Raw genomic sequence first — 130448 nt, forward strand, 5'->3', positions numbered from 1 at the left:
CACACACACAACGGGGGGGGGGATGAAGAAGATATAACAACTACAATTTTCTTCAAAGTTGTTACAACAAGCAAACAGAAAGGACATTCCTGGGTTGGAGGGGGGAGAGGGAAGAGGGAGGGAGGTTTCGGTGACGGGCCATAATAATCCACCACATTGTATATTGACAAAATAAAAATTTAAAGGAAAAAAAATAAAAAATAAAAGTTCAACCTTTTTTTTTTTTTAGCTCCCACACATAAGTGAGATCATGTGGTATTTATCTTTCTGTGCCTGACTTATTTTACTTAACATAATGTCTTCCAGGCTCATCCATGTTGCCACAATGGCAGGATTTCACTCTTTTCCATGGCTGAGTAGTAGTCTATTGTGCATATATATTACATTTTCCTCACCCAGTTGTCCATCAGTGGACATTTAGGTTGGTTCCAACTCTTGGCTATTGTAAATAGAGCTGTGATAAACATGACAATATATGTTTCCCTTCAACCTGATGATTTTCATTCCTTTGGGTATATACCCATCAGTATACCACATTTTCTTTAACCATTTGTATTAGTCTGTTTTTGTGTTGTTCATAATACCTGAAACTGGGTAATTTATAAAGAACAGAGGTTTATTTGGCTTACAATTCTGGACAGTTGAATCTGGCATGGGCCTCAAGCTGCTTCTACTCATGGCAGAAAATGGCAGGCCAACCCTCGGGTACAAGCAGATCACGTGGAGAGAAGAAGCAAGAGAGAGAGAGGGGAGGTGCCAGGGTCCTTTAAACAACCAACTCTCACAGGAACTAATAGGGTGAAAAACTCATTCAGTACACGCTTCTGAGGGCATTTATCTAATCATGAGGGATCCCCCTCCATAACCCGAACCACTCCCAGTATTGCCAAGTTGGGGATCAGATTTTGACATGAGCTTTGGGGGACAACACATCCAAACTCTATCTCTATTCATCTGTCAACCAACACCTATGTTAATTCCATATCTTGGCTATTGTGAATAGTGCTGTAATAAACAAGAGTGTTTGGGGGTTTTTTTAATAAAAAATGTAGATTAAAGAACAAAACTCTGGGGCCGGCCCGGTGGCGCACTGGATAGTGCTCCGCTTGGGAAGCGCGGCGGCGCTCCCGTCCGAGGGTTCGGATCCCACATATGGACCGGCTCCCGCTCACTGGCTGAGCGCGGCGCGGGAGCAACACCGAGGCTTGCAATCCCGTTGCCGGTCCCCGGTCCGGTACGGGGGCAACACTGAGGGTTGCGATCCGTTGCCGGACACGGAAAAAAGACAAAAAAAAAAAAAAAAACTCTGAAAGACCTTCATTTACTGCTATAGTCCAACATCAGTATGTTTAATTAAATAAATAAATAAATAAATAAAGCCTTTAGCATATTTCTAAATAGTTAGCCTATTTTTCCATTATTTAATCAAAGTGTTCCTTCTTTACTCTTGAATGTTCTAAATTGGTATTACTATTGGGTATCCCTGTGAGGAAACATTCCATTAGAGCAGAAAAGATGGAAATATGTTTTAAAAAATGAAGCTAAGTCATTTCAACCATTCTTAAGAGCATAAATTTAAATAATGGAGCTTGCAATGTTTTTAATCTTTATATTTAAGAGGCTCCAGTTTTAAGCTTTTTGTGGGTGTTAGATTTTTATGCATTTATATTTATGAATGAATGAATGCAGACCATGAATTATTGTCAGATCTCATATATAATGCCTGCGTAATTATTAATGTGGGCTAAGTCATAAAAGGTAACCACTGCCACTCATGGGAAATAACATGTCCCATAGCATGCAAAGAGCACTGGATGATTGATGGCTATAGCAGAAGAGACAGAGGCCAGCCATCTAAAGAAACAAACAGAGTTGTGTGCAGCTCCAAACCATGACTGCTTCCCAGTTGCATGGCATAAACACCGTAATTTGGTGTGAACAAGAAAATTAAAAGCAATCACTGTTAATCATGCAGCAAACAAAAACATTTGGCTAAACTAATGAACACTACTTAAAATAGTACAACAAAAAAATCTACATTTTTTTTAATTCTCAAGTCAAAAATCACTTACTTTAGAGAAGAAAAAATTTATTAACCAAGTTAATTTCTTAATGTAAAATAAAAGATTATTTCAGTGATTTTTAATGATGCAACACTTCAATGTAATACATAATGAAATAATGTGGAATATCAGAATTACTTTAATTTCACTAATACAAACACCAGTATGTAAGAGGTTGTGATAGAGCATGGTTCTTGAGGATCATTCTCTAGGTTCAAATCCCTGCTCCAGATATGACTTACCAGCGGGGTGACCAACATATTCTTTATTTGATTCTGGAGAAACTTTAAGGAAAAATTCTGTCCCACCAAAAAAAACCATTCCTTTACTGTTACCTGTATTCTACCCCATCACCTACAGCTATGGTTGCCAGATATAATGAATAAAACACAGGAAGCCCAGTTAAAGTTGAATTTTAGATAAACAATGAATAATTCTTGCACAGACAAACTTATACTAAAAAATTATGTATTGTTTTTCTGAAATGATATTTTAACTGTGTGCCCTGTATTTTATCTGGCAACACCAGCTATAGCACTCTTACTATTTTTCATTCTTCTATTTAGTAAGCACATCACAACAATAGTATCATAAATCATGCTTTGTGCTATATGGCATATAATTACCCAATCCGCTGGCAGCCATGTGAAGAACTGTAATGGATTCAGTAGGATTCCCAACTTTTAAAAGAAAGTGGTAAACATTTATGGAATTGTTTTAGGACAGTTAAAGACACTCTGTTTCCATCTGTTCTTGATATGTTTCCTAGGGGACACAACAGCTTTTAGTATTTGCTTTTACTCAAATGGCAGTGATTAGAATATGCGATTATGGATTTATGCATATAATTATTAAATTGATCAGAACAATCAATTCTATATCCATACAAATGCATTCACATCACCATGTGGATGCTTTTACAAAGCTTCCCTTGATGTTGCAAAGCCACAAGTTTTAAAAGATTTATATTTAACTTCCAAATTAGCATTAGTGAAAATTTTTTCAAAATCTGTGCTTGATTGTTAGATTATAATCATCCAAGCATAAGAATTTTTAACTCCTATGTTAAATAACAATTTGTACTTAATCAAACATATATGTCGAATTAGAAAAAAATTAAAACTTTGAATCCAATTAAAAAGCACAAAAGCATCAAATAAAGTGTTTTGTGCTTTTTACTGTCAGTGAAAAGAAACTTAAGTTTTGAAATCAAAAGTAGTTCTGATCATCAAACCATCTCAACAGTATAAGAAAGTCATCTATTTATACTATTCCAAAACAATTTGACAACAGTTATCAGATGAATTAACCGATCTCTTGCAAATAGTTTCACTAATTAAAGCACAGTTAATATGAACATCGGTGAAATACTAATATTTCCAGAAGATCTATGTACCCCAAACTAATAAAAATGAATCTTCCAACACAAATTATAACAAGAGAAAAACAGTAGCAACAAACTTATTTGTATTCATCTCTAAAGCATGACCTAAATGATTCAACCTCAACTTATGAATAATATTTGTCATGCTAGACACAAAAAGCAAAATTAAATTTTATTTCCTCCCTTATAAAAAACATATTTGCTAATATGTGAGTAATAGAAACACAGGCTTTTGACCAAGTAAAGATAAAAATCAGTAAGCTAAAACAGAAAACAGTTACATTCCCTGTGAGTCATCTTTTTCCATTGACTAAAAATCACAATTTAAGGAAATTCTGTAGCCAACTAAATACTTAACAACAGTGCCATGACTATTTGGGGGACTTTGGAAAACAATGTAAATCTCGAAGAGCAAATATCTGGCAACTTTTCTAAACTGATCATAATCTCAGGAAACAATAAACCTAAGATACAACAGAGTCCTTTTTTAGTGCTACACTGAATTTTTTTTTCAAAGCCAACCCAACAAAAATGTTTTTCAAAAGCTTAATGGATTTAATAATTTTTAACCTCTGTAATAATAGCTACTTAGCTGCCAGTACCTAGATTATATTATATCCTCTTGTCAACTCTGAGCTTCTCTCCCTTCCAACCTCCCTTTTTTTAATGCTCCTAAAAACATTTTTTCCAGCTCTTCCACTTTCCAAGAAAACACATCAAGAAAAATATAAACAGCTAACATATATTGAGCAGCTATGAGCAGAGCACTATGCCTTATGTATAGTGTCATCTCATAAATGGAATATGAGAGGTAGGATGAGGTAGGAGTTGCAGCTGGAAAGGTAAGCAGGGTCCACATTCTTTGCACCGGGCCTCTTGAACCATGTAAGGGGATTTGTGCTTTATTCCTAGCACAATGAGAAGTCATCAAAAAGCTTTAAGCAGGATAATGACACATTAGATTTTCCTTTTAGAAATAATACTCTAACTACTATTCTGGGGAATTGATTAGAAAAAAGAAGGTGGTTAGAGGCAGAACAACCAGTTAAGAAGACGCTGTGATGACAGAGGCCAAGCTTGGAGGTAGCCTGAACTACAATAGGAGACAGAACTATTCAGGAGATAGAACAAAGAGAACATGGTGATAAATTGGATGTGATAGAGAGAAGAAGGAACCAAAGATAACATACAGATTACTAGCAATGGCACCTGGGAGAATGGGATCTTCACTGTGAGATGGAGAACACAGAAGGGAAAATCTAGGGACTTGGAAATATCCAGCAAACAGATTTGGAGGCCTGGGTACATTCATTCATTCAAAAAACATATCTGAGCACCCTATACCTCTGTTACAGTACCTATTTTCTATCTGGGATTATAGTTTTAATATATCAGGTATAGGGTATGTCTGCCTCACCTTTGAATATATATACTGCAAAACCCAGTTTTGTCACAAATATTAAAAGCATCAATAAACAGATGAATGAATAAATCAGTCATTAAAATACTTTGCCAAATGCATTATAGCATGAAAAAAATTGACTAGCATTGCCAAAAAGGCTGTTAGTAGAGTCAAATTTCAATGGCCTTGGCTCCACAACAGAGATATTAAGCATATATTTAAAGACTGAATATGTAACATTGAATAATGGGAGACAAGACTCACATTCTTCCTTGTCCTGACATATATAAAATTATATATCAACTCAATTTTCAATATTTGAATGAAAGAGTCAAAAGCTATCATAACTAAGAAATTCCTTTATATACAATTACCTAAAGAGTTAATATTGTTTTCATTTTTATTGGATCTCACAGGAAGAAGTACAGCTAGATGACAGGGCACAGATGCCAGACATGGCCCATATTTACACACCATTACCTTAAGCTATTATGGGCAAGGCATCTTAAGATCACCGAAGGGTAATTTGACTGCATATATGTCATATGTGGTTTGAGACAGTGGCAGCCAGTAGGACTGCTTCCCATAACAATAGTACACTGTTATTAGGAGGCTGAATGAGAAGCCACCTGGGAGGAAATACTGGCCACAGCTGCTAGGAAAGTATATAGACCCTGTTGTAAAAAAATTTTATAGAATTATATACTTTCCATTACTAGTCAATGAGCCATATTAGAGGGACTGCTAAGTAAATGGATTGTCAAGTCCTCTTTTTTTAGGTACAGCTTAAAATATATATAAAATATAGAGAGATATGTTGCATTCTTCACCTCCAAGCTTTACAGAAAACTTATGGAACAGGAATTAAAATTTCCATTTTACCAATGAAAAAACTGAGGTTTAGAAAAATTTTTAAACTTGCTCATAATTACACAGTAAGTAGCAAAGATGAGATTCCAGGATCCCAGATCGAATTCTCTAGTCTATGTCCTCTTACCTGCCCAAGCTGTCCCCCAAAGATTTACATCCTTATTAAGTAAAACGAACCTAGCAGTGGTAGCTTACATTAACTCAGGCCAAGATTCCTTTAAGGAAGTTGGGGGAGAATGAGTTATCTAGTTCAATTTGGGGGGAAAAATAAATCGAGTATGTGCCTAGCACTTAATAGGAGCTATGGAAGAAGATGCAAGAAAAGTCTAAAATGTGGTCTCTTTCTTCACAGAGTTGGTTAGATGAGATTAACAAAGAATAAACAAAAGACATTGTAATTTCCCAGTGTTTATAGGATAGTTTCTAATTTACTTTGTTCTTGTCAAAATCAATGTTATAGCTGATACGCTAAGAGAATACTGCCCCTGTATTCTACTGAAAGAATTAATAGCCTTAAAACTTCCATGAACACTGACTCCTTGACTAAGTTTACTGTGGGTTGCTAGGATTGGACCTAGTGCATTCAGCAGCAATACATTATTCCTAGTTCTAATTACAACCTTTCAGATTGAATCCATGATTGGTTTACACAGGATTTCAGCCAAAATTCCAATTTTTTCAAGATGATGTTGTAAAGAAAGCTGTATTTAAATCCAATAGGTATAAAGAAAGAGACAGAAAATGTTACATCCTTTATATCCTCTTCCACCCACTGACTTACACCTCATCCACAAGAACCTGGCAGGTGCGACAAAAGACCAAGAGGCACCTCTGATTCAGAAAAAAATAGCATTGCCCTTTTAACCACATTATTACTCATAATAAACTGAATAATAGCTGCCAATTTTATGGCTCACTCCTTTCCTTAATTTTAAGAATTAATTTTAAGATCAGATATTTAAGGCCCCCGTCTTTACAGAACATCACACTCTGTCCTTGGAAGAACCACAAAGCCAGTTTGAAAGAGTTCTGGCTTTTAAGGACTTTACAATCTAACAAGGAAAACAGAATCTTAAACAAGCTGAAAACCTGAGTCTGAGTTAGACATTATTTTTTTAATACTTAGGTTTTCATTCATATTTGTATATAGCCACAAACTTTACCAAAATGAGCATAATTCCAGGGGGGAAAAAATGAGTCTGAAGTCATTAGCTGTAAGAGGACTTCTGTTCAATAAAAAAGCAAAATTTAAAAACATAGTTGAACTTTAAGGTGAAATCAGTTCAGCTAAATTAACCAGGAGACTATTCTAATAGATGCCTTTACTAAGTTTTAGGTGTCCCTTACGACTGAGTTAGTACCAGGCTGGGGACTACAGGGACTTTTCTAAAATTTCAATGAACTTGAAGCAAGAAAATAAATTATTATATACTGTTTATTAAAATGAAATTTTAGACAAGAGAATGATCAAATCAGAGCACCCAGCATAGTATCAAATGTCATAAGAATGTTAAAATCATTTGCTGAACTAAATGCACCTACACTAAATTCATATTCAGTGTAACTCATTCTTTTACTCTAGAATTTGAGGGAACTGGAAACCACCTTTGAACAAAATTGACCCTCTAGTAAAATCTGTACAATTGTTTGTTGAGAAGGAGCAAAGAGGGTAATAACAAATAACCACTGGTTGGTTTATAGTTAACTTTTTTGGGAGAAATGGGAAGACTTTTATTTTTTTTAATTATTACTGACTATATCAACTCAAATCAAAGGTCCTGGGCATTTTCTTTGTAACACTGCAAGAATCAGAGAAAAACTGATGATGATCAATTCCTACGACTACAAAAACCATAAGAAGAGATACTGGAGTTCCCCCATCAGACCTGAAAAGTGACCACCAGAATCACAACCAGGTTATACATGGCAGCCAAAAGACAGGTTTTGCTCCATTAATCAAAGATACCACTCTATTCACAGCCCTCCATGACCAAAATCTTAAGAACTATTTTTACTTCTTGATTCCTTCATATCTCTGAAAAGTGCTGACAAAATTCTTCCTTCAAAATTTGTCTCAGATTTTATCTTTTCTATATCCAAATAAAAACAACATTTATTGACTCTCTACCATGTCCAACTACTTAGCTGAGCACTCTACATGAATTTTCTCATTTAATCCTCCCAGCAACTCCATGAGGTGGGTTCTATGGTCAAAGAGATAAGTAAACCACCCAGTATCACACAGCTAATAGAGAATCAGGATTCCAATTTGGTTGTCAAATTCTAGGGCCTTTAATGGCAGTGTCATATAAATCCTCCTCTTGGATCTAGCACCTAATTCTAGAAACTTCCAGACATTCTCCTAATCCCTAATTTATCTCCATTATTTCACATAGTTATTAAGAAAACCTTCCTTAACTATTTTTTTTACCAATCACCTCCCTATTTAAGAAAAATACAATGACTTTAAATATCATATTAAATTGAATCCAGCTGCCATATCAAGACTGCCTTCGGTCAACACATCATATCATCTCAAATTCAGAAGCACAGTCTCTTGAATACAACTTGAACAGCTATCAGTGCAATGTGCATTTTTTTCCCAGAAGGAAGATTCTTCACATGGTTATATTCATAGAAATATAAGGTCTAGAAAGATGGAAGTACCATGCATCTAGCATAGCAACCAACGTTGTGGTCTAGGAGCAACATTTTACATGAAACACTGACAATCCAGAAACATGTGAATCTGGGCAAGTTACTTAAACCATCTGTGTCTCAATTTCCTCATCTATGAAATGGGGTAAAGCGTCCATACTTCATAAGACTAGTGAGAATTATATGAGTCCATATAATTCATAAGACTAGTGAGAATACATACAGTATCTGGAACATAGTAAACTCTCAATAAATGTCAGGGATTATTATTGTGGTAGGAGCGTGGGAGGAGAAACCCATTATAACTCCCTTCAAACATGTCAAGAACTGTCATGTGAGAACTTAAACTTACTCTTTATAGCTTCCTGAAGATAGAAATAGGACTGACTAGGAAAAGTGTCAGAGAAGAACTTGATTTGGGCTCAATATAGACAACAAAAGCAGGCTGAAAATAGAATTGACTTCCTTGTGAGACAGGGAGATCCCTGCTCACTGGAGGCCAATTCCTTGCATATAGGGGGGTTCCTGCCCTAGTGTGGTTAACTGGAAAATGACCTCCTAAGGCTCTCCTATGGTAGTTCACCACAGATTCTTTCACAAACTGTGTGGCACACAGTAGTTACTCAAGACATTCTGTACTGTTCTTGTTTGGGGTTTCTCTATGACTCACATATGGCATACATTTACAAGTAAAAAAGTGAAGTCCACGTCTGTAAGACATCATGTCTTTTGAAGTTAATTTTGAAGTTAACTGGCACATACATGTACTGAAATAGGACCTAGTAGAATATGCATTCTAGTCAATTACCCTATACAGATCCAACCATTTGTACCCAAGAACATAACAGAGTAATGCTTGACTCCCTCATATCAAAAAAACACTTTGACTCATTCTCCAAGCTAAGAATATATCCTATGAATAATTCTTTTAACCTTAACAAAAACTTACAGTCTCCTCTTCATCATTTTACTAATAAGAATCTCCTAATCTTTAGCTGAAAACATGGCCACCCAGGTACAGACTACATTTCTCAGCCTCTTTGCAGCTGGGTATGGCACTAAGACTATTGGGCCAGTGGGATATGAGCAGAAGTGGTATGTGCAACTTCCAGGTTGGATGCATAGTTAGCAAAAATTTTCTCCCACTCTGTAGGTTGTCATTTCACTATTTTGATCATTTCCTTTGCTGTGCAGAAACTTTTTAGTTTGATATAGCTGCATTTGTTTATTTTTTTCTTTTACTGCTTGTGCTTTCAGGCTCATATTCATGAAGTCTGTGCCCAGACCTAGTTGCTGAAGTGTTTCACCTATATTTTCCCTTAGTTATGTTACAGTTTCAGGTTTTTTTTTTTTCCCCTTTTTGTCTTTTTTCGTGTCTGGCAATGGATCGCAACCCTCAGTATCGCACCCGTACCGGACCGGGACCGGCAACGGGATCGCAACCCTCGGCGCTGCGCCCGCATCTCGCTCAGCCAGTGAGCAGGAACCGGTCTGTATGTGGGATCCGAACCCTCGGCGGGAGCGCCGGCGCACTGTAGCAGTGCGCTACTGGGCCGGCCCATTACAGTTTCAGGTTTTAATAGTTAAGTCTTTAATCCATTTTGAGTTGATTTTAGTGTGCTAAGAGGTGCATATCTAGTTTCATTCTTTGGCATGTGGATATCCAGTTTTCCCAGCACCACTTGTTGAAGAGGCAGTCTTTTCCCCAGTGTAGATTTTTGTTGCCTTTGTCCAATATCAGATGGCTGTAAGCCTGAGGGATGATTTCTGGGTTCTCAATTCTACTCCACTGGTCTGAATGTCTATTTTTATACAAGTACCATGCACTGGTTTTGGTTGCAATAGCTTGTAGTATAATTTGAAGTCATGCAGTGTTATGCCTCTAGCTTTATTTTTATTTATTTATTTATTTATTTTTTTGCTCAGGATTGCTTTAGCTATTTGGGGCCTTTTGTTGTTCCATATGAAGGGTAAGATTGTTTTTTTTTTTCATTTCTGTGAAGAATGTCATTGGTATTTTGATGGGGATTGCATTGAATCTGTAGATCATTGTAGGTAGTATAGACATTTTCACAATGTTAATTCTTCCAATCCAAGAGCATGGGATATCTTTTGATCTTTTTGTGTCTTCTTTAATTTCTTTCAGAAGTGGTTTGTAGCCAGCTGAAGATAGATCTACCGTACGACCCAGCTATCCCACTCCTGGGAATATATCCAAAGGAATGGAAATCATCAAGTCGAAGGTATACTTGTTTCCCAATGTTCATTGCAGCACTCTTCACAATAGCCAAGAGCTGGAATCAGCCCAAATGTCCATCATCGGATGAGTGGATACGGAAAATGTGGTATATCTACACAATAATTTAACCAAGGAGGTGAAAAACCTCTACAATGAGAGCTACAAACATTGTGTAGATATACCACATTTTCCGTATCCACTCATCCGATGATGGACATTTGGGCTGATTCCAGCTCTTGGCTATTGTGAAGAGTGCTGCAATGAACATTGGGAAACAAGTATACCTTCGACTTGATGATTTCCATTCCTTTGGATATATTCCCAGGAGTGGGATAGCTGGGTCGTACGGTAGATCTATCTTCAGCTGGCTACAAATCACTTCTGAAAGAAATTAAAGAAGACAATTTAACCAAGGAGGTGAAAAACCTCTACAATGAGAGCTACAAACATTGTGTAGATATACCACATTTTCCGTATCCACTCATCCGATGATGGACATTTGGGCTGATTCCAGCTCTTGGCTATTGTGAAGAGTGCTGCAATGAACATTGGGAAACAAGTATACCTTCGACTTGATGATTTCCATTCCTTTGGATATATTCCCAGGAGTGGGATAGCTGGGTCGTACGGTAGATCTATCTTCAGCTGGCTACAAATCACTTCTGAAAGAAATTAAAGAAGACCCAGGGACCGGCAACGGGATTGCAAACCTCGGTGTTGCTCCCACGCCTCGCTCAGCCAGTGAGCGGGAGCCGGTCTGTATGTGGGATCCGAACCCTCGGGCGGGAGCGCTGCCGCGCTTCCCAAGCGGCGCACTATCCAGTGCACCACTGGGCCGGCCCAGGTTTTTCTATATATAGTATCATGTCATCTGCAAATAAGGAAAATTTGACTTCATCTTTTCCAATCTAGATTCCCTTTATTTCTTTCTCTTGCCTGATTGCTCTGGCTAGTACCTCCAGTACTACGTTAAATAAAAGTGGTGAGAATGGGCATCCTTGTCTTGTTCCTGTTCTTAAGGGAAAGGCCTTCAGTTTTTCCCCATTCAAAATGATACTGGCAGTGGGCTTGTCATAAATGGCTTTTATTGTGTTGAGATATTTTCCTTCTATACCTAATTTGTTGAGAGTCTTTATCATGAAGGGACGCTGAATTTTCTCAAATGCTTTTTCAGCATCTACTGAGATAATCATATGGTCCTTGTCCTTGAGTTTGTTGATGTGATGCATCACATTTACTGACTTTCATATGTTGAACCATCCTTCCATACCTGGGATGAATCCCACTTGATCAAAGTGTATAATTTTTTTAATATGTTGCTGTATTCTGATTGATAATATTTTGTTGAGGATTTTTGCATCTAGGTTCATCAAGGATATTGGCCTGTAATTTTCTTTTTTTGTTGTGTCTTTATCTGGTTTTGGTATCAGAGTTATGTTGGCCTTCGAATGAGTTTGGGAGAGTAGCTTCTGTCTCAATTGTTTTGAATAGTTTGTGGAGAATTGGTATTAACTCCTCTTTAAAAGTTTGATAGAATTCAGCTGTAAAACCATTGGGACCCAGACTTTTCTTTGTTGGAAGATTGCCAATTACCGCTTCAATCTCCTTGATTGTTATTGGTCTGTTCAGGTTTTCTATCTCTTCTTGGTTTAAAAAAAAAAAAAAAAGATATTAGGCACAGGAGTTTAAAAAACTTAAATCAATGTTTGTCTTTCTCCAGATTTTTCTTGACGAAATTCAGAACAGCAAAAATATCCTGTGCAGAGTTTTCATTTTATAAAAACAAACATCTAATAGGAACATCCAGAGATTTGAAAATTATTATTCCAACTTTTTTATCTTATTTACTGCTACTAAGTCCATTACTTTTTTAGTTGATTCCAGTGTCAGTGTCAGTGGAGAGTACTGTATTTATCTTCTGGCTTTTAACAGGCTTTATACAATAGAAAACATTCCATAAGCTGGTCTTATTACCCAAAAACCAGATAGCAACTGATTCTCTATGATGTGAGCTTTATGTGGAAATTACACTTTGGTTTAGGCAGCACTGTGGAAATTTGGGGCTTTATTCTTATCTTAACATCTTACATTTCCATACAGGCTGGAAACCCCATTACACTGACAATGCATACAGGAGCACAATAATGACTCTGGGCCTGGAAGATAATAAATGGGTTGTTTTAAGCCACTAAGTTTGCAGCAATTTGTGACAGTAGCAATAGGAAACTAATATTTAGGGTTTCTGACATATAGGTTTTGTAGAGAGAGAAACCCAAATCCCCAATCTAGGAGTTGTGTCAAAACAATCACCTCAGATCAATTGTTGTTTCTTAGATCTGACTTCCAACTTAAATGAAATAACGTATATTAACCTAACTCCATAAGTGGTGGTTGCATTCATTGCATAACATTGCAAGGTTGCAAGACCTTAACTTTGTTTTTTCTGCCCAGCTCCATTCCAGCCAGATCAATAGATTATAAAATCATTGTTTGTTTTTGGAAATTTGGTGTATCAGGATTGTAGGTTTAAAGGATAAAACAGGGCCGGCCCGGTGGCGCACTGGATAGTGCGCCGCTTGGGAAGCACGGCGGCGCTCCCGCCCGAGGGTTCGGATCCCACATACAGACTGGTTCCCGCTCACTGGCTGAGTGAGGCGCGGGAGCAACGCCGAGGGTTGCGATCCCGTTGCCGGTCCCGGTCCGGTGCGGGGGCGACACTGAGGGTTGCGATCCGATGCCGGACACGGAAAAAGGAAAAAAAAAAAAAAAAGGATAAAACAAAATGGGGAGTAAAAATCTGCCTTCCCCCTACCCTACCTCTCACACACATACTTAATAGCTGTGAGACCTGGAGCAAATTTCCTTACCTCTAGGAGCCTCCGCTTCTCATCTGTAAGGTGGGAATGATAATGATAGCTATGTCTTGCCAGGTTGTTATAAGAATTGAAGATAGTGTAAGATCTTGACAATGTTAGTGCCCATTATTATTCTATAACATGAATGCTTGAAGGAAACCTCCATTACCTCTCCATGGTATCATAAACAATTCTAATCCAATTGTCTAATCATCACAAATGTTCTCCTTCTAATGGCTCCCTGGAAGAATGGGAGAGATGGTAGAAAGCCATGCTTAGTAAAATGAAGGGGCAGAATCAGAGAATGGTCTCTAAGCTCCTAACCAGATCTCCAATTCTATAATAGTGCAACTGGATAATTAAGCAGTCTCAAGTTGTTGCAGTATAAACAAGTAAGTGTTATTTTCCCCCTAACTGCCCATCTCTGATCCCCTTTTCCCCTGTATACTCTAGTTATTACTGACAGCTCACTCAGATTCCATAATGTTTCAGTCTCTCTGTTATTAAAATGGTTTTTTCAAGTCCTTAAAAACTCAGTCCTGTTCATTTTTAAACTTTGATCTCATGTTTGGTTCAAGGCCCTCTTTTCTACTTCACAGCCCCCAAGGCAAGCTAGAATGAAAGTTGTAGTGGCTGGGGCTGGGGGTAGGTAAACTCTCACCCACTTCCCCCCTCCTCTTCCCCCCTGCACTTCCCTTCTGGAGTTGGGCTGGAGGAGGAATAGAAGAGGCCAAGATCCCCTGACAGGATGGCCCCATAGGGATGTTACAGGCACCACTGGGTTGGTTTCTTCTGCTCAAGTTAACACTGAACTGACCATCAATTCTCTCCATGAGGCAAGCAAAATGCTGACTCTCTGTGAGGTTGTTCCCCAAAGTGCCCTTCTTCCCTGCACAATCATCACCCTGGTATTAGAGATCTGGTGTGGACACTGACCTCTTTCTCCCATCCCTCACCAGCCTCTGCCCTAGCCTTTTGTTACCAGAGTCCCTTCATCCAAGTGGCCTCTTTGAGTGGGGAACCTGCAAGAGGCCTGGCCATCTTCTGAAGTGTTCCCTTCCTCCACACCCAGGACAGCATCAGGGGCCGGAGAGTCTAGTAACCAAGAATCTCCCAAAGAAGAGAGGAGCATCAGTCCCAACTTATAGGAAACTTGGTGGAGACGGGGGACTGTTGGATGCCACCACCATACCCTTCCCAGTTTTACACTTCAGATTCATCCCTTGAGTCCTTTCTCTCTCAACCTCAGAAAGGGTCATGATCTCTTTCCCCACAATGAGGTAAGTGCAAGGAACAGGCTCTCTTCAGGAACCATAACCCGCCTCCAAGGCTACCTTCTCCCTCTCAGTCCTACCCTTTTGTAGCCTGGGGGAAGGGGTGTTGGCAAGAGCAGTAGTAAGGGGGAAGGCTGAACGCAACAGTTCATGGGCCCCTGAATATGTGAATACTTAGAGCCTTTTGTTTTAAGCTGTGGTGGGTGGCTAATTCCAGCACTCACAACTATGTCCATCCTCTTAAACCAACTTCTGTGATGACTTGCTTGTCAGAAGCCATTTCTCTGTACTGGTGAACCTGCCATGCTAAGGGTACAACCATGAAAATTTTCCTTGGACTTTCCTAGGTCTAGAGCTAGAAAAAATAGCAAAGTAGACAAAGCTTATCTTTAATGCCAAGCATCCCCACCAATGACCCAGATCGATTCTTCCTTGATCCTTCCCAGGAATCTCTAGAATCAAAGAGCTGTATGTCCAGCAATCACTGCTAAGTGTGTTAAGGTGTGAGGTGTCCCTTAGTTAAAAGGCTCTCCAGAAGAACCAAAAGCCATGAAAAAAAAAATTTATAAAATGTACAACTTCTGGTAGAATGATCCAGGTAAAGAGTTATTCATTAAACCATTTACTCAGTCCATTTATAAATAGGGTCCCATCTCACATGGAGTGAGATAAGACTATCATCCCACCCGTAGGCCAGAAAGCTGGAGATCAAAAGATTACCTGCTATTGAGGCTTCTGACTTTCAATGTGTCTAGCATAAGTATACACACACACACACACACACACACACACACACACACACACATCCCCCACTGCATTTATCACAAAACTAGCTTGATCCCACACTAATTGAACATGAGAAGGTAGTAGGAAAAAAATTAAGTTTCACATGTTTGGGAGAAGCTTTTTTATTTTGCCAAAAAAAATCCACTTGAAGAGAATATGACCAAATACTTTATTGTGCAAATGCTGCAACAGAAAAGAGAGAGAGAAAGAAAAAGCCAAAAACTTATATCCCCTCAATAATTTAATATAACTGCAGATAGATAATTAATGCTGACTACAAGTGTCTCAACAAGAGAGCTGACTGCACCATCAATCCCTGGCCAGTCTCCAAGTGGTGAGGACAAACCTCTCGTTACCATTTGGCCATGGTCCTATACCTCTGAACAGCAGAACAGAACCATTATCTTTAACGCAATAAAGCAGCCACACGGATATTAATTTCATGACATAATTATATATTTGAACTTTCCACATATTGACTTTGGAATTTCTACCCCCAAAAAAGGAATTAAGTGAGCAGACTTGCAGTTTAACAGAATTTAACAAATACTTACTGAGTTCCTCCTATGTGTGAGGCACCACACCTACCTTGAAAATAATCGGGAGGAAATCTCAGTCATACAGCGTCATATCTACTACCACATAACAAAAAAATTGCTACTTCCTTAGATTAGAAACTCAAATACTCCTTATTGATTTATTAATGCTGGGAGACAAAACTATCACACTGTAAAGTTACTATATAAATAACAGGCCATCCTTAACTTATATAAATTATACCAAAGTTGGATCATAAACTCTTGCTTCGTGGTAAAAAGGCTAACTTTGGTCATGGAGTAAAAATATACAAACAGGAATCCTGCTCCTCTCAATGGAAAATAGAATATAATATTAATAAGAAGTCATGGCTTTTTTATGTGAAAGGCTGTGAAACTGAGAAAAAAGGCATTCAAATAATCCTTGAGAAAGTTTCTCAAAACTGTTTTCAAAATCGTCTCTTTTTGATTTGTCAGCTGAACTTAGTGTTTAAGGTAAAAATAAAAAATCTGCTAAGGTTTAAAACAATACTATTCAAGAAGATATATAGCATAAAGATTAAAAGCAACCTCTGGAGCTAGATTATTTGGGCCCATTTCCTGGGTCTGCATTTACTGGCTATGTGGCCTCAGACAAGTCACTTAACATCTCCCCATCTGTAAAAATTGAGATAATTATAATACTTATCTCATATGGTTACTGTGAGGATTAAATGATTTAATACATGTGAAGTGCTCAGAACAATGCCAGACTCATAGTGCAAATTATATAAACATTTGCTGTTATTATAAAGAAAATTTCTCCATAGAAAAATCTCTTCAAGATGTTACTGTGTATTTTATCTATTAGAATAAACATAAAAAGAAAGCTATTTATTATTAATAACATTTCTAAATACACAAGAGTACTTCAAAAGGTTCATGAAAAGATTCGTATTATTTTTAAATTCTATTTTTCCACAAACTCTTTGACGTACCCTCATTTGATATTTAATTATTGTATGGAATCAATAATTCCAAAATATTTCAAAACTGGAATTCACCAAAAGCTGAAGATGACTTTGCACCTTGTATGTCAGCCTCTAGGAGAAGCACAAGGCTCCATTCCCTGACCCCTCCTCTTTCAAAAATTAGTCATGATCAGTGAATAAGAAACTGCAAGTTCAAGGACATTGACAAGGCTTTATTTTATGGAGGTGAAGCTTTCAAAGGAGAGAGAGGTCAGAGTACACATAACATGGTCTCCTCTCTCTCTCCTCCTTAACCCAACAATCAGGGCTGACCCGGAACGGGGAGCAGGGCAGGTCACTCTTCTGACATTACTGCCCTTTTCCTGAGTCAGACCCCAATCCAGCCTGAGTCAAGGGAGGCTCAAAGCAGAATCACATTCTTCCCTTTCCTTCCACCCCGCTGACCATGTCTCTGACTCCTTGTTCTCTGGTCCTAGAGGGCGTGCCCCTGAGGAGCCCACCTTCATTGACAACTGTCAGATCTAGGAGGAGGAGTGTGGGCTTTAAGAACACAGGCTACTCAGCCTGATTTGGTTTGAAGTCACTCGGGCCTTAGGGAAAAGTGCCTACAACATAGTCAGGTCCAGCCTTCCACAGGTCCACATTATAATTTTGGTACCAGCTAACACTAAATGTTCTTTTGTCTCTTTTTGCCTTCTTTGTGCATTCATCTCCCTCAATGTCTCACAGAAAAGGTGCTCTGAATTCAGGTCTCTCTGATTTCCTAAATATTCAGTAGTGTCACAATCTCACCATTTCTAACTATGATATTATCTGTATGATACCATACAAATAATACAAGTTTGCTTTTGTAAATACTGCCTGGGCTTAGTCTGTCTTTAACACAGATCTAGCATCTTTTAAAAGACGCTTGAAAGATTAACAAAGCAGATATTATCTCTCAGAGGTATTTTAAACTTTTGAATACAAAGTCGTATATTTAAGGAAAAACACAATATCCTTGCCTATAACAGCTACACACTTTCATACATTTACGAATACAAATTTTAAAATTTTGGAAACTAAACATACTTAATAAAATAGTTTAGTTTTTATGTTGCTTTGTTTTGGATGGATTGTACTGTTTTCAAAATTAATTTGCCTTTTTTCTTCCCTGAGTGATAATAATAATAATACAAATAATGGTTCTTTTTTACTTACCATGTACAGTCCTACTTTTCTTAAAGTAATGCTAGATTGATTATTAATGAGCTTAAACAGCACTGTTGAAAATAAACTAGATTGCATCACTCTTAAACACATCCAAATAAGATGTTACAAATAAAATTACAAATCAAATCAAATTTTAAATCCAAGGGATTATTTCAATACTTTGTCATACTATGATTTTGTTGCCATCAAATGTTAGCTGAAATATACAATATATTTGGCCAATACTTAAAATAAGACAATGTTGTTGATATAGAAGTTGCCTGTTTAGTCCTAATAGTTATTATCAGTTTAGCGTAATCATTAATTATAAGAAACTCTGTCTATGCTATCCTATTATAGGAATTGGGCTACTGAGATGAATCTAGGATACAGAGATGAACAAGATACAACAAAACTACAAATAAACCGTTTTTACATTATTAACACACCACTTGTCAAAATATGAGATTTTGTAGTACTGACAGGTTTCACCTTAATAAGTTTCATTGATTTATTACCTTAGATTTAGATTGAAAGTCCAATCAAGTTATTCTCCCTCACCTTCTTATAACCAATGGTTCACTTACTGATGCTGAGATCTCAACAGGGAACTCAAAAAGTAACTTTACTCCTACCTCTTACTTAGGTTTAGTTACTTTAAGTTGGATAATTTTTTTAAGTGTACAGTGTTAGGTATATTTCAGCTTGGACATTGCCCCTGAACATGAAATTATTTTTAATATCCACAGTTATTAAAGCTGAACAGAACTGACTGAGGAAGTAGGGAAGACTGCTGCAACTCTTTCATTGAGCTACTCCCCAGGCCACTGCCTGATCAGTTGCTCTGGTATTATCTAGAAGGTAATGGGTTGTTTGTCCAGTAGCACCAAGATGAAGTCAGCTGTTTCCTGATGTCTTTTCGTAACACCCTGCTGTGCCTGAGGTGTTATTTGTCAATAAAATGTTCAATTGTCATTTTACTATAGAAAATTCAATTTTTTGTTTTCTCCATTGTAAAAGGAAAAGGTTGTGAAAACAACTATCCAGTCTCAATCACACTGTAATTAACTTATATTTTTTAACCTTAATATATTTCCCAAAAAGGAAAACAAATAGTGTAAATTCTAATGGTAGGATCAAACACTAATCAACAAACACTTCTAAAACCTTTCACCGAAGTATAACAAGGCTCTTTATTGAAAGTTTATTCCCAATTCTCTTGAGAGGTGTTATAAGAAATCACATCAGAAAGGCACCACAATGAGAAGCAACCACTTCTAAGGTGAAATGTGATCACATTTTATGGCAATTTCAGAGAAAGTAAGTATTCTGACTGAAGTTGATGGGATAATAAGCCCAATTCTTCTAAGAGGTTCAATACTATTTATACAGCTGAATCATAACTCAGGAGGAGAACCCCACCTGATGCCACCAGGGCACCCTCACAGTCTCTTATAGTAAAGGCTGGCCAGCTCCACTATACAACCAGGCTGTTTTTCCAAATTCATCCATAAGTTGACTATTTGGAACTTTTAACACTTAATTGTACAGATAAAAAAGTCTATAAATGCTGATTAATTTCCAGGTAATTAACAAAAGCCTTTACAACTCATAGTGTGCCTGAAATTTGTAAGTAATTTTTCAATCACATTTAATTTCCCTTCATAACTGTCTCTCTAAAAAATGTTTTCAAAGCTCCAATTGAAGCTTCCCTATTTTCTCACTCCCTTAGAATAATATATATTCCCGTGCCACAGGTTTCTGCTCCCTCTGTGTATCACCCTAAAAGAGAACACAACCCTTCACAAACTCCACTGTGTACCAGGGCAAGAAGGAAGTGGGCCTGGTGCAAAAAAACAGGTGTGAGTTCCATATACTGACACCATGAGAACACCTGCCAAGCTGCTCTGCCATTTCAAATACAGCATGAGTCTAACAAAATGGCCAAATACAGGAGAGGTTGCAATCACTTTCTAGAGACATTGAGCTCCAGATGTTCTGACTTGGGAGAGGAAAGGCAGAGAATGGATAATTTACCCCACCAGCCTTGAGGCCTGAAATTCAGACTCTTCTGCCACTGTCTTATATGTTCAGGTTGCTTCTAACCTAGAAAGTGTTCATGGTCTGTGGACTTCCCACATCTGAAAGCCAGCATAAGAGCACAACCTCTGGAGTCAGGCATACATGGCTTTGAATCCTGACTCCATATTTTATCAGTAGCTCTCTGTGCCACCCTTCCCTACTTTAGAGGGTTTGCCGTGAGAATTAAATGAAGCAATGTATGAAATCTCCTAGTTAGTACCTTACTCATAGTAGGTGGCACTTAATGTGAATTCCATTCCTCTTACCCCTCTGAAGAGAGCTATAATTTTGATATGGATCACTGGTATTCAAGGTGCAATTTTGAGGCTACAGCTCAGAAACCCACCACGCCAGCCCCATAGTGAAAATGATAGTGTGAAACTGGCCATGATATGAAATTATGAAACATGAACAACATTGAAGCTAGTCATTACTTTAGCTGTTCTGGTGCAGGTCCCAGCACCTCATTCCCAATTTCTGTCTTCATCCCACACAATCCATGTCCCTGAAATCCAAGTGACAGTTTCTACTCTTCCTTGCCTGGAGAGTCATACTTAAGTAGAATCAAAAAGAAATGGAAAAAAGTAGAACCCATTGACATGTTACATATAATGGAATAAAAATCAACTGCTATTTTTAAAACAAGTATTTATCTCAGTTCCCACCATCTAGTATAGAGAATAAGCTACACTGCTTCCTATTTCCAGAACATTACAGAGTCATAAAGCTATAAACTATAATCTAAAATGTTAAATATTTTAAATATTATAAGTTTGATGTCAAGTACCAGATAGGATAGATAAATGGTCTAATTTCTTAATTATAAATATATTCAAATGCATAATAATAATGCATAACTGTTAGATGTTATCAATCCTGCATGTATCTACACAGTCATTTTAAATCACAAGTCATCAAGAAGAAATTAAGTTGCATTCTATGGCATTACTGTGATATATAAAAATGCACTTACCAAAAAACATGTAGCATTTATCAATGTCAATGCTGCTGAAAATAATCACACAGAAAAACAAAGGAAAAAGTAAACAGATTAAAGAGAACCCAGTTTAATTCTCTCATTAAATTTTTAGAAACCTAAGACTGGGCATATAGGGGAAGAAACATAATGACAATAGAAAGAAGACTTTCTGAAGATGTGTACAAATAAATGTCATTGTTTTCATCAGCTCAGAAGGAAATTGTTTTCTCAACTAAACATATGTTTTCACAAATTAGGGAGGGCAAATTTACTGAAAACATTCCTTTTATTAATATATAAGACAGTCTGTTTTCTGGCAGGATAGAGAAATGCACTATTCTGAAACAATATCCTAAATTGAGCTGAAAAGAATTCAATATTTGATGATTCACAATTTTTCAGTGGCTCAGAGTCATGATCATGAATATCATTTATTACTGTACTATGGCTGTTTGGAACAGCATTTAATAGTTTGATTAATATACAGACTAAAGCCTTTCTTTTTTGTGTGTACATTTCAATGCCAAATAAAAAGAACTCTTGGCAAAACTGTGAAGAATGCATTTTCTCTCAACATATTCACTACATATTTCTTATATGATCTAGACCTTTTTTAGAAACCCTTATTTTTACTACACTAAAGTGAACAAACTATAGGATAGCAGTTTCAAGATGTCAATAGAAAGGTTCTTGATTTCAGAGGGGGAGTGGAACAGAGCCCACCACCTGCCTCTTTCCTCTCCCGGGAAGGGAATGAAAGCCTCTGGGAGCAGACTCCAGTGACTGCTGCCCACCAATGATCTATCAGGTTATCCTTGAAAATTAATTTGCACATTACATTGATCTTAGACAACACTCTAGGCATCAAAAATGTTTGAAGCAAATTTGAAGCTATGAGGCCTGTAAAACTCTAGCCAAGTGTTATTGTATGAGTCAGGAGCTTCGATAATTCATCACATATACCTATACATGCATTTGCTTATATATGCATGGAATATTTTGGAAGAATACATAAGAAAGTGTTAAAAGTTATGAGGGTGAACTATGTTCAGCAGTTTTGGGGGATATTTTTGGTGGCTGGCCCGTACAGGGATCCAAACCTTTGACCTTGATACTAACCAGCACCACACTCTTCCAAGTGAACTAACATGCCAGCCTGAAGGATCAACTATGTAAGTGGAAGTGTGGAGTGGCTGAGAGTCTTTCTTTCACACTCCTTTGCAACATTTGATTTACTTAATCATATGTATATATTACTTTTTCAATAAACCTAATTTAAAATAATAATTCACTTCATTTTCTAGTATCTTTAATTTTAAAGGCCATTCACTAAATTTTTATTTAATTTACCATTAAATAAGGAAAAGATCAAGTTGATACTCTGATGTCTCCCTCCTTTTTGTCACAAAAAGAAACTTCAAAAGAGGCACCATTATTCAGCAATGACCCTTCTGAGAGTATAAACCAGCACAGTAGAATTTTAAAATGGCAAACTTAGTTGCAAGAATTTGTATATTCCTTATACGCCATTACTTTTATTTTTTACATTATAGAGCCTACTGCTTTTTATTATCTTATATTTTAATCTATCTTGTGGTGCCTATTTTCACACACACACAGGACCACACATTGTATCAAAATCTTAGAATCCAAAATGTATGTTTTTCCTAATCGTGATTTTTTTAGTTTCAAAACAATATGATTTCTAACCTGTGGGTTTAAAAAAAAGGTCACCCTTTTATTTAAATCCACACCCAGAATAGCAAAATAGAACACTTTTTTTCACTTCATCGAAAAGTTAGAAAACAGAAACTACTACAAGTCATTTACAATTACCACTCACTTTTACTACAGAAATCTCCCCGTTGATTTTAAAGTTACATGTGTCAGTGATGGGGAAAAGCCTAAACCATACTTGGAACTAGGTGGATAGATGCACAGTGGACGCAATCTACCTACACTGGCGCTGGAGCTTGGTAAAGAGACATACGTAGTCGTCACACAGTTTAACTCTGAACAAGGGTTTTGAATGTATTAAGGCACCCAGTAATTTGAATAGTAAGTAGATCCAAGTCCATCCTTCGCTGTCATCATTCATGTGTGTGTGTGTATATATGTATATATATATGCATGTATGTATGTATACGTATAGTGTGTGTGAGCATAGTTTTATACTGTCTGTACCACCAAAATTTATTTTAATCTCACATGCACATGATTACTCACATACATTTATGCTAAGAGGCCTTTTTTCAGAGCCTGTGCAAGGGTTCTTACCCCCAAACAACCTCACCCACAAAGTCCTGCATCCAAAAGATGAAATCTCAAGCACAGGAAACAAACACCACGGAAGACAGACAGGGGAGGATAGAGGTTTACAAAATCCCGACCAAATGGACGGAGAGAAATTCTTTGGGGGGTTAGGAAGTCGGGAAGTGTTTTCCCCTAATGTGGTGGTAACCACAAGGACTGAGGATGATGCTTGGGGGACTGATTGCTTTCCGGTTGTGCTTTCTGCAGCGCATTAACCCTGGGCTCTTCCATTGCTCTTTACTGTGCTGCAGGATCCACTAAAAACTCTGCCTACCTACACGGAAAGTTCCCGTGTCTTGGGATTTCGGGACCATTTGAGTCTACAGGGGATTTTTTTCACTTGAGAGTAAGCTGTGCATTTCATTTACTGTGCGAGAAAAGCTAACCCTTCGCTGCGGAGCAGTGCATAACCATTCCGTGGGTCTGCATTTATCCTGAGTCCTCCCTTCCTGCTTCCATCAACGGTTTAGTGAAGCTTGCAGAGAAAATGAGGGAAAGCATCCATCAAAATGCAAAGACACAGAGCGGAACTTTTCCTCCGATGACTGTCCCGGGGTGGGGGGGTGGGGGGGGAGTCACTTCTGCTTCTCATGGCCGAAAGCTGAGTCTGGGAACCTCCAGACGAGGAAGGAAGGTTTGGCAATGAAGGAGGTGGGAGACAACAATGCCGAGCCTGAGACGCCTCCGGACACGGTACATCCTGCCCGGGTCCCCGACCCACCCACCACCCACGCTCCCGGACGGCGCGGCTGCGCTTACCTTGATGATGCTGCTGCGTCGGGGGGTCGCCCGTGCCGCCTCCAGGAGGGCGGCCTCGGCGTCTGCTGGGGCCCCGGCGGGGCCCGGTAGTGCGACCCCGCTGCGACGGTCTCTCATCCGGCCCCCAGAGGCCGCCGCGACGCTGTCCCAGGAGGCGGCGTCCAGGCCCACTCGGGGGTCGCCTTCGCTCCCAGCCGCGTCGGGCGGTACCGGAGCCTCCCTGCCGGCGGCGCCCTCGGCCATGGCCCGACGCGTTTCGGGCTGCCTGAGGGAGACGGCACGCCCGGCAGCGGAGTCCAGCCGCTGGGCACGGGTGCGCTCTTGCACCAGAAGGCGGCCCCGCCAGACTTTGTTTCACCGCCCCGCGGCGGCGGCAACTTTCTGGAGAGGAGACATCGCTCGGGCAGAGACGTCCTCGGGCTTTGGTACAGGAGGCCAGCAGACCAGCGGGGGACGACGGCGGGGTGGGGAGGCGATGTGAGCGGGACGGAGGAGATGTGAAAGGAGAGGGAGGTATCCGAACTGATGCAAACCCTCGCTCTGCGCCAGACAAAAGGCACCGGACGCCAGCCCAGGAGGCCTTCCGCGACGGGACGCGCGCGGCCCGGGAGAGGCCGGAGCCGGGCGACTGCAGCCGGCGCACCCGCCACCTGCCCGCGGACAGCGGCGCAGCGGCCCCAGGAAGTGCGGCGGCGGCGGCCTCCACTCTGCTGTGACAGGGAGGGAGACTTGTTTTGACAGCACGTGGGGATTGGCAGGCGTCTGAGCCTCTTAGGAGCCTCGCCTCGCCGAGGGGGGTCGGCCCGACCAATCCTCACGGCGGAGGGGTGTGCCCGAGCGCGAAGAATGGAATGTGTTCAACTGGGAGCCGGCCCGGCAGGGCTCGGGTACTCGAGCGAGGGCGCGCGCGTGTGCGCACCCGCAGGCGCTCCGCGTGTATCTTAGGAAGTTGAGATATGTGAAACGAGCTTGAAGATGCAACAAAATCCGGGGGCCCGGGTGAGGGAAGGAAACCTTCGTTTGCAAAACAAAGCAATTCGGAAGAAATGGGTGTTGAGAATTGATGTCGAAGCGTTTCGGGGGTGACAGACTGAAGCTTCCCATGGTCAGGGGTTAATTGCAGGCTCTCACGCCAGTCCTTACAAGTCAAGTCCATGCAGTGATAAACTAGGGTTTACTGGGATCCTAGAGTTCCATAATTTGCTTCAAGTTCCTTGAAAGAATTCTAAGTCTACTCTGCAATATGAATAAATACGACAAAGAAAGGGAGTCAGGTGAAAAAGATGAGGGTAAAAGGAAATTGAACCATTTAAGTCCTTCTGGAGAGTGACTCCTAACAAAGAACAGATATGATGGAAGTCAGATAAGTATAAGGTGGCTTGGGGGGATTAGTCCTTATCCTAAAACATTCCTATTTGACAATGGTTCAACCTCCTTCCTCTAGATAATCCTATATAAAGATAATTTGCTCTTTTCCCGCAAGCTAGAGACCAAGAGGAGAGACGTCTTTGGATGATGCATTAAGTCACTAAAATTAACCATAGCATGCTCAGATGCAAATGATGGCTCTAAGGTTCCCTGGGAAGACAAAAGACTTAGCATTTTAATTAAAAGGGTTTTTTATATATTAGAATTTATATTAAACATCACTTATTAAACTATATCTTGATTATTAATAATTTAATAATTTGAGATTTTACTTGTTCCTCAGTCTGGCCAAGAGCATGAGAAATTCTTCAGCCTTTTAAGACCCAGAATTTTGTTAGAATCTCAGAATTTTAGAGATGCATGGGGAGTTAGGGATCATCCAGGGCAGTCCTTTTATTTTACAGATAAGATGAAGACCCAGGGAGCCTTGTCTACTAGTTAGTGCAGGAGCTGAAATTAGAATCTGCCACCCAATTCCTTCGGTAATCTCTTCACTACTTTATCTGGCTCCTCTGGGACTGCAACCTGTCAGAACCTGGACCTTTGGCAGGTTTTAGATTTGACATTTACCAACTTCTAGGAAAGACCTAGAAGGCTTTGCTTTACCATTTCTTTAAATATAAATGTAGCCCAGTGATGAATGTATTGTAGATTAGCAGTAACCTCTGGTTTTAGAAACAACACCACCCTCTAGTGAGATTCTGAGAACTGCATCCGTAATAGCAAATGCTTTCCTCCTCCCCTCCCCTCTCCCCATACATAAAAGACAGGAGGGGAAACTCAATGAAAGATTCCATTTCAGCCGGTCTGTCTTTATAACCCAAGACTACAGGAAGGAAACAAAAGGGTGCCCAGACTTAAAACAACCATACATGTCCTTCACCTCTGTTAGTTCTGGGAATTCCCACGTATGTTATATAGGGAATATTTTTACTTGCTATCCTCACAAATGTAACCTATTTTAGGCTATCATTTTTTTCCCTTATCTTTAACTATTACTACATTTAACTTCTGTCTTTCACAGTTGTTATCAGTGTTTCATTTTTCTTTTTTACTGAAATAAAAATCTCATTCTGGGGTTGTCCTTTGAAAAATGTAACTGCAGGGCCGGCCCGGTGGCGCACTGCGATAGTGCGCCGCTTGGGAAGCGCAGCGGCGAGGGTTCGGATCCCACATACAGACCGGTTCCCGCTCACTGGCTGAGCGAGGCGCGGGAGCAGCACCGAGGGTTGCGATTCCGTTGCCGGTCCCGGTCCGGTACGGGGGCGACACTGAGGGTTGCGATCCGTTGCCGGACACGGAAAAAGACAAAAAAAAAAAAAAGAAAAATGTAACTGCAGTTATGTCACTCTTTATCTTGTTCTATGATATTAGTATCATTTACAAGGATTTCCCATCCTACAGGTTTGTGTACCATTATGAAGATTTATTTTTTAAAGCATTAAAATTAGTATCACCTTACTAACATTTAAGGTCAGTGATCTTAAAAAAAAAAAAAAGAAAGAAAATACAGCATATAGTTTGCAAAATATTTTGTTTCTACTAGACAACGTCCAGTAGGACCCTTCTCTCTTTCGTCCCTTAGCAGCCTTCCCTGTTACCCTCATGTGAAAGTACACACACACGGACATACCCTCTTTCTCCATGTATATGTGTATATATTTACACACATATGTATCATTTTGTGTGTGTGTCTCTCTCTCTCACACACACACACACACACACACACACACACCCTCTGAATCCTTTGCTCTGAGTGTCTGTTCATAAAGTTCTTGCCAATTCATTCTACATTCATTCGAGAAAATAGTTGGGCCCTGATCTAGCAAGACTTTCATACTATTGTCTTCTAACATAAGCTCAAAAGGCTTCTCCTTATACGCCTGATACTCATTTAAAAAATTTAAATTTAAATTTAAAAAATCCTTCTGTGCACCTCCTCCAACCCAGGAATAGATTCTTCTTTGAGGCCCCACTTCAAAAACTGGGAGAATGGGGGCCAGCCCGGTGGCACACTGCTACAGTGCGCCGCTTGGGAGCATGGTGGCGCTCCCGCCGAGGGTTCGGATCCCACATACAGACTGGTTCCCGCTCACTGGCTGAGCGAGGTGCGGGCGCAGCACCGAGGGTTGCGATCCCATTGCCGGTCCCGGTCTGGTACGGGCGCGACACTGAGGGTTGCGATCCGTTGCCAGACACGAAAAAAGACAAAAAGGAAAAAAAAAAAAAAACTGGGAGAATGGACTAGCCAGATTCAGTTAAGTCAGCATCCACGGGCACATTTCTACCCCCCTATTAATAGTCCCCCTTTCCAGATTACTGTTGCCCACAATTCCTGCCTCACCAAGTCATTGTGACAATCACTAGACTGGCAGATTGGAAGTTGGGGACCAGTGCCGTTGGGGAAGGCAGGCTGTGAATAAGAGTAATGAATAGGCAATTAAAATGTCACCACCTCAGGAAGGGCTTCTCTGACCACAAATCTCAAGTTGCCCCTACAACCCTGCACATGTCATGTCATTCATATTATTGTTTTGTTTTCTCATAGGATTTTATCACTATGAATAAACTGTCCTGTCCATGAAATTGTTTACTTATATATTCTGTCCAACAGACCCCCTATCTCTGCCTCCTCTATCTCTGATTACATGGAATGTAATCTCTATGTGCATAAAGACCTTGTAGATTTTATTCATTGCTGTATCTCCAGCTTCCAGAACTATGGCTGGCACAGAGTAGGTGCTCAATAAATATCTGTGGACAAAGGACGTTTGCAGTTCTCTCACTAAATAAAATAATCACTCCGATAAAGAAAAATTGTTCTGTGACCGCTCGCACAGTAGGACTTCTCATCTTCAAAGATCCTAGAATTGCATTTTAGAGCAGAAATCAGAGCAAGCAGTTGCAAAACTAGAAGAAGGGCACATGTATTTGGAGTAACTTGAAATCCGAAATTAGACTGACAGGCAACTGATAGGAACCTAGCAAGGTCTAGCAAACCTGAAAATACCTACTCCAGCATCAAGACCAGATACATCAGTATAGTCCTTCCAGCCCAGGGAAGTCACTCCAGAACCTTGGGCCTGAGAAAAGTCCAGTGAGAATATTAAGACATTCTACATACTACCAGGAAATTACAGTGGGGTAAGAGAAATGTCATTTTGATAACTGTTTTCTATGTATCAGATAATCTTATATGAAATATTCTGATCTCCACTTTACAGATAGGAAAATTAAGAACCAAAAGGATCAAATACCTTGCTTGAAGTTACAGTCAACTAGGAAGTGAAGGAACCAGGATTGGAACCCCAGTCAGTGACTTCAAAGCTTGTGCTCTTCCTGCTACACAAAGTTCTCAGAAGATACAAGTCCCATGGCTGTCCTGGAGACTGAAGAGCCACTCCTTCAGATTTGGGACCACTCACAATAGCCAAGACACCTCTTAACATCAACATTACCTCTATGACATCATGGACTCTGAGTATCACCAATTCATTAGTGTGTGAAGAAACACATATATTCTTTCATCCACAAATGTATAAGAAAAATATATTAAGGGCTAGTTCTCCTGATAAGTTCTACTGATAAGATGCACTGAACATGATCAAAGAAGAGTATACCGTTCTCAGTTGAGTTACATATAACTTTTTTACATTTAGTCATGCCCCCTCTCCAATACACATTGTAATCATTTCAATTTGCTAGTTCAAGAAAATTGAATTTGCAAGGGAATTTGTAGTGTAAATATTATAGTAGAGAAAATACATACAAAGTCAATTAAAATATAAGCAAAACTTAAATAACCCTCTTAAAATTCAAGTTTTTATCTTAAAAGGTATCCCTTTGTTGCTTATACTAGAAATTAAGTAGGAAATTTCAGTAACTAAAACATCAAAATCAACTAACCTTATTTTAAAGTACAAGTAGACTTCACTCCACAGTAACAGTCCTACAAAAATTAAAAGTTACAAATTGTTTGTAATAGGTCTAGATTATCCAGATTATTAAATCTTCAAAATACTGAAAGATGGTAAGTTTTAAAAAATCTTTAATTACAATTAGTGTTCTTTCAGTGTCTGATAACTGCTGCTTCTTTTAGATGTTGGGAAACCTCCACTACCTGCAGGAGAGCAGAATGCCCAGGTGTCTATCCATTAACACTGCCTCTCAGGAACAAGTCCCCTCAGGCTAAGATACACTATCAGGAGCTTCAGGCCAATCATCTGGAACAGTCCGTATGCACAGGGCAAATGTCTTTTAAAAATAGACCAGCAGTGTTGATTTATTTTCTATGTATTAACTTACTTTGACATGGATCCTGGAGTTGGAGCTGAGGACACAGCTATGTTCCCACTGATGCAGAAGCCACAGAGGCATTTATGAAAAGTACCAGTGAAATGGCATCAGTAAGGCCCCCATGAAGACCCATTTCTCTATTTTACTTATCAACTGGAATATTTTCCAGGAACAAAGTTATAATAGAAACCTCTTCAAATAGACATACATCTGATGCCGGACACATTAAATGCAAGTGTGAATATACAGTAGGTTTCTTCTCCCCTCCCACCCCCCATCCTAGGTACATACCCCAAATCTAATTCACCTGCATGTTGGTGGGATTTATTTCCCTCCAATTTGTGCAAAGACATGAAGTTTATTACTGCTTTTTAACATCATACGATGCAATGGAAGAAAATATAGTCATATTTCTTCCTCTAATGCACTCCTTTCCTTTGGTCATGATGTAATACTCTTATGCCTATTTTGTAAACCTTATTGCTATGCCCTTGTTGCATTCCACCTCAAATCTTTTGGGAGGAAGATGCAGAGCACAATATTTAGATAAACCTAAAATCATAATGCATGTTTTAAAATATAAGACAAGAGTAAAGTATGGTTCCTTTTGTAAGCCCTTTTTCAGGCCGAGTAAGTTTTCAGGTGTATACCTCTTTCATTAAACAACACAAGTTTGTCTGCTTTACAAAATGAGGAGCTATAAAAAGTGAGTCCTCCCTTTTTAAAAAAAAAAAATCACATTTGAGGTCAAATGTCTGATGAAAGCTGGATTGCCAGCATTTGCTCAGTCATCAACCCCTGTGAGAATCCCACAGTTCCCACCCTCACTGAGTACTATAGGTCACCATGGATACAATTGCTTCTACCCTTAGCCAACAGCAGAGGAGCAACAGCTGTTGAACTGCATTTGGGACTTTTGCCATTCTCTGTTCTTTATAAATTGCTCTGGTGAAATGGTTCAGATAATGTCATGATTGTTTTAGAAAGATTTAACAAAATAGCATGTTGCAGTAAACATCTGAAATACTAAGCAGCAGCAAAGTACTGAAATTTAATTTAACCTGTGAAGTGAGATAATAAGCAACAAGCATGTACAATACTACATTTAATGTAATAAGAGGTTGTAGAGCTTTTCTTCAAACTTTCCCCTAATCAAAGTGATTTTAATAACTAAACCGATAGCTACAGATTGAATTTATTTGGGAGATTCTTTGATGAGTAAATACCTAAACTCTGTGGGGGGAGAACCCACAAAACTGTTATTTTCAGGCTAATAATTTCTAAAGAATATGTTTTCTAATTTTTTTGATGGTTGCTACTTTTCTCATCAACACGCTGCTATAAATTATAAACTTCTGAAAAATAAAATGTGTGGGTAAAATAGAATTTTACCCTTCTGCCTGTCTTAATTTTTCCTATCTTCAAAATATGAATTTAAAGGGTTTTAGTCTGTTTAATGAAAATGTGAAGAGAGTCTGTGATCTGTGATTGAAACTAAATTAAAGACAAAAGGTATGACTATTATCCCTGTACTCAGTAGATGAGAAAAATATCATTTATTTAGTTATGAAAAGTAGCATACATACTATATATTCTCTTATTTCTCATCTTAATTTTCCTCACTCACCAATCATTAAATACATTCACTAGTGTGATAATATAGAAACACTTCATTAGCACTGTGTCATAAAGCAAATCTTTGTACTCTGGGGGATGTTCACTGATCTCCCTGGGGTAAGGTTATACATCTTCATCCCATTGACAGCAGGCTCAGCCATGTGACTTGCTTTGGCCAATGAAAGATTAGAGGAAGAGCTCCCTTTTGAGCAGAAGCTTTAAGAGCCAGCATAAACTTAACCATGATCTCATTTTCTCTGCCGCAAGACGAGGATAAATCCTAAGTAAATGTGGGTGGCATGGAGCAGACAGGGATGAAGCCAATCTATAATAGACGAGTAACATAAGCAAGAAAGCAACTTTGTTGCAAGCCTCATGGATATGAGGGTCATTTATTACTGTAGTATATTCTAGCCTCTCCTGGGTGATATACATACATTTACTGAAAGCCCTATGCTTTCCACAACCATGTTATTGGTTCATATGGCCAGATACTGTTTGATTGACAGTAAATATTTCTAGCATCTGCTAAACTAGTAAAATCTAAAAATGTTTATATATCCGATAAAGTTATGTATAGTTATTTCCATTTCTGTAACCTATCTTTCTCATTCATTTCTCTCCTGCAAGCTGTGTAAGCCCAACTTCCCCTTTCTAATTCAGTTTAGAAATTATAGCATAAATGTACTCTGAATGATAAATGCTGGCGAGGTTGCAGAGAAAAAGGAACTCTCATACATTGTTGGTGGGACTGCAAAATGGTGCAGCCTCTATGGAAAATGGTATGGAGGTTCCTCAAACAATTACAGATAGATCTACCATATGACCTAGCTATCCCACTGCTGGGAATATACCCAGAGGAATGGAAATCATCAAGTCGAAGGTATACCTGTTCCCCAATGTTCATCACAGCACTATTTACAATAGCCAAGAGTTGGAACCAGCCCAAATGTCCATCATCGGATGAGTGGATACGGAAAATGTGGTAAATCTACACAATGGAATACTACTCAGCTATAAAAAAGAATGAAATACTGCCATTTGCAACGACATGGATGGACCTAGAGAGAATTATATTAAGTGAAACAAGTCAGGCACAGAAAGAGAAATACCACATGTTCTCACTTATTGGTAGGAGGTAAAAATAAATAAATTCCCATACACACACAAAAAAAATGGGGGGCAGGAAGAAGACATAACAATTACAATTCCTTGAAGATGACATGACAAGCAAACAGAAAGGACATTGTTGGGTGGGAGGGGGGAGAGGGAGGAGGGAGGGAGGTTTCGGTAATGGGCCACAATAATCAACCACATTGTAGATTGACAAAATAAAAATTTAAAAAAAAAAAAATATATATATATATATATACACACACACATACATATTTTGGGGGAAATGGAAGATGTTCAGGAAATGGAATTAAAATGCATGCTAAGTAATGAAGTCAGTGCAAGCCTGGAAGGCTATGGGCTGGCCATGATGTATTCATTGAGTTTCAGAGAATCTTCTCCCCTGGGAAGCTTCATCTGCCTTTCAAACTGTAAGATGCATTTTAAAAAAAGAAGAACATTTACATTTTTATGGACATTTAAAGAAAAATCCCTACAATAAAGAACTTGTCAAATTCAAAAAAAATTATAGCATAAATGTGATCATATGCATACTTTTTTTGATACAAAAAACACAAAAAGCCTGTCTTGCCTATCTTGTGTGTATTTCCCTTCTTCCACTCACATCAATCCCTTGCAAGGTAGCTCAGGCTAACATTCATATATGTATTACATACATGTAACAAAGTGTGTTTTTCTCACAATTTGGTTAACCCAAATAAAAAGAGGGGAGATAATTTAATACATACTCTTTTGCATCTTCCTTTTCTCACTCAACAATAGCTAGTAAAAGTCCTACCACCTCATCTGCAATATCTACTAATTCATTATTTTAAATCAGTGCATAATATTTCATGGTGTGAATATATCATAATTTATTCAGGCATTGCCCTATTTGGTGTTGCTATGGGTTGAATGTGTCCCCCAAAGTTTCATATGGTAGAAACTTAAATTTCCACTGTGACAGTGTTAAGGGGGTGGAAATCCTATTATGGCAATTGAAAGGTAGGGTCTTAAAGAGGTGATTAGATTGTGAAGACTGTGTCCTCATGAATGAATTGATCCATTCATGAAGTAATGGGCATGGTTCTGATGGCTTTATAAGGAGAGCAAATGAGAAACTTGGTTCTCTCTTGCTCAAGCAATTTGCCATGTGATACCCCATGTTGCCTCACAGCCATCACCAAGAACAAGGCCCTCGCCAGATACGTTCCCTGGACTTTGGACTTCCCAGCTTCCAAAACTGTAAGAAATAAATTTTATTTCTTTATAAATTACCCAGTTTCAGGTATTCTGTTATAAGCAACAGAAACAGACTTACATGGGGTATTCAATTTATTTCTAGTTTTTCACCACTACAAACAATGTTGTAACAATCATTTTTATACATATCTTTATCAAACAGTGGTTTTATTTCTAAGAGTACATGTATTTTTAATTTTAATAAATAATTCTAGATAGCTTTCCCAAAGAGGTACAACATTTCACATTCCACCTTAGCGGGTATTGTAGCTCTCATTCATTTCTGCCAGTCTTATAGTTATACAGTTATATTCCATTGTTATTTTAATTTTCATTCTTCAGATTACTAAGCATTGTTTCAAATGTTTCTTGGCCTTTTGGAGTTGGTCTTCAGTAAATCGTTATACACGTGCTTGCCCAATTTTCTATTGGATTCAATGCCTTTTTCTTGTCAGTTTGTAAGAGATCTGTGCCAAACATGTAGTCGCCAACCTTAGATCCTGCTTTAATAAAGTACTCACTCCCCAGCTGTGAGAAGAATGATCCACTGACAGCTTCAGCTATTCACTTACTCAGGGCCCACTTCAATTTTTGAAACAAGCTCACACTCTTCTTGGGGCAGCCCATTGCCAATGAATGAGTGAGGCATTGATAGCTCAGGCTATGCTCTTCTCTTCTGTGGCCACCTAAAGCCAATGGGTTCTAGCCATTTCCACCATCACAGGACTCTTCCAACAGACAGTCGTTGCTCCACAGTTCCCCCTCATGCTGGTTGAGTCAGGTCATATCTGGGCTGATAGCTTCTCCTGTTCCTTCCTTTCCCACCTACATGTGTTACTCCCCAATAAACTTTTTGCACCCATAACTCTACATGCTTCCCAGCGAACCCACCAGGCACATTATAAATATGATCCTTATTATGTCATCTGCATTAGTAATATTTTTCCAGAACTATTGCTTATTGACTTTGTTTATGGTATTTTTGCCTATACATCATATTAATTTTCATAAAATCAAATATATCTATCTCTTTTATAGTTTGGGGGTCTCCAGCATTGGAGGAAGCACTTTTCCACCCCTAGGTTGTATATTAATTCCTACCTTTTCTTGCAAGATTTTTGTTGCCTTTTTAAATATTTAAGTATTTGGTCTCTCTATAATTTATTTTTAAATTTGGCTTATATGTGTATATAAGTGTTCATAAGTGTGTATAAGTGTTAAAATAGTTTTTTAAAAATAAGATGGGGGGGCCGGCCCAGTGGCGCACTGGATAAGTGCGCCGCTTGGGAAGTGCGGCGGCGCTCCCGCCTGAGGGTTCGGATCCCACATACAGACCGGTTCCCACTCACTGGCTGAGCAAGGCGCGGGAGCAGCGCCGAGGGTTGCGATCCCGTTGCCGGTCCCCGGTCCGGTACGGGGGCAACACTGAGGGTTGCGATCCATTGCTGGACACGGAAAAGACAAAAGACAAAAAAAATAAATAAATAAGATGGGGGTCTACTTTTATTTTCCTCCAGATAATAGCCATCTGGCCAACACTATGTATTAAATGATCTATCATTTTCTCACTAAAAAGAATTATCCTTCTTCTCATATATTAAATTCTCACATACTTCAATCTACTTCTTGTCTGTTCTGATTCCCATCCAATGCCAATTAATTTGATTACGGTGACCTTGTGTTATGTTCTAATATCCATCCTCCCTCCACATCGTAGCTAGAAGAATTTACGTAAAGTACAAATCTGACTCCTTGCTAGTAAGCTTTATTGACTTCCCAGTGCCATCTGATTAGGGTCCAGGCTCTTCAGCACATGTGGCCATGGCTTCTATCTATGTTCCTGGCTTCCTCTCTATGGCTACTCAACTTCTTTTCCATCATACTCTGTGATTATTGGGATACTTGAAATCCACTGACTACTGCATTCTATTTCATGCTTTCACATCTTAGCTACATGAAATGCCTTTCCCACTCTCTTCACTGGGCTAACCACCTTATTCCTTCTTCAAAATTAAGTTCAGGGGCTGGCTGCTTAGCTCAGTTGGTTACAGCACTGTGTTGGTAACTAACACCAACATCAAGGGTCCAGATCCCCAGCCAGCCAGCCAAAAAAAAAAAAAAGTTCAGACATCATCTTTTCCAGGAAGCCTTTCCAAAACCCACAAGATACCTATTACCCTCCATTATTACCTTTTGCACCTACTATACTATATTGATACATCTTTTTAATTGTGTCTGCCTCTATTTTAGATGGTAAAATTCAGGTCTTCTTGATTTTTGTACACTGCGAATTTAAGCCTATGATGACATATAATAGGCATTCAATAAATTCGTCTTAAACTATTGAACTAGAGCAGTGGTCCCTCAAGCATGTAGAAAGAAAATATTAAAACTCATATTTATATTTATCTAAATAGAATAAGTAGTAAATCAAACTTTGCCCATGTTTAACATGCAGAATTCACTGGGACACTCACTTGGTCCATATGTGGGTGAAAGAGGTATTTTGGGGGAAGACTGGGAGTTCCAGAGCATGAAAACATGCAGAAATGAATTTTAAAATTACATTATATAGTTAAACTAGAATAACCCAAAATGGATGGATGGCTTAAATATTCCTGGACAATGCTGTGAATCAAAAATAATTCTATGAACATTTCAAAAATGGAAAAGCAGACCTTTCTCCTGTTTCCACTGCATGCACATCGTTAGCCACATTATTAAGTGAGAATGATGACAATATTTAAAAATTTACTTTTTGAAGAAAAAAAAATTTACTTTTTGATGTTTGCACGTATACCCACTTCCGAAAACAACAGAAGGCCCTGAGTAGATATTGTGTCTTAAGAGATTAGCTAATAGTAGCTATCACCATTAGCAAGCCATTTTTTTTTTGAGGCACAACATTCATATTTTATTTTGTTAATGCATGATATAGACATAAACTTTTCGTTCAGATTCATTATTTGAAAAGAAGAATTTATCATTCTCTGACTCCCTAATTTGGCACTTTGATAAATTTCCTCTACATACCACACCCCCAAAATTCACTCTTTTTCTAGACCAAAAAAGGAAACATGCATATACACAAGTGAGCTGAAAAGTTACAACACAAGATAGTGATTTCAGTAAAAAAATAATCTCCCCAAATAAGCAGCAAGTAATATCCTTAGAATGGAAAGCTAGTAAAAATCCAGGCTAAGAAAACAATTAGGGTTTCAAGTTTTACCACATATGGACCAAGTTCTAGAACACTTCCCTTAAAAAAAGAACACCTTCAAAGTGAAATCTTGCCAGAAGGTTTGATTTTGAATTATATGTATGTATACAAACTTCTCTGTTTTAACATTCAACGTATTCAGGATTAATTCTAGAAAGCTGCTATAGCTGATTTATAAAAGAACCAACTGACCTAGGCTCAGAAAGAGAAAACAGGGGCAAACAATCCAATAATTTTAAGTAGTATCTCCCTATCTATCCCACCCATAGCATCACAAAGTTTTTGGTTTTTTGTTTTTTAGCTAATGCCGTAATAAGGCAGGAATTAAGAAAAAGTCATTTTTTGATGGATTTTTAAGTATTCAAATGCTTTAGAACCTTCTTAAAAATGCTAGATAACAGATCATATTCCTTTGGATGTTGCTTTAATTTGAAGCTTTGTGAAATCTAGATCCTCTGTTAAACAGTTCCGTGGTAATTTTGGTAAGAGTACAATACAAAGTCTGTAAAAACTACTCTATTGATGCCTAAGAAGGGGATTTTAGTACGTTGCTGTTTTGGTCCGAGAAGCATTTCAACAATTTTCTGCAATCTAGAGTAAAAAATAATGAATGAGAACTACAAATAGAAATCCAGTAAAGTAATCCTATCACGTAGGAAAACTCTGTTCCCCAAAGGTTTTCTACACTAATATTTTTTTAAATAAAAAAAGATGGGTTACCTGGCCTTCCACATTCAAACAGTATATGAAACTCAAGATGTGTATGTACGGAGGAAAGATTTGTATGTCCAAAGCCATCCATTTGCATGGAAGTCTTATTGCATTGCTTTGTGTGGTTCTGGTTTTGATCACCCATAGGCCATGAAGGGCTGGGAGGCCCAATTGCTAAGCACTCTCCTCCATGACCTCCATTAAACCCGACATGGGCCCATCAGAATCAGATTGCTCACAGTTGGGTAGTATACGGGCAGCATGTTGAGCTCATTGACAGAGACAATAAACAGACAGAACTTCATTCCTGCTGCAGCTGCAGGGCCAATGAGGTCCACCGCCTGGATGTGGCATGGCTTACTTGCTCACACCACAAAGCCCCAGCCCACTGCATCACCAATAATCATGAATGTCTTCTTTGCATATGGAGCCCCAGGAGTGGGTAGTTCCTCAGAAGTGATGTGTCTCTTCAGCACGGACTTGGGAGTGCAGAGAACAGGGAGGCTGCTGTTGAGGGTAGGGCTGCTGCTCAAGTAGCTACTGCTGCCACAGCTACTTATGCAGCTGCTTCTCACCAGAGGCTTGATCTCCTTGCTGGGGCTCACTGACATAAAGCTGGTAGATTTCCAGTTGTCATGGCTCTGCTTCCTGAGACAGAAAGGACTGTCATGAGCTTCCTGGGAGGAGGAAGACTTTTCACTGAGCAGCTCCATCAGTCTTCACCTCTGATGGAAGCTCACTCTGAACTGGTAGAGAAGATTACTGTCCACAAATGGGTTCTTGTGGAACACATACTATATGATTCCATAAGTGATTGGTAAGCCTACTCTGCCTCTTTCCTTGTGGTAGTATCACCTCCCTAAACCAGCCAATCCAAGAATTCAGATGTCATGAAGGTGCACCCATACTTGACTCCTTCCTCTTCCCTGGTGCTGTGGGTCAAATGTGTCCACCAAAGTTCATGTGTTGGAGGCTTGATCTCCATTGTGACAGTGTTGAGGGGATGGAAAATCCAACTGTGGTTAAAAGGTGGGGCCTTTAGGAGGTGATTGGATTCTGAGGACTGTGCCCTGGTGAATGGATTGATATATTCATGGAGTAATGGGTGTGGATATGATGGCTTTAAAAGGAGAGCAAGTGAGAAAGTTAGCTCTCTTTTTCAGCCCATTCCCTCCATGTGACACCCTAAGTTTCTACAGAAGGCCCTCACCAGATGTGTTCCCTAGACGTTGGACTCCCCAGCCTCCAAAACTGTAAGAAGTAAATTTACTTTATACATTACCTAGTTTCGGGTACTCTATTATAACTAACAGAAATGTACTAATACACCTGGGCTGCAGGAGTGTGTTTTCAGGGCTCACCAGTTTCTCATATAGTCTCTGTCCTCTCATGGAGGCCTTCACTTCATCATTCAATGGCAAGGTACTGGCATCCTTTCTAAAATGGTAGAATAGTTTGATGTCCTTGAATTTCTTATGGTCATCACACACATGATGAATAATGCCCCAGTCTGCTAATTTCTGTATGAGTTTAATTGCCATTTCTCTGTCAGAAGTCTCTCTGTGTTCAATCACCCAATCAGTTCTTTGGCAACAAAACAGTTGAGGTATGTCGTGAAATGATGTTGTCGATCTTTAAGAACCATTTCTTCATGCAGCTGAGCGTTTACTGGTTATTTATATAGGATATTACAAAGGATACCAGAGAACACCAGATGAAGAGATGGATAGGGCAAGGTATGGGGAGGTTGGGGGAAGGGGGGTGGACACAGAACTTGCATGCCCTCTCTGGGCCTGCCACCCCCCCAGCAGCTCCACATGTTCAGCAACCTGGAAGCTTGAGCAAGACATTTTTAAAGTAATGTTTTCTTCATCTTCTTAAAACTCTTCTGTGTATTTTTATAATGTGCATAAATACTAGTAGAGAGAGAAATAAGTATATAATAGATAAATATAAATGGTAGACATCCTCAAAAACCAATAGGAGTATGCAAATATGGATAAAGACCCATGCAGAAGAGCAAAGTCCTCAAGATCTACCCATGTTTTATTAGATCAAGAAGATGGAGGAAGTATTCGCTGAACACACTTCTTTATGATAAGTTAAGCTACAGGGAAAGGATGGAAGGAAACTTTATGGTATAGCCATTATGGAAAACAGTATGGAGGTTTCACAAACAACTACAGATGGATCTACCATATGATGCAGCGATCCCACTTCTGGGTATATATACAAAGGAATGGAAATCATCGTGTCAAAGGAATACGTGCACTCCCATGTTTATCACAGCTCTGTTTACAACAGCCAAAATATGGAACCAACCTAAATGTCCATCAATGGACAACTAGATAAGGAAAATGTGATATACATATATATATATACAATGGAAAACTACTCAGCCATAAAAACAAATAAAATTCTGCCATTCACAGCAACATGGATGAGCTTGGAGAAAATTATGTTAAGTGAAATAAGCCAGGCACAGAAAGAGAAACACCACATGTCCTCAATTATAACTGAGAGCTAAGAAAGACGATAATAAAATGTTGAACTTTCAGAAGGAGAGAACAGACCTATAGTTACTAGAGGTGGGAAAGGGATAAGGAGAAGTGGGATAGGGAGTTATTGGGTGAGGAACAAAAAAATTATGATTTCTAATGATGATCATCTAATAATATTGATTTGATCATCACATACTGTACACAAATACTGATAGTCAACTCTGTACCCCATAAATATGTTTTAAAAAAAAACCTTGACACTACCCAAGTTTATCAATAGGTGGTAGTCAGTGAAGCTACTCTATATGCTTAAATGATTACTTTGAATTTTGGTTGCTTCTAAAATTTTTCAGTGCATAAAGGAGACCCAAACTTAAACATGTCCATGTATGTAATGTAAGGACAAATTAAAAATAAAGTTTAATCCTCCCTGTTGAAAATAAGGAAAGAGACATTTTCCCCCTCTCCCTTTTCTTTCAGAATTTCTTTGTCCTTTTCAAATGTATGTAAATCTTTATAAAGGCCAAATAAGCCTCTTGCCAGTCTCAAGTCCGAAGACTTACTGAAGGACCTGGGAGCCATCATTTTGAAATGCAAAACATCAAGGGAGATAGCTCTCCTATCTCCAAGTTCCAGTTGGAGGGTGTAATGGGTTGAATTATGTTCCCCCAAAACTCCCTGAAGCTTGAATTGTGTCCGCCAAGTTTTATGTATTAGAAACTTAGCCCCACTGAACTGTTAAGAGGGTGGGAAATCCTATTATGGTAATTGAAAGGTGGCGCCTTGAAGAGGTGATTGGATTATAGGACCATGCCATAGTGAATGATTAAAAATGGTGGTCAAGGGCGTGGTTCTGAGGGATTTAAAAGAAGAGGAGAGTCTGTGTCTGTCTCTCTCTCTCTCTCTCTCTGCTCTCTCTGCTTCCACCATCTTGCAATGTGAGCACCCTGGATTGCTGTAGCCACCACCAGATGGACTTTGGACCTCCCAGCCTCAGAAACTGTAAGCAATAAATGTTGTTTTTCTTTATAAGTCACCCAGTTTCGGGAATTTTGTTATAAGCAACAAAAACAGACTAATATAGAGGGTCTAACTTTGGTGAGCACCTTGCTCTAATTTGCAAAACTACCATGAGAATTTTGTTTTTCCTCTAGATAAAGCCAATAAGCTAACATGGATGGTCACCACAATTATCAGGTAAAGTTAGGATGAACTACGTGTGATATAATGGTTGTATCTGCTTGCCCATATAAGGCAGCAAGATTCCTTTCTTGCCGCCTTTTCTTAGTGGATTGCCTATGATGCATATCACATTCTGGTTTAATGCTTATTCAAAAATGAAACGGTTTTCTGTCTCTATTAGCTTTATGGAGAGGTTTTGTGGGTTGGAAAAAGATTTTATTTTTTAATTATATTTTGTCAACAATAACAATGGATATTTTCTTCAGAATGGAACCAACAGATAAACTCATAGAAAGATGTTTTCAAGCCTACAGTCGTTAAATACAATGTGCTATCTGGATTTTCAGTGTCATAATCTTAGGTTACCAGATCTACACTCCTGGTACTCAACCCACTTGCAATCTCTGAGGTACCCTTTCTAAGAAAAAGAGTAGTTTGGATCTTTCTTGGAGTTATTCTGTTTCTATCATGTTTTCCTTCAACCAAAAGCAAGCAGAGGTAACCTGCTTAATCCCATTGTGGAGAAAAATCATTCCATGGTTATGAACTCACTTTAGCATATGCTGTGTTTTGCCCCCCAGATCTCTCCTTCAATACTGAGTCCCTTTGCAGAAATTGTCCTCAGCTGAAGAGTGCCATCTTGCCAAGGACAAGTGTCCTCCCTAGGAGCAGCCTGCATCCAATGGCCATACATGAGTAGATGGAGGGGAGCTGTAGGACTTTTACAAATGCCAGGACCCCCAGCCTCAAGGGACAACTCTGAAGGGCCACCCCAGGATTGGCTGAGGCCTCTGTTAAAACTACCTCACAACTCAACTTCTTCCAAGTCCTGCTTCTCTCTCTCTTCTCAGGTGCTGTTCCCAAACTCAGGTCCCCGCAAAAAACTCCTGCAAGCAAACCTCAGAGTCTGTTTCCTAAGGAATTCAATTTGCAACACTCACCAAGATAAAAAGTTTTCCAAATGTCAAGCAGTTATGGATGTCTGAGAATGTGACAGTGAAACATGATAAACATAAACCAGTGTTTCCTGATACCATTTAATGGTTACTGGTATTTAGGCAGGGCTGCCACTAAGCCATTCAGTACATTTTCATGAATTAGAAAACTGCACCCCCATTGAATGGATAAAGCCCTGTGGCTACGTGGTTCTGTGAGTTGAGCAGCAAAGGTTGGCTATCAGCCTACTCACTCCTTTGGCCAGACACCCTTATGCGTTTATAATCTGCACAACGGTATATGGTGGCCTGTGGTAGGTACAAAAGATCAGAGTACACCAAGGCAACAACTGCCCACTACTCGTGAACAGTGCTGTTGCTAGAGAAGAGTGGTCAAGGGACAATTCAATTCAATAAATGTTTATATACCGATGTTTGAAACGTCACGGGTAGAAAGACACTAGGGAAGTATTGTCAAGATGCCTAACAATATGAAAAATGTGAATTAAGAGGTGTCATGAGGGCAGGCCCCATGGCTCACTCAGGAGAGTGCGGCGCTGGTAGCGCCGAGACCGCGGGTTTGGATCCTATCTAGGGATGGCCGGTGCGCTCACCGGCTGAGCGTGGTGCAAACCACACCATGCCAAGGGTTGCAAGCCCCTTACCAATCAGGAAAAAAAAAAAAAGTGTCATGACAGTAGCTATGAAAATAACTCATGCATCAAATTTAAGGATAAGATAAGAACAAAAAGAGGTTAACCTTAGTGCTCAAGAAGTAAGAGCAAGTAAGGTAAAAGGGCAGGCAAACATTGTAGGACTGAATCTACAAGGACAATACGTTCTGGGTAATCATTCTTGCACTGAAATCTTGCTGTATGTGTCTTATACTTGACACAGTAGTTTTATTTTCTCTTAAGGAAATATCTGACAATGTACAATACAAAGGGATTTGCAGGTGAGATGTTTCCAAACATAAGGTCTTCCCCTCAAAAGCAACTGAAAACATGTATATAATTATTCAAACCATGCTTGTGTGAATGAACCAAGAATCAGTAAAATTGCAGGATATAAAATCAACGTATAAAAATCAGTAACGTTTCTATATACTAACAATGAACTATTTGAAAAGGAAATTAAGAAAACAATCTCATTTACAATAGCACCAAAAAAGTAAAATACTTAGGAGTACATTTAACCAAGGATGTTAAAGATCTGCACACTAGTCCCCCCCTTATTCAAGGGGGATATTTTCCAAGACCTCCAGTAGATGCCTGAAACCATGGATGGTACTGAAACCTATGTATGCAAGTATATATACTATGTTTTTTCCTATATATAAATACATATGATAAAGTTTAATTTACAAATTAGATACAGTAAGAGGTTAACAATAATAACTAATAGTAATATAGATCAATTATAGAAATATACCATAATGAAAGTTATGTGAATGTGGGCACTCTCTCTCAAAATATCTCATTGTACTGTATTCACCAATTTTCAAACTGCAGTTGGCCACACAGGTAACTGAAACCACAAAAAGTGCAACTGCAAATAAAGGGGAACTACTGTATACTAAAAACCAAAAACCATTGATGAAATAAATGGAAAGATATCCTGTGTTCATGGATTGGAACAATTAATATTAATATGTCCATGTCGCCCAAACCAATCAACAGATTCAATGCAGGTATCTCCCTTGCCCTTTGCCAGTGTTTTATTCTCACCCCTGTCACCTTCGTTCAAGTCCCCGCTACTTTTCACTTGAGCCGTTTTCTTCTCCTAGTTCAATTCTCTATTTCAGTTTCTGTCCTTCAAAAACTCTGAGAATACCTTTCTAAACTTTGGCTCTGATTATATAACTTCCTGGTTCAACACTCTTCAATGGCCACCTATTTGCAAAGGTCCCCTGCATAAAATCTTAACTTATTTGCATGATATAAATAGCATGGCAGAGTGCACTATGCATGGGCAATGGAATCAAATAGAACTAAGTTTTGAAAACTGCATCCACCAGTTACCAGCAATGTGAACTCTCTCTCCAAGACCCAGATTTTCAGTGGGAGAGACAGAGAGAATAACTAAGAAGATTTTAAAGGAATTGTGTCTAGCCCAGTGTTGGGTACATGATAGGGGCTCAATATCTTTCTTCCCTTTTTTCTGCCCACACCAGCATTCCAGCCTTACCCAGCCTGGAACAATGTGCTCCATGATGCCATCCTCCGTGCTCCCACCTTTGATCATAGTTCACTTATCCTATTCTGCTTGTATTTTATTTGTTATAAGCATATTAAGATATAATTATTCTTGAGTAATTAGGCTTTTCTCCCCTTCTAGATTGAAAATGCCTTGAGGACAAAGGTTTGATCTTCTTCATCTTTGTTTGTCCCATAGCATATTCCACTATGTACTGCACATAATAGGAACTCTATAAATGTCTATTAAGTTAGATTGAATTGTATAATTATACATGATTTATCCAAGTTTTAAAATGAAAAATTCCTTTTGGTGTAAGAATTAAAAGAGTCAGAAGCAGAACAGAGATATGCCATATAGTAAATACAGCATAACCCCCTAGCACCCAACGCAGGCCTTGAATTTCCCAAAATTTTGTTAATTTGCGTCAGACTGGACACCTACTGTGGTGAACAAATTTTTTTAGAGAATGCAGTCTTCAAAAATAAGTGCTTTTAGTCAAAGAAGTCTTGGGCAAAAAAGAGGATACCACCTATTCAAATCCATCATTACTACTGGGAAAAAACACCGAAAGATCAGTTCTAATGGTATTGAACAGTGAAATTATTATTTAGAAGTTTCAGTCTAAATAGGTTTGTATTGTCTATTTCCACAGAAACTAAAACCTGAGAAAATGAGCTAAAATTGCATACAGAAATGTATAATGAATTTTACGATGCTTTAACTAAGATGAACAAAAATTATGTTTCCCATTTTATTTTTGGTAAATAATATTAGGAGCTAATCTTTGAACAGATTAAGAATACACCCTGCTTATTTTTTAACCCTTTATCTTGAGAATTAAATAACCCAAAGTCAAATTTTTACAATAAAGAGTATAAAAGTTATTACTAATATAACTTTTAACAGTTGTTGCTGCTGATTCTTTAAAAATACACGACAAAATGGTTAAGATCAAGAACTATGGTTAGGAAGATCGAGAGTCAAATCTATATAGCTTTAGGCCTTGACCAAATTACTTATCCCCCATGCCTGTGCTTCATCACCTGTAATATGACGATAACAGAAGTGTCTATTTGAAAAGCTGCTGTGAGAATAAAATGATGAAATGACAGTGATCATAAAGCATTGTGCCTGAAACAAACTGAGTACCTGACAAATGGTGGCTATAATAACGATAATTAATATTATTACGTAAGTTTACTTACCTGTAATTACTTACAACTTGGTTGTACATATCAGCTACCTTTTAGGAATAGTCTTTACAAAGCAGTCTTCTTTCAAAGGAGATGCAGAGGCTATTGGAGGCTAGAGCCGCTTCAGCCGAGTGGCACGATCCTCGCCCCCTCCCGCGCGCGCGTGGCTCGGTCGCGGACCAGCTCCCTAGGCTGCTCTGTCGCCCAGCTGTGCTCAGCGGGGTCGCGGCCCGCGGGAGCGGCTCAGGGCGCCGGCATCGGGCGAGCGCCGGAGCCCTGCACGGGCTGCGCGGCGGGTCCTGACCAAGCTGCCCGCGCCGCCCCGCCCGCCCGGGAAGATGAGTGACGGCGACAACAGGTGCAACGCGGCTTCTGCGGATTCTCGGGAGCCCCTAAGTTTGACGCGTCAGGCCCCGGGAGCCAGACTTTAACTCTAGAAACTGCCCTCCTCGCTTTCCACTAGCCTTCGGAAGCCGCCCTTCCACCGGCTTCTTGCACCTTTGTAAAGCCTCGAGGTCACCTTAACCTCTCGAAAGCCACCGTCCCAGAGGCCGACTTTTCGTCTCCAAAGTAGAAGAGAGGGAAAGGCGCGCGGTGCATGGAGCTTTGCGTTACCGTTCGCTCTCTCCTCCCCAGCCGTCCGAAAGCAGGCGAGAGTGGCCCCAGAACCGAACCCCCGATCTGCACACTCCACGCCCGCCCCGACTTGCTGAGCGCTCTGCCCCTGAGACGTCCTGGCTGGGCGACCACGGGCCGCAGCCGAAACCCGCCCGCCCGCGCCCCTCCCGGGCTTGCGGTGCCCGCCCGCACTGCGACCCACCGCCCGAGGCGACGCCGCCCGCGCCCCTCTACCGCCCCAGGTGGCAGGTTCAGGCCCCGGGTCCGAGCCTGCGCCTCTACAGTTGCTACGCCGCCGTCGCCGCCAGGGGGAGAGAGGCCCAGTCGGGAAACTCGGTGTTGCTTCCGTGGTGTGAAGGTGCTTTCAAACTTCAGGGTTTTTTTCCTTTTCTCCCATTTTTGAAGAGCGGAGAGGAAGATGGAGACCGAGTACGGGGCGGTGAGTACGGCGATCAGGGCCCCAGGCCCCGGGCAAGCGGGGAGAAGCGGCCACGTGGACCCCGTCTCTGAGGCGCTGGAAGGGCGAGGTTTAGAGCCCAAACGCTCGCTATTTTGTTGGGAAGAAACGGGACTAGAGTGCCCCCTCGACCACTGGGAAGAGCCGTCACCACCAGGCCCCGTCGGGTTGTGTCGTGGGGTCGGGAAGGTGCGGCCTCCGGGCCTGGACTGGGTGTAGTCAGGCTGTGGGGTCTCGGAAACGGCCGGGAGGTTTCGAGAGGCGGCGGGTGGCTGGGCCCTGAGCACACCCCAGGATCCCGGCAGATTAACAGCTTTCCCGCCGAAACAGGGCTCGGCCGCGTCTTTGACGCTCGCTCCGGCCTCAGTCAGCCCAGCCGCCCACGGCGAGGAGGAGTTGCAGGGCGGTCGACGCCTCCACTCCCCAACTGGTCAGTGGAGACCGGAAGGCCTGTGAGGCCTGGGCCCAGGTCGGACCCAGACACTCTAGTACGGGTGCGCGCCCGAGCTGGTCGGGGCCTGGCTGGAGAGGGGGTCGGGCAGCGGGGCAGGCCCGAGGGGCCGAGACAACGTGCCGCCGCGCCCCGTCGACAGCCAATGAGGGCGCCGCGCGAGGCCCAAGGGCTGGCGGCGCATGAGGCCGACCGCCGGGTCGGTGCCGTTGAGGATTCCCGCCACTGCTGCTGGTGGCTTTGAGGGGCAAAATTTCTCGCTGGGTAGCCTTCTTTTCCCTCCCGCACTTTGGTGGGGAGGGGGTGGATCCTCCTGTCAGTGCTCGAGTTCAGGATGACCCAAGAGAAGCCGAGGAAGTTGTTGCCGAGGAAGTCGTTGCCGTGGCCATTTCCCCCAGGGCCTCAACTTGCTGGCCTTTCTGGAGAAGGAGCCACAAGGCCGTGACTGCGACGGTTAGCCCGCCCTCTTCCTGTTGTCTTCGTTTGCAAAGCAGATGATAGGTTTCGAGGTTAATTCTCATGAGGAGGAGGCAGTGAGGGTACATTACTTTGGAGGAGAGTTTTAATAAAATCTTTGGTGCTGCAGCCCAATAGAAGCCTCTATCCTAGGTGCTGTTACGCACTTGCAAAATGACTGCCTGTGGAGTTTGAACTCAGTGCATCGCTAACCTTCGCTATGGAATTTAGATGTTGCCTGTACCAGAGACTTGTCCCTGATAACATTAAAATATTTTCTAGGCTATTATTCATACCGCATTCATCACCCCTCCGCCTAATGTTTGTCAGATCATGTGCAGGTCTCTCCTGAAGAAGTGATTCATGCATTTGTTCATTCGTTCAATATGTATTCATTGAGCACTTCCTATGTACTGTCACTACTTTAGATGTGGCCGTGAAAGAAAAAGAGGAGTAATTCTGGCCCTCATGAACATTGCATTATAGCTTTTAACACCAAGATCAAAGCTTGGGATCCCAGTACCAGCCAGCTGCCAAAAAATACATATATATATATATTTTTTTTGAATATGTGAACGTTACATTATAGTAAAGAGATAATAAGCATAAGTAAATTATATAGTATGTTAGAAAATGATAGGTGGTAAGGAGAAAAATAAACCAGTTGGACTCCACAATAGACCAGGAGCCTTAGAGACCAGAAAATGAAGTGAATTGAGTGTAAGAAGTTGACGTTTTTCTTTTCTCAGTGATTATCCTTTAGTTATCCTTTAGTTTCTCAAGATTGGGAATAAAGTTCACTTTCGTTCATTTCATCCCTCTCTCAATGAAAAATAATGGAATTTGTCTTTTACTTAAACTTAAGAATAAATGAGTTTATCCATTGAACTCTTATTTTGATTTCAAGAAGAGAGTTTAGTGACAACCGATTTTTTAAAATTTAGCAAATGGGTCATTTTTACATTCTGTAAACAAACAGGCAGAGAGACAAGGTTATCATATCTACTAGAGTTGTTATCTCTAGAAATACAAATACACAGTTGGAAAATAAAACTAAGCACTGCAACATCATCCATTCTGAGCACTATGTCCTGAATAAAGTGACTGAAATTACAAATAACCCCCAGATGCCAGGAGAGAAAGCTAAGATTGCATTCCCAATTTCTGTAATTGGAAGCTGCAACATAGTAATTATTAAATGTGATGACTTTTCTTTGGTTTAAAAGAAGTATTTTTTCACTCCCTTGTTAGGGAGTATATGCTTTCTTCCCAACTTAAGACTGGATGGGAAAGAGAGCCTGTAAGGTCCAGCCTGTAGACCGATAGTAACCACTGGCCTAGTATCTCTCAGTATGTCTTGCAGAGATTATTTTAGGGATTATGGTTTTATTGGCCAATGAAGTGAAAAAGGAGAACAGATGTGAAAACGAACAACTCTATTACCTAAACTGGAAATTCATTTTCATATATTTGTTTCTCAGAGAATTGGGGTTATGAACTTCAAGCGTTTTGAAGCACTCATTTAGTATGTTAGACTGTCTCAGATTTGAGAAGCAAATAGAAGCAAAATAATTAGCAAGTTCTTGAATTGGTTTTTCTTCAAAACTCTATTCTCAAGTATTGTTTTTTTCAGCTGTACCTTAAGTCTTAAGCCATTGTGCAAAGGCTTACACGTTAATATATACCGTATTTATAAAAAATGAAATTAGGTCCTCTGATTTAGAATTGTGAAAATAAGGACATGTACTCAATTCTTTAGTATAAAAATCTCTACCTATCAGTTACAGGTTATATAATTTTTTTACAAAATAAGTCCAATCTTCAAATTAACATGTGCATTTAAAAATTTGACTTTCAGGCTGAAAATTTGTACTTAAATGCAGAGTTTATTAACATGTAAATGCCCGTTAGCCAAAAACCACCAGGAACACACCTTTAGTTTAATTAAGTTGGGTCAAAGTTGTTAATCTGTTGTTAGGACAAGGAAGAATCTATACCATGGGGCCTTTCAGCCAGAGGGTGTTAGAAAGAAATTATAGGATTCAGGCTTGTGTTAAGTGATTTTTAGAGTTTAGGGAAGAGCTTTACTCTAGAATGCATGTTATCAGGAAGTGGGGCATAATTCTTTGACTGAGTATGTTAACTCTTACCTAAAAGACAGGAAAAATGGATCAAGGCTGAAGCTGTGATTGATAAAGAAGGAGCAGTCACTTAGGATATAGGGATGTTTGGTTATTCTTATGGATTGGCCAATGCTTTTATTCTTGTCAGTGTTCAGACATGATTACGGAATGGTCTTGTTTTTATTTTGACCCAACACAGCCACAGTGACCTTGTCTGATGTTGCTGTTCTATTAACAAGAGAACACCACAGCCCAGCTGTAAGTGTCAGACCAACTCCTAACAACACCAGCCTACATGGTTGTGCCAGGCCAGCTCCCAGCTTTCTGGAGCTGCTTTTTCTCTTTTTCAAACTACTTTATGAATTTAATATTCTTCTTTATAATTAAATAATATATTTAATAACAATTAATACAAGTATTTTTGAATAATATATTTAACATTTAAGGTCTGTAGTGGAGTAGATTCTGTTTCCTACATTTTTGCCCCAAGAAGCTTTTAGCTTTCATTATAATCTTCATAATATTAGAATAAAAGTAAAATCGAAAACGGTACATTTTGCATGAATGACTCTTTTTGAAAGATGTTTCAGCCTGTATCAAAACTTATACTCAGTGCTAAAAGTTTAAAAGAATTTTATTTTACAGCAAACATCAAATCAGACGCAAACAGATTCATTGTCTCCATCCCCTAATCCTGTGTCACCTGGGCCTATGAATAACCCAACCAGTGCCCCAAGATATGGAACAGTGATCCCTAATCGCATCTTTGTAGGAGGAATTGACTTTAAGGTACCTATTTATGCATGTAACATGTATGTTTTTTGCATTAGAAGTTATTTTTTTCTCAGAAATTGTTTCTTTGTGCATCTATGAAAATAATAACATTTGCATAATAATTAATAGGTTTCAAAATGATTGTGAAATGATGTACAGGTCTCCCCATATGGGAGGTAGTAAACAACTAAAGATAGGCATGCATAGGTATTTTAAGTGGAATACCATTACTTGTAAATGGACATATAGAAGGTTTTCCAAGTTTCCATATTATGTATTAGAAATTATAGGAGAGTTCTTTTTTTAACAACAAAAATCCTTGTGCCATTAGGTATGATATTTGACATTTATAACTCATTATTTCCGTGTAATCAATCTGTCACAATTTGGGTGGGTCACTTTTTAACTGCCCAACAGAAATGTTATACTTAGTGTATTTGCCAAAATAATGAGCTTTAAGCAAGTATGTAATTGTTTCACTAAAAATAAAGAAAAATTATTTCTTATAAAATTTTTATTTTTAAAAAGTTTATTTGTCTATGGAAAATATTAATGGCTAACCAGATATATTCAATTTGAGTATTCTTGTTCATAATTCATTTATATTACAATAGCTTAGTATATTTTTTGAAAATAAGTCATCAATAAATATAACCATTTGCATGGCCAGATTATTCTAGGTTACTGAAGCCCATCAGCTACAGTGTGAACTTTGGAGGCCATTGTTACAATACAGCCATAGCGTTAGGGTAACTGCTAAGGTTCCCTAAAGGAGACCTCATACTTAATACTTTTTTCAAAACCATTGCTAAATTCCACAAGGAAATAGTTTACTGTAGTAACAAGCAATCTCAGACTTTTTCAATCTCTTATTTTTAGAAGCCTACAGACTATCCCTCTTAATGTTTAATCATCTTGACTTTCTGTCACCTTACTTTTCAATGAAGAAGTGGAGCTGCAAGTTTGAGCTAATGATTCTTCTTCTGGAGAATAATTTGAATTCATTTGTTTTCAAATCTCTAATAACAATTCTTATTGTAGCATTGATTCCATTTTGTGTTTATTGAAATAAAAGGCATTCGATTATTAGATTAACTTTAGTATTTGTCAGCCAGTTTAGCAGATTTTGTTACCAACTAAAAATGAATAGAGTATATAAGTAGTGAGGTAGCAATTGAAATCAAAAGGCTCCACTAGAAGGCACGTCTTTTTCCCACATAGAAAAAGACATTTTTTTTTCCCTAGGCACATTTAAAGTTACTCTTAAAGGCAGTTACAGCTGAACCAGAAAATGAAGTTGCAATGAATTTAGTGTGAATACTCTGGGAAAAGGTGATATAAGTCTATTATCAGACTATTTCAGTTTAACCCAGATATACCAAAACCATCCTTAGAGCTGTCTTGTACAAGCCTAATTATGGTTCAAATTTTTATTTTTAATATCATCATAATGTCTATTTAACTGAAATATATATTGAGTACAAAATGTCTAATAACTTTAATCTTGTAGTCACTCCATTGTTATTCCAGGTTGAATTCAAGTACTTTTTGAAATATATCCTTTCCTAAGATCCAACTGTTCCTGGAGACTATGCTAACTAAAATAGAGTGACTGGTGTAGGCCAACATAACCTAGTTCCACTGCCATGACTGTCGGCCTCTCTAAGCCACAAGAGCCAATTACTGCACCCTTACTATGATTATAGCATGCCTAATCCAAATTCTTTTTTTAAAAACTGGCCAGCTAGGTCATGGGTTCAGAACCCCATACCAGCCAGCTGCCAGGAAAAAAAAAGATTGATGTATAATAGTTTAACAACATATCTACTGCATAAAGCAAAGTATATTTATTTTAATAATCTAATGATTTCATGCATTGTTTTGGTGATGAGCGGCAGACTTCATTCATATTATTGTTTATAACTTTTTCTGTTTCCAAACAAGCATAAGAATTGTTTCGTCTTTCAGCAATTAAAAAATGTTTTTTAATGTTTTCTTTTTATGCTATTAGACAAATGAAAATGATTTAAGAAAATTTTTTTCCCAGTATGGGTCTGTAAAAGAAGTGAAGATTGTCAGTGACAGAGCCGGAGTGTCCAAAGGGTTAGTATCACTATAGACAGTATATAGAATTAACAACTGTATTTTTATTGGATTACTAGATTTTTATGTGCTAATTTAATTTGATTCCATTTTTTCAACAAAGAATTTCTTGCCTTCTTCTTTCTTCCTACCTTTTGATCTTCTATTTCTTTCAAGTGTATGTTTGTGTATATTTGAAAGAAGGAGGACACTATAATATTCCTTAATTTGTTGAAATGTTATTCTTGCATAGGCTGAGGAACCATTCAGTGTTAGGCAGCAAAACTTAATGTAGCAAGTGTACAGTAACTAAGGAAACAGAAGCTAAAAGAATTGGATTTTTTTGGACTTGTATTCCTGCTTTAGACTATAGAAAGTTTTATTTGAAAACAGCTGACCCCAAGGAATGTCTGTAGGTTTTGTCTCAGAGACCTAATTAGGGGACTAATATGAGAAATACAACTCTAAGAATGATTTCTAATTGCCATGTTAAGGAGAATTAAATTGAGAAGAAAGCAGTAGACTGTGTCTAGAAATATGTAGAGCTATTTCAGTGAATTATTATGTGTACAAAAGCCAAATTTCAGAAAAGAAAAAGGTAATTTGAATAGTGTACTCATTTAAGGAGTTTTACAGCAAACTTAAAAGAAAATATATAAGGCAGTGGAGATCAACGAAGGATGTGTTTGTTTTCTTGAAAGAGAGGCAAGACATAATATTATTTATATGCATAAAGAAGGAACCAATGTGGTGGATAGAAAATAGTATTAGTGAGAAACAACATGTAAGTATAATAGTGGGTACTCTGGAAGAGACAGGATTCTACATAGAGGTTATTTTCAAACATAGGAGATACTTCCTCAGACTGCCAAACAATGTTAAGATAAAGTGAGATTATACCTCTTTTGTGTGGCTAACAGAATTTGCAATATTTTGGTAATATCAACTTTTTATCATTGCTAGACACACATGGAAATGTGAACTGTACTTTATGCCTTCTCCACTGGGTGGTGTTTTGTTCTACCAAAAAATTTAGTATAACAATAATTCCTTAATTCTTATTTAATGTTTGGGCAAACAGATAGAGAAAAATTCCTTTGTTAAAAAAGAAGCTTTATGTATGATACAGTAAATATGAAGTGAAGAAGAAGTTGGTCAAGATATCTAGCCTTACTCAAAAGACTTTGCTTAAATTATCTAAATAGGTATTATGCTTTGGGAGATATACTTTTTTTTATCTCTTTTGGTATTTTTTTTTCCTCTACCTATTTTGACTTTTTGGACATAGTATACATCATGTTTTTGTATTTGTATCTTGAACATTATATGAGTTGTACTTGAAGGTAATGGCCATATATGAAAAGCAGATTTAAAATCTGGGTTGTACATATGTTTATTTGATATTGTTTGGGAAATATACTAATAATTACATCAGTTTACGAGGATACTTCAAAAAGTTCATGGAAAAATAGAATTAAAAGATAATACAAATCTCTCCATGAACTTTTTTGAAGTACCCTTGTATATGTACTACTAATAATAAAGTAATACATTTGTATAATCATTTATCAATATAGGAAATTTTACTGTGTTGAAATTTTTAATTTTCAAAGTTTTTTTTCTACTTTGATTCCTCTGTTTAAGCCAAACCTCTATTACTTTAAAAGGAGATTATTGCTCTGGACTGAAGTTCATTGCATTCCAGTTTTTAAGCTAGAAGGTGAATCTCATGCTTTTCTTTCTTACATATAGTTAGCTCAGGGCTGAAACTGTTTCAAGATCCCTGGTTTCTTTTTTTACTTTTAGTCTCTGATTCTAAGAGGAGATGACAGTGTTAAACTGTGAATGATTCTTCTAGGATTCCCATGCTGGTGCAGCATAGAAAGATACTTACTCCTACAGTGGCCAATTCTTAAAACACAAAAATTTTAAAAATTTTAACATAACTAATGAAATATTCTAAGAAAAAAATTAATTAGTAACATTAATGCATTTATTTAGATATGGTTTCGTCACTTTTGAAACACAAGAAGATGCACAAAAAATTTTACAAGAGGTAAGACCTTTTGGTGTATTTAACTTCATTTTTGGAACTTCTTTCTTTGAAACTAGTCTTTTAAGGTGTTTATTTTATAGTAGAGTTCCAGTACAGTGATCAATTGCAAAAAAAAATCTTAACTTATGTGCTTCTTAAGAGTGGCTTTGGTCTCCAAGAAAATTTATCTGCAGAAGAACAAATTTCAAATCCTTACATGAGTATGGCTGGGAAGTTGTAATATAATTTTTCCTTTATTTGCTTAAATTAAGAACTTGGGGATTTATCTTTTGTGAAATGTTAATAGCGTTTTGAATTCCTAAAAACCAGTACAAACACGGATTCCTAGAGTGAGATGATCTGAGTTTATTTCCCTCCTATGGAAAACTTTATATAAAGTAAGAGCATTCATAGAAAAAGCCTATAGCCTGCAGTTCAGTATAGTAACTTTAAATTATGGCAAATGTAACATTTAAATTTTTTTTGGAAAAAAAGAATTTTAATTGTATATTCTTAAAATCAAATAGTCGATTCTTGTTATTCATGTTAGTTATGGTCTATAAAGTCACCACCAACAGAGCAAATACTAAACTGCTGTTCCGAGGAGAAATACAGGGTGAGGTTCCCGATAACCTCTGGTAAAAATATTGTCATCAATCAATACATAACCTCCTTTTATGTGTATTTCTGTTTAAAGACACCATATTATTGATTCATTAACCTTCAACTCATAGCCAATAATTCATTCCTGAATTAAGTACATCTGACATATTTTCTCTGTAAGGTATATGACAGTCTTGTGCTTAGGAACACTAGCCAGTACTTCAGCACTATACGTGGAGGCCATTTTAAATAGCAGAATCACCAACAAAAATCATAAAACGCAAAAAACATGGCTCTAAATAGAATGCAAAAAGAACACTTGTGGGGCCGGCCCGGTGGCGCACTGCGCTAGTGCGCCTCTTGGGAAGTGCGGAGGCGCTCCCGCCGAGGGTTCGGATCCCACATACAGACCGGTTCCCGCTCACTGGCTGAGCGAGGCGCGGGGGCAACACCGAGGGTTGCGATCCCATTGCCGGTCCCGGTCCGGTACGGGGCCGACACTGAGGGTTGCAATCCGTTGCCGGACACGGAAAAAGACAAAAAAAAAAAAAAAAGAACACTTGTCTACAGTATATGAACTGAAACAAGAAAGAGCATCACCTTCTTTGACCTCAGCTGGGAACGTAGGTGTGTCAGACTATTCAAATTTTTCTCCACTCTGTGGATGTCCACTAATAACCTCGAAATCGCCATAAGTATTGATTTGGGTATCATAAATAAATTTTAGCAAATAAGCAAATTCACAAATACAGAATCCATGAATAATGAGAATTGACTGTATTACAAATGAGGAATTAGTCAGAGCATTGGGACCAAGATTCAGACCCAGATCTATTTTAATCCAAAGATTTTGCCCTTGCTGCTTTCAAAGAATGTTATAGTCTGAATTTTTAAAATTCTCCTTCTCATAGTTTTTCCTGATTGGTTTTATAAATAATAGTGCCAAAATAATAAAATATTTTTTCTTTATTTTAGGCTGAAAAATTTAATTATAAGGATAAGAAACTGAACATTGGTCCAGCGATAAGAAAACAACATGTAGGGATCCCTCGTATGTATTGAGAACTAATGTATTTTTCAATATTTTTGCATGGTTTTTTTTTGAAGTATTAGAATTTTATAGAACTTTATTAAAATATCATGTTTCTTTTATCTAATAAAGTTACTTTAGAAAAGTGGGCATTCAAACAAATATTTCTTACCACAAATTAATATATCTTAGGGTTTTTTGGGCTAGTGAAAAATTACCATAAATAATGATGATTAAGTATATTATTCCATATAGTTACATCTTTAAAGGAAAAATATTTTATGATGAAAATATTTAAAATCACAGAAGTAATTAGAAGTAATTTAGAATTACTAATTAGAAAATTTTTCTAATTATAATAGTAATTTAAAATTAGAGCAAATATACTAAAAGTGAAAATATAGAGCTAATATCAGAAACTGGCTTCATGGTATGTACTGTCACCTAACCACATGAGTTAAAATTATCAGGGGGAATAATCCCTAAAGCTTTAGGAATTAGCTAAGTTATGTGTGTGCCTTCCTCAAATTTCTGTAATGCTTTCTTTCAACTCTACTCTTTTTTTCTCACTCTTCTCATTTATTAGATTAGAATAGTTAACTTTTTATAGTTAACTTTTTACCTATAATACTTACTAAAATCTCTGAGTCTTTGACTAAAAGGAGAAACTTCACATAAAATTAGTAACTAACTTTTCTTATTTTTCCTTAGCCACATCCTAGTGTCTACTGGGATGTTTAAAACACCAGGTAGTTATACATCTGTTAACAAATTTCTAGATTGTGCTCATTTGGACTGTTCTGCTTTTTGATTTAGAAGTTGAAAAATATTAAGTTTAATTTTGACTTAGTATTTGTTAATTTAGGAGATAATCGATTTGTCTTCAGGAAGTTAATACAAAATGGAATGCACTAAATATGGCCGAATGCTGAATATTTTTCAGCTACTGTTGTTAAGTTGCAAAAGTTAAGCTGTGATGTATAGTAATGGTTCTTTAGCCCATTATCACCAGCAGGAGGTACTAAATACTAAGTCATATTATGACCCACCTGCGGCTAAAATAGAAAATAAATCTGCACTACACTGAATGCTTTCAAATACACAAACAGTTTTTTAGGAACTGTTCAGTGCAAGTCATTGTTATGGGTTTACACTTATTTCATTTAATCTTCACAACAACCCATGAGATATTGTTAGCTCTATTTTTGTAAATAGAAAATTTAGTCCTAGAAAGGTAAAGTCATTGTTTTAAAAAAGTTTCTGCTGGAGCTGGCCAGTTAGTTCAGTTGGTTAGAGTGTGGTGTTATAACACTAAGGTCAAGGATTTAAATCCCCATATCAGCCAGCCACCAAAAAAAAAAATAAAAGTTTCTGTTGAAATACTCTTAAAGGTAGAGGAGAGTTAATCTTGGCATACTGTGGGTCTTTACACAATGCGGCATATGAGAGTTGCAAATTTTCTTTAAAGTCTCATAGTTTATGTAAAAACTTCATGCACAATTTGCACTCTGTTCCATAGTTTTGTTTATTTGAATATAAAAATGTTTCCCAAAAAAACAAGTGTTTGAATAAAACTGATTCTGCAGGAAAATCACCATGTTCAGCCTATGTCTTTTCATATGTCCTAGCATACCATGCCATATCCAAATCTGAGAAGTATAGGATTATGTAACTTAACCAAATGGTGAGTGGTAGCATTAGCCTTCAAATCCAAGACTATATGACTCCAACCTCTTTTTGCTTTTCTGCAAAGAAAAATAGGTATTAAAAGTACATTTACAAAATACAAGTGATTCTTATCTTAATTTTTTCTCAAGTTTGTCACTTTCCGTCTCCATCACCAAAACCCTAGTCCCAGCTACCCACTTTGCTTGCCTTGGCTACTGGAAAACGCTCCTAACTGGTCTCTTTGAATCCAATCTTGTTACCTTCCAATCCATTCTTCACAACGCAGCCAGAGTGATCTTTTAGAAGTGTACATCTTATCATCTTATTCTCAGCTTATTTTGAGCTATTCTTCCCTTATCTTTTCATGCTTTAGACATCTAGCCTTCTCTCAGTTTCAGAGCATATCATACTTCTCAGGACTGTCCAATATACTGTTTTCTTTACCTAGAATGCTCTTTGCCATCCCATTCATTCTTTAAAGCTTACCTCAAACATCATTTCCTCACAAAAGCACCAGAGAGAGAGAGAGAAATGGATATTTTATATATACTTTTTAAAAATTTTTATTATTAGCATATTCATTCTTACAAATTGTGATATTTCTTTATGCCATTTTCCCAACCTATCACTTCCCAAATCCCCTCCCTCCCTCTCCCCCATCTCTAGCCTCCTTAGGAAAGTCTCTTTCTGAAAGTTCAACATATTGCTGCGGTCTTTTCTTTCTTTCCTTCATTCCTTCCTACTTTCCTACTTTCCTCCCCACTCTCTCCCTCCCTCCCTCCCTCCCTTACTAGCAGTCAGTTATGAGTGAGACCATGCAGTCTTTCTGTTTCTTTCTCTGGCTTATTTCACTTAACATAATTTTCTCCAGACTCATCCATGTTGTTGCAAATATTCATATGGAACAACAAAAGACCCTGAATAGCCAAAGCAATCCTAAGCAAAAAAAATAAAGCCAGAGGCATAACACTACCTGATTTCAAATTATATTACAAAGCTATTGTAACCAAAACAGTGTGGTACTGGCATAAAAACAGACGCTCAGATCAATGGAACAGATTAGAAAACCCAGGAATCAACCCACGTACTTACAGCCAACTGATCTTTGACAAAGGCAGCAAGAACATACATTGGGGAAAAGACTGCCTCTTCAATAAATGGTGCTGGGATAACTGGACTTCCACAGGCAGAAAAATGAAAGTGGACCTATACCTCTTACCATATTCTAAAATCAACTCAAAATCAATTAAAGACTTAAATATAAGACCTGAAATAGAAAAAATAAATAAATGGGATTATATCAAACTAAAAACCTTCTGCACAGCAAAGGAAACAATCAGCAAAGTGAAAAGATAAGCTACAAATGGGAGAAAATATTTTCAAACTGTGTATACTTTATAAATGTAAAATAATTGAAATCTTTAGTATAGTATCCTATACTAGCAAGTATAACACCCTATATTACCTCTGTGTATTTATTAAAATTATATTTAATTAATTATAAAATTAGCTAATGACAGTCTTCCCTACCGGAACCTAACTTCTATGGGGATAGAGACGATGCCGTGTTCAATTTTTTTTATTTTTTGCTGTATCACCAGGGCCTAGTTTAACGCCTTGTAATCGCAGGCACTTAAAATTTATTTATTTACTGAGATACATTCGTTAGCTTACCCCTTTCGATTCATGGATGCAGCTGAGGAAGCATCTTTAAAGTCTTCCCACTGCCATCATGTCTAAGTCAGAGTCTCCTAAAGAACCCGAACAGCTACAGAAACTTTTCATCGGAGGGTTGAGCTTTGAAACAACTGATGAGAGTCTCAGGAGCCATTTTGAGCAATGGGGAATGCTCACAGACTGTGTGGTAATGAGAGATCCAAACAACAAGCATTCCAGGGGCTTTGGGTTTGTCACATATGCCACTGTGGAGGAGGTGGATGCAGCCATGAATGCAAGGCCACACAAGGTGGATGCAAGAGTTGTGGAACCAAAGAGAGCTGTCTCAAGAGAGGATTCTCAAAGACCAGGTGCCCACTTAACTGTGAAAAAGATCTTTGTTAGTAGCATTAAAGAGGACACTGAAGAACATCACCTGATAGATTACTTTGAACAGTATGGGAAAATTGAAGTGGTTGAAATCATGACTGGCCAAGACAGCAGCAAGAAGAAAGGCTTTGCTTTTGTAACCTTTGATGATCATGACTCTGTGGATCAGATTGTCATTCAGAAATACCATACTGTGAATAGTCACAACTGTGAAGTAAGGAAAGCCCTGTCGAAGCAAGAGACGGCTAGTGCTTCATCCAGTCAAAGAAGTCAAAGTGGTTCTGGAAACTTTGGTGGTGGTCGTGGAGGTGGTTTTGGTAGGAATGAAAACTTTGGTCGTGGAGGAAACTTTAGTGGTCATGGTTGGTGGCAGCCATGGTGGTGGTGTATATGGTTGCAGTGGGGATGTCTATAATGGATTTGGTAATAATGGGAGCAATTTTGGAGGTGGTGGAAGCTACAATGATTTTGACAGTTACAAAAATCTGTCTTCAAATTTTGGACCCATGAAGGGAGGAAATTTTGGAAACAGAAGCTCTGTCCCTTATGGTGGTGGAGGCCAATACTTTGCCAGACCATGAAACCAAGATGGCTATGGTGGTTCCAGCAGCAGCAGTAGCTATGGCAGTGGCAGGATGTTTTAATTAACTTCCAGGAAACAAAGCTTATCAGTAGAGGAGAGCCAGAGAAGTGACAGCGAAGCTACAGGTTACAACTAATTTGTGAACTCAGCCAAGCACAGTGGTGGCAGGACCTAGCTGCTACAAAGAAGACATGTTTTAGACAATACTCATGTGTATGGGCAAAAAAACTCAAGGACTGTATTTGTGACTAATTGTATAACAGGTTATTTTAGTTTCTGTTCTGTGGAAAGTGTAAAGCATTCCAACAAAGGGTTTTAATGTAGAATTTTTTTTCTTTGCACCCATGCTGTTGATTGCTACGTGTAATAATCTGATCATGACACTGAACAAATGTCTTTAAGAAAAAAATTTATCTACTTAACAGATAGACCATGGTTCATTGATGATCTTTGGAGGTAATCCATGAACCTCCTGAACTGTGTACAATATTTTGACTGAATATGTTTCTGAGAAAAATGTCTACAGCTTCTGTCATATTCTCAAAAAGATATGATTAAGAACTACTAAAATAAACAGTAACAATACTAGATCAAATACAGTGAAAATATAAAGACTGAGAAGTAGTAGTGGTACTTAAAGTGGAAGGCCAGGGCCAAAGTATGGTTTGCATAGTTAGCATCATTTCATTTGGGAGCTGTCAAAATGCAAATTCTTAGGCCCTATCCCAGACTTACTGAATCAAAATCTTTGGAGATGGGTCCCTGGTATTTGTATTTTAATAAGCCATCTAGATGATCCTAATGTATGTTAAATTTTGAGAAGCACTGGTTTAGTGGAAGGAGCATTATCAGTTCCAGTAATTTATATAACCATGCTGGTCAAGTACTTAATCTAATTTGGCTTATGTAACTTTTAAAGTCTCCTCCATGACAAAAAATATATATATTTTTGTTTGTTTGTTTGTTTTATAACTTGGCCTGGAAAAAGAGGTGGGGACCCCAGACTAGCCACATGAAGACTTACAACAGCAACAGTTTTGTAGCAAAAGGAGAGTAGAGAATAAAAGAGAGTCATAGCATGAGTGAATGCTGGCTGATAGTAGACGCAAAGAATTTGCAGAGTGGAACCAAAATGTCTTCAGGAAAGTAGAATCTTCTCCAACTTCACGCCTTCATCATCTTTGAACTCTTTTTTTTTTTTTAACTTGTTTTATGTATTCAATTCCACATAAAATTTTGTTTTAATGAAGTGCTCCATTGTTCTAATGAAGTATATATGCCAACGATATTTGAAATTCCCCACTATTTTCTATTAAAGTTCTTCCTTTTCTCAATATTATAATTCTATGATATAGAAATGAACCTTCCCCTTTAAACACTCTGTTGTTTAATTATCATTTGCATAAGAAGATCCCCAAATGATAGTCCAAATTTGAGGAATAGTATCATTATTTAGACTCTAAGTTCCTTTTCTGGATAATAGGATATCCATTGTGGGTGGTTGTTGATAAAAATCTTGCTGCTTGCTATACTGAAATAGTGACTTCTTATCAGCCATCACTTGGCCTAAATGCTTACTATACAGAGTGTATAGTTCATAGAAAGCACTAAGTAGCCCCAACCTAAGTACTGAATCATGTTCACATTTAACCAGAAATTTAAAAATTAACTCTTTGTTGATGTTATTTTACTGTTATATTGATCATCACATAAATTAATTTGTAACCACTGATTATTATTTGGAAGTTTTTAGAATATACTACAGACAACAGTACCCAAAGATAATTTTTGAATGGTTAACTTTATTATTTTATGTCTAGCCAAATCACATGTATGTTGTAATGTTCATTGAAATTAAAGATTCCATGAGACAAGTTTAAGTTGAATATTCATATTAAATATTCTGTAATGACATTTTAATCTTAGAATGCTATGTTTTTCCTTGTTAAAAATATGATTAAGTAAAATTATTTCAGTGTCACACATTTTTCGTAACATATATAACATTGTAGCTTTCAGAACAGAAAGTTCCCTTTTTTTTTTTGCCCCCGTACCGGACCGGGGACCGGCAACGGGATTGCAACCCTCAGCGTTGCCCCCACGCCTCGCTCAGCCAGTGAGCGGGAACCGGTCTGTATGTGGGATCCGAACCCTCGGGCGGGAGCGCCGCCACGCTTCCCAAGCGGCGCACTTATCCAGTGCGCCACCGGGCCGGCCCGAAAGTTCCCTTTTTTAATCCTACTCTGCTACTACTATTATTCTAGTATATAAACTTAAGAATATATGGCGTTTGTTGTGCAGTGTAAGCATTACAGTTTTTATTTCTCTTCCATTAGTATTAAATACTAAAGTTATAGTATTCAAGTTTAGAGATGGTTTGTTGGTTAGAAAAATCCATACGGTTAATGCGAGAACTAGGACTCCCATCCTTGATCAGACAGGACTTTGTGGGATTGACTTTCTCTTCAGGGCCTTGACTTTGCCTGTCACAGTGCCTTTCCGGGTGTTCTTCACCCAGCCAACCACTCCTGTTTTCTTAGTTTCACCTGTGTTCATCCTGAAGCAAACATCCCTTCATCCTGACATCTGAGTGCATGTGTCAATTTTGAATGCAGGAAGTGATCTGGTAACTCCATCTTTGAACTTTTACAAGTAAAAGATGTAGCTAAGATCTTAGGAACTTTACTACAGTGTCTATAGTCTTCAACTAACTCTAAATTATATATAATTCTAATAATAATAATAATAATCTTAAGACTTTATAAACGCAAAGACCCCCTAATGAGAATCCTTTTCTACTTCAGTTTTCAGTGTTGTCATCTTACTTAATGCTACTTCTAGGTTTTTATATTTCCTTTTCAAGTTTCTAACATTTAGAACTTTATTGTGGACTTTGACAAAAATACATTTTTATACCATTCTCACACTTAATAGTCAGCATCTTTCTTACATGAGTTGCAGTAACACAACAGCAAAAAGAAAGGTTAAATTTCACGTTAAACTTTCTTTGCTAGTAGTTTTTTAGAAAATCAATCCATCTCTTATTATAGCATTAAATTCCTTTATAGAGAGAGACAAAGAAAGCCACAAAATATTAAGTTAATATTTAGGAAGTTATAGATCAGAAATTGTCTTTCCAGAGATTCTCATAATGTTAATTTTTGAGCATCCTCAGTGACTAAACACATTCCAGATTTTTATTTTTATAATGTTTTCTAAATTCTACAGACAAATAATGCCAGGCCTGTGGTCATTTTTCCATGTGCACACCATATCACCCCAGCCAGGACTGGGTTTCCTTCATGTTATTGCTTATATGGAGACAGTGACAGTTCACAAAGTCTGTTCAGATCAAAGCAACTTTATGGTCTAAATAAGATTCATACATGGATTCTAAAAGACCTGCATTGAGCATTGGTGGCATTGTATGAAATGACTATGGCCTCAAAAGGTAGTTCAATGAAATAAAAGAAAGTTATATCTTGTTAAATATATTTTTTTAAATAAAAATAAGTTATATATAATTTATGTTTGTAAAAATAATGACTTAGGTGATAATAATCTAAATTGTTAAGCTGTGTTTCATTATGCTGGTATTACAATCTGAATTGGTGAATTTTTAGTATTTCTTTTTATTCTTTTTTTCTTTTAATCACCTTAAGCTAATTGAAGATCTAAGGTAGTGACTTTGAAAATACATGCTTCAAAGATACTTTAATATACGGAATTTTTAAAAAATGCTTATAACATTCAATTTTTATTGTAGCTATGTAAGTATATTAAGATGACAGTGTTCAGAAATTATATTTTTAAAGTTCAAGTTGAACATTTCAATTATTATTATTTAATCTTTGCTTTAGGTTCAAGTATAATGCCAGCAGCTGGAACAATGTATCTAACAACTTCAACTGGATATCCCTATACTTATCATAATGGTGTTGCTTATTTTCATACTCCAGAGGTAACTTCTGTCCCACCACCTTGGCCTGTAAGTAATTTCATTTTAAAGGGGTTTTAATCTATTACTATAAATTTTTTTAAATTTTTGTTTTATTTCTAAAATATTTCATCCACAGACAAGTATGAATAATATATTACTCATGACCCCACCACCCAAATTTAACATTTAACACATTTAGCCGTCTTTACTTAAGTTCTTTTTAAAGGGGGAGAATAAAATCTGACAAACTCAGGTAAAGTCTTCTTACCTTATTTTCCTCCTCAGAAGTAAACAGAATATCTTTCCTGTCCATTTTATATGTTTTTACTACAAATGTATGTCTCCTTAAGTAATATGTAGTATCGCTTTGAGTGGTGTTAAACACTGTATAAATCATCCGGTTTTTCTATTTAACATTATGGTTTTGAGACGAAACCATGTTGACTCTTTTTTATATTAAATCATATTGATCCTTGGACATCTAGGTCACTTATTTTAATATTTTGAAATATTCCATTGTATGAGTGTACTACAATTTTTTATATTTCTTTATTAATAGACATTTTAATTTTTTTCTACAATCAAGTATGAGAATTGTGTGAGTTTTTCTAGGGCAGTGGTTTTTAAAGGTTTTGCTTCTATATCCTCTAAAAATTTTTCTGAGAAATTCTGAATATACTCACTCATTTTTAAGTTTATATATGAAGTTTATTATGTTTAAATCGTTCAGCCATATTGTATATTGTAGGTTTGCTTTAAATTTGTTTTTATCAAAACTTTGTACCTGTAGATTTAGCTTATTGTAATAATGGAAAGTGTCTACTCTATAACTCAGTTAACAAAATTAGTCAACTGAATGAAACTAGTCAGCTAAATAAAACTTTCTATTAGAAAATTCTGACTTTATGTTTAAACTCAAATAAATGAGTTCATATGTATCCCTGTGACCATCAGCTAACTTGTTTGTTCCCTGGATGAATTAAGGTACCCTTTAATATTTCTTATTCAAACTCTTTTGCTTTGCTTCTTCCTATTTCTTAGGGCACTTTGCCTTCTTTAATTGTGTTTTTGTTTGATGCCCTATTGGCGTTTACATTCCAGAACAAAGCATTATAGTAAGATCAAGAATGAGTGAGAAATTTTCCTTTCCGGGAAGGAAAAAGGAGATAGTGAAAAGAGAGTTTTGAAAAGAAAAATCTTTAGTACACAGACATGTTCACAGGCAAATCAAGTCAGGAAGGAGTACATATGAAGGTTAGGATCTAAAACTTAGTACTCTTAAAGTTATTCATGCCCATGTTTCACTGGAAAATTTTTGTATTCCCCTAATGTACCTTGGTCTAGCTTAGGATATATGCGTAGAATTAGAATTTCATATTCATAAAGTATGCACATCCTTCAATTAAATGTGGCCAAACAGCTTTCCAAAGTATACCAGTTTACACTCTAGCCAGCAGTTTATGAGCATTACAATTTCTCCATAATCTGCCAACCCTTAAAATTATAAGATTTTTATATTTTTGCCAATATTATCATGCAATGATATTTTGTTTTACTTTTCATTTTCCTAATTACTGGTAAAATTGGACATATTTTCATATATTCATTTGCCATTCCACTTTCTTCTATGAACTGCCAGTTATATCCTTTGTCCATTTTTCTATTGAGGCAATTTGTCTTTTTCTTGAGTTCATTATATAAATTTTGTGGGTTGTAAATATCTTCTAGTTCATGGCTTGTCATTAATGTTGCTTATGGTTTTTTTCTCATAAAATATTTTTGTTGCTGTTATTTGTTTCAACGTTGTATTAGTCCGTTTTTGTTGCTTATTACAAAGTACACTGAACTGGGTGATTTATAAAGAAAATGAAATTTATTGCTTACAGTTTCTGAGGCTGAAAAGTCTGAAGTCCATCTGGGGGTGGCGACAGTGACCCAGGGGTCTCACATTGCAAGATGGTGGAAGCAGAGAAAGCAAAGAGAGACAGACTCTCCTCTTCGTTTAAAGCCCTCAGAACCACGCCCTTGACCACCATTTTTAATCCATTCACTACTGCACGGTCCTACAATCCAATCACCTCTTTAAGGCACCACCTTTCATTTATCATAATAGGATTTCCCACCCTCTTAACAGTCCAGAGGGGGCTAAGTTTCTAATACATAAAACTTGGGGGATACAATTCAAGCTTAAGGGAGTTTTGGAGGGATATAATTCAATCCACTACAAACGTTTTTGCTTTACGGTTTCAACTTTTAGTGTCTTGTTTTAAAAAGAACACTTCTTTATTACAAAAATATATACTATATTTTATTTTTAAAATGCTCTAGTATTGATGCTTTTCACATCTAGATCTTAAATTTTAAGTTTATGTATTGACTAATCCATCCTTTTTCCTACTTTTTGAAATGAATCTTCTATCAAATACCAAATTTCCATATGTATGGGTCTCTTTCTGGGCTCTCTGTTCTGTTCCATTAAGTGTATTTGTTTGCCCTGCCCAATTCTGTTTTCATTACTGTGGCTTTATAATGAGCCTCAAAATCTAAGACAAATCCTTTTACTTTGTTCTCCTCCAGGCATCTCTAGTCTATTCTTAAGTCTTTGCTTTTATAAGTATAAATTTTATAATTTAGCTTGTTCAGCTCTGTGAAAAACCCTTGTTGGGTTTTTATTAGAATTGCATTAAATATGTAGATTAATTTGGGACATTTAGGTGTTTTATAATATTGAGTCTTCCCATCTGTGAACATGATACATCTCTCCATTTATTTAGGTCTTCTTTTATTTCCATCCATCAAAAAAAGTTTTCTTTCTCCATAAAAATGTTTGACTCATCTTTCCTTGAATTTTTAGTACCCTTTAGTTTTTGTTCCTTTTATGAATGCTATTTTTTTTAAATCACATTTCCTAATAGATTGTAGCAGGTGTATGGTAATACTTTTTATTTTTTAATGTTGATATTGTATCAGTAACCCTGCCAAATTCTCATTTAGACAATTATTTATGATTCTATATACTTCTATTTCTTTCTATTCTTTTGTTTCTTGGTTTTTTCCCCTTGAGTTACTGAACTGGTAGTGTCTCTGCTACAGAACTGATGTAGTGATAACATGACCTTGTTCTTGAAAAAGAGAACAAGTTAAGTGATTCAGCATTAAGCTTTACACACACACACACACACGCACACACACACACACACGCACGCACGCTTTGGAAGATACTCTTAACCTGAGTTTCTCAACCTCGGCACTATTGACATTTTGGGCCAGATGATTTCTGTGTTGTAGAAGGCTGTCCTGTGCACAGTAGGATGTTTAGAAGTCTCTTTAGCCTCCCCATAGTAGACAACCAAAAATGTCTCCCAGCATTGCCAGATATTCCCTGATTTGGGGGAGAAAATCACCCATGATTGAGAATTACTGCCCTAAATCAACTAAGGAACTTATTTTCTATTCTGTTTGCTAAGGGTTTTTATCATTAAAAGGTACCGAATTTTAACAAATGCTTTTTCTGTATCTACTGAGATATCATGTATTTTTCTCCTTTAATCTGTTAGTATATTAAATTACATGATTATTTTCTAATGTTAATCCTGTGGTACAATTTTATTAGCATATTATAGTCTGTGAATTGTACAAAACTATGATACTTTTCTTCAGCTTTGGAGGTGTGAACATTAAAACAGAGCCATATAAGTTAGATCAAATGTTAGAAATTAAATTTTAATTGCTATCATTAGAGCCTTTTTTACCTATCTTGCAATACTAATTGCCTGTTTTATTAATGATCTAGTTTTAAGTAATCTATTTTAGGGCTTACTCTATCATTTTTAATAATCAAGTGTTACTAGTACTTTCTTCAGACATAGATATATCACATGTAAGTTTATTGGGTGACAAATTCACTTAAATGTCAAATTACTAAAATAACAGAATTGACAAATACTTCAATAAATAATGCATTTGCTTTAATTAAATGTGTAGCAAGGGAATACAATGTCGATTATTTTTAAGTAATGAGAAATTGGTGGGAGAATCAGATATGGTTATTCATTTGGTTCTAAATGCTATTGTAACAATAACTATCTACTCCTGGTCTCCACAATGGAAATAGGCAGTGTCACCCTAAGTCCAGCTGCCATTTTCCTCTAAATATTCACTTAGAACTATATTTTCCTAATCTTTGAAGGTGATAAATTTCAGATTAAAAGCAACTTTTCTGGTGATTGTTTTAGCATTACTGTGGAAAAAAACCACATGGAAGCAGTAATACTGTGATGATTTTAATAAACAGGCTTAAGTAGAGTTGGAGATAATATCAGTAAGAGGTAGAAAATGACATTTCTAATCATAAACCGTAAGTTGACTGGGCTTAGGTAACAATTTGAGATAAATTTTATTATGAGCTATTTTAAAGAATTTTGCCTAAAATAATTTTTCTATATTTTTTTCCTCTTATAGTCACGTTCTATATCTAGTTCCCCTGTGATGGTAGCTCAGCCTGTTTATCAGCAACCTGCATATCACTACCAGGTAAACATTAAATTACAATTAAAATCCTCTGGTACTTTCAGTCCTTTTCAGGTAACTTTCACTTTTTTCTTTCTCATGCAAATATTCTACTAATTGAAAGTAGATCATTAAGCCTTGATAGCAGTTTCTTTTTTCTTTTTTTATGAAAGAACTAAACAATGCCATACAAGAAGATGAACTATTTGCTTCCTTTTACCAAATGTAATGAGTCTGTTTTGCTCCTTGACTAACATTTAATCTAAAAAGTCTTTAACAATAATTTCCAAAGTAAGATATAGTATTAGACCATAGGCTGATTTTTAATATTACTGTTAACATTTTGTCAGTTTCTTGTTTTTATATTTAATATAGTGCATATTAAAATAGTAATATATTGTGATTTAGTATATTTTGTGACAGCCTCTTTTAGTTAACCAGCCTCTTCTTTTTATTAATTCTAGCGGGAGATGGGGATAAGTGAACTATAATGCCAGACCATTGTGGTCTATAGCAGACTATGACTTGCAGACCAAATTCACCCAGAAGCCTGATTCTGTAAATAAAGCATTATTGGTACTCAGCCACATTTGTTTACATATTGTCTATGGCTGCTTTTGTGCTACAATGGAAAAGTTGAGTAGTTGCAACAGAGATCTTATGGCCTACAAAGCTTAAAATATTTACTCTCTTGCCCTTTACAGAAGAAATCTGACAACCTCTCACCTATAGCATTCACTCATAAAACCACATTTTTTCATAGCTCTGGAATAACAGAAGAGCTTTTTATTTCTGCCACTTTTTTTTCTTTTTGAACTTTTAAAATAGACCCATATGAAATGTTAAGTTAAGGTTACTGGAGTCCTTTTTACTATTAGACTTAGTTTGGGGGAAATGAGTTGTTTTTTATTCTATTACCATGCTAAATATAAAACTAAAGTGTTTATTTACTAAAAATGAAAGTAACTTAATAGCATTTATTTAAAATATGCATGTAGCATGACTTTTCCTGATCTGTCTCAGAATTTCAGCAGAGGCCCCAAAGACAGATCTTTAGGTACCATACCCTTTAATATGGCAGGCCAAAAAATTGTGAAACCAGTTTTGAGACCCTTAGCTCAGTGTCCACCTTTAACACTTATGAGGGAAGGGTGAGATTGATAAGGGAAATTGCTAAGAAGGCTTTCATTAACAGGAGAGTTGTTAGAGTGCTATGGCATTTCCCCACCTCCTCACCCAAGTGAAGAGGACTTCAAAGAATGACTAAGAGCTAATAATATCTGTCCCCTGGAATTTGGGGGATGTTGGTACTTGAACATGACCTCTCCTAAAATAAATTCAAATAAGAAAAAGCTGGTGGCAGAACTAGGAGAGAAGGCTGCAGTAGGTATTGAAATTCCACTAACAGCAAGCAAAGGAGCATGTTTCTCAAGAGCAAGATGGGAACCTCAGAAGAGACTCTTCCCAAAAATCTTTAAAGTGACCCCAGTAGAGAAAGAATCTGTGCAAAGTGAACTTCTACAATCAAGGGCTAAAACTGCAGTCAAAAGTCCCCAGCAGGAGGATTATCAAAGCATCTACTAAAGTACCCTAACTAGAGAGTTGGCATTTAGAATATGCCAAGCACAAAGAAGTGATATGTCTTTGTTTTTATCCAGGGAGGGACAATACAGTGCTTTTAAAGGGTCAGAGGTGAGAAAGAATAAAGATGCTTTCTGCTTGTGCCTTATTGGGTCCAGCTTCTCCTTCATTAATTGATTACATACAGCTGTAGCTCACTTGCCATATCAGATGTATTCTGGAAAATTTCTAATACAATTTAATTTTATACTTTGACTCTCGTTTTCTGCTTGACACGAATTATAAAATTGAAGTTGTGTTACCTAGATATACTCAGGAAAGATTTTGATGCCAATTTTTAACATCATACTATTTTGCAATATAAGAAATAATTTCACTTCACATTTTTCTTTTCAGTTACATATTCATTATCATTCTTCCCTTAAAATTGCCATTTTGATAACAATCTTCTTTTGCACTTTCCTTTTACAAACTATAAGATTGATGGTTTCATCACTTTTTGTTAGCCAAAACAGGTAATGCATGGTTTAATCAGTATTTACTTCCTTTATATTATCTCTCACTTCATAGGTAGATAGTGATTTCATTTATCTAACAAATCCATATATTAATCATTTTATGTCAAGTTTTTTTGTTAAAATGTTTTCTTAAAAGATTGTACATTATCCTGCCTTTTTGAATATAGTGTGCAGGACATAGGCTTCACATTATCTTGGTCATCATTATAATACAGTGATATCATTGCTTAGCAATTGAAGATGTCAGCAGTAAATTTACAGTGATTTGGTTTAGATGGTAGATTCGTGGGGTTATCTTATTTCTTTTTTCTGTTTTCTTGACTCTAATAGTAAAAAAATACTAAAATGAATAATAAGAATAAAACATTCATTGTTAAGAAATAATACTACTATCTCAAGGAACAAAAAGTCTATCTTTTATCTTGTCCTTACAATAAGTGCCTTAAATAAGTTGACTCTCTTTTTTTAAGTAATTTAGATACAATTAACATATCATACAATTTACCTATTAAAAGTGTAAAATCGATCCCTGGACCAGACAGCCACTCAAAAGGGGAAAAAACATGTGTTAAGATTGAAGGGCTGGCCAATTAGCTTACTTGGGAGAGCATGGTACTGAGAACAAGAAGGTCAAGGGTTCAGATCCCCACATCAGCAAGCTGCCAAAAAAAATTTTTAAACACAAAACTATGCTATCCACCCTAAGTGAATCATTGTGCAGTTTATGCACGTATTGAAATAATGCACTGTACCCCTCAAAAATGTACAATAAATGTTAAAATAAAAAAATTTTTTTAACTGTAAAATTGAATGGTTTTTACTAAATTCGGAGTTGTACAACATCCACACTTGTTGTCATCTACCTTTTTTATTGTAGTCATCCTAGTGGGTGTGAAGTGGTATCACACTGTGGTTTTGATTTGTATTTACCTGAAGGCTAATGTCGTTGGGCATATTTTCATGTGCCTACTGGCCATTTGTATGTTTTCCTTGGAGAAAAGTGTATTCATATCCTTTGCCCATTTTTAGGTTGGGTTACTTATCTTTTTATTATTGAGTTGTAAGAGTTCTTTATATATTCCTGATATAAGTTCCTTATCAGTAAATGATTTGTAAATAATTTCTCCCATCCTGTAAGTTGTATTTTAACATTCTTGGTGGTATCCTTTGCAGCACAAAAGTTCTGGAAAGGTTTTGATGAAGTCCAATTTATCTGTTTTTTCTTTTGTTGCTTTGTTGCTTATGCTTTTGGTGTCGTAATTATAAAAACATTGCCTAATTCAAGGTCACAAAGATTTACACCTGTGTTTTCTTCTAGAGTTTTAACTCTTCCATTTAGGTCTCTGATCCATTTTGAGTTCATTTTTTTATATAGTTTGAGTTGATTTTTGTATATGGTTTGAGGGTTCAACTTTATTCTTTTGCATGTAGATATCCAATTTTAACGCTTGATTATAATCTTGGGGTTTTTATTGGTTTTTGTTTTTAGGCCCCTGCACAATGTCTGCCAGGACAGTGGCAGTGGGGTGTTCCTCAGGTAAATATTAATTTTCAGTATCTAAATTTAAAACCCTTCTTTCATTCTATTCTTGTGAAGACTGCATGAATGCTAAAGTTAGGAGAACTAGATTTGAGACCACCTTCTTCTGTTTATTAGCTGTGATCCCTTTGGCAGTTCATATAATCATTATATTCTCAGTTTCCTCATTTGTAAAATGGACCTAATGATACTATACCTTTGTAAGTTTCCTTACATGATTTTTGTGATAAATGAGATCACGAAAGTGAAAGCATATTATGAATAAGTAAGTGCTGTATAAACATGAAAAATTACTTTTTTATTATTAGTAGTATTACTGGAAAATTTAGCATTTTTCTATTTTCACTCCAGATTTTGCTTCAGTCTGATTTATGCTCCTAAATAAGTATTCTGTCTTCCAACTTTTGATAACAAATAGTATACCACCAAAAAGATTGTTTAATGACATTTTCCCACTTATATGGGAAGTCACAAAACTAAGAGTAGACATGTAAGCTAATTAAAATACCATAAGTCATATGTTACAACCTTTAATGGTGATATTAATATATCTGCAGTTATTATCTACAATTATTATTAATATATCTGAATTTATTTATGAGATTCTGAGGCACTAAGAACTTTTAGTACTTACCAGTGATAGTTATTTAATGACATCTACATATGTAATTGGAATGTATAACAACCCACAATTCCTAGTCTGATACTTCCATGCTATCCCTGAAAAAGAATTTTAGGAAAATATGAAACAAATATTTCTCTCATCTATTGGGAAAGTCAATTCAGTTTAACAGAAATAACTAATCATATTTGAATTAGAAATATGGCTTTGTGTTTTAGCCTCCTGCCTCTTCTGCTCCATTCTTATATCTGCAACCTTCTGAGGTTATTTATCAACCAGTGGAAATTGCACAAGACGGTGGATGTGTTCCTCCTGCACTGTCTCTAATGGAAGCTTCATTTCCAGATGTATGTATTAGTCTTAAAATAATTGATCTATAACTACCTCATCTTAACATTTACTTCTTTTTCTTTTTTTTAAGTTGAAACTCATTGAAACTGCCTCATCTTATGTTTTCTTTTGATTTATTCACCTCTTCCCCTTTTTTTATATCTAAGAATGTTTCATCCTAGACTTCTTCATTAACCAGTTCTGAACCATTCCACAAATCAACTGTTCACTCCACTAGGCTAATCCCTGACTTGATCTTTTTGAAATAGTAAGATACCAAACACTTTGCCTTCTTCTTCTGCCTGTTGATTTGTATTATTGCTAACATTCTGTCAATTAAAAGCATATAATAATTAAGCTAAAGGAGGAAAACTCTAAAAACAATTCTTCCTTCAAAAGTGTAAATCAAATTCATTTTCTAACTACAATTATAAATATTATCTTCAGTGTCTTTAAATTATATTCCTGATCCATTACTAATAGCTTCATCATCTGTTTGCCAAGAACTGTGCATGCTGTTTTTAAAAGTGTTGTGAAAGATTAGAAAATTAGCACCCACCTCCAAATTTGAATGCATTGTTTTATTATTTTCATATTGCTAAGGTTTATAACATTATAATTTTATTCTGGAACAATAACTTCCACAGTTGGATCTTAATGTTTACTATCTGTACTTTTACTAGAATTTCTCCACTCTTCCTTTCAACACCCCTGCCATTTATTTATTTTTGTGGGGTTTTTTTTCTTTTTTTCCCCAGATTTGCTGAGATATAAATAAATAAAATAAAAATTATATATATTTATGGTATATGATTTGATGTTTGATATATGTATACATTGTGAAATGATTATCATAATCAAGCCAATCCATCACCATACATAATTATCCTGTTTTTGCTTGTGGTTAAAATATTTAAGATCTACTATCTTAGCAATTTTCAAGTATATACTACGTTATTATTAATTATAGTCACCGTTGCTGTGCAGTAGATCTCCAGAACATATTAATCATGTCTAACTGAAATTCTGTACCCTTTGACTACCATATCCCCACCTCCACCATCCCTCTCCCCATCTCCTGGCAACCACCATTCCAATCTCTGCTTCTGAGTTTGACTTTTTCAGATTCCACATATAAGTGAGATCATGCAGTGTTTGTCTTTCTGTTCCTGACTTATTTCACTTAGCATAATGTCCTCCAGGTTCACCGATGTTGTCACAAATTACAGGATTTCCTTCTTTTTAGAGGCTGATAGTATTCATTGTGTATGTATACCACATTTTCTTTATCTGTTCATTCGTTGACGGACACTTAGGTAGATTCCATATCTTGGCTATTGTGAATAATTCTGCAATGAATATGGGATTGCAGATATCTCTTTGATGTACTCATTTCATTTCCTTTGGATATATACCCATTAGTGGGATTGCTGAATTATATGGTAGCATTTTTAGTTTTTTGAGAAACCTTCATACTGTTTTCCATAGTGGGTATACTGATTTATATTCTCACCAACAGTGTACAAGGGTTCCCTTTTTTCCTCATCCCTCACTGGAGATCATTTTGGTTTCTAGTAAAGTTCCTTTTTATTACAGATTTTCTGTATGGGGATGTAGTAATTACAACTTTCTTTCCCACCTTCACCTTCCTTCACCTTCAGCAGTGTTCTTCAGCTAGAAGGCTATATAGCAGACAGCAAAAATGGTGTTAACATGATTTCTCCTTCAATCCTACCTTCCCTGCTATTAAGCAGAGTAAAATTGGAGATTTTCTCTGCTTCTACATTGGCCTGACTATACCCCTACAATCAGGACTCTAAAGAATGTTTGAATAGGTCTTTTAGAACCTTGACCTCCAGGGAAATCTTTATTCTTCTTGATGTCTGAGGAGGCTTCAGAATCTTCCCTCATGTTGGTCCAATTTGCACAGCACTTCATTGACATTCTACATTGTTTGTGATTTGGGAATCATGGGCATTTTCTTATGTAATTGAGATGGCATTTTAAAAATCTCTTTTGTTTTTTATTGTCATTGTTTTCTGGTATGCAAGAGGTGGAGTGAGGTAAGAATGTTTTTAAATTAGATTTTTAGCCAGAATCTACTTTTGGCATTAAACCCTATTCTTAATTCCTGATATCAGATACTTATCATCAGGGTATATTCACTGTTTAGTGGAATGTTAGAAGATTTTTCTGAAAATATTGCTCATTATTATCATATCGCTTGTACTTTATATGGTATTTCCATACAAAATGATATTTGCATACTTTTATTTTAATATTGTTTCTGGTAGAAGGTATAGTCTGAATAATACATAATTTAATGAATAGAGTGGGTGATTTATAATTTAAGTGGTATTTTTCTCTAAAATTAAAAACTGTAGGGCTTTTCTTATGAGTGTTGTAGTCAGGTTTTCTATAGATAATATAAGTTAGCATCATCACTCACTTATTTCAGTGGTTGTTTAAACCTTTGCCAAGCCCTCAATGACTTCCTAATTGCCAGATACTTTCCTTCCTTTTAATCTTACTTGACCTCTCAGAGACACTGTACATATATATACAAAGGAGTTTCCAAAGGTAGGAGGAAGCTCTTCCTACCTTTAGTTTTTATGATACTTCTCTGTTCTGGCAATCCTTTTACCTCCTTTTACTTTCCTTTGTAAGCTTATCTTTTGCACCCCATGATTTCATATTTGGATCTCCATTCTTTCACCCTATATACTCACTCTGGTATTATCATTCATACCCATGTCTATAGCCCCAACCTTACTCCTGAGCTTTAGTCTCCACCATCCAACCTGATAGCCACTAGCCACATGTGGCGAGTGAGCACTTGAATAAGCACTTGAAATGTAGCAAAATCAAATTGAAATGTGCTGTAAGTGTAAATTACATACCAGGTTTTAAAGATATATATGAAAAAAGAATGTAAAACATCTCAATAATTTCATACTGATTATGCTTTGATATATTTTTAATATATTGGCTTAAATAAATATATTATTAAAAAATAACTTCACCTCTTTTTACTTTTGTAACATGGCTATTGGAAAATCTTAAATAACATATGTAATTCACATAATATTTCTATTGGACCCTCTAGAATTCAAGTAACTCTACTTAAATTCCTACAAATACCACAAAATATATGTCACAAACCTCACTCCTTTTCTCCAACCCCCTCACACACAATTACATATACATCAGGCTTTCCTTGTATTCCATATCTCAATGCATGGTACCACCCTCTGTTGGACAGCCATGCTTTTTTACATGATCTGTCCCCGGCCTGTTACTCTACTACTTCATCTTTCAGCCGTCCCTTACTATGTAATCTTCCTTCCATCCATACCAAACAACCTGGACAGATTGCCCAAATGAGATGTGTTCTTATTTGCCTCTATGCCTTTGCTCATATTACTCCCTCATTCTTTCCCTAATGCTTCAAACTTAAGCATCAACTCCATGAGAAAATTTTCCCCAATCACCATACCCAGCTTTCTTAAGCTAAATCAAGTAGTTATCTTTTTATCCTATACACGTCTTTTTATTTCTATACACGTCTCATAGAACTTATGGTAATTTTGACTACTATTTTCCCTGCTCAGACTATAAGTTAATTAAACATAAGAAATGTGTTTTTTATCTGTATTTCTCGATTGTGTAGCAGAATGCTTAACACATTGTAAATGCTGAATAAATATTTTGAATTAGTGAATGAAATGCAGTACATCTCTTCTGTCTCTTTTTTGTAATAGCCTTATTCTGATCATGGAGTTCAAGCAACATATCACCAGGTTTATGCTCCAAGTGCCATTGCTATGCCTGCACCTGTGATGCAGCCTGAACCAATTAAAGTAAGTAGTTTGTTTTGACTGGTTTTTTTTGTTTTTCTTCAGTTATATTTCAAGTTTCCCAAATTTCTCTTCCAGAAGGGAAGAACTTTGGATATTTATATTCCATTTGTGATCAGGAGTACAGAATTAGTGAACTCTTTCATGTAAAGGGAATGCAATTCTAAATTAACTATAATTCCATTTAATTTGTTTTGATGAAGCTATAAACTATACATGGTCAAAATTTTTTTATTATGGTAAAATACATATATCTTGAAATTTACCGTTTTAACTATTTTTAAGTGTACAATTCAATGGCATTAATTACATTCACAATGCTGTGCAACCATCACCACTATTTCCAAACATTTTTATCACTCCAAATAGAAACTCTATACCCATTAAGTAATAACTCCTCTTTTTCCCTACTCCACTCCCCACCCCCAGTCCTTGATAAGCTCTAATCCTTCTGTCTCTATGAGTGTGCCTATTCTATATATTTTATATACTCAGATTTTGATTGTCTATGTCATGTAACATTGATGGGGAGATGAAAACAGTTAATGACTTCTTTTTGCAGTTTGGGAATAATGTTCATGCTTTCTAAATTAATGCAGAACAAAGAATGATCATCTACTTAGATCCTTGTATATATTCAATATATGTTGACTATCTACTATGCAGCAGGCAATTCTTCCTATTCCTTTCTGACCAAGTTTCTTAATGAAACTCTTTCATCATCTCTTTAGGGACTTTATCTCCAATAAAGAACCACAGATTGATTAACTGTTGAGATGGTAATAGGAATATTGTATGCAGTTAATTTGGTGACGAAAGTAAACATACTCTTTGCAATAAAATTATGGAGATTAGCTATTTCACACTCATATGAATGCTTCCAACCCATCCTATGTGTTGAACTCAGTACCAAGACAGTCTACTTTAAACAGCCTGCCTACTCTCCTGTCCCCGAACCCCATCATCACTCCCTGCCATTACTACTCACTGCATCCCTTCACTGCACCCCTCTACCACTGTACTGCAAACATGAAATAAAACCAAAATTTTGACCTAGTGTCAAAACCCAGAGTATTACTAAACCTTTTTTATAGAAACTTCATTTTTAGTATTGTTAGAAAATCTTCTGATGTTAACATTTTCTCCAAATATACTTCTCTAGAAATAGCTAATATTGCTATGCTGTTTAGATAAGTGCTAATTATTTTCAGTTACTGAGATAGATAGATAGATCTACAGATATAGATATGTATAACAAATGATTGAGGTTATACTGCTTGAATAATTCAAACACAGGATGGAGCAGTGACTGGTACTAGGAGAAATTTCCAAAGATGCAAATGTTAACATTCTTAAAGTTTAATTCCTCTAGATTAAGAGTTTATACTTCTCTAAATTTTTTTAGATCTGTAAGTAGTTAGCAGTAGAAATTGTACAGAGAAACTGATATCCTACTCCTTAATTTAGTCATATAAAATTACCAATTCCCTTTTTGTTAGAGATGAAAAAAAGAAAATTTAATAAATTTTCAAAGTGAAAACATTGAAACACAGGAACACAGGGCTATTATATACAGTTTTGTATTTCTTGCTTTTATTTTTTTTAGGTTGACTGTTCTAAGTCTTTAGGAGATTTAGTGGCTGGCCCTCAATAGAAAATGATGCTTCTCTCAGGGATAGAAACTCCAAAAACCACTTCTGTAGTTTTCTAGAACTATACAACCCTATAAAAATGTTTTACTACACAAGTTTTTCTGTATAGCAAATTATCCACTTTTGTTTATAGTACATTTGTATTATAACATGGAAATCTTAATATATAATTGTTATAGCATTAGGAAACAATCTTTTTCTAAAACATATTAAAGTAAACTAATATTAAAATATTAATGAATGACATTTGAAACACTATCCTTTTTACTTCCTATGCAAATTTTCTCTGGTACCAAAAACCTTGATGACTTTTAAAATAGAAAGGTGGAAATATTCTTTGGAAGAATTTGAGCCTATCGTTTTTATAAGGGTTAAGTCATTTTTAAAACTCTAATGATTATAATTTTATGAATGTTAATTGGGTATATCCCAATGTATGAATTTCAGATGCCAAAACTATCTTGAAATAACAAATCTAATCAATAAAACAGAGACCTTATGCAGAGCTCAGAGCACAAGTCTAACTGCTGAAAAGTGTTGTTTGCCAAAAACTATTTTAGCCAATTTGACAGGCTACACACACTTTCAAATCAAATACAAAAACACATACAAAGTAGACTAATATAGAGGCTACTAGATTAATATGGTATTGATTAGAGCTATCATTCCCTAATTCAGCAGTCACATTAGGTTTTAATGTCAATAAAGCAAAACCATACAATGTCAAAATTACCCCACTGAACTAGACTATAGGAAGAAACAAAAGGAAAATCTTCACATAAAAGGGCATATGAACTATTATACTTTTAAGATAAATATCAAATCCCAAGGTATGAATGATATGAGTGGAGAATTCTAAAGTGTCTTCTGTTTTCTTACAGTGTTTTTCCATTTTTGCATTAATATGTGTCTAATAAAATTGTTCTTACAAGGATTGAGACACTAGAAACTGAGGATATTATAATTTGAGTTTGCCCTTAAGTTAAATATGTATTTTATTAAACCCCAATGTGTACTAGCTATCAATGAAAACATATGGATATTAAGGATATTTAACCACTTGCCAGGCTATGAGGAATTTCTTCTAATTAAAACACTGATTAGATTTGAATAAAAAACACCTACTAGTGGCCTGTACACACCTCACCCTTCGAAAAGACAGTATAATTCCCAAGTAAATTGGAAAGGGATCTAACTACCACCACTGTCTATTTCTAACTCTGAGACACAGAACATGCACTCACCTAAAAATTAGCAACTATCTCTACTTTACAAAAAGATTCCACTACCACTGTCTTCTTTCTAATTACTTCATAACTTCAGTATCATTAGTACTTCTTATAAATCAACTTAGAGACTAAAATTCCCTTGCATTCAGCAGTACCTGAGGGTTGAGGAGGAGAAGTATAAATCACTGTATTCTAGAGGGCACAGACAGGAAAAGCCTGTGCTTTGCAGCTCCAAGGCTACCAGGAGGATATAAATTTTCATGTGCTGTACATGGTCAAACAGTAATCTCAGATTCTCTAGATAATTTGTAAACACTCATGGAGAACTAGGCAGCAGGAGCAAAAAAACTCACCCAGTTTTGCACTAGAAATTGCATAGGTTCTGTGTGTATCAAAGCCTCCTTCTTGATGTAGATCTAAGAGAGGGGACAGAAGACAGTAAAGAGAATCAAGGGCTTATGAAACCAGTCTATTGGAATTATCAAGGATAGATCCCTATTCAAGGATGAGTAAACAGAAAAATATATACTATATGGGTTCTGTGAAAAAATTTTTGCATATGGCACTATATTGAAGGCAAGGATTAATAGCATATATATGTATATATATAAGAACATTTGTATAAAAGGAAATTAAATAAATTTTTAAAAATATATCCCATGTGCTCAGTAATATATCTTTTAAAACCAATTGCAAACTGAAAACAGGAGAAATAAAATGATTGCTGGCTAGTGTAAGAAAACACTGCACAAAAATAATCGATACTATGAAAAGAATTAAATTTGTCTTTGCCATAAAGGGCCAGTAGTCATTACAGAAAATCAAATACTTAATATGGAAAGGACTTTTTAAATTCTTTTAGAATACAAAAGAAGATAACATGAAAGATGAAATCATGAAAGATAATATGCTAGAATAAAGAGGGCAGAGGGACAAATCCAAAAAATAGTAATTATCAAAAAAAGACTACAAATAGAACAGAAAGAATGTGCAGAAATTTGAAGAGTAAAACAAAAAACATCCTGACCTGAATTTACACGTCGAAAAAGGATTAACCATGCTTCAAGCAAAATTAATGCGAGGCGAGACATAATGCACGCATAGACACCCTGGCAATTATCTTCCCCTACCCCCAACCTCTCACCCCCCCAAACATCCTGGGTTTAAAACTTTCTTAACCTTTTATTTTTTTTATCAATATACACTGTAGTTGATTTTCATGTCTCTTTACTGATTCCTCCCTCCCCCACATCAACATCATATCTATTCACGTCTCTTAACAAGTTCAAGGAATTGTGATTGTTGTGTCTTCTTCCCCGCTCCCCCCTCCATGATTGATTGTGTATTTATTTACTTATTTTTAGCTCCCACAAATAAGTGAGAACATGTGGTATTTCTCTTTCTGTGCCTGACTTATTTCACTTAATATAATTTTTTCTAAGTCCATCCATGTTGTTGCGAATGGTAGTATTTTGTTCTTTTTTAAATAAGTTTAGATTTACAGAAAAGTTGCAAAAAATAATACAGAGAGTTCATATATCCCTTCACCCAACTTCTAATTTAACAACTTATATAATCATAGAACAGTTAGCAAAGCCAAGAAATTAGCATTGGTACATATTGTTAACTAAGCCACAGACCCCATTCATACTTCAACAGTTTTTCCACTAATGTTTTTTTTTTTTTCTGTTCTAGGATGTAATCCAAGATCTTAATTGCATTTATTTGTCGTGTCTCCTTATTCTCCACCTATCTGTGACATTTACACAGTCTTTTCTTGTCTTTTATGACCTTGATACTTTTAAAGAGTACTGGTTAGTTATTTTGTAGAATTTCTCTCAATTTTGGTTTATCTGATATTTTCTGTTGATTAGATGGAAGTTATGTATTTGAGGCAAGAATATCACAGAAGTGATGTGCCCTTGTCAGTGTATCATACCAGGGTATGTGAGATGCCAGTATGTCTAATTACTGGTGATAAGGTTAACATCATTAAAATTTTATTAAGCATAAAAAATAACTTGCCTGCAGTAGCATAGCTCAGTAAGTGGAAGACCCAGGACTAAAACCCATGCATGTTCTCAACCACAGAGAAAAATGTTAGCTAGCTCTCTGAAATCGTTAGAGTGAAGCCCATTGACAAACCCAGTCATGCACACAGAAGTTCCCATTAGTATTTTAGTGCCTCTCTCTTAAATATGGGCATGCATGCACATTAAATAAAAGCCTCTATAGTAAGGGAACAAAACAAACAAAAGAGATTGAGATGAAATATACAATGCAAGGAGCATAAGAAAATATCAAAGAAACTACTATTAATCTTCTCTCAGAAATAAGAGAAAATTAATGTGTTCAATGCATGGACAGCCTGACCTCTTTTTTTTCTTCAAACATCTCAGTCCTTTTAAATGTTTTTTTACCTTTGTATTTTGAAATAATTTCACATTTACGGAAAAGTTGTAGAAACTAGAGAGTTTCTATATATCCTTTACCATACTATTCTTTGGCTGAAGGGCACTGCACAAGAAATGAACATTGATACAATTCTCTCAACTAAACAATATACTTTACTCTAAAACTTCACTGGTTTTCCACTAATGTGATAACTGAAATAAATTACATATGGAAGGGTTAGACATTAAAGGTAAAAGCCTTCAGAGAGTAGAACAAAAAAAAAAGAGGTGAATAATTATAGAGAAAAAGATAAAATTAAAAGATTACTTCAAGAAGTCAAATATTCTATTATTTCCAGGAAGATAAACACAGAAAATGGTTTAGAGGAAATTATCAAAAAATTAATATAAGAAAATTTCCTAGAAACTTAAGAATAAGAATCTCTAAATTGAAAGGACTCACCAAATACTTGGCATAATCACTGCAGAAAACTCACACTAAGACAAATTATTGTGAAATTTCAGGATAGCAAGAATAAAAAAAAAATTCTCAAAGCTTCTAAAGAGAGAAAACAGGTCACGTACAAAGGATCAGCAACACTGGATCCTAAAAAGCTAGAAGACAATGGAGCAGAGCTTTGAAATTTTGAAGGAAAATTTCAGCTTAGAATTCTACAATAGACATGTATAAATAAATCAAAAAGACATTTTATATAGTAGATTCTCAAAAAAATTACTTCACATGCATTCTTCCTCACAATGCTCCTGAACACGTATTTTGCCAAAACAAGGAAATAAATCAGGAAAAGATATGGAATCCAAGAAAAGGGCATCCAACACAGAGCAGAGACAAAGGGAATTCCCAGGATGACAAAAAGGGAAGTCTCAGGACGGTGGCTCTTCAAACTGACTAAGAGAGCAACCAGTCCAGATTAGAGCAAGATTCCAGAAAGATTCTTTCCAGGAGAGAAGTGGGGAAGAATTTTTATTTGTGTAGAAAATTGTATTAGGTATTTTACAGAGCTTTTGAAGCATATGGAAGGATTTAGCCATAGATTTAAAGAAAATTATATGAAAGGGAAGAACTGGGGCAATTAGTGAAAAACAAAAAGTTGTTCAAGAAACAAAATGTAATTATAATACACCACTTAGCCCATTAGTGAACAGTATTTACATAGGCATAACAATTAAAATAATGAACATATATTTAAGCAAAAATTATGGTGTAAGTTAATTTGGAGTGTGGGTGAGAAGTTAAAAGAGGTACATAAAAAAATCTTCATCTACCTTATAATTCACTAGCTGATGAATAAAACTGTTTCATTAGGAGAGACAGAAATGATGGAAGTGAATACCACTAGAAGAAACAACACAAAAAAGCAAAATGTGACCACCTCTAGGAAGTGGAGTATGAGACAGGAAGTGGGGGCGGGGAGGAAGAGGCCTGTTTTTGTTTCCCTTTTACCACTATTTGACTTTTAAAACTATATATTACTTTAATAAAATTAACTTCAAAAGTGCAAAGAATACCAGATTGAGTGTTTTCAGCAAAGATATATCAGGTAAATGAAAACAACAGTAGGTAAAAAACAAGATGACATTAATATAAGAAAATGAATTTCAAGGTAAAAAGCATTAAACAAGACAGAGAAGGCCAGTTTATAGTGATAAAAGGTTAAATCTATAATGAATAAATAAGTCGAATAATGTAACATCAAAAATATAAAGTTAAAATTGTTAGAAATACCAGGAGAAAGAAACATAATTGTGATTGGAAACTTTAATATCATAATCGTAACTGAGATTTGAATAAATAAAGTCTAAAAAATATTACATACAAATAATACATATTGGATTTTGTGCCTTGCAAAGAGAAAGCTGTTCCTTTTCTAGCATCCATAAAAGTTCCAAAAGTTGATAATATTCTAGTCACAAAGTAAACCTCTATAATAAATTCAATAGACTTTACTGGCCATATTCTCTGATTATATAATATTAGGTATAGTCAAAGCCAGCATTGTGCAAGACAGAAGTATTGACAGACTGAATCCCTGGCAGGCAAGGTTACCTAGTGAAATGGCAACAAATGGATATAGTCCAGATGATGGGGCCAAGAGCTCTATGCTATGGGCCATTACAAGTTCAACTATGGCACTCCTTCTTAATCTATGGCACCACTTCTTAAACTACAATGTAAGCTGGGGCCTAGTTTGGCCCACTGTTCACCCCTCTAAATATTACCAACCATCTTAGCTGATGATTCCCTCAGGAGAAAATTGTCTTAAGGCAAAAATCACAAAACATCTGAGAAGCACAGCACAGTAAGAGCATTAAAAAAAAAAAAAGTAGAATAACAGCCAATATTAGCTCTTCCTTATGAATATAGTTTAAAGAAGGAAATTTTTAAAATAAATAATAAAGTCATCAGTTTCATGCATCTTTGAGAGGATTATCTCCAGACCTGACACTCATGCTTAAGGGTTTTTTTCCCTTTGTCTTGATCTTATCTATTTTTTCAATAAAGCTCACTGATAACTTTTACCTTAAACTTACCAGATAACCTGGAAAAAATTATGTCTCAGTAGTTCACTTTGAAAGAATGTCTAGTATATCTTTGTATTACCAAAGCAGTAATTTTCTGCTTACTTTTTCATTCCTCAGACTTAAGATAGGATTCTATCAATTTGAAGTTAGCTTTTCTACATACAACTAAATCAGATAAAATATATTGAAAAATTTTAAACATTCTCTTGGACGTTCTTTCTAAAGTACTTTAGACTTTAGGTATACCCTTCATGAAACAGTGTTGTTTAAAGTATTGTATTTGTTGCTTATATTTAAAACTTCAGAATTAACACATTGAAAACAGATTTTAAAGTATGTAAATTGCAGAACACCTTGTCTTCCTTCATTCTTTCTGCAATGAAATTTTCTCAACCCAAACTGTATTAGCTCTTTATTGCAAGGTGAAAATAACCTCCTATTACATCCTGAAAACCATTAAGGAAAACTTCTTTATGTCATCCTAGAATTTTAACCAAGATTTATTTAAAAGCCTCCTTACTCAACTTGAAAATTTAGCCAAATAATTTTTACTTGAAAAATATTTATAGTATATATTTTCTGTTCCATACTGTCCATTTGTCTTTTTCATGTAATGCTTATACCCTCTGGAAAGTACCTTAACTCCCTTTATTTTCACTTCCTATCTTGACTTTTGGTAATTTTTTCTGTTTTTTGAATGTTTCTTAAGGTTTAGTAAAAATAAGAAATGGAAGTAAATGTCAGATCATTTTATCCTAATCTGGCAAAAAAAAAAAAGACTTAATTGGAGGATGACATTAAAACTATAGCTAAAATAAAACTTTATTTATGGACTTAAGTTATTCATTGCTGTTTCTGTCACATATTGCTCTATCAGCTCTGGCACAATATAAATGAATTATGGACCATTAGTTAATTCTATAAATCACATAAATAAGTTGCCCCTTACATGAAAATAACATATGGACTCTACCATATGACAAGCCTTAAGTAAAAGCTCATTCTCAGTAGTTTAATTCATCAAACATTTATTAAACATAACATTTGAAAAATAATATTTGCAGTGCTGTAAATACAGTTACTAAAACCTTATCCTTGAGACTACATTCAGCTCTATTTATGACCTGAGCCAATAGTTTTCTTTAACTGTTACTTCAGAATTGTCAATGGCTGTTTCCTTTAAGTATGGTAAAATTCAGTACCAACATGTACTTTTTATTGAAATTAGCAGGACCTAAGTTAAACTGTCTTGATTTGGAAAGAAATAAAAGGAATAAATGAGGAATGTCAATGGATCTTCTCTAGGATATCAGGTTAAATTATATATCTATTGTATTATTACATTTTTTAAAATTCTTATGTGAACATTTGTGACTCAAAAGTACCTTTTCTCTATTCTGAAATGTAATCAAAATTATTAATCAGCAACCAGGCAAGAATGTCATCTCTTACCATTCCTTTTCAACATCACACTGGAAGTTCTAGCTAACGCAGTTAGACAAGAAAAGGAAATAAAAGGTATACAGATTGGGAAAGAAGAAATAAAATTGTTCTTTTTCACAGATGACATGATTATCTATGTTGAAAATCTGACATAACCAATCAAAAAACTCCTGGAACTAATAATAAGCAATTATAGCAAGGTTGTAGGATAAGGGATTAATATATTAAAGTCAATCACTTTCCTATATACCAGCAATGAACAAGTGGAATTTGAAAGCAAAAACACAATACCATTTAAGTTAGCACCCCAAAAGATGAAATACTTAGGTATAAATCTGACAAAATATGTACAAGATCTATATAAGGAAAACTACAAAACTCTGATGAAAGAAATCAAAGAAGAACTAAATAAATGAAGTGATATCCATATTCATGGATAGGAATACTCAATATTGTCAGGATGTCAGTTCTTCTTAACTCGCTGTACTGTACAGATTCAACTCAATCCCATTGAAAATTCCAGCAAGTTATTTTGTGGATTTCAATAGACTGATTGTAAAGTTTATATGGAGAGGCAAAAGACCCAGAATAGCCAACACTGTATTGAAAGAGAAGAACAAAGTTGGAGAATTGACACTACCTGACATCAAGACATACTATAAAGTTATAATACTCAAGACAATGTGATATTGGCAAACAAAAGATAAATAAATCAGTGGAACAGAACAGAGAGCCCAGAAATAGACCTACACAAATACAGTCAACTGACCTTTGACAAAGAAGCAAAGGCAATACAATGGAGAAAATATAGTCTTTCCAAAATACAGTGCTGGAATAACCAGATATCCACATGCACAGAAATGAATATAAACACAGACCATATGCCCTTCACAAAAGTTAACTCAAAAGTGAATCCTAGACCTAAATGTAAAATGCAAAATTATAAAAATTCTAAAGATAACATAGAAAATCTAGATGATTTTGGATTGGGGGATAAATTTATAGGTACAACATCAAAGGTATGATCCACGAAAAAAACAATTGATAAGCTGGACTTCATTAAAATGAAAACTTCTGATCTGTGAAAAATACTGTTAAGAGAACAAGAAGATAAGCTATGAACTAGGAGAAATTATTTACAAAAAATATCTAATAAAGGAGTGTTATCCAGAATATACAAAGAATTCTTGAAACTTAACAATAGGAAAATGAACAACCTTGTTAAAAAATGGGCAAATGATCTGAATAGACACCTCACTAAGGAATATAAATAGATGGCAAATAAGCATATGAAAAGATACTTAACATCATATATCATTAGAGAATTGCAAATTAAAACAACAATAAGATACTACTACACCACTATTAAAATGACCAAAATCCAGAACACTGACAACACCAACTGCTGGCAAGGATGTGGAACAACAGGAACTCTCATTCATTACTGATGGAAATGCAAAATAGTACAGTCACTTTGAAAGACAGTTTAGACAGTTTTTTATAAAACAAAACGTATTTTTACCATTCAATCCATCAGTCATGCTCCTTAGTATTTACCCAAATGAATTGAAAACTCATGTCCACACAAAAACCTGCACATGGATGTTTATATCACCCTTATTCATAATTATCCAAACTTGGAAGCATCCAAGATGTCCTTCAGTAGGTGACTGGATAAACTCTGGTACATCCAGACAATGGAATATTATTCAAAACTAAAAAGAAATGAGCTATCAAGCCATGAAACCTCATAGAAAAACCTTAAGTGCATATTGCTAAGTAAAGGAGCCCATCTAGAAAGGCTACATACTATGTGATTCCAACTATATGACATTATAGAAAAGGCAAAACTAAAACCATGACATTATGCTAAAAGCAAAACAAATATTTCAGTATTACAGGAAAGCTCTTTGTAGACTAAACATTAAACTTTCTGACAGTAAAACATAAAATAAGTATGGATTTAATTTAAACATAGTGACAATGTACAAATACTTAACTTTTTATCTATCTAAACATATATCTAATTCTGTTATTTGTGATCTCAAAAGCACTAGTATTAACAGCTTCTTAATTTCTCCCAAGGTTTTTAATAAGGTTATAATTTCTGATTTTGAATTATATTTAATCAAGGTGAATCCAATATATTTAAGTCTGGTAATAAGTTATTTCCACAATATAAAGTGTTTTTAGTTCAGGCTAATATAACAGCTATATCATTTACTGGGTGGCTAAAGCAACAAGCATTTATTTCTCATAGTTTTGGAAGCTGGGAAGTTCAAGATGAAGGTGCCAGGAGATCTGGATCTGGTCAGGGCCAACTTTCCAGTTTGCAGATGTCTGTCTTCTCATTATATACCCTTGCAAGGCTAAGAGCAAAGACAGCAGAAGCAAGCTCTCTCCTGTCTTTTCTTATAAGGGCAATAATCCTGTTTGTGAGAGCTCCACCCACATCACCTAATTACCTCCCAAAAGTCTCACCTCCAGATACCATCACACTGGGGATTAGACTTCAACATATCAGCTTTGGGGGGACACAAACATTCAATCCAAAGCAAGAGTATACTCACCCTGTGCGTGTAAGGCATCTTATTAAAGGTTTTCTTTCATAGGATTTGAGAAGTTCTCTACCCGAAAATTTCTTCCCGGCCTGAAAAGGCTAAACCACAGGTCAAGAAAGTACTCAATTGAAAACTCAAGACCACACAAAAACCTGCACACAGATGTTTATATCAGGCTTATTCATAATTACCCAAACTTGGAAGCAACCAAGATGTCTTTCAGCAGGTGAATGGATAAACCGTGGTACACCCAGCTTAAGCTTTTCAGGCCACATGTTCTCTTTCAAAACTACTGAACTCTGTCATTTTTGTGTGAAAATAGCCATACACAAAATACAAACAATGATCATGGCCAAAAGTACAGGCAACTAAAGGTAAAATAAGCAAATGGGATTATATGAAACTAAAAAGCTTCTGCCCAGCAAAAGAAACAATCAACAGAGTGAGAAGACAACCAACAGAGTGGGAGAAAATATTTGTAAAATATACATCAGACAGAGGATTAATATCCAGAATACACAAGGAACTCAAACAACTTTACAGCAAAAAAACAAATAACCCAATTAAAAACTAGGCAAAGGAGCTGAATACGCATTTGTCAAAAGAAGATATATGAATGGCAAACAGACACATGAAAAAATTCTCAACATCACTCAGCATCCGGGAAATGCAAATCAAGACCACTTTGAGATATTTTCTCATTCCAGTCAGGATGGCTAACATCCAAAAGACTGAGAATGATAAGTGCTGGAGAGGTTGCAGAGAAAAAGGAACTCTCATACACTGTTGGTGGGACTGAAAAATGGTATGGAAAATGGTATGGAAGTTCCTCAAACAATTGCAGATAGATCTTCCATATGACCCAGCAATTTCACTGCTGGGAATATACCCAGAGGAATGGAAATCATCATGCTGAAAGGATACCTGTACTCCAATGTTTATTGCAACACTATTTACAATAGCCAAGAGTTGGAACAAGCCCAAATGTCCATCATCAGATGAGTGGATAAGGAAACTGTGGTATATCTACACAATGGAATACTACTCTGCTATAAAGAAGAAAGAAATACTACCATTTGCAACAACAAGGATGGACTTAGAGAAAATTATACTAAGTGAAACAAGTCAGGCACAGAAAGAGAAATACCACATGTTCTCACTTATTCGTGGGAGCTAAAAATAAACAAATAAACACACAAACAAACATAGGGTGGGTGGGGAAGAAGACACAACAATCACAACAATTCCTTGAACTTTTTAAGACAAGTGAACAGATATGATATGGGGGGAGAGGACAGAGGGAGGGGAGAAGAGGAATGGGTAAAGGGTCATGAAAATCGACTACAGTGTATATTGAGAAGTTAAAATAAAAAATTTAAAAGGAAAATAAAAATCTGATAGATCAGATTTGGCCTGTAGGCCATAGTTTGACAACCGTTGCGTTAACCCATTTTTCAGGTTAATGTATCCTCTTAAACTATAATATGAAATATGGTATAAATGCTTTGGTTATATCTCCATTTTTAATTATTTTTAATCTTTTTTTTAGCTTAACATGGATTATTTCACCCTGAGCCTCTGGACTATATTTACATTTGCCATAAGTTCTTACTAGCCAAAATACTTCATCAATGGGGGGGATGGGGAGAGGCGGAAAAGTAAAAGATAATTTGAGATATTTATTAATTACTGTGTAAGGATAGTATTAGTTAATACAGTAGTATGAGCAAATTTTATACTGTCTTATTGTGTAGCACATTTATTTTCATATCCAATTATGTGTTTCCATTCTTAGTTTGAGCACTTGCATTTTGAGTCTATCATTTCTTCTAATTGAACTTTATTTTCTCCTTAGCCAGTCTTTTTTTTTTCACCCTTAGAACCCAGACTACTTGGATAGGCACACCTTACTTTTCAGGACCTAAGATTCAACTCATCAAACCTCAAGCCCTTACAGAACAGTTTTCTAAACTTTTTTTTAATAACATCTTCCCCCACTTTGAGGACACATGATTTTGCATTGTGCACTTCATTAACAATATTTTAAGTTTACCTGTTTTGGAAAGGCATGGGAAAGAGTATAGGTGTATCTTTTTCATTCCATACGATATTATTGTTCCTTCAGTATTGTGATCTATTTAAACTACTCATCCAAAATATATTGACAAGATCTGACGACTTCTTACTAGCCAAATCCCAAAGGTCTTGTGCTAGTTCTTGTCCTTTTAGATTCTCTTTAATTCAATACTGTTAACTAACCTGTCCTCAAATTATCATTCTCTTTGCCCTCTGAACTGTCTTCCTAAGAGAATTTTCCAGTTTTCTTTTGCATTTTAATAGTGTTTTAATCTGATGCCAATAGTTTTATTCTCTTCCTAATTTAATCCTAATAGATTACTATCTGAATTATGATCACTACCTCCTCAAACTGAAAATTATGAATACTTAATTTCTTACATTTTATTTTCAGAATCCTCACCACTTATATGCTACTTTGCCCATCTAATTTCTACTCTAAAATCTAAACAATGCTAGTGATTTTTCTGAGCTCTTGATGATACATGGTCTATTTTATACTATTTTGTGTCTCTTTTTCAGCTCATCAACTTGTAAGAATAATATACTGTATTAATCTTTCTCGCCATTACCTAATCCCTTTTTAAAGCTCTATTATTGCCTAATGGGATTGCTATTTATTTCTTCAAGACTTCTCCATCTTAACTTTTCATCCTTTAGTCATGCATAACATCTGAATTTAGGTTTTTTAATCTGAAATTAGTTTTTTTCTCTTATCACTTTCATCAACTTTTATCCATATCCTTACCAAATTCCTTACCATTAAATATTATATTCCCTCCAGTTTTCCCCTACTCATCAACCTAAATTATTCACATATGAATACAATGAAGCTAGCACTGTTCCTTGTTCTCTCTAGGCACATTGAGCCTTTAACCAAGCAATCTTACATAGAAAAGTTTGACTTCATTTCTCTATTTCTCCTGAGAGGACCAGAGTATATTGGGTTATAGCCAATAAGCTACGGGTAGTTGACTAGGCATGAATAACTGTATATTATCACAATAGATTTCATTCATTCAACAAATATTTATTGAGCATCTACCATGTGCTTGCCAGTATTCTAGACAGAGTACAGCAGTGAAAAAATATTAAGTGGTTTGGACAGTATTGAACAGGCCAGGGAAATCCAGGCCAGTCTGTAGAGTTTGGTTTTAGCAAAACAGACAAGTTTGAACCTCTACAGTCTTGCTGCCTCCAATGTGGTAGCAAATAGCCACATGAGGCTATTCGATTTCAATTTTAAATTAGCTGAAATTAAATGAAATTAAAATTTTAGTTCCTCAGGTAAAGGGACACGAAAATCAACTATAATGTAAATTGAGAAGTTAAATTTTTTTTTTTAATTTTAAATTTAAAAAATTTAGTTCCTCAATTATAACTAGCCACATTTCAAGTGCTACTGGCTACTGTCTTTGACAGTGTACATATAGAATATTTCCATTATTACAGAAAGCTGTATTAGACAGCACAGCTCTAGAGATATTGGAACAGATATGGAAAATTTTGATCCTCTCCAAAATTAAAAATATGTCTAAGGACAGCTTGATCCCCTAAATTAGAAGCTGGCTTACTCAAAATGCCAAAAAGGAAGTAGCAGCTAGGTTGGTTTTGGGGGGGTGTTGGGCAACTAATAGCCTTTGCCAAACACTACTCTCCTTTTAAAAACAGATTTTTAAAAACCACCTAATTGAAGGAAATGTTATAACTCACTGTGCTGACCTGTTCCTCATTTTATGTACTAAACATTTATACTGTGACAGAGACTAGAGATTTTCTAATATAGATTGTAAGCTCTCAGAGAGCAGGGAGCAAGCTTTTCCTGAGTTCTGGAACCCTCCTATCTGCTAGCCTCTCACTTCATAACACTCTAATTTAATTAGTACCACATGTTATTCAAATATTTAGTAAATGTTGATTGCTATTCTACACTCATCTATTCTTATCCCTTTTATTCCAGTAGTGTTTCTGACCTATATTTTCTTTTTGCTTAACAGACAGTGTGGAGCATTCATTATTAAGACAATTGGGCAGCTCTAGTCCAGCTCAACTGATATCTTGTCTAATGATCCTTGTGTGGCCGAGATCCAGCTTCAACAAACCGGCTAGAAGCTGCCTGTTGTGAAACTTAGGGTTAGTTAATATCTCAATATACTTACTTATTCCACTATAAGCTATCTAAATTTGATAAAATTTGCTTTTTCAGCTGTTCTACAAAATTACTTAGGTAGATGTGGCATGTTGGGTTTTTTTAATGTGTTAATCTAACTGTGGTGACATTTTCTACATGTTTTATCCATTCCATAAATAATAACCACATTGGGAATAGTGAGGTGTCTTTTCATTTTCTCTGCTTTGTGTTATTTCTTTTCTTCTCAGACTTTTAGATGTTATGTTTCATACTTTAGTATTTATTTTAATATTTAGGATAAGAGTCATTTCTAATTTTAATAGAATTTTTAATACTTTCATACCTTTTAGAATATATTATATTAATTAAATTTAATGATTGAGTTCTGTTACTTTGCTTTACTATTTTGTCATTTAATATGATTTTTGTCTAATTATTTGTTACTGCTACTCCTTACTTAATTTTGCTTCTGCCATGGTTTTCAGAATTTGAATAGTATTTGTGCTTCTTTTTATATAACTTTTTCTAAATATTAGAAATACTGTCAACATGATCAGTATTCTTGCCTTTTCATGTCATTAATTTGACTATATTAAATTTTTTCTCTAATATTTAAGATAATACTTCAACCCTCCTATAACATAATCCATTTTGTACCAAATTTTATATAATATGGATCAACCTAGTGGAATCTTTATAAAAGAAGGGCTCACATCTGACATGATCCCATAATATTGACTGACATTCCACTGTGTTAGTGTTCTTTGACTGCTTTAATCTTTTAACCTTTTCTTCTTATGTGTTACCAATATATTCGATTATATATATGATTAATTTTTAAAAGGACAATTAATTGTTTTCACAAAATGTAAAACTTTTTCTTACACCAAAGGAAAACTTTAGATTCTGATTCTAAAGCCAGTTCTTCTTATAAAATTGGAAAATAGGTGGGGGAAAAAGTCACCATTCAGAAGTTACAAAACAAATCATAAGGGTTTTTAATCACTAAAATTTCTGTACTAGTGCAAAAAATATCCCTCTTTACATTCATTTGCAGTTACTTCACTGACTTCCTGATTTTAGAAGTTGGGGGGGAAAGCCATAAAAATTGGTTTACCCTAATAAATCTATCTCTTCCCTATCCTTCCAACCCCAAATGGATTCCATACTCAGCATTAGCAGCAGAAATAATAGGACATAGACCCCAGAGTTTTTCCTGGTGAGTCAAATGTGTGTTTTCTTTTGAAACCATAATAAATATGTTTGCCAGTCAAATGGTTTCATGAGAACAGTAGGACCCAATGAATGTATACTAGCATACAAGGATCCCATGTACATTAATCATTCTCAATTTTAGAAATGTAAATCGACTAATAAGTCCCACAGTGAAATTTCAAAGGTTTTTGTTCTGTCAGTAAAAATTTATTTACCACTGATGTTAGAGAGAACAATAAAGTTAATGTTTTGATTTTCAAAATGTGAAACATGATGCCAAACAAATCCTGGACTGATAATAAAAATTAATGATGTATTATTGGATAAGGAATTTCAATAATAATTGATACCCAAGTGTGTTTCTTCCATAGAACTATATAGAATATATGAATACACACATCTATACATATATAGCTTATGTGCATGCATATGCACACACATATATAATTCATACATACAAACTTTCTCAGAATTTAGCTTTATTTTGAGAAGCTAATAAAAATTTTAGAATGTGTTGACAGTCTGAATTTATGGAGGATATCATCCAACCATCTTCATGGCTTAGCTTGATATCCCAAACATGGTACTTTTAAAAATAGACACATTGAGAGGATGAAAATTCTCTTTACACATACTAAGTAAAGCCCATTTCATTTTTTTCTATTTTATAGTATATCTTCAACAGAGAATTTGTGTGTGTGTGTGTGTGTGTGTGTGTGTGTGGCTGGTGTTACAAGGCTGTGCTCTAACCAACTGAGCTAACCAGCCAAACCTAATTTTTTAAAAGTAAGCTTTTATTTACTTAGAGCCCATTTTGAAAGGCCAATCTGAAGAAATTATCTAAAATTCAGTTTGTGTTAGAGTGAAATGAATAATACAGATATTATTTCATGTACAAAATCACAAGGTAATAACTTTGCAACCTGTCTTCCCAAAATTTCTAATTACAATCAGAGATAGAAAGGTGGTAACATGTCAAAAGATTAAGGATTTTGGAAAATTAATGCTTTAACTTCCTCTACCAGCTGATTTCAGAAGGATGGCTTAGAAAGAGGTATGATTTAATTTATGACAGATTGCTTTATAAATTTCCACCAACAATGGCAGTACAATATTTTCATACAAATTTACACATGATAACTCCTGTATTTATGAGTATGTTTCCTGGATTTATGCTATACTTCACTATAAAATAATGAATTGGGGTCACACATAAAAATTATTTTATCTTTCCCAGAAATTGTGCTCTGATAGTATTAAAAGATAGAATGAAAGGACGAGAAAGGACTTTAGGAGTACATCAAATCCAGCTTCATTATCATGCTTCAACGTGCTCTATTGTTATTACAGTAAATTGCTGGCCCCTAGACCTATACTTTGACTAAAATTTATTCTGGAATCACTACAGACTTAAAAGGGACAAAGGGCAAAATTTTACCCAAAGGATGAATATAAATAATATTCATAATTGTGCTATTTCTTTCAGGTCTATTTACTGTTTTCATCCCTGTGCATAAATTCCTGAAAATACGGTATCAGCTTGCCATACAACTCTCTGATTAGCAGCTACAGCAGCTGCTATTTGTTGGGCCTGCTGTGTGTTTCTGTCTCTCTGCTTGTGTGTATTACATAAATTTGCTAATATTTTCTGCATTCTGCCGGTTCCTTTCAGAATTCAAGTGCTATTCAACATTACTTGTTTTATTTCACATTGTCATTTTTTTATTTCTCCTTTCCATGTGAGATAATCCCTCAGTTTTCCATATACTAGTTTCATGGTTATCTAGATGTTACCCACTTTCTGACTGGTCAGGTTCCACAAATATAAAACAGCAGGCATCCATTTCAAACTAGTGAACTAACAGATTAATTAAGGATTTCCAGTTTTATAATTCTTTTCAGGCATGCCACTTAAAATAGTATCAATATAATGCCAAGCCTGATTATAGTTAAATGAAAAAACGTAGTAACAGGCCAAATAGTTAAGACATTTCATTTATGCTAACGAGTGATACCATATTGATATCCAACTTATTTTTAAAACACGTAATTTATAAATTTTCCATCTATTGACTTGTCAGTTTTCCTCATTTGACAATGTATTCATATTTCTTAGTTAATAGAAGCTAATACTTGAAGATTTAGTGATATTTTGTTGATAATTTTCTATTTAAGCTAGCATGTTAGCCTCGATTTTGCATTTCTATCAAGGTGTGTACCTACAGAGTAATTGTTATTTAGTATTTTTCTAAAGGTCATATGGGTCATAAACATCTCCTCAGTATACTTCCTCCCTTTGGAAATCAGGTGAGAGAAATGCCTCTCTATACTTAGAGACTAAAGGCCTTCCCTTCCTCCCCTGCTAAGAGTCTTTACCTCACTTCAGCCCTTTTACTTATTGGTGGTTGTTCATCAGAGAAAATTTGGGAGACCCTAGATCTTCGCACTTCTTCGGAATGTACCTACAAGATTTTGGTATGCCCTTAGGCCTGAAGAGAGAATGTCTAATAAGAAAGTCCTTTGATTAGACTCTTCTTTCTTCTCCATTTCTTCCTTTGTGGGACAGTGAATATAAAACACATATGTAATAGTTTTTCTTTCCTGGAGAAAATAAGGATAAGTCCTATTCACCCAACTCTACAAACCTTCTTGACTGAAAATGAGAGTGCTTAAGGATATTTATTATGTAGCCATTGTTTATGCACTGTCATCTCTGCTTTCATTTTCAAATAAAGCTCTAAGCTGAAAGAAAAGAAATGCAATTAAGCGCAGTTAATTTTGTAAGAGTTTTGCCTAATTCCAACTATATTACAAATGGCTTTTTAAATTCAAAAGATATTCATGAAGTCTGTGCCCAGCCCTATTTGCACATACATACACAAAAAAACCGGGGGGGGGGGGGGGGAAGAAGATATAAAAACTATTCTTTTATGAAGTTGTTACAAAAAGCAAACGGAAAGGGCATTCTTGGGGGGGACGGGAGCGAGGGAGGAGGGAGGGAGGTGTCGGTGATGGGCCATAATAAACATATACATTGTATATTGACAAAATAAAAATTTAACGAAAAATAAATAAATAAAATAAATTCAAAAGATATTCCCACAAAAAAAAAAACATTTATATTGAGGTAAATATATAACCTAATAATACTAACTTGGAATTCTAGATTTAGACAATAAAAGCAGGAGAGAAAAAGTACTTTTTTTCCTGTCTCAACTTCCCTAAGAATAGGTTAAGAATAGGAATGCCTATTAATCCAAAAGACTTAATCCAGATTGGCAGAATTTCCAACATGTAATGCAACATGAAAAAATTCAGGCAATGTGGAGAAAGGTGTTTTGGGTTAAGGAATCCAGTTTAAATGCAGTTAATTCATACTTTACAAAGGTCATTCTTGGTTTTCACAGCTTCTTTCCTTCTTCCATTTCTGAATGCATTGATACTCTTAAAGCTGCATGTTTTTCCACAGTGATTTCTAGTAATAACAGTGAGCATTTTGGAAGTATGAAAGAAGAAAGAACCAGGATAGCTTTTGCTTCAATGTGGACTGATATATCTTTTTAAACCACGATTAATTTTGCTTTATATATTATAAAGAGTATAAGAGAACATTTTAAAAGGCAATCAGGCAGTTACCTCTGTGACTAAATCCTAAAGATAAGATGAAACTAGGAAGGATGTGTTATTACACATTAATACACATCTTTTTTGTATATCTGTATCTTATTCTATATTTCAAAAAGTCTATCCTGTTTCCTCAAAGGCTTTCATAGGTGTAACCTTAGGTAATGAGATTCAACATTTTGTACTGTACTTTAGCAAATGTGTATTTGTGAACGCTGTTTCTGTCATAATCTAGGAGTTATCTCAGTTAAGTATTTTCTCCATCAGATGGGACTTGTGGTATTCACACTAATAGTGATTTTACTTTCACTAATGAAGAATTTGAAATAAAAAATGTTTCTAATATCTCACAGTATTTGAGTTTCAGATACTCTTTGGGCTATAATCACTTGTATCATCATTCTGTTCTTTTAAGTCCAGTTGAAAAAGATCTGGATCATATGAAACTTGAGGCTTTGTGATCATCTATAAGTGATCATCTATAAGTCCCTTTTATAGCAATGTCTTGATTGGAGCTTTCTTTAGTTTTATATGTGTGTGTGTGTGTCTATGTATCTGTGTATGTTCAAGGGGTCTTCAAAAAGTTCATGGAAAATGCTTATTATGAAAAAACTATGCGTGGATTGTAAAAAATTTTTGCGCCGAAATAAACTACTAACTTGTTATATAACATGTCTGAACAGGATCTAGTTTGAAGCGTTAAGAAGGATAAGACAGTTTGAAAAAAACGCCTATCAGAGCAACATGAATTCTGCAAAAATTGAAGCAAAAACAAACATTAATTCTGCTAAAACTGAACCAAAAAAAAAAAGTAAAATAATTGATGCTTTACAAAAAGTTTATTGGGACAACGCCCCCAAAGAAATCAGCAGTTTACAACTGGATAACTTATTTTAAGGGACAAGACTAGCCGGGGCTGCTGTGGTGCTCGGGAGCCGGCCATGCCTCCGAGGCTATGGGGGAAGGGGGCGCCGTGGGGCGCCTCCAGCCGTACCCCTCGCCCCCGGCGCCGCCGGGGCGGGGGGGGCGGGGGGGGGGGGGGGGGGGCCGCGGGGGGGCGCCCCCATCCGTCCCCCTCGCCCCCGGCGCCGCCGGGGCGGGGGGGGCGGGGGGGGGGGGGGGGGGGCCGCGGGGGGGCGCCCCCATCCGTCCCCCTCGCCCCCGGCGCCGCCGGGGCGGGGGGGGCGGGGGGGGGGGGGGGGGGGCCGCGGGGGGGCGCCCCCATCCGTCCCCCTCGCCCCCGGCGCCGCCGGGGCGGTGGTGGCGGCGGTAGCAGCAGCGTCAACGGCAGCCGCAGCGGTGGTGGCCGGCCGCGACGGCGGCGAGGACGAGGGTACGGGGCGAGCCGCAGTGGGCCTTAGCGAGGCTGCAGGAGAATGTATTTACTGGGCAATCAATTCCTACATGAGCCCGAACAAATGCTTTGGAATGCGTTCCCCTCTTCAGGAAGAGAACTCAGTTGCACGTCACAAAGTCAAATGCCACGGGAAACCGTTAGCTGGAATCTACCAGAAACGAGGAAAGAAATGCTGGGAATGCAATACGGAACACCATGAAGTCCAAGGAGCAGAGGATCAAAGACTCCAGGAGAGGTCCTCTGGCACCTTTAGCAAACCAAAAATCTAAAGCAGCAGAACCTCCAAAATTCTCCTAATGCAGCCATCGCCAAGCAAGCCCTGGAATAGCTCAAGGAAAAACGCACAGAGTAGCAAACTTACGGATTTCTACCCTGGACGAAGGAGCTCCGAGAAGAGCAAAGCTGAGCCGCAGATTGACCTCGTGGATGGCAAAGGGAGGGACATAATCGCCACCAAACAGTTCTCCTGGGGCAACTTTATAGTGGTATATCACGGGGGCCTCACTGAGATCACCGACACCAAGTGGAAGGCTGTGGATGGGCAAGACCCCTCCACGGGCTGCTACAAGTACTATTTTGAGTATCTGAGCAAAACCTACTGCGTGGATGCAACTACGGAGACCAACTGCCTCCGGAGACTGATCTATCACAGCAAATGTGGGAACTGCCAAACCAAACCGCACGACATCGATGGCGTACCTCTCCTTATTCTCATAGCCTCCCGAAACTTCGAGGCCGGGGAGATCTTGTATGACTATGCGAACCGCAGCAAGGCTTCCATCAGCCTCCTAGTAGCTGAAGCGTTAACCCGCCAGCCCGCCGCCCTCTCAGCCCCGCCCCTTCCTTTCTGCAACGGGATTGATTTTTTTTTTTTTTCCCTATACATTCTTAATCTTGGCGGATTACCTCAGATGTTTTTCAAAAGTATGTACACAAAAAAACCCGGGGGGGGGGAGAAGACATAACAGTTACAATTTCTTGAAGTTGATAGGACAAGCAAACAGAAAGGACATTGTTGGGAGGGAGGGGGAAGAGAGAGGAGGGAGGGAGATTTCGGTAATGGACCACAGTAATCAACCACGTTGTATACTGACAAAATAAAATTTGGAAGAAAAAAGGTATATTAAGATGCCTTTTCACTGTAGTATTTAAATATCTTTTACAAGTTTCCAAGGAGGACTTGAACAGATGGCCTTATTTTACCAAAACTTTTTTTTTTTTTTTTTTTCGTCCTTTTTGAGACCTGCCGCACCGCGCTCAGCCAGGGGGCGCTGTGAGCGCACAGGTCATCCCTATATAGGATCCGAACCCACGGCGGGAGCGCTACTGCGCTCCCAGCGCCGCACTCCCCGCACTCCCGAGTGCGCCACGGGCTCGGCCCACCAAAACTTTTTATATTCTAGTTTTTGTTACTTTTTTGCATACAAGTCGAACATTTGTGCTTCCCGTGCACGTAGTCAAAGACCCAGCACAGGTTTTGGAGGAAAGAGACAAACATGAACTAGGAAGCGGATGGGTCTCCTGCCTCCAGTTGAAGAGCCAAGACTTTCGTCCATACGCCGCCCTCTGAGGACAGGTGAGTGTGAGGAAGCCGCTGCCTCCCAGCGGCCTGGACAGCATTTCTAAGCTCTTGTTCTAACGTCTGGACAGGCGCACGTTGAAGTGTATGAATATTTTTTTTAAAGGGTTTCGTGGTAAGCTAGTCTTCCCCTCTGCTTTCTCGAAAGCTTACCGACCTCGTGGCGGGTGAGCATGGCTGGGATAGATTTACCCTTTCACAGCCTGCTGCTTTTCTGGGCACCTGCAAGCATCAGGGCCAGTAATCAAACTAGAGTTGGGCAGGGAAAAGCATTGCTTCCCTTCCCTTGCCGGAGCAGGGTTTCCTGAAACTGGGTTAATTGTTTATGGAAATGTGAACACTGAATCTTTTTTTTAATTTCTTTTAAAAAAAACATAGAACAACGTAGAAGTATATATAAGTCTTGTAGTGAAGTGGCTGCATGTTGTCTGGTTTTTGTTTCTGTAGAAGAGATTTGAAATGATACTCTATTCTCATCAAAAATAAAGTTTTGTAGTGGAACCAGAAATTACTTGCCTGGTACCCACATTCCATCCCCACCCCCCTGGTTCTGCTGGGTTGAAAGTTCCAGATCTGCTGTCAAGGCCTCTGTTTGTCAGTCCACCTGGTGACCTACTTGTGAAGACACAGCCATGAACCAAAGCATGAGCCTGCAAGCCCAGGACCCTACCCGCAAACCCCAGCCTCTGCCACCTGCCTCAAAGAAAGGCCCCCTGTGCTCAGGCAAGCAGGCAGAGCCCAGTCGCCCAGGGATCAAGGATAAGGCTAAAGTTTTCACTTTGACCTTGATAGCAGAAGGAGTAGGTGGCTTCCTCCTCCCTCCCTAAGGAGGACTGATTCCCACTCACTGTTCACCTACAGGCAAGGAGGCTGGGGCTCAGGAGCCATGAACTGGGGTCTCCTGCCCACCCTGGTCCCAGGTAAATGTGAATAGAGACAGGTGTAAGAGCCTGTCCTTGTCCTTGGTTCCCTCTCCCCTATCCCCACCCCGGGCCTCACAACGGTGCTACCTAAGGAAGTCTTCCCCACCCGACATTAGCCTGGTCACTGGTCAGCAAACTTGAGGAGGATCCAATGACAGTGTGTAAATGTGAAATAAGATGTCTTGGTTGTACCTGTTTGTGGTTTAGCTTTGTATTTAAACAAACAAAAAAAGGAAATAGACTTGAAAATTATTTGTCATCATAAAAATGAAACAAGAAAAAATATTTATTGCCAAAAAAGTGAAAATAGGGGTTCGGATCCCGCATACAGACCGGCCGCTCACTGGCTGAGCGAGGGGCGGGAGCAACACCGAGGGTTGCGATCCCGTGGCCGGTCCCGGTCCGGTACGGGCGCGACACTGAGGGTTGCGATCCGTTGCCGGTCACGAAAAAAGACAAAATAAAAGGAAAAAAAAAAAAAAAGTGAAAATAGGGACAAGACAATGCTGAAGACGAAGCCATCAGTGGCAGACCATTCACGTCAATTTGCAAGGAAAAAATTAATCTTGTTTGTGCCCTAATCTAAAAGGACCAACGATTAACAGCAGAAACAGTAGCCAACACTATAGACATCTCAATTGTTTCAGCTTACACAATTCTGACTGAAAAATTAAAGTTGAACAAACTTTCCACCTGATGACTCTAAAACTGTTGTGTCCATATTAGATGCAGGGATGCAGATAAGAGCAGAGCTTTCAATGGAAATTTTTTTTTTAGTCGGTTTTTTTTTTTTTACATTCTAAGATATTGTTGTGGAGCAGTTGAGGGGAGGGGGAGAGGATGGGAGGAGGGAGAAGGAGGGAGGGTGTGCTCAAGGCCCATGGCAGCTGCCTCATTTGGACAGGGGATACGAGGAGGCTTCTGGTGGCAGCTCAGTCATTGCTGGGCTGAATGTGGATGTCAGGGAGGTGTGGCTGAGGCCCTCAGCCTACCACCCCAGCTCAGGAGTCCAGGGCTTCTGGTCGCAGCTCAATGGTTGTTGCTGGGCTTGATATAGTTGTGGGTGGGACATGGCTGAGGCCTTTGGCCCACCACCCAGGCTCAAGAGACCAGGGAGCTTCTGGTGGTGGCTGGGTGGTTGTCACTGGGCTGGATGCAGTTGTCAGGGTGTATGGCTGAGGCCTGCAGCCCTTCCCACTCTCCAGCTTAGGAGTCCAGGGGGCTTCCAGTAATTTTGGGTTTTATAGGTGTACTTTGGTGGTGTTAGACATTTATTGGTTAATATCAAAACTTTGTGATCTGTGGGTATTTTGTTTTTTCTTTCAGTTCTGTATTGGATTATTCACTGTTCCCACCACTTATACTCTGCACTGGAAATAATTTGTTGTCCTTTGGTTACTTCTAAAATGGGGGAACTTCCTAAAGGTACCAGCACTTGAACCCTGTGGTTGAGCAAAATTGCTGTTTTGCTGCTGATTCTCTGGGGAAGGCTTTTTGTGCAGCTCATATTTTAATTGTTGGCCTTGTAAGCACTTTCAGGTCTTGTGAGGTCCACTTCACCTGGGTTGTGTGGAAACTCTGGTCTGAGCCTAAGTCTTTTCAGCAAACTGCACCCCCTGCAGTTCTGTATTCCTGAGCAGCCTCCACTGAGTGATCCTGTGCTGATTGGAGGGCAGATCAACTGTCCATGCTGTGTCCCAGTGTTCCCCCAGTGTGCCTGTCTCCCCTACCACCCACACTCCAAACACTTCCCATGAGACAGGCCATGTGCTGGTCCCTTGCGATGACTCACCAGCCTCTGAGTGGCTTTTTTCAGTTGTCTGTAGCCCCTCGCTCCTATGTGGGTCCACAAAAACCCTGTTAAGGGTCTTGCTGGCCTGGGAGCCACCAAGGTCCTCTTCTCCCCTGTAGCCTCCAAACAACTTCATACAAAAGGCATAGATAGCTGTGGCTTTTGCCAGCTCTTGCTCCATGTGCTCACCAGGGCTGGCCTTGAAGCAACCAGGACTTGAAACAGTCAGAGCAGTCCTTTCTTTCTCTCATCATGGCTTCTCCTGCCTTCGTGAACTCCATAGGCCTCTCCCCGTCTTCTCCTAAGCTGCTTCTCCTAAGCAGCCCCAGCTTGACTGTTGTTGCTTTTTAATAATTGTAAATAGGTTGATTGTGGGAGAGAGTGACACTGGGGTCTATCTATCCCACCATCTTAACCAGAAGTCCTCAATTAAACAAATGGGATCAAGATCATTCTTCAAAGAGTCATGATGAGATGAAACATGGCTTTACCAGTTCAATCCTGAAGACGAAACACAGTCAAAGTACAATGGCTACCAAGAGGTGGAAGTGGTACAGTCAAAGCAAAAGCAGACTGGTCAAGAGCAAAGATCATGAGCAAACATTTCTTTGAGATGCTTAAGGCATTTTGCTTCTTGACTTTTTGAAGGGCTAAAGAACAATAACACCTGCTTATTATTTATTATGAGAGTGTTTTGAGAAAGTTATCCACAGCTGTAGCAGAAAAATGCCCAGGAAAACTTCACCAGAGAGTCCTTCTCCACCATGACAATGTTCCTGCTCATTCCTCTTATCATACAAGGGCAATTTTGTGAGAGTTTTGATGGGAAATTAGGCATCTACCTTACACTCCTGATTTGCCTCCCTCTGACTTATTTTTGTTTCCTAATCTTAAAAAAATCTCTAACGGACACCCATTTTTCTTCAGTTAATAATGTAAAAAAGACAGCATTGACATGGTTAAATTCCCGGGACCCTCAGTTCTTTGGGGATAGACTAACTGGCTGGTATCATCACTTACAAAAGTGTCTTGAATTTGATGAAGTTTTTGTTGAGAAATAAAGTTGATATTTTTTATTTTTATCTTTTAATTCCATTTTTTCATGAACTTTCTGAAGTCCCCTCATTTATGTATGTTTATATATGTGTATATACGTACAGATATAAGACAGGAAAACAGAGAAAATGTAAATTAGTTAGAACAGATTAGATAGATCATTGTAATATTACTAACAAGCAGTGTGGGACCAATTCTAGATGTCTGGACTAGGAATCTGAAGCTAGAGACAGGTTCTAATTTTTTTAACAGGTGGGTTTTTGCAGTTTTATCTAATTGCTAGCATTTCATTCCTTTATAAAAGGTATCAAGAGATCAACTGATAAATCCCTCACATGTAATTAATGGATCAAAATTCTCTGGACAGTTCCTAGTTGTAGGAACTGACCAATATCTGATTTTTGAGAAATATAAAATTCTGAATTCCTTGTTAAGATTTATCTCTTTTTACATCAGATACTTAACTGATACTTTCCTACAGAACTGGACATGTATTCCTGTCTATACCGGTGGTCTTTAAAGCATTTTTTAAGTTCATCCCCTACTCCCCAGGAAATAAATGACTTTGTTGTCTTAGTAACTCTATTAAAAATAGCAGTGGAGAATTCAGTAAATTTTCTCATGTCACCTCCAGGTAACAGGCAGTCTCTTTTGTTAGCCCCTGCGTACCATGTGAATATTACCATTTTCTTCGTATGCTACGATGCAAAAAAAGGCTGGAAATCTGAAAACAGGATGATGTGTTGTTGTGGTTTTTTTGCAGTACTTTTTGAAGTTTAAAATGTTTTTTAAAGATTCTAATGCTGAGGGCTGGCCAGTTGGCTCACTTGGGAGAGTGTGGTGCTGGTAACACCAAGGTCACTGGTTCAGATACCTGTACAGGCCAGGTGCAAAAAGAAAAAAAGAAACTTCATTTTCTTATTTAAAAAAGAAAAAAATCTAACCCTGACTTGGGATATAAACCTAACACTATACAATTCATTTAATCCATTCACTTGCTTCTTGAAAATTACTTTCTAAGTCACTTTCACCTTTGTTTAAATCTTGTGTACCCATTGCAGAGATTTCAACTTCCCTTATTTTCTTTTAAATGAATAATTATTTGGGGAAACATCCAGAATTCATTCTAAAGCCCATTTCTTTATATAAATTATCTAGTTGGTCACTTTCTTTATTAATATCCTTAAAATGAAACATCTTAATACACTCTAGGTAAAAGTAACAGAACAGTTTTTACTGACATGATTTAATCTCAGGTCATACAGGTTCAAAAGAATCTTCTCTCTTTTATTAACAAAGTTCTATTATAGTTAGACAGACTTATAATTAGGGTCTGTCTGAATAGGATCATGTGTAATAATGTAATTCCATCTTTTCTCAAAAATAATCACAGTCTTAGAGACTTGCCAAGTTCCAATATGATGATTAGCTTAATCTTCTCTGACATATCATTACACAGACTCAGAATAAGGAGTCCTTGTTCTCCAGCACATATTTCCTCTTGAATCTCACTCCCACCACTTTCATTGATGAGCAGCACACTGACTTGACTTGATTTTGATTACTCTTACAGAAATTAAGGCTATTTACCTATTGACAAGGTCCTCTGATGTTTTACCAGTCATATCAAGTTCTGCTTTCACTTCTGCTCCTTGTGGTGGTAAGACAGTTCTGGACCTTGCTGACCTCTGGTCCAAGTTCTTATTATATGGGGTAATCATATATTTATCATCCAAATCAGGATACTTGAGAGTGAAAGGGAGCTCCAAAAATAATTAAAATTATATATTTTTGAAATATATGTTAATTGACCAATAAAGAAGTTTGCCATATGAATAAAGCTTTAAAATCATTCTATTCAGAAACTATTTTTCAAATATAAAATTCTAATAATACAATAGGCATAAACCTAGACTACAAGTCTGTCTAATTATAATAGAACTTTATTAATAATAGAGATAAGATTCTTTTGAAACTGCATGACCTGAGATTAAATCATGTCAGTAAAACTCATTTCAATGTCAGGGAAATTGAAATGTAAGTAACCCTATTAATATATTACAAAATAAATAACATTAAACCGGGATCAAAAAGTATAGTCTAAAAAGAGATTAAGAAATAAGGGCTAGGCCTAGATTTCTCTATTACTTTAACCCTTGAAGCTTTATGGTTTCCAGCTTAGCCATTGATACAGCTATATAAATAGACTGAATTATGTTTAGATATAAGCTGGTTTTCCTATGTTATATAAACATGAAATCATAGAATCATACAACTTAAGGACTCAAATGAATCTCAGAGATCCTCTGTTTTTACGTGAAGAAACAGAGTCTATAGCTGTGGAATAGTCTTATTAGTCTTAAAATCTTGGTAATTTAACCTGTTAATAAATTTGCTGTATAATTATTAGATAGTTCTACAGAAAAGCTTTAGTTAAGTCATTGAAAATTGTTTAAAGTCCATGATAATATTTCTTGTAAAATTTGTATTAACTTTGTTGTTGATGGTGTGCTATAAAATAATGCTTACAGTATCACATTTTTGCCTACTATATTATTTCAAGGCAAGAATTAACACCTTGTATTTATATAGCACCTTACAATTTACAAGCACTTCACATGGATTATCTCATTTTATCCACACAGTATTTTTTTGAGATAATCAGGCAATTTTTTTATAAGAGAAGTAAGGCTTTAAAAGGTTTAAAACATTGCCCAAAATGACACTACTATAAGTGGTAGAACTCCAAACTGCTGATTACTAATAAATGGTTACCTGTAAGGAGGCAAGTGACTTATGGGAAGAGGGAGGGAGGCAAGAGGGAAGATCCTTAAAGAACACAATACATTTCAGAAATAATTTTGTCCCATCCAAGAGTTGTGCACCATCTTTCATTGAATCACTAAAATTAAATCTAACTCAAAATGTCTATTCTAATCCCTTAAGTAGCTGGGAGTCTGAATCAGAAAATATTTCAATTCTAAAATAAACAAATTGTGATAAACATGAAGCTGTTTGTTTTTATCGAGTAACTTAAGTATGAACCAGTTTCCTTACCAAAACATTACTCTAGAATTTAATTTTTTAGATTGTTCATTGAAAATTTTCTTAAAAACTATTGTGCAAGTCAGCATTCTGGGAACTGTAAGGAACATGAGGTGAGGAGAAAGGGCTTCTAAAGTATCCCAGAAAAATTTTAATCCTTCTGATAGCAAAAGATATAGGCTGTGCCATCTCCTTTTTATATTTGGGGAACATGGCACATTTCCACATGTTTTGTAAGCATGTTTTGTTGTTCGCCAACAAAAGCAAATGTTTTTCTTCTTTCTTCCTTTCCATTCTTCTTGCTACTAGCTACAATGTAGGTATTCATCAGTCTTTGTATAGACCCTCCATGTAGTATTTGCTATTTGGGGCAAGGGTTACTCTAGTTTAGTTTGCTTTTTTAAAACCTAATGACAGGTACCAGATTCATACCACACATGATATTGATAAAATTTTTTTTTTTCCTTTTTTTTGTCTTTTTTTGTGACCGGCAACGGATCGCAACCCTCAGTGTCGCGCCCGTACCGGACCGGGACCGGCAACGGGATCGCAACCCTCGGTGTCGCGCCCGCACCTCGCTCAGCCAGTGAGCGGCTGGTCTGCATGTGGGATCCGAACCCTCGGCGGGAGCGCCACCGCACTTCCCAAGCGGCGCACTGTAGCAGTGCGCCACCGGGCCGGCCCAATATTGATAAAATTTGATGTGGTTCTAAGATAAATGGATCATTATCATAATTGTCCACTGAAGTCTCCTTATCTCAGAAATTGTAACAGTGGATAAGGTTAAATATAGCCTGATATTACCGGAGTGAATTTTCTCGCAACACTTATTTCAATAAACTATCTTTTACTTATTATTACAATACTTCATAAATGTGTTTCGTCTCTGGTTGGAAGACTATTTTGTAACTTCACAAAGTATCTTGAAATGATATGAATAAACCTTCTGTGTAATTGCACAACTTAAAATGTTTTTAACCCTTGAAGCATCTAGGTCTTACATGCCATAATTACCCATTGTTTTTTTTTTACTTACTCTTGATAGTTACCTATAACCATTGTTGGCAGACATGAGTATTGGCAGTTTTGGCAGGTCAATGGAGTGGCCTATGTGCCCAAATTACAACTATATAATCAAACATGCCTCTTAGAGAAACTTTGCCTTTTATCTTAGAAACCTTAGTTCATTTTCCTTAACTATACATAAGTTGCTAGTTAAGTTTTTGGAACTACTAGAACACTTGGTATTAAATTTCTGTTGTCAGATGCAGGCTGGACAGTTGATTTGGCCTAAGTGTGCTAGTTCAAAGTTTTATCCAGTTTTTTGAGATAAACTCCAGCTCCTTATGCTCATATTCTTCTTGATTCAAATCATTTAAAGCAGACAGAGCAAATGATGAGGTTTTTTTAAGCAAAAGGATTTGGCTATATCTCGATGCTCTAAAATAGACATTTAGTCATTATAGATGCCTTAGCTGAAATTTTCTATTCTCAGTATTTTGAGCAAAGCAGTATCTCCAGTAATCCTGTGTTCAGCAGTGGATCAAATCAAAATCATTTGTTGGAACAGTTTATTCACTGGATGTTTTACTTAACTGTTGGATAAAATGTTACTCTATTAACATAAAGTAGTACAGTCGTCCCTTGGTATATATGGGGATGATTCCTGGGCCCCCACAGATACAAAAGTCTGCAGATACTCAGTGGGTTCTCCTTCCTGCCAATACTGTATTTTTGAACCGCAGTTGTTTGAAAAAACTTTGCGTATAAGTGGACCTGCATAGTTCAAGCCCTTGTTGCTCAAGGGTTTGCTATATTATTAATAATTCCCTGATTTTCTCTGGATAGTTGTTTTCTCACCTATAGGATCTGACCCTAATTTTGTATATCATAAGTACATAAATATTTTTTCTAACAAATCTTTACCAAAGTTCAGGGATGACACAAAGCGTATAACCTAGTAATTTAGAAATACCATTGGATATGCCTATTCTCAGATCTCTTGTAGTGAATCTCTTTTTGTAGCACTAGGATGCCTGCAGGAGGTTATAAGGTAACCTACTCTTTCCGGTGGGAATTTCCTAAAGCACACCTTCTCTCCTCAGAATCCAGGCCCAGTTAACATTGTTTTTTATATCTTTCCCTTAAGTAATTATAAAATTAGAGCCATTTAAAATGCATTAAAACCCTAATTTTCTTTAAATCTCTTAATAGGAACCAAGGTTACATTCTGTGAGAAGAAGCTTTTCTCAGCTGTCATCTATAGGTTTGAAACCTTGATATTCTCGAAGCCCACACTTTCATTCTAGAAAAGATTTCAGAGCAGAGGATTCAATTCTTACACCACCTTCCTCTACTGATTCTGTTAAGTAGAATCTTGGATAACTATTTTGTCCAGTAATAGAAAACAACCTCACTCCATATGTGGTCTTGTAACAAATGAGGGTTTGGATATGTTTAAGGTTAAATGTTTTTGCTTTTTTAAAGCAATTAAAGAAATCTTAGTAGCCAGAACATTGGAGGTACAGGATAAAATCATGGTTTTCTTTATTAATTCACACCCTTAAGTAACGCAAACTTATAATCTGTAGCAAATGGAACAAAAGTTATGAGACAACAAATATCTTGATAAAGTTTGAAAAATTGGTCATCATCTGGCTATCTTATCAACATGATAATCTCATCTACAACCACTTAAAAACATCTTTGGTGTTTGGATTTTTCAATTTTATTCCAGATGTTTCATACTTATAGACATAGCCATGGCATATACAGAATATATGTAGCAAGAGGCCATTTGTTGTCATATGATATAATCAAAAAAGCCTCTTTCTTGTTAGGGAGATAATATGTGTAGATTCTAGCTTCCACATTACTTTGGTTTCAGTGTATTTAAGTTTGTGTATATTTTACCTGTATTAAATGTTTTTGATAAAACATTTCAAACTCCAGGTTTATATTAGAAATTTTGGCAACCATTAATACATATAAAAAATAATATGTATATATATAAAATATCTAAAAATCTGTCATTTTATAACCATATATTTTATATCAGTTACTATAGCCAAAGTTGACACTCCTCTTCAATATACTTAAGGATTATCTCCATATCTATTTTTGGCCCTCTTCTGTTATCCATACATAAAGTATAAGGGTTCTCATAGCATCTTAGCAAGTATAGCAAGAATAGCATCTTAGAAAGTTTTAAGCATTCATCACTGCATATATCATGTCATATTCAATACATATTTCTTCCTTTAACACAATGATACTGTCAGTATTCCTTTTTGTCTTTCATTAAGATAAGGTCTTAGTTTGTGAGTTTTCTAGGGTTTTAAAACATTAACCTTAACTAAATAAAATTTACCCATAACATACTTCACCTGTTAAATATGAAGAAGCTATGATTGCCTGCTTTAACAGAATTAGAGGTTTTTTACAATTAAAAAATGCCACACTGACTAGAGCTTTGTAAAATTAAAAAATGGCTACCCTACCTTTTCTTTAAATGTTTAAAATATATCCCAACTTCCTGCTGTAAAAACACTGTATCCTTTTATAGATTAGATTAATAATAAAATTAAAATAAGTTATATAAATAAGCAATATTTAAATTGACTACATGCAAATTTATTCTAGCATTTAATGAAATTTGAATGTACAATACTAGGAAATTCTAGTATTTCACTATTTTAATTTCATGTCCACTCCAAGAACTAAAGGTTTGCACTTCTGTTGGGCAAGAATAAGAATTACATATAAAATGTTAGGAAGATAACCCAATAACTTGAAGTAATTTTTTAATCTTTTCTCATAAAGAATAGTGAACTATCCATTGATGTATATGTTTTTGGGGTATATCATCCCATGTTTCTGGGCTAAAATATTTATGTTAAGGAATAAAATGTAATAGCATACTTATGTTAAAGAATATTCTGGTACATCCTAAAGCTACTCTATTTAAGAATATTTTATTTTGTTACAGTTTTTTTGAAATAATATGCGGCATGTTAAGGCCCAATGTTCTGTTACTAGAGCCCTAGTCAAAAAATACCACGAAACAATGTATGTAATACTCTGCTTGTCTGGTGTTTTCAGCATACATTTTAATCTCATATTTATTATTCAGGCTTATTCAGTGTATATCAAGGCATTTTTGTTTTAAAATTTTTTCAAAAGTCTAAGAGTAATTTTATTTTGCTTCAAAATAGACTGACATTGAAGTTTTTTCTTAGCTGGCTTATTTTAGGCAACTGTGCTCTTTTCCAAAATGTATTGATGTACTTCCATGTTACTTCCATTCAATTCTATAAAGATTGTATATTATTTTATTTCTCTCTCCAGACTATAAAGTTCAGAAGAACAGAAGTGGTCTAAAAATTTATTAATGTACTCCCCCAAAGAAACCTATTCTTAAATTGTGATATTTTGCTCTTATTTTATAGATAATATAGCATATTCATGATAGCAAAAACAGCTTTAGTAACTATAAAAGATCAATGTTTTAGCTTTTAATTATCAAGATCCTTTTCATAAGTCATGATATAAAAATGAACAAAGATATGGAAACTAAACCCTCATCTTTAGCCTCCTATAGTTCTGAAACAACCAATGATAGTATATAAAGGAAATGTTTAACTAATATAAAAAGTGTTGCCTAAAAAGTATATCTTTTTTTCCTTTGATGTTTTGGAGAAATTATCTAAAGGAAGGGCCGGCCCGTGGCTCACTCAGTAGAGTGTGGTGTTGATAACAACAAGGCCATGGTTTCGGATCGGGAGAGTGTGGTGTTGATAACAACAAGGCCATGGTTTCGGATCCTATATAGGGATGGCCGGTTAGCTCACTGGCTGAGTGTGGTGCTGACAACACCAAGCCAAGGGTTAAGATCCCCTTACCGGTCATCTTTTGGGAAAAAAAAAAAAAAAAGGAAATGATTTTAAAATATTAATTAACAATTCGAGATGATTTTAATACAATGTGTTTCTCACTAGTCATATTTAGGACCTTTGTTTTTAACATGTCTAACTTTGGTACCAAAGCAAAAAAAGCTATACAATATCCACTTATATAACATATTTTAACACCACATAAAAGAAATTTTCTAAAATTCTTATTAGTATATGAACTATTGTGTAAAATATTTAAAAAGTATCTTTTTTAAAGATACTAATACATGTAAATTCTTTTTGCCCTCTATAAGCACTCAAATACTGACTAATAAAGTTACCCTTAGCATTATTTTATTCAGGCTATTTCCAACTATTTGGGAGAAGAATTTTCAATAAAAATAACACATTTAATATTCTAATGTTGTCTATGCCAAAGGAAAAATGAAAGTAAACTCAGCAACAATCCTATGTTACCGAATAGATTTTTATGCCTGTGCCCTAGCTATGTGTCTATCTTTAGAGAATGTGTTTAAGACTCTTGAGCTCAGACTTACCTACCTTCACATATTGAATATTTAAACATCTACCTCAACAAACTTACCAATGATGGGTTTTGATAATTTCGTTTAATTTGGCTTCTCTTCTCACTATGCTCAATTTTAAGCAATAAGTTTTCATGACTTTTCTGTCTGAGACCACACTGATTTCCTAATTTGTACACTTAGCTACACAGTTTTACATTTATATTGGTTGTTATACCCCAGATATGATAGCTCCATTTTCAGATAGTCTCCATTGATTATGGAAAAAGAAAGCACCATATATTCTCCTTAGGCTAGAAAACTAATTTTATGACATCAGTTACAGCCAAAAATATTTTAAAATTTGTTATGAATTAACTACACTTTAGAGGCTGATTTTTATGTGGACAACATTTAAATGAGGAGAAACTTCCTACTTTGAGGATTATTAACTAACCATTATTTTTCATACTAAGTCAGAGAGTATCATAATGCATGTTAAAAATATTTCCTTTATATCCAAGCAAAAATACTCCTTCCAAGTCTTAAAATGGCATGAAAATCCAACCATCAGCTTTCACACAATTAACCAAATTTTCAATAATTTGTTTTATGTTAATACTTATAATTTTCTTCCATAATACCAAAATAGGCTTCATACACATTGTAACTTAATTTAATTACATTCTAGTAATAAAAATTTTAAATAATCAGTTCTAAAATCAAACAGAACTCAGTACTAAAAAGTTTTGCTTTTTATATAAAATGTGGGGAGCTTCTGTAATGGAAGTTTTATAGAAATTTACATATAAGAAGTTAATGAAGCGGGCCAGCCCGGTGGCGCACTCGGTAGAGTGCGGCGCGGCAGTGCTCCCGCCGAGGGTTCGGATCCCATATAGAGACCGGTCCGCTCACTGGTTGAGCGCGGTACGGGCGCGACACCGAGGGTTGCAATCCTGTTGCCGGTCACAGTACGGGCACGACACCAAAGGTTGCGATCTCGTTACCGGTCATGAAAAAAAGACAAAAAGGAAAAAAAATAAAAATAAAAAAAAGAAGTTAATGAAGCAATTTCAATTTACCAGAATTGAAGGTTCTTTATGAAAGCCTTTATAAATTTCTATAGCAAATGACTTTTGAAGATAATCCTAAAATATGCTAGTTTGGGGAGGTAAGAACACGTCTTGACTGTGATATGGCACATAATTTGTCAGGAATTTTCCATTGTGTGTGGCATTTTAGCTAATGGGGTGGTATTTGCTTTGGTAATAACTGCAGTCAAAGGGCATTTAATCTGGTTTCTGCAGGCTTCTTAGGTAAGATGTCATAAGTATGTAGTAATAAATGTTCAGTAAATTCATAGAACTTAAATTATTAGTAAATAGTTTAGTCTTAATAAGTTCCTTTGTTCTAAAACTGTATGTACAAAATGAAAAAGTTTCAGTGTTTGTGACCTCTAATATAATTCTCTGGATTTGTTACTATAATAGTTAATTAAAATAAAACTTTTGAATATTGATATGTTTTCATGGTTAGAGGTAAATGTGTATTTAAAGTATTAATTAGTAAAATGGACTCTAGAATTTGGAACGTCATTCTGAAAATAAGGAAAAATAGAGACTATACAGTTATCAAAAATTTTAATATACACCAGCACACATAAGCAGGTTTAGGATATAAAAGAAACTATTGAAACCAAAAGTGAAATAAACCATATTTCATGATAAAGTTAAGTATGTTTTATAAGTTTCTATTTTGACACTCCTCTATTTCATAATTCAGCTATCAAGAAACTAATTACTCGGGGCCGGCCCGGTGGCGCACTGCGCTAGTGCGCCGCTTGGGAAGCGCGGCAGCGCTCCCGCCGAGGGTTCGGATCCCACATACAGACCGGTTCCCGCTCACTGGCTGAGCGAGGCGCGGGGGCAACACCGAGGGTTGCGATCCCGTTGCCGGTCCCGGTCCGGTACAGGGGCGACACTGAGGGTTGCGATCCGTTGCCGGACACGGAAAAAAGACAAAAACAAAAAAAAAGAAACTAATTACTCATCTTGAAATACTAATTGATATATTTCCATTAAAGGTTCTTATTTAGACTTTTCATCTTCAGATCTACGGATCTGATTACACTACTTCCTCTTCCCCACAATACTTAAAATAATGCTCTCAGAATATATCCACTGACTGATTGTGGTGTTGGTGCTAAAGGTGGTATTGAGTCTCTGGCATCGAACAAGTTTGAGCCTAGGCTGTCTTTTTTCACAAGCTGTATAACCATAGTTACTTAATCTCTTTGTGCCTCAGTTTCTCAACACTTAAACATAAAAAGAATAATAATACCTCATAGGGTTGATGGGAAAAGTAAATGAAAGAACACAAATAAGGAACGCAGAACTGTTGGTTTTCTCCCTTCACCTTCGCTTATTAGTTAACAATTAAATTAGAAAATTTCACGAAATTAAAAAAAAAAGAAAGAAAGAAAATTTCATGAAATTATGGCCATGGGATTCTCCCCTTTTAAGAGCCCATTGAGAGGACTTACTGAACAGATATATTTGGCTTGACAGTTCCATTTAAAAGCAAGTTATTTTCACAGAGGCATGCATAGAAAAAGGTAAAGTTTTAGAGTCACAAAACCTTGCCTACTATCATCTTTTTCCTACACTTAGCAGTGATACACTTGGTAATAAGCATTTAAGATTGAAATGGTTATGTCTAGTATAAGTTGTTATATTTTTACTTTCTCATTGCATGGATTAGCTGAAGCCATGAGTAGCAGTTTCATTTTTTTGGCGGACTTGAACATTTCTTGTAATTTTCAATTTTAGTCTTTTACATTTTGAGGCTATGTTGTTAGATCACACAAGTTCATATTGTTATAATTTGCTGGTATGTTATTCATTTTATATTAAGTTCCACTTTATCTTTGGTAATGGTTTTCCCCTCAGTATAGATAGGTCTAACATCAATATTGCTATACTAGCTTTCTTTTGGTTAATATATGCCTAGTGTTTCTTTCCTTGTATGTCTTATTTTCTGCTGTGTTTAAGTATATCCCTTTTAACTGCATATACAGCTAGCTTTTTAAATTTAATCATGAGTACTGTTGTCTTTTGGCAGGAATAAATGAAGTTTTATTCATATAATGAAGTTTTATTTTATCACAATTACTGATATATTTGTATTTATTTCTGCCATCATATTGTAGGTTTTCCCTTACCACATTTTTCCTTTTTCTTTGTCCATTTTTCTTCCTTCCTGCTTTTAGTTGCATTAAGTCTTCTTTAGTCTTTTCATTAAGTCTTCTTTAGTCTTTTCATCTGGCTTGAAAAAAATACTCTACTTGTATTATTTTAGTGATTAGCCTAAAACGTAAACATACTTATTAACTTTATATTTTTAATATCTATATCTTTTTAACCAATAGAAACTTCTAGATTAGTTCAAAGTAAGCCAAACTACTAAAACTGCTTTATTTAATGTATTCCAAGGTAAAAATTATTACCCTTTTAAAAATATTTTAATCAGAAAAAGAATGTGTAATTTGTCATATTTGTATTGAATGTACTGAATTAAGAGAATATTATGATGATTTCAATCTCTAAGTCAATCATAATCTAGTTTTTGAAGTTTCATTCTCCTGTTAAAAATCTCATAAACGAATGACTCTCAACTAATAAGGGATACATGCGCAAGGCATGGCCTAAGAGTGGTAGTACAGGGTAGCATAGGAAGGTCAGTACCATTTTCCCCATACCACACACTAAGAAAGGTGGCGTACTCCATTTGCACAATTATTCCCTCCACAGCTGTCCCTCCAGCTTATCCAGTGAGTCTTTCAGGCCCTCTGCAGGTATTTCATTCAAAATCCTTACTTACTCAAGAGAAGGAATCATCTCTCTTTGGAGCTATAATTTTCGTCTTGCAGATGACACACTTGGTTTCTTGAAACATCCTGAAATCTCACACCATTCTGTTCTTAAATGAGGAGCTGTGAACTTTAGAATTTATGATGAATAAACTGACCAAGGATGAAACTTCTATACAACAGACTTCCTTACTTTGGTGAAGATCCAGGTATGGCTGAGCTTCCCAGTAGCTACTCATGAGAAGAGGCACAGTAGAGTGTATGTTATTTCTAGTTGTCAGGGCCGTAGGAAGATCCTCTTGGTATGTAGTTCCTCTCAATTCCCTTTCCTCATCATGAAAATATAAGTAGAAATTGACTAATATCATACAGTCCTAAACAGGGTATTTAAATATGATCAATTATTCCATGTTAGATGTTCCCTTAATTCAGAAGATCTACTTTGTACACAGAATAGACTATCTAAAAACTAGCCAATTTCACTGCTAAATTGGTTAGTCCCTTCCCCTCTGCTCAAAGTAGTTATTGGTGATATAGAAAGGTAGTTTAGTCTGGGCTTCTCCTATCCTCTAGCTCCAGAAAGAATAAGACACTCTACTTGAAAGGTTAAAATCCCCACTATTTAACCTTAATTAACTTGGTTGATACTGTGCTAGGCTTTCCAGTAATATTAACCTCCCAATTTGGAGTGCTCCTCTTGATGAGAGTTAACCAATCCTATCCAAAGTTCCTTTAAGAGGAGGAGGCAGAGTCAGTTGTGTTGTGCTTAAATAACATATTTCATACTGTCTTAGTTTTGCCAGGGACTCTAAGGCTTTCTTCTAAAGGCTTTATTCTAGAACCTGTGCTCTTGGTTACCCTAACCTTTGCCCCAGGTGCACTAGCTCCCCTTAAGCTCTTTGAACTAGTAAACCTTTGCTGCAAAAATAGACACATGGCTGTCAATATGTCCACACCCTTTTAGGTCCACTGATATTCACTGTCTGGCAAAAGACAAGACAAGGACCCCCCAACTTTACAGCACCTCAGACCTCACCGATAAGAAGAGTTGTTCTATATCTATCTGGTAGAACCATGCATAGTGGGGAATTGCCTCCAAGAAGCAATTACAGGTTGTCATACAGTAGTTTTATGGACCTATTCTTAGCAAGAGGCCTTTGCCTCCCCCATAACACAAAGGTACACTACTGAAGATGAACACTGCCACTACATACTTGTTAGAAGTGGGGCAGTCAGAGATTCAGGAAACTATATCATAATGCCCAAGGAGAAACATGTTGAATGCTTGAAACTGTCTCACCTGCTACTATTTCATCATGATAAGTCAAACTCATTGGAGGCCCACAACCTGACCAACTACTGGCTTCATCTCAGTGTTGGAACTTACCAGATCTAAAGCACTATGTCCCAATCACAGGTGTACAACCTTGCAAAGAACATAAAAAGGTCTGTGCCCAGGGCCCATATTCTGACCTAGGCCTTTCTCCAGTACTTTGTCATCAACTTCATATTCAATTTATTAGGCTCTTCATAGGCCTTAAAGGGTCCACATGTCCTTAAGAAAAATAATGAGGTCTACTTCCAGAATAACTGTGAGGTTGCAGTGAAATCAGAGATTGTGTATGTTTCTTGCTCCTGCCTATAGCCACAGGTCTTCAGATTTCTGAGGTGCCTAATCTATGAGCTCACTTGTGGAATAGCCTTCCAGTATACAATAGTGCCACTTAACATATGCATTGCCCACTACTTCTTACGTGACTTCATAGATATTAGGAGTTCACATCTTGTTACTACTCTCTAATGTGACATCCCATGAACGCTTAATCTAGGCAGTGCTCTAATCTCCTGCAACATGCCTCCAGGAATATACCAAAATGAATATTTAAGAGCCTCTAGGGTAGTACTTGCATCAAACTTCTTTTAGTCAAAGGATCCACAAGATGCCAGATAAGGTATTAATAGTTCTGGAGCAGGGGGATTCTTAGAGCTCTACAAATTTATCATCTTCTCCCAGAAGTGGTTAGAATACCCCCTCTTGGAAATACATGCCCTCCAGTTTTAAATTTCATCTATCTGCCCTTTGCCATTCTTAAACTGCTGGATCAAATCAACCACATCAACTGAGTACCCAAAGGATATTTGCTTTACCTATTTTGCCCACTACAGAGAATCCAGCTGGTTCACCTTTCATATCACCAGAGGATGTATGGAAAAGCCTGGGAGCCCAGGCAGAGACTCGTTGCAGTGTGGAGCAGAAAATTGGGGTCGGAGCCCCCACAGACAGCCCCCACCAGGGAAATGTCTAGTAGAGCCAAGGCAGTGGGGCTGCCACCAGGACCCCAGATCTGTAAGGCCACTGGTAACTTACAACACCAGCCTGGAAAAGCTACAGGCACCAGCACTGCCCAGTGGGCCACACCTGGCAGAGCTGTGGGAAGGAGGCTGCCCAAGGTTGTGGAGGCCCAAATGCCCAATTGTGCCCAGGATGCAGGACTTGGAGTCAAAGAAGATTATTTTGGAGTTTTAAGACATAATGTCTGCCCTGCTGGGTTTTGGACTTGTTTGGGGCCTATTTCTCCTTTCTTCTGGCCAATTCATCCCTTTTGGAATGGGAACAGGTACCCAATGTCTGTTCCACCATTGTATCTTGGCAGTAGGTAAATTTGTCTTTGATTTTTACAGGTTCACAGCTGAAAGGACTTTTGCTTTTGTCTTTGGACTTTGAAGTTGGTGCTGGAACAAGCTAAGACTTTTGTGACTGTTGGGATGGAATAATTATATTTTGTATGTGAGCGGGACATGAGTTTTGGGGGGCCAGGGGCAGAATGATGGAGTTTGGATATGTTGTCCCCACCAAAACTTATATGGAAATCTGATTCCCAATGTGGCAGTGCTGGAAGCTGTTTGAGTCATGGGGGTGGATCCCTCATGAATGGATTAGTGCTCTCCCTAGGTGGGGGGAGTAATGAGTGAGTTTTATTAGTTCCCACAAGAGCTGGTTGTTTAAAAGACCCTGGCACCTCCCCTCTCTCTCTCTCTCTCTCTCGCTTCCTCTCGCCACATGATCTGCTTGTACTTGCCAGCTGCCTGCCACTTTCTGCCATGAGTAGAAGCAGCCTGAGGCCCACACCAGATGCAGCTGTCCCAGAATCATAAGCCAAATAAACCTCTGTTCTTTATAAATTACCCAGTCTCAGGTATTTCTGTTATAGCAACACAAAATGTACTAATATACCAGAGAAGTCAGATCCAACCTACTACACTCCTCCACTCAAAATATCCTGTCTTCTGTAATTATATCCTCTCCTGTGGTTTCCCTATTTTCTTGTGCCCTCCAGTACCACAAATATCCTGGTAGCTACTTAAGTGCCTGCACAAATGGCAGACTGCAAAAAAGAACTCCATTAACACCCTCCAACAAGCCTAGGTCCAGTGTATTCACCAACATTATGCCATAGGAAAGATCATTCAAGTAAAAGATACTGTGTCTCCATCAACAGCAGGAACTATAACACTGCCATCAGGGCAGTTCAGATGCGGAGGATATCCAAATCTGTTTTCCTTCATCCATGTAAACACATGCCATCTTTCACCACTCTCTGCTCTATCCAGCCATAGAAGATACTACACTCCATCCTATGCCCCAGTAGTCTGCCCTAGTAATTCAGCTGGTAACTAGAATATGTCATATGGAAAGCCCAGAATTATGAAGAATAGGGAGAGTCTGAATGAACACTTGTGGAAATGGTCCTTCCACTTTAGAATGCCTTCAAGCATTCTTTTCCGAGCAGTGTTTCCAAGCAACTGTAAATCCCTCACCTCACTGATTAATAAGCAGAAACTGGAGCTGAATGGTGGCACCTACAATAAATCTGGAACTACCCACCACAATAGTTTACTTCATAGTTAGCCCTCTGCTTGCTACCATACTTAGAATGGATATTCCAAAGCAAGTTCTCATTTTAAATTTTGGCCTAGCTGTCCAATCACTTAGAGATATAACACTGGCTTACTATGTTGTAGTCACTGTATAAACGGATATCTTAACATCTTCTCTGTGATGTTCTCTTACGGAGCCTTGAAAGATCCCTAAATGCAGTTTGAGATTCCCGGAGCATTGATCATTTCCTCCCTTCACCATCACCTTCAACAAATGCAATAGAACAGATCTGAATAAGGTACTTAAACTTTTAAATTTTAATAACTTAAGTTAAAGAGCAAAAGAATCAATAAAAACTACTTGAAAGTAAATGCATTAACATTTATAATAACTATTACATAATTTCTATATTGTATTATAGATCCTAATTGGCCAAAAGAAATCACATGAGGTAAATTATGTATGTGAATAATAAAGACTATAAGAAATAGAAAATATTGCCCTCTTAAACTATTTACAGATTTCTAATCAGACCTGTACCCTAATGTTATTAAAGTTTAAAACTTTCAACATACCAAATATCTCAAGAGAGCTTTATAATTTATCATATAAATAACTTAGTACATTTACTTATTAGCTTACTAAACATTTAATAGAGTGTCACTTTTCAGTAGTCTGGAAAAAACTGAGGATTCTGAGTTTTTTATTGCTTTCTGTTAAAAGAGCAGTGGTTGCAAACAGTCATTCCTTATTTTAAGAAAAGCAATAAAAATTGAAAGATTTGCAAAATTAGAAAGCAGAAAACTAATTTATTTTAAATATTCTGAAACTTCAATCTTAATTAAATGTGTGGGACTAGAGCCATCTACTGGTTAAAGTGTAATATTACAAAACACAACTGTTGGACTATTTTAACTAACAAAGTAGGGAGTCCTAGCTGTAGGAATTTAAAGAATGAACATGGGCAAAAATTATCTGGTACAGGACACTGGTTTTTATAGCTTTAATAGAATATCTTTTTAACAGGAGACCCAACATGTATCACCAAATTGGGCTACCCTGTAAAAGCTGAGGTAGAGGACCTCTAACCCCAACTCTCAATAAAAGGAGTCACTGCACTAAGCCCAAGAAATATCCTGATGAAAAACAAGTCATAAGAGGTAGTTTGGACAAATAACACAACTGTGGTTTGGACGGAGCCACAATGAAAAGGAATAGTATTATCAGCAACATTGTCTCTTACCAATCCTTCTCTTGGAGACATCTCAGACACACTGGTGAGTAAAAGACAGTGGTTAATGGGCACAGGTAAATGAAGGAGTGGGATGGGTAGGCACCTAAAAGGCTGCAAATCTCTTTTCACAGTGACAAAGATTGTATGCTCATTTGGTGCAACACTTTAGAAAACACTTGTACTCTTATAACTTTCCTGAAAATGAAAAATAACATAAAATAAAATAGCCAATAACTCAGTTTCTAGGTCCTATGGGCTTTTACCAGCCAAGCCCTGGACTGGTCCAGTCTTGGAAACAAAAGTCCAGTTTCAGGTCCCAGCCTCCTCCCTTCAAAAGGGCATGGACGTCCATAGAATCGAGGCAAGAAATAGAGCTGTCCAAGGCCCCTCTCTGTGGCAGAGACCCCCAGCCTGGAGAGCAGCTTGTCAGCTAGGCTTGGGGTGACAGGCTGGAGTAAAGTTCCAAAGACCCGCAAGCATTCCAAGGCCACATGAAGCACAGTACCCAGCCAGGGAGCATCCACTGGGCTCTCCCAGTTCAACTTCCACGGTGCATGCCTTTGGAGAAAACCGTTAGTTTGCCGGACACAGCTAGACACTGCCTCCAGAGCCTTATAGATCTGAAAGTTATCATAGTGGTCTGCTACCTGTTTGGGCAAAGTAGCCACAGCGCTCACCAGATCATAGTCCTCTGTCTGAGCACGAATTGATGGCCCCATCAACCCTGGCTCCCTGGGAAAGCAGGTGGTGCAGAAGACTGGGTATGTCCCAGAAGGATTTATTCTGTTGGCAGTGCATCGGTTCAAGAGACCTCCCAAGGCATCTGCCAGTTCGGAGTCCAGCAACCTAACCACCTTTTCATCGTAGTAGTCACAATCCCAGTTGGGGACGCCCTGACGAAGGAGAAAGTAACGGAAGCCATCCACAGTATAGCGGTCAAGGCAAGTCTTGGGATCCACCACGTTGCCCAAGCTCTTGGACATCTTTTGGCCACAGACCGTCCAATGGGAGTGGACATAGATGCGATGTGGCGGGCTCATGCCGGCCCCTAAGAGAAGGGCAGGCCAATAGATGGCATGGAACTTGAGAATGTCCTTACCTATGATATGAGAGGTGACCGGCCACCAAGATTCGAACTCAGCATTTGGGTAGCCAATTACAGTGAGGTAGTTGACCAAGGCATCTAGCCATACGTAGATGGTCTGTGAGTCGTCCCCAGGCACCGGGATTCCCCAGTGTAAGTGGCTACTCCTGCGAGACACGGATAGGTCGGGCAGCTCCTCCTCCAGCCACTGAAGAACTGCGTGATGAAATGGCTCAGGGGTGATTGCCTGTGGGTCGCCCCGCAGCCACCGCTGGAGCGGTTCCCGGAACTGGGAAAGCCTGAAAATGTAGTTTTCTTCCTTGGTCCAAGAGACTGGATGCCCGCTCTCCAGAGATACAGGACACAAATCCCCCGACGGGCCCAGCTGCTGGGTGACCTTGGCCTCAGGCAGGAAGCACTCATCGGAAGCGCAATACCAACCTTCATAGAGTCCCTTGTAAAGCAGACCCCGGTCCTCCAGCACCTCCCAGAAGTGCTGTACAGCCACCCGGTGCCGAGCCTCCGTGGTGCGGATGAAGTCGGTGGAGGAGATGCCAGCCTCCCGGAAAAGCTGCTGGAACTGAGCAGAAACTCGGTCACACAGCTCGGTTGGGGCCACGCCCGCAGAGGCTGCTGCCTGCTGAATCTTCAGCCCGTGCTCGTCGGTCCCAGTGGAGAATCGCGTGGCGGCGGTGCTGGGAAGCCGGAGGCGACGGTAGCGGCACAGGGCGTCCGCCAGCAGCGCCGAGTACAGGTGCCCGATGTGCGGCGCCGCGTTCACGTAGAAAATGGGTGTGGTGAAGTAGGCTCGCGCTTCGCGAGCATCGTCGCGGGCACCGAGAGAGCTCGAACCGTAGTGGCGTGGGCCAGAGTCCTGCAGGAGAGAGACCCTACTGGCCCCACTGCGTCCTAGCAGCCGGAGGACAGAAATACGCAGCATGACGCCAGCCGGCCAAGTGGTGGAGGCGGCCTTCTGAAAGCACGTGTGAGGGGCGCATGCGCAGCCGGGCGCGCCGCGGCTTCCGGCCGGAAAGCCAATGAAATCCGGCCCCGAGCACCGGCCCGCTATCGCCCCGCCCACGCCTCCTCCCTGCGCCGGCTAAACGCCAAGACGAGAGTGGGTCCCGTGGACGGAAACTCGGCAGAGAGATGATAGGCGTAGCTTAGAAGACCTGGGTTTAGGAAGGTCTATAGGAAGACACCTTTGTATAACATCCTGTATTTCCTGCTTTGGGTCCTAATTTTATATTGATGGATCTGTTTCTCTCTCTAGGCTGAGCTTCTGTGAGCCAGGATTTTATGTTCAGGCCTTTCTCAAAACCCCGTCAGTGGCTGGCACATTGCCAGACAGAGTATGGCCTCTACATATACCCTAGTCAATGTCTGAGTGTTATCTAAATTTTACTAAGTGAATCTGGAGGGGAAGAGAGGAAGAAAAAATAATTATCTAGAGCACCTGAGGAAAGGGTGAGAACTGAAAAAGTAGAGGAAATCTTTTCTCTAAACACAATTTTTGTTGAATCAACAAAAGAGATAAATTTGTGATCTGCCAAATTCTTTCCAAAGAATATTGAGATCCAGGGAGGTGGAATGCCTCAATGTTGTCACTGTGTACATGAGAAAGAAGTAGTTTTCAAATTTATTTCTTAAAAGTAGTTAGTTTTCCTTTAAAATGGTCTGGAAGTTCTTCTAGACTGGTGTTTTTCAAGTTGTCTTTTAGTAACGGAACTCTAGCTTTTTTAAGGGGAGACCTCAGGAGCCCAGAAGTGGATTAATATTAATCCCTTGTTTATTACATATTCTCATCTTTAGTCTAGGATCGGCTTTTTCTTTTTTCATTTAGTTAAAATTGTATATACACTTAATAATAAAATGGAATGGAGCACCTGTGAACCCATAATCTAATTTAAGAACTAGAAGTGGTTCTCAAAGTGTGGTCCCCAGGATCAGTAGGGAAAAAAAAAAAAAAAAAAAAGTGTGGTCCCCAGAACAGCAGCACTAGCAGCACACAGTACTTTTTCAGAAATGCAAATTCTTAGGCCCCAGGCCTCACCTGCTGAATTAGAACCTCTGGGGGTGAGGTGTAACAATCTAGGCTTTAACCAGCTCTCCAAGTGATCCTGATGAACACTAGAGTTTGAGAACCACTGAACTAGAAGATCACCAGTGATTTAGATCACCAGTGATTTAGAAGAAAACCAGTGGACTTGTTTTCTTCTTGTCCTCCTGTTTTCCTCCCAAAAGTCATCATTGTCCTGAATTTTGTATTTGTGCATGTGTTATCACATAAAGAGTGTGTCTAAGTAACGTATTTAATTTTGCTTGTATTTAAACTTTCTAAAAAAAGGATGTGATATTGCATGCAGTCATCTTCTACTTGCCTTTTTCGTTCAACATTTTGCACGTAACTGTAGTTCATTCATTTTGAGTGCTGTATAATAACCTATGAATGAAGGCATATAGTAAATTGGATCTGATTTCTGTGAAGATATGGAAGGTGAACCAATCATTCTCTATTGGAAGTACAAAAAGGTAAAGCCAATATCCTTTGGGTACTCAGTCGATATACTCTATTTGATCCAGCAGTTTAAGAAGGGCAAGTGAAGGATAGGTAAAACTTAAAACTGAAGAGTATGTACAGTGTCTTTCAGAAGTGGGAGACAGTGAGGCTAAGCATCTGAGAAATTAGATTCTCCATCAATTCTTAACTGTTTTTTTCCTTTTCCATAGAATCAGTGCTTCAGCATACAAGCATGTCATTTTTTCTCCCATTTTAAAAAAGAAAATCTCAACCTCCACTACTGCTCCATTTATTTCCTTCCTTTTAGAGCTTATCTCCTTGAAAGAAATGGCTGTTGGAGAGATGAGTCCTAGGGTCTTCTAGTTGGCCATCTTGCCAATGTCACCCAGAATGGCTTTTGATACACACTTGAGTGACTGGGGTTTTTTGCACTTCGGAACAGTACTGCTGTTGACTTTCTTGTATATGTCTCCTGGTATCTATATGCTAAAGTTTCACTTGGGTATATATACCTGGGAGTGAAATTGCTGAATGATAGAGGATGTGAATGTTCAATTTCATGAGATAATGCCAAGGTGTTTTCCAGCATGGTTAAATAAATTTATACTCCTATCATTAACATACCATTGAACAGGTCTCTCTAATACTATCAAGTATTTGTCCTCAAGTGTTATCTTTCTAATGTTCATAACAGCACTATTCACAATAGCCAATAGGTGGAAACAACCCAAACATCCATCATCTGATGAATGGATAAACAAATGTGGTATATCCATATGGTGGAATTTCTTTCAGTGATAAAAAGGAATGAGGTACTGATATGTGCTACCACAGGAATGAACCTTTAAAACATTATACTAAGTGAAAGAAGCCAGACAAAAAGGCTACATACTATATGTTTCCATGATATCATATACACAGAATGGTCAAATGCACAGAGACAGAAAGCATATAGATGGTTGCCAGGGGCTGGAGGAAAGTTGTAATGAAGAGTGAATTCTTAATGGGTATGAGGTTTCCTCTTGGGTTAATGAAAAAGTTCTGGAGTTAGATAGTGGTGATCATTCTACAGCATTGTGAGCATACTTAATGCCAGTGAATCGTACACTTTAAACTGCCTAAAATGGTAAATTTTATATTATGTATATTTTATCATGTTTTCAAATTTTATCTCACTGTGGTCTCACTTTGCATTTCTCCAAATAGGAGTGAAGTTGAGCATCTCTTCATATGTTTATGAACCATATATTTTTTTGCCTGTGACATGCATATTTGTAATTTGTCTATTTTTTTATTGGTTTGTCTTTTTTTGTCAGAAATTCTTTATATATTCTTGATACTCTTCCTTTATTGGTTGATATTTTGCAAATATCATCTACCAGTTTGTATCTTGTCTTTTCACATTAAAGAATCTAAATGAATAGAAGAAGTTCTTAATTTTAATATAGTAGAATTTATTAAAATTTACTGTAAGAATATCATTTTGTGCCTTAAAAAATACTCATACTCTGAAGTCAGAATAAATATCCATATTTTCATATAAAAGTATAAGATATGTGCTTTTGATGTTTAAGTTGATATAGAATTGGAAATTTTTGTATGATATGAGGTAGGGATGCAATTTTTTTCCCATGTGGATAACCAATTGTCCCAGTTCCATTTCTCCATTGATCTGCCATGCTACCTTCATTATTTACTAAATTTCCATACACCAGGTCTGTTTCTAGGCTCTCTGTCGTGTTGTATTGGTTAACTATCCCTTCCTAAAAACACTGTTTTAATTACTGTAGCTTTATACTAAATCTTAACATATAAAGAACTAATCTCTCCTCCCTATTCTTGTTCAGAAGAATCTTTGCCATTCTTGGCCCTTTTATCTTCCACATAAATATTAAAATTAACCCGACAGGTTCCATCCAAAAGAATTGTTGGGATATATGTCACCATTGCATTAAATCTATAGTTCAATGGCAGGTGTCAAGGGCTGGGGGAGATTGACATTTATAATATTTTTTTAAATATATTGATTTTTTTATTTTACTTTATCAATATGTAGTTGATTTTCATGTCTTTTACCAATTCCTCTTTTCCCCCTCCCTCTTTCCCCTCCCCCCATCAACATCATATCTGTTCACTTATCCTAACAAGTTCAAGGAATTGTGATTGCTGTGCCTTCTTTCCACCCCCGTTTATTTGTTTGTATATTTATTTATTTATTTATTCATTTATAACTCCCACAAATATGTGGTAATATGTGGTATTTTTCTTTCTGTGCCTGATTTATTTCACTTAATATAATTTTCTCTTAGTCTCCGTCCATGTTGCTGCTAATGGTAATATTTCTTTTTTTTTTTTAATAGCAGAGTAGTATTCCATTGTGTAGATATACCACAGTTTCCTTATCCACTCATCTGATGATGGACATTTGGGCTGGTTTCAACTCTTGACTATTGTAAATATCACTGCAATAAACATGGGAGTACAGAAACCCCATGACATGCTGATTTCCATTCCTCTGGGTATGTACCCAGCAGTGGAATAGCTGGGTCATATGGTAGATCTCTCTGTAATTCTTTGAGGAACCTCCAGAACATTATCCCTAAAGGCTGCACCATTTTGCAGTCCCACCAACAGTGAAGGAGAGTTCCTTTTTCTCCACGACCTCACCAGCATTGATCATTCTCAGTCTTTTGGATATTAGCCATCTTAACTGGAGTGAGATTGTATCTCAAAGTGGTTTTGATCTGCATTTCCCAAATACTGGGTGATGTTGAGTATTTTTTCATGTGTCTGTTGGCCATTCATATATCTTCCTTTGAGAAATATGTATTCAGCTCTTTTGCCCATTTTTTAATTGGGTTACTTATTTTTTTACTGTTAAGTTGTTTGAGATTCTTGTGTATTCTGGATATTAATCCTTTGTCAGATGTATATTTTGCAAATACTTTCTCCCACTCTGTTAGTCGTCTTTTCACTCTGTTAATTGCTTATTTTGCTGTGCAGAATCTTTTTAGTTTCATATACTCCCATTTGTTTATTTTTCCTTTTGTGACCTGTGCTTTGGTGGTTTGCTTTTTGTTGTATTCATGAAGTCTGTACCCAATCCTATTTCATGGAGTGTTTCCCCTGTGTTTTCTTTAAAGAGTTTTATTGTTTCATAATATGTATTTAATTCTTTAATCCATTTTGAGTTGATCTTGGTATATGGTGAGAGATACAGCTCTAGTTTCATTCTCCTACATATGAATATCCAGTTTTCCCAGCACCATTGGCTGAAGAGGCAGTCTGTTTCCCAGTGTGTAGACTTGGTGCTTTTGTTGAAGATCAGATGACTGTAGGTGTATTGGGTTGATTTCTGGATTCTCTGTTTTGTTCTATTGGTCTGTGTGTCTATTTTTATGTCACTGCCATGCTGTTTTGGTTACTATAGCTTTGTACTATAGTTTAAAGTCAGGTAGTGTTATGCCTCCAGATTTATTTTTTTTGCTCAGGATTGCTTTGGCTATTTGTGGTCTTTTGTTATTCCATATGAATGTTAGGATTATTTTTTCCATTTCTGAGAAAAATGTCATTGGAATTTTGATGGAGATTACATTGAATCTGTGGATTGCTTTGGGTAGTATGGACATTTTTACAATGTTAATTCTTCCAATTCAGGAGCATGGGATATCTTTCCATCTTCTTGTGTCCTTTTAAATTTCTCTCAACAGTGGTTTGTAGTTCTCATCATAGAGATTTTTCACATCCTTGGTTAACTTTATTCCTAGGGATTTTATATTTTTGGTGACTATTATAAATGGGCTGCCTTTCTTAATTTCTTTTTCTGCTACTTCATTGTTGGAGTATAGAAATGCTGCTGATTTTTGGGCCGGCCCAGTGGCGCACTGGATAGTGCGCCGCTTGGGAAGCGCGGCGGCGCTCCTGTCCGAGGGTTCGGATCCCACATACAGACCGGCTCCCCCTCACCGGCCGCGCGCGGCGCCGGGAGCCACACCGGGGATTG

At 37.1% G+C, this 130448-nt stretch overlaps 2 protein-coding genes and 2 pseudogenes across 3 annotated transcripts; 2 read left to right on the plus strand and 2 right to left on the minus strand.

Annotated features, from left to right (window-relative positions):
• Positions 1 to 38189: 38189 nt before the first annotated feature.
• LOC103602964 lies at positions 38190 to 41072 on the minus strand (annotated as a pseudogene).
• A 5752-nt stretch (positions 41073 to 46824) lies between these two features.
• BOLL (boule-like RNA-binding protein) lies at positions 46825 to 95403 on the plus strand. Of its 2 annotated transcripts, none has more exons than XM_008587418.1 (11): positions 46825 to 47056; positions 50750 to 50893; positions 52890 to 52981; positions 54962 to 55016; positions 56574 to 56649; positions 64786 to 64913; positions 69327 to 69398; positions 72963 to 73010; positions 73854 to 73982; positions 77727 to 77825; positions 93718 to 95403. In XM_008587418.1, exons 1-11 carry the CDS (start codon positions 47036 to 47038, stop codon positions 93739 to 93741), a joined length of 888 nt encoding a protein of 295 aa, XP_008585640.1. In that variant the 5' UTR covers positions 46825 to 47035; the 3' UTR covers positions 93742 to 95403. The 2 variants fall into 2 exon arrangements, with proteins under 2 accessions (XP_008585640.1, XP_008585641.1); XM_008587419.1 differs by lacking the exon at positions 46825 to 47056 and adding an exon at positions 47670 to 47978 and having other exon boundaries at positions 93718 to 95393.
• A 1922-nt stretch (positions 95404 to 97325) lies between these two features.
• Positions 97326 to 101617, plus strand: LOC103602965 (annotated as a pseudogene).
• Positions 101618 to 121900: 20283 nt separating this feature from the next.
• Positions 121901 to 124957, minus strand: MARS2 (methionyl-tRNA synthetase 2, mitochondrial). Its single transcript, XM_008587420.1, has one exon. The coding sequence runs from the start codon at positions 124862 to 124864 to the stop codon at positions 123083 to 123085; it is 1782 nt and encodes a 593-aa protein (XP_008585642.1). The 5' UTR covers positions 124865 to 124957; the 3' UTR covers positions 121901 to 123082.
• Positions 124958 to 130448: the final 5491 nt, after the last annotated feature.

The sequence above is a fragment of the Galeopterus variegatus genome, unplaced genomic scaffold (genome assembly GCF_000696425.1).
Source record: "Galeopterus variegatus unplaced genomic scaffold, G_variegatus-3.0.2 Scaffold4386, whole genome shotgun sequence".
In the NCBI taxonomy this organism is placed as follows: Eukaryota; Metazoa; Chordata; class Mammalia; order Dermoptera; family Cynocephalidae; genus Galeopterus; species Galeopterus variegatus.

What these genes read in the sequence shown, in the direction of transcription:
- BOLL (XM_008587418.1), top strand. Translation starts at nt 47,036, where the DNA reads ATGGAGACCGAGTACGGGGCG. An exon ending in TGGAGACCGAGTACGGGGCG is followed by an intron (nt 47,057 to 50,749) that starts GTGAGTACGGCG and finishes TTTATTTTACAG; the next exon opens with CAAACATCAAATCAGACGCA. An exon ending in GGCAGTGGGGTGTTCCTCAG is followed by an intron (nt 73,011 to 73,853) that starts GTAAATATTAAT and finishes TTTGTGTTTTAG; the next exon opens with CCTCCTGCCTCTTCTGCTCC.
- MARS2 (XM_008587420.1), bottom strand. Translation starts at nt 124,864, where the DNA reads ATGCTGCGTATTTCTGTCCTCCGGCTGCTAGGACGCAGTGGGGCCAGT.